Genomic DNA, 121,896 nt, shown 5'->3' on the forward strand with positions numbered 1-121,896 from the left:
ATGGGTATTCCCTTGTAGGTAATTGAGTCTCTTTCTCTTGCTGCTTTTAAGATTCTCTCTTTGTCTTTTGCTCTTGGCATTTTAATGATGATGTGTCTTGGTGTGGTCCTCTTTGGATTCCTTTTGTTTGGGGTTCTCTGCGCTTCTTGGACCTGTAAGTCCATTTCTTTCACCAGGTGGGGGAAGTTTTCTGTCATTATTTCTTCAAATAGGTTTTCAATATCTTGCTGTCTCTCATCTTCTGGCACCCCTATAATTCTGATATTGGTGCGCTTGAAGCTGTCCCAGAGGCTCCTTACACTATCTTCGTATTTTCGGATTCTTTTTTCATTTTGCTTTTCCGGTTGGGTGTTTTTTGCTTCTTCGCATTTCAAATCTTTGACTTGATTCTTGCGCTCCTCTGTTCTGCTATTGGGTGTCTGTATAATATTCTTTATTTCAGTCCGTGAATGTTTAATTTCTAGTTGGTTCTTTATCACAACATTGAGGGTCTCATTAGATTTCGTGAGGCTCTCATCAAGTTTATTGGCAGCTTCTAGCACATTATTGAAAGCCCTCAAAATTGCGTTTTTTAGCTCTATATCCTCCATTTCTGTCATGTTTTTTTTTTGTCTCCGCATTTTTTATGCTTTCTTGGTGCACCCCCTTGTGGTCTTTGTGTGCAGTCTTGTTCTAGTTAAGCCTTGATTGTTGTAGTTAGTACTAGAGGGATTTGACCACCAGGCCGACTGGCTGTGAGAATCAGCTGTATCTGCAGTGGGAAAACTTCTGTCCTCTGGGGAGGTGCTAATCTAGCCTTTGCCTGAGGCTATCCGGCAAATGGCTCTGCGCAGGGCTTGGGCGGGGTGGGATCAACAGGGCAGGCTGAGGGAGCGGTTATGGCTGTTCTCAATCCCGTTCCCAGAGGCTCTGCTTCTCAGAACCCCAGCAACCGCTGAAAACCTCAGAGAGAAAGCTGCCCTCACGTTCCGACTGATGCCAGACAATCCCGCTTCTCCTGTTTGAGTCTGAGTCCCTAGAGACTTGCCCAGATCTGGAGCTCAGAGTCTGAGACTCCCTCCTGATTGAAAACGACAACTGCGCCCTCAGCCACCAGCAGGCTCCACACGCACCTCCGTACCTTTGTATTTTCCACACTGTGCCTCCTCTGAGCCTCGGTATGCTGTTCTCTTTCCTTCTAGTTGAAGAATCTCTCCTCAACCAGCCTTCCTGTGGTTCTGGGTGATGTCCGTTCCGTCTTTTAGTTGTATTTTTGAAGTGGTTGTTTGCGGCAGCAGTCTCCGGTGTTTACCTATGCCGCCATCTTGGTTTCTCCCTTCTTTCTTTTTTTTTTAAATATATTTTTATTGGTTTCAGAGAAGAAGGGAGAGGGAGAGAGAGAAACATCAATGATGAGAGAGAATCATTGATTGACTGCCTCCTGTACGCCCGGGCCCCACACTGGAGATCACGATCGAGCCCACAACCCTGACCGGGAATTGAACCATGACCTCCTGGTTCATAGGTCAGTACTCAACCACTGAGCCACACTGACCAGGCCCCCACCAGCCTTTTCTAAACACGGACTTCATAGCAGCGGAGACTGATGGTAATTCTAGGCTGCTGGGAGCTCAGTGAGTGAGGACCCAGTTCCACTGACATTAAGAGGGCCTCAGTTTAGAGTGGGCCGTTGGGTGGCAGCAGTGGGCACCTCTCCCCCTGTCCTTGGGTTATCTGGGCAGACTCTCTAAAAGGGGCTATTTTTATGTCTGAGGCAGGCTGCAATCTTTGCTGCTACCCTTGGCCTCCAGCCTCACTTCTCCTAGACAGAAAGCAGGTCTCTGGATGCCAGAAATGTCCCCTCTCCCGGGACCTGTGCCTACGGCAGTGGCGCTATCCACTTCCTTAGCTCTCTGCCAAGCCCCCTCAGACCACCTCCTAGGGGACTGAGTCACCAAACCTAACTCAGATGTGGAGGGATCATCCTCTCTGAACCGCCTCCCCGCCCAGGTGAAAGTCACACCACAGCTCTGGAGTGCCTGCTGTTGGTGGGGCAGCAGATGACGTGCCTCCACACCCCACAGCCTTCTAACTGGCTACTGCCAAGCCAGTAGGAATGATTTAAGTTAGACCAGGGGTCCTCAAACTTTTTAAACAGGGGGCCAGTTCACTGTCCCTCAGACCGTTGGAGGGCCGGACTATAGTTTAAAAAAAAACAACTATGAACAAATTCCTATGCACACTGCACATATCTTATTTTGAAGAAAAAAACAAAACGGGAACAAATACAATATTTGTATTTGCATGTGGCCCGTGGCCCGTAGTTTGAGGACCCCTGAGTTAGACACAGGGAGGATTGCTGGCGTTAAATAGATGAGCAAACGATGGAGCAGAGGGGTGGGTGAGCCTGGCTGGGAGCGGGGGAGGGACCATGTAACCCTTGTGGCACTGCCATCCCCCACGCCATCTCTCAGGCTCTGGGAGGCAGTGACCTCACGCTACTCTCTATCATAATATTTACCAACAGCACTGCAATTGAGCCAGGCAGCTCAGCAATTATAATCATGTTATCATTATTGCTGATCATTCTGATCATAAGCATAAATTATAAACAGGAGTGGGGCACAGCGGGTAGGAACAGAGAGGCAGGAACACCTCTGGGAGGGCATGGTGGGCTGAGACTGGCCTCCCTTCTCCTTCGCCCACTTCCACCCCCTCCTGTTTCTGGCCAAGGCCAAGTGTCCCCTCCAGAGCCTGGCCCAGGGGTCCTGGGGGCTCCAGGTGGCCTTCTCCTGCCAGGGTCCTGGAAGGTCCTGGCCACCTCAGACAGAGCCCCACTATGCCTCCCAGACACGACTAAGGCACAATTATTCCAGAGTCGTTCCAAATTGATCTTTCAGTTACTCTGCAGCTGCAACCATGGAGACGGCTCCAGCTCAATTACATGCCTCTCGTTCTCTTGAAAGATTCCAGAGGACGGAATCGGAGGAGGCAGAGAGCGGAGACAACGGACACAGAGGTTTGAGGAGAAAGAGACACAGAGAGCAATGGACACGGAGACCCCAGCGACAGAGACAGAGAGAAATGACAAACCCGGGAGAGCTGAAGGCTCAGAGAGAGATGACAGCAAACATCACAGGAAAGACGGAACTGACTCAGAGAGACAAAGGCAGAGACAATTGAGAGACAGTTAAGATCAAACACGGAGAGAACACGGGAGGAGAGACAGAGGCCACGGCAAACACGGGACATAGGATCAGACCCACACGCACGTTTTGCTGAGAGAGCTACGTAAAGGACAGCAACAAACAGATGGAGAGAAGTAGAGAGACAATAGTGTCCAACAAGTCACCTGAGGGCAGGCACCTGGATCCCGTTTTCCTTCATTCAGTCGCTCAGCAAATGTTTGTAGAGCCCTACTGTGCGCCAGGCTGGACACCAAGATGCACGAGGACCGCCCCCCCCCCCCCCCGCCCCTGTCCTCACATGAGCTTGGTGTTCAATGGGTGAGTCAGACAGGAAGTGTTCACAGAATGTAAAATTTTGACCAGATCAAGTGCTGAGAGCTCCTAAGGGTCCCTGAGAGACTTGGTGGGGTGGGTGGCCCTGTCTGTGCAGCCAGGAAGGCTGAGATCTGGAAGGCTGAGATCTGGAGCTGACTTGGTGGAGCAGGCAGGGCCCTGGGTTTAGAAAGACTGTGCGTGCAAAGACACCATGCAAAGGCCCGCTTTCACTCACCGATGCAAAAGCAAGAACTTGGGCCAACGGTGCAGGGTGGGGGGTATGGGAGGCAGGTGGGGGAGAAAGAGAGACCAGCGTGATAAGTCTTCTCCTGGGGTGAGGTGGGTGCAGTAGGGCCCTGAATTCCTGGAAAATCCTGGGGTGGAGAGAACTTTCTAGCCTGTGCTGGGGCCCTGAACTGGTAGGTCTTTGGCATGGAGGCTGGAGTCCAGCTGGTTCACCATTCCCCACGGGCCTCAGCAACTCCCATCCCCTACTCAAGCTGAGTTGAGTGCCCCCTCTGGCTCCAGCACCAAGGGCTCCTTCTGCTGGCCCAGAGCTCCCAGGTGCAGGGACGGGTGATGCTGGGTGCAGAGGGTGCTTTGGTGTGGAATCGGGGCCCTACCATCTCAGGGCCAGTCGGGCAGCCTGTGACAGAGGAGCCAGCATCCAGTGCCCCATGGCACAAGGGGTGAGCCAAGGGCCGGTACTGCACGGCTGTGTGTTAGACCACACATGCCAGAGCTTGAATGGCTCTCCAAGAGCGCGAAGGCCAATACTCTCCAAACTTGAAGAGAGCCGGGGACGCTGTTCTAAGACATTTGCTGAGCGACTGAATGAAGCCTCCCCCCTACCCCTTGTGTCTGAGCCAACACATCTCCTGGGAGGGACTGGACCTGTGCTCTTAACAAGCACATGAAATGAGACTAGTGAGGCCCAGGTCCCTCCAAGTCAGAGCTGAGATGGAAGATGCTCCCACATGGCGCCCAGTTCTGGCTCGTCCACCTGCCACATCTGTCCCTGCTGCCCGAGACCACTCACCAGGGCTGGAGCTGAACTCACTGCAGGCCTCAGGCTGTGAGAGAAACCCGCTCTGCAGATGAGAAAACTGAGGCTCACAGGAGAAACCACCCCAAACGACGTTGCTAAGTTTCAGCGTCTAGCAGGGAGAAGGTGCCTGGCTGCTCTGAGTCCCCCCTACCTGACCCTCCACAGAGGCACACACCAAAGCAGAAGTCCCCCCAGAACTTTCTGACCGGCCTTGGTTTTTCCAACAGTGTCTGGGCAAGTGGCTTTGAAGCGCATTCCCTTGTTTTTCCTCTTCTGGCCCTGAAGTTGCTCTAAGTCGTCACGAATTTATAACGAAATTTGCTTAGCAGAGCAGCTGCTAGAAAACCAAGCCTGCTGGTTCCTGCCAGGCTTGGGGGCTGGGCCCAGGTGAGAGGCTGGAGGTGCTGGGGCCTGGGACGCAGGGACCCCTCGTGGGGTGATGTGAGGGGCAATGACTTGCTCCCCACTTGTCCCAGCTCCTCCCAGCTAGGGCCTGTGAAGGCCTCACAGGCAGCCTCAGTGAGTCCCACTGCTGGGTGGGATGTTGGACATGTGACGTTGACTAACCCGAGGCACCAATCCGAGCCTATTCTTCCATAGAATGGGCATAATGTGAGATGTTTAGCACCATGCCTGGCTTAGAGTAAACATTCAATAAATGTCAGCTATCATTATTATTACTATTTTTAATGTCTGCTCTGAGGAGTTCTCAGAGGAGCTAGCAGATGAAGGGGTTTGAGAGGGCAGCTCTGGGACCCACTCCTGCACGCCCCCCAGCAGCACCACAGTGATCTCTTGTAAGGACCGAGTTTCTACGTGAGAACCTATTGGAAAATTATCTGTGGCATAAAAAAGGTTGGAAATTTATCCCCCCAACCCGCATTGTCCAATACATAGCTGCTAGTCACACATTAAAGCCTGTCTCATCCAAAGCGAGATGTTGTGAGTGTAAAATCGACACTGGATTTCAAAGACTCAGTCCAAGGAAAGAAATGTAAAATACCTCCATTTAAAAAATATTACACGTTGAAATGAGCATATAATTTATATAGTGGGTTAAATAAAATACATTATTAAACTTCATTTCACCTCCTTCTTTTTACCTTTTTAACATGGCTACTAGGAAATTTCACATTTCCTCTGTGGCATGCGTTTGTGGCTCGCATCCTATTTCTTTTGGCCAGCGCTGCTCGAGACTGCTCACCAGGGCCAACCCCAGGGCTGCGAGGCTGGACTGCAGTTCCGTGCCCCAATGGAAGACCTCCCTTTGTCCAAGTTGTCCCCGCCCCAGCTTGTCAGAGCGCCCGAAATCCCAACACTAGGGCTTTATTTTTAGGATTCCAGAAGGAATCCACTGGAGCACTCTAAGAGGTTACTCTGCTTATCAAAACCCCAGTGAGGGGAATGATTTCTGTCCTCAGAAGCCTGGACAAGCCATGGAAACAAAGATTCGAAAAACGAAAAACCAACGAAGCTCAGGCAGAGGTGAAAGGCGACAACAGGAGGCCTGTGGCGGGAGGGGGTTGGAGATTGGGGTCACAGACTCTGTGGCCTCCACATCACTTGAGTGCCCTGGCTCAGCGCGCTTAACATCTAGGCTACTGAGCCTGTGGCCACCTGGTCTGCCCTTGTTTCGTGGATCCTGCACGCTACCTTAAAAGCATATTTTCAAACATCGAATTTTATTTTCCCTTTGGTTTCCAAGATGGAATAGGAGATACGCTGCTCTAAAAATAGTTGTTGATCCCAGGAGCCATTTGTCTCATTTTTTTAAAGGATAAATAGCAATTACCAGATAAAAATCATATTCCTGAAAGTATAAGGAAAGCCATAGTGATAATAAAAAGGAATGGCAGGTGGGGATGGGGAGTCCACCCCTGGGCTTGGTACTGCAGTCTGTTTACCCAAAAGATGAGGGTGTTGGGTTCACTGTTCTCACCTTCGGTCCCTTGTGGTCACATACAGGGCAACACAGTCCAAGGCTCCCTCTGGGTTTGCCCCAATGTTCAGAGAAGGTTTGCCTTGCTGGGGATGGCTAGGCTATCCCTCTACCTGCCCCCCGCCCTCCATGGAGTCTGACCTCCAAGGAACAAGGAGCCAGAACTGGTCTAGGGTTGTGGGAAAGGAAAGTACGCATGGAGGAGGTGAGGCACCCAGGACTGGGCCCAAACCCCAGGGGAGCAGGGGTTTGAGTCCATATGGGCAGTTCTCCCTGGTGGCCAGTCTGCTGGTCAGAGAACCTGGCCCAGGAGGAAGAGACCAGCTCCTGCTTTAGGCATTCCTGGGCTGATGGGGAAACAAGACACCCAGGTACACATTCACTTCTGCAAATGATCCGGCGTCCGACATTCCCCTCTGAGAAATGGGGACTGTCAGGCCCACCTGGTTCAGTGAAAGGGGGCATGGAAGGGGCTTTGCCGAGGGAGCAGTCCTGTGGCTTCAAGGCTGTTGAGAGGAGCCTCAGTTTCCACACCTGCATCGTTGGGGTGACCTGACCAGGCCTGGGGGAGGATGTGGCAGGGCCTGTGCAAATGTGCGTCATAAGGCTGGCAAGGTACGTTCCTGAAGGTGGGGAGTAGCCACTGGCAAGGACTTCTCGTTCAAACTCTTCTCGCAACTGAGGGAGCCACTGCTGCTCTTCGCAGGAGAAGGAGCTGAACTTAACAAAAATGTCCACGTCCATGATCTTGTCCTTGGCATTTCTGTCTCCCCAGGAAGAGCAGTTCAAGCAAAGACTCTGACTATGATCGTGTCCCTAGATGAAGCCAACACATTTTTTTAAAGTGAAAATTACCCTTTATCAAGGGTAATTGCTAAACATTTTTCCTGTATTGTATGTCATGTAATTCTCATAGCAATCTTATGAAGGACTGTCTTAGCTCCATTTTACAGATGAGGAAGCTGAGGTCCAGAGAAGCCTAGGACACAGCCAGTGAACATGAAGCCAGTCTTCATACCCGGTCACATGTGGCTGAATGGGGCTTAGACATGCCAGGCCAGGGCCTCCTGCGGTACCACCCTGCCCCTAGTCTCTGCCTGGACAAGGTTAGGGTCGGGCTGGCTGTTCCCATGGCTAAGAGAAACCAGAGCCAGAAGGGTGGCATTCACCCATAACATCCCACTTGTATTACTGCTGCTCTGGATTCTGCCTGCAGAGGGCAGTACTGAGCACACACCAGGTCTCAGATCCTCCACGCCCCTGAGCCTAAGCCTAAGGCTTCTGGATCTCTCCCCCAGCACTTAAGGTCCAGGAACCTTTTGCCCAGAAACCAGCAGCCTAGCCAGCCAGTCCTTCCTGGCATCAACTTCTCCTAGCCCTTACTCCCAGAATCTCATGTGTGGGTATAGATGTGATGCAGGTTAACCGGCAGAATGAGGAGCCAGTCCCAGCAGTGCCGCCCACATGCTATATGTCCCTAAGCACGTCTCTTCACTTCAATGTAAAATGAGGCCAATAGGACACCCCTTGCAGGCTTAGTGTAAGGAACAGAGATCTTATATGCAATATGCCCAGCCCCTAGTAGAGGCTTAACAAGCATGGCCGTTATCACTTTGTCCGCTCTGGGGCCACACTATGGTCGACTGAGAGGCTTCAGGAAGGGGGATATGGAGATTGAGAAAAGTGACCTGCCTTGCCCAAGGTCACACAGTGGTAAGAGGAAGAGCCAGGATTTGAACCTGACAATCAGGCTCCTGACCTTGGCTCTTCCCCTCAGCCAGGTTGCCATGCCAGGGACAGCACAGGGCAAGTGGGGATGTGGGTCTGAGAGGGACTACACCACAGGGTACCTCCAAGTGTCTCCAGGCCTTCTGGTGATGCGGGAGAGGAGGCGGTACCCCAAAAGGGCAAGGGACAGCATGGGATGGAGGGAGTGTCTGTGGCCTCGTTCTCAATCCCCACTTCTCGGCCAACACCCTCTGTGAGCAAGGCATCCAGTGGGCACTGGGCTCTGCCTTGGCCTGGGCATTGGCGACAGGGCCTGCCTGGGAGGAGCTCTCGGGCTGGTGGGTTTGTAGGCTTGCCAGCGAGAGCTCTGCCAGCCTAAGTTAGCCTTTACCAAGTGTTCACTGTGTCCAACAGGGACCCAGGGTGCTGGGCGTAGACCCCTTGGGCTTTGCTAGGCCCTAGTAGGTTCTCAGTCTACATGTGGCTCTCTCCATCCAGGCCAGGAGCTCCCACCCACGTGGTTTGTGTCCCTCCCTGCAGTGCCCAGCATAGCAAGGACCTAACACAGGGCGCAGGGCATTCCTTGTGCTGTGTGAACATGCATGGCTTTGGCGAGGATGGAAGTGTGCTCCCTGATTCGGCAGGACACCGGGTATGGTCAGAGGATCAGGAGGAGGGCTGCCCAGACAAGATGAGACCTGGTGCGTCCAACTGGATCTGCTGCCACCTTGGGCATGTCACGGCCTTCCTCCACATCCCAGGGGACAAAGGCTGAAAGAGGCACCTGGGCCAAACCACCAGACGATAACCGGGGCCAGGCGCGAGTGACCAGCTGCGCCGAATCCAGTCTCCCCAGACGAGGTGCAGGGCCTTGGGTCGCCCCAGGCCCTGGCCTCTCCTCCTGCGCTCTCCCCCGCGCCCGCTGAGTGACCTTGACCCTCCGGGTCCCTGCGCCCCTGCTTTCTAATCCGCCCTAGCCAGCGCTAGGGCGATGGAGGGACCTCGCCGGGCAGCCAGGGGGCGCCGAGGCCGCGGGCGCCCCTCCCGCAGGCCCCCCTGGCGGCGAGCGCTGGGGCGGCACGCGCGTGGGGCGCGGAGCGCCGGGCGGGGTAGCGGCGCTCCCCCCGCGGTGCCCAGGCCGGGGCGCGGGGCGGGCCGGGCGGGCTAATCCCGTATGTAAATGACAGCCAATGGAGGGTGGTGTTGCGCGGGGCTGGGATTAGGGCCGGGGCGAATGACTGGCAATCTTACTGGGATTACAGAACAAAGAGCCTCCCCGCGCTCCCGCTCTCGGCTCCGCTCCCCGCGCCGCGCCCCGCCCTCCGCCGCAGCCCGCGCCGGGGGTGGGGGCCGCCGAGCGCCAGCCCCCCGGCCGGCCGAGAGCCCCCGCCGCGGCCCCCTCCCCGGCCCGCGCCCCGCGCCCGCCCCCGCCGCGCGCGCCGCCCCCCATTCTCCCGGATTAATTAAGGAGGCAGCGGCAGGAGGCTGCGTCCTGGCCGCGGGCCGGGGCCGGGGCGCCGCTGGCAGGAGCGCTTGGGGATCCTCCAAGGTAGGAGAAACTTTTGCGGGGGGCGGGCGCCCCGGCCCTTCTCCCCTCTCCTCCCACCCCAGTGGCCCCCGCCCCTCCCCCTCCAGGTGTTACCGAATCTGGGTCCGGCTTTTAGGTGCATTGGGAGGCACGTGACTGGGATTATAATTCGGGCCGGGGGAGGGGAGGGATGGCCGCCCCCACCTGCCGGGCGGGGTTGGGAGCCCGGAGCTGTCACCCCGGGCCCTCTCGGAGGTCGGGGGCTCCCCTGGCGGGCAGCGGGCGCCCGCAGGCTGCTGCAGTTGGCGAATGAGGTCAGTTGTGCTGCCCGCGGAGGCAGGCGCCTGTGTGGGAGCTGAGGGGGCTGGGAAGGCCGCGGGCCCCTTCCCCCCTCCTCTGCCTTGCTTGGGCTGGGCCATCCCCTGGCCCGTGCCCCCTACTCGCAGACAAGAGTCCAACACAGCGAATACAGTGGCTCCTGTTGGAGTCTCGGGGAGGGGCCTGGCCTGAGGGTGGCAGCTGAACCCCTGGTTGGGGGACACACAGTAGGAGGGGGGGGCGTTCAAAGGGTTCAGAGGAGCAGTTGAGATGCCCCATCTGTGGGCAGTCGCTGAGTTCCTGCAGATGGGCCGGGAGGCCAGGCCGAGGAGGGGCCACAGGGTACTGACGCCCACCCCCACTCCGGAGTCTCTGGGAATGATGGACTTGATGCCTCTCCTGGGCTCTCCAGGCTTGCCTGGGGCCAGGGAAAGGGACATGCCCTGGCTTGGGCCCAGGGCAAAGGGGGATCACACAGCTGAGAGTTCTGCCCTCCTGACAGTGCTGGAGTGGGCTCAAGCTCTGGACATCTGGCCCTGTGTCCCACCTCCCAGGACCAGACTTGGGGTGGGAGGCTCCTGTGTCCATCGCAGCTGGACACAGGAGCCTACCTTATAGGGGGTTTCCCTGCCTGAATGTGGGAGAAGCGCCGGCCTAGGATGGAAAGTGGTAAGGATGATGTGGGGTTTGGGCTGCCCAGGGATTGGCCTGGACTTGGTGGCAAGGAGCGAGGTGGGCCCGGATAGCTTCTGGAGGAGTGGGCATTTGCAGGGGCTCCTTATTGCTCACTGCAGAAGGGAGTGGTGGCCAGAAGTTGCTCTCACTGACCATCATCTTCCTCCGTGTATTTGGTGACCCCATGGCTAGGACTGGCTGCTCCTTGGCCATGGCCTTGGGCCTCAGGGCTTGGGAGGTGCCTCAGAGTAGCCCATTTGTTTCAGCAGCGTCATTCCCACTGGGAAAGGGCACTGGCATTGATTATCTATTCGGAGCAGGAGGCGGTGGCTAGGAGGCTGCTGGCTGCTGGCTGAGAGGGGCTGGGCACAGAGCAGCAAGGAGGGGGTCAGTCAGGTGGCCATCATGAGCCACCCACTGCAGGGGTCAGGAGGATGCAAGGTGGATTCTGACCTCTTCTGAACAGGGACTGGGGACCAAGGCACAGACCCTGCACCAAGGCAGTAGGAAGCCAGAACCCCCAACCTGTTTTGGGGATGTGGGAGGCTTAAGACCACACCCGGTTCTGGAGCCTGCTCTGAGGATGACCTAGAAAGTCTCAGCTCTGATTCGAGGGCCCCAGTGGAGGAAATGAGGAAGAGTTGGAACTCTACAGCCATCCATTCAACGTGGGAGACCTTGGGGCTGAAGGTTGCAAAACTGGGTCTTAAAGACAGCGTTGTAGGCGCACACTTAACCTACTTAAGATGACTGACTGTTCTTTAGATGCTGGAGGAGAGGACATTTATTGCAATGTGCTAATCACACATACTTTTTATGTGTTCATTTAAGGCAGTCTCCCAGAGCTGGGCTAGCCCCTGACACGGTGGCAGTGCTTGGTGCTTGGATATAGTTGGGAAGGCAGACTTGAATATAGGGGTCTTGGAGGCAGGGCAGCTGTTCTTACCACTCGCCTGTCTCCAGCATCCAGGCTGGCCACAGTTTGGTAGAGGACAGGTTGTCAGAGATTCCAGGTGAGAATCTCAGGGTGACAGTTTGGGGCATTCAAGTCCTAAGTGTGACCTTGGAACCACAGAACACATCTCCCGTTCCATCTTCATTCTCAGTTCCGGCTCATCTCCTCTGTCCACCCTCGGCCTCTTTGGCTCATTCATTGAAACCTGCAGTTTTCCTGAATGGCCTTTGCACATGCTGTTCCTCTTACCTGGAAGGTTCTTCCCTTGGGGGGGATAGGAGGATTTCTTTATGGCTCTGCCTGACTAGGTTTGGGGGAGGGCAGGAGTTGTAGAAGATATATTTTTCCTCTCCTTGGTCAGGACATAGCTAGCTGTCACGTCCCTAGGGCTGGCCAAGTGCTACCTACTTCTCTGTTCCCATGACATCCTGTCCTTTGTCCCACATGGCTGTCTCCTCAGTTGCCCTAGGAACAGGGCAGGCACTGAGGCTTGCTTTTGATTCCTTGGTGCCCCAGGGTTGTGTTGGGGTCCAACCCCAGCAGGTCCAGGGGTTCCCAAAGGTGTGGACGGAGTCGGCGAAGAAGAGATGACACGGAGACTGTGTTCAGTTGATCAGCATAGCCAGGTTCTTTTTTTATTGTCCTGTTACATCTGTATTTATACCATTTGATCCTATAAGCATGCCTCTATAATCACATCATGGTATGTTTTGGGTAACCTTCTATAGTTCCTTGTTTCATTTCCATAGTTTCTTATTTGACCTTTACCAAAAATCCTGTCTCTTTCTAGTTCTGTTGATTTTAATCTTGTCTAGGTTAATCTCTGTGTTCCATTATAAGGGCTATTCCAAGGTCGCTGCTGTACTGATAAGCTACAAGGAAGTGACTGAAGGAAATTATCCTACCCAGTAAAGGTTATGTCCTCCCAGCCTCGCTGCTTGCCTTCCCTGGGACTGCCCTTTGTGGATCTCCAGGGGTATAGGCTTTGGTGCTTTCCCTGGTGGGCAGACCCCTGGGGATGTGGGCCCAACAAGTCCCAAATTTATTGCCAACAATCTTAGTCCAAGTTCTTCATAAGTCTCTTCCTTAGTCCTGTTAATCCCTAACTCCGGGGAAAAATCCTCACCTGGGGAAAACAACCTTTCTCGGGGAGGTGGTCCTGTTTAAAACACATAGCGCTAAGAGGGGGGGGGGGGCAAACATATGCCATATACGCCAGGTCCCTTGAAACATAAGCTGTACAGGTGTTTCTTCCCTGCAGCGACTGTGTCAAGCAGCAAGGGTGGACCGGCTTCCGGCAGGGTTGGTACCCAAATACCTGTTGAATGGCTACTTGAGTGAGTGAATGAATGAATGAAGGCTACTCCAGAGCCTTGGCCCACATTGCTAAGCAACTCTCTCCTACACTTTTATCTCCGGGACAGGTCTCCCACAATGGTAGGAATCCCAGGTTCTTTCCCTGAACTTCCTGCTCCCCGTCCTCCCAGGGGCTCCCTCTTTCCCCATTACCCTGGTCTGTGTCTTCCCCTGAACCTACGCCTGGGGCTTCGTTCCCCAAGTGTCTTCCATCCTGCTTCTCTCAGTCCTCCCACTCAGCCATTCGTGGGCATCTCTCTCTCTGATGCTCGGCAGCCTGGGACACAGTCAGGCTCTTTGAGACAAGCTAGGAGTGTGTGCCACTAGCACCATGGGGCCTGCAGAGGCCTCGGAGGGTGGGGGTACCCAGGAACAAGACCTGCAGGGTTAATCCACAAGCACTGGAAAGAGAGCAGGACCCAGGGCCAAGGGCTCAGGATGGGGGATGGGAGATGGGGGACGTGGGACCCAGGAGCCGTGGACCTTGGGGAGGTTGGAAGGGAATTCCCAGTAGGAATTCATAAGTTGGGGTGGAGTGGTGGGAAGGGTTGGTCTGCGTGGGGGAAGGAGGAGGTGAACCTAGTCAGAAGACTGAGATGTCACCCCCTTGGTGGTGTGGAGACTTCTGAGGGTCTCAAGGGGAGCCAGTCCCTTTGCTGGCTGGGCACCAAGGTTCCTCTTTTGCATGGATGTCCGGCTGGGACCGTCTGTGTTCCTAATGCTCACTGGGCCAGTACTTGGTCATTTCAAACTTGGTGCTGTGGGTTACAGTGATGACAGCAAAGAGGCTCAGAGCCCGGGGGGAGGGTGGTGCCAGGGGCTGAGCACTTGTGCTATGAGTTAGATTTCCTGAATGAGCTAGTGAGGCTGTATTTTATCCGTACCAGGTTTGGGGCGACTGGTGGGGGTGTCTCGGGCAAAGAGCAGAACTCTCCTTTCAGACACCCTTCCTCTTGGGTCAGAGCTTGGCCTGGCTGACCCAGAGTTATTTGTGTGCCCACCTGTCTCCCTCCTTCAGGACCACCTGCTTCGGGTTGCCAGATTTAGCTAATAAAAATAGGGGTGCCGCCCTGGCTGGTGTAGCTCAGTTGGCTGGGGTGTCATCCTGAACACTGAAAGGTTGTGGGTTCAATCCCTGGTCAGGGTGTGTGCAGGAGGCAACAGATCGATGTTTCTCTCTCAAATAGATGTTTCTCTCTCTCTCTCTCCCCCTCCCTCTCTCTAAAATCAATAAGCATGTGCTACAGAGAGGATGAGCAACGAATAATACCGTATTGGGAATATAACTTACACTAAAAACTCATTGTTTATCCAAAGTTCAGACTGAACTAGGGTCTTGTGTTATCTGGCAACCCTACAGCTTCAGCCTTTGGGCACCGAGACTGTTGGGGGCTAGGGAGGAGCTCAGGGTGTGGCTAAGGCCTGGAGTTGGGACCAAGACTTTGGGGAGGGTCTGGAGTGAGTTTGAATTGAGCAGCTTTGATTCTGATTTCCTGGGTCAGGCATTCTCGGTCCTGTGGCCCAGATCTCCTGCTAGGCCTGAAGGTGTGGGTGCTCAGGGTCCCCAGTCTGGGCAGCCCTGGTTTTGTCTTCTGCGCCATTGTGGTCCATACGGCGCATGAAGAGATGTCGGGAGGAGAGAAGTTGCCAGGATCACCCTATCAGACACCAAGCTGGGATTTACAGACAAGATTTGCAGAGCCAGGCCTGAGTACTGGGAGGTGGTTTCTCCGATGTCTGCCTTCAAGGTTTGGAGATCCTGACTCTGGAGCCCCTGGTAGGGGAAGGTTTGAGGGGCTGTCCTTTTGGATGCTGGGAATTGCTGCTCACCGCCCCTACCCCCTTCCCCCGCCATCGAGGCAGGACCCCCACCCCTCAGCACCTGTGCTGTGCTGAGAACCCTAGAATGTGGTGGGGAGCGTGGTCAGGAAGTGAGGCAGGGCGGGGTGTCGTGGCCATGTCCCCTCCTCTCTAGTACAGGCATATGCTCATATGTAACATGGAAATGACCCCCCCCCCCCCCCCCCCCGTTCTGCCTGAGCCCCAAGGTGGTGCTGTGGTTTGGTGAACTTGGTGTCCCATGGTGTGGACTTCACAGCCGCTAGTGGGTATATGGGTCACCCCTGTGCAGATCTGGAGTAGAAACAAGCTAGGAAGTCAGAGGTGAGTGATTTCAGCTTGAGGGCTGGAGTCTTGGGCCTCTTACAGGTGCACAGCCAGGCTGTGGTTGAGGGGTAGGGGGCCGGTGAGCTGTGAGCTAGAGCAGCTGGGCCCTTGTCCTTCCTGGGCCCATCGCTGGAGGAGACCCTTTGGGCTGCTGCTCACCTGGAGGCTGGGACACGGCCAGGCCTGTTTGCTGGCTGAGGTCTAGTGGAGACTCAAGGTACATTTTTGGCTACTTTCAGAACCACCATAAAGGGTTGGGAGGTCTTTGTCCATTTATCCACCTGCCTGTTAATGCACCAGCCAGTGAGAAACTTGCACAGGTGCCAGATCTTCGGGGTGCCAGGTTCTGGCACCCCGCTGCACACCAGCAGGTAGGAGGGGCTCACCTACAAAATGTATATGTTGTTGAGGGACGATGGACAGCCAGTGAAATGCCCACATCTTAAGTATTCCATCCAAGGAGTTTGACCAATGCACACACTCACATAGTCCAGCCCCTGTCAAGACCTAGAACATTCCCGCTCCCCAAACCCTTAAGCCCATTTGTAGCCAACCCCCTTCGTTATTCCCAGTCCCCGACAACCACTGGTCTGTGTTCTGTCTGTGTAGCATCTTCCAGGGTGTCACATAGTCATATACCAGTAAATGCGATCCCACAGTCTGCAGCCTGTCTGGCTTTGTTCACTGGGCATAATGCATCTCTCCCCTTATATCAGGAGCTGGTTCCTTTTGGTTGCTGAGTAGTATTCCATTGTGTGGGTCCACCACGCAGTGTAGATGCAGCACACCTGGCTTGCCAAAGACCTGTTCTGCTCAGGACCACCCAGAGGAAGGGTGCCTTTTTCTCATTTTCACAAAGTTGCTGCCTGCACCCCATCCCCACCCGCTCTGAGAGCTGACCCGAGCCAGGAGAGCTGCATGCCTCGGTCCGCAGAGCTGGAATTTCATCCTCCGGTTCTGGTGACTCACACATACAGCGAGCCCCCGGATGAAATTACACCCGCCTGCGCTGCCCTCAGGGCTGGGTCCTCCGCCAGGCAGGTGGGCTCCTGAGACAATCGATGCTCTGGGGCGGGCCTGTGGGAGGGGAGCTGTCTGAGCCCTGGGGTGTCTCACCCATCTCTGCACCCCACTCCTCGAGGAGGCTGGGGGTCCCTAGCCATGTGTCTCTGGTCTCTACTCCTGTAGCTTGTTAGCTTGGGGTAGAAATTCTGTGTTTTCCTGAAACCAGGGCAGGGTCTTCTGGAGGTCGGGAAGAACAGTTGTGAGCATGATGTAGGGTCAAACAGCAGGGCTGCGTGACCTCGGGGGAGCGGCTTCACGTCTCTGTGCTTCGGTTTGGTCATCTGTAAATGGGAGAACCAGAGCATCTGGTGTGCAGGAGCAGCGTGCGGCTCAGTGGGGGTAACTCAAGCCGGTGGAATTCCTAGAGCCCTGGAGGGCCTGGGGGCACCGCCAGGGAGGAGGGGAGGCGGGGCATGTGTGCCTCCGGCTCCCTGTGTCCCCCTTTGAGGCAGAGGAGGGCCAGTTTTATCCGAGCTATCTGTTAGGGCTCTAAATAAAATGTTACTGACAAAAATGTTTGGTGGGTTCTCCCTCCTCAGTGTTTGAGCGGCACTGAGATTTCGGTTGGTCCCAGAAGTTTCTAGGCCAGTGGATTCCAGCTCTGCCGCCGGCCCGCTGCGTGTGACTTGTATGGCTGCCCAATCGGCTGAGCCTCAGTTTGACCATCTAGAAAACGGAGGCCACAGTACCCTGTGGGGCTCCTGGGTGGGTGGACGCCCTGAACAGCAGTGCCTGCGCGAAGGAAGGGCCCAAGAGAGGTTGTTGGTCTTCTAGGGCTCGTGGCTTCCTAAGAAAAGGAAGCTCCCTGGTGATAATCAGGCCTGCGTGGGTGTCTTAAGAGATTTCGGGTGTTTTAACTCTTTGTGTGTGTGTGTGTGTGTGTGTGTGTGTGAGTCATTGGCCTTCCCTGATGAGCTGGGCTGCTCCCAGCACCTCCCCCCTGCTCCCCACCCCCACCCATGTCCTCGAAGACCAGCACCTCAGTCTGATCCATGGCTGTGCTCGGTGGGGAGCCTAGAAAGATTGTGGCAGGCGAGCCCTGTGCAGAAGGGCCCTCGGGTGCTCCTGGGCGGTGCCCTGAGCAGGCAGGACCCCTGCTCCAACACCCACCAGCGCCAGGGTGGTCCTGGCGGGCTCCAAGGGGGTCTTGTGACTGGGCCAGTCTGGTGTCTCATGTTTATCTGGGAGCTGGTTTTTCAGGTGTGGCGGCTTTCAGCAGAGAGGCCCAGGCTGGGAGAGATAGGGCGTTTGGGAAGGAGGTGGTTGCCCCGTTCCCTGGCTCAGGGCAGGTGGGCTAACCACATCCTCCCTCTGATCCTGGGCCATCCCCGCCCAGGGCCAGCTGCTCCCCGAGACACTGCTCTCAGCACGTGGTAGATAGAGAGATGCTCTTGGTTGCCCTGGGTAGGAAGCCAGTGCCCTTCCTTGGGGGCTCCTTTGGCTGCCTCAGGGCTTCCCCTCTGCGCAGTAGGGTGACATGGAACCACCAGGACCTTTGAAGCCAGACAGACAAGGGTTCAAGTCTCAGTTCTACCAGCCACCTGCTGTATGGCCTCAGGCAAGTGACTTCACCTTTTTGAGCTTCGTTTGGACAAATGAGGATGGTTATTCCAACATAGCAGGGTTCCTGGGAGGATCAGCACATTCATTTGGGGGGGATGCGGGGGAAGCCGGTCGACATTTCAGTTAAGAGGATGTCGACGTAAGGAACTGCCAGACCTGTAAAGAATTTTTATAAGCATTTATTTGAGCCAAACTGATAACATATGCCAGGGAGCAAGATCTCAAATGCTCTGGAGAATAACAGTTTGCAGTTTCTTTTATGCATTTGATATTAAGGAGGGAACATATGGAAGATTACAGGAAGGTGGGAGAAAGAAAGTAAGATGGGGATTGGATTCCAGGATAGTTAATGAGATTATGTGTTTGCTTGAGGGTGGTCCCCTTTAGAAGGGGGCAGGAAGGGGGCATTTCAGAGATGTGTTAACCTAGATGCACAGAAATAATGGCCAGGGCTCGCTTAAGGCAGAGATAAGCCTTTTACTAAAGAAAGTTAAGTGCCATGAGCCACCATGACCTGCCCAGTGAGGAATGTATGGTCAGATCACCTGTGAGGTTACTTTCCATGGGACCCCTTTTTCGTCCACGAGCGTTTTCCTCCACTTGTCACATGATGACCCCAGAGGGGAACAGGACACCGTCATTTCCCATGCTCTCCTAGCACCTGCCCCTATGGGGAGCACCATCTGCCCAGAGGGCATGGGGTAGGCCAGTGATGGCGAACCTTTTGAGCTCCGCGTGTCAGCATTTTGAAAAACCCTAACTTAACTCTGGTGCCGTGTCACATACAGAAATTTTTTGATATTTGCAACCATAGTAAAACAGAGACTTATATTTTTGATATTTATTTTATGTATTTAAATGCCATTTAACAAAGAAAAATTAACCTAAAAAATGAGCTCGCGTGTCATAGGTTCCCCATCACTGGGTTAGGCTGTGCCTCCGTTTCTGCTTCTGCAAGCTTGGGCAGCCTCTAGGGTAGATCTGGTTAGCGCCCTTGGCCTATCTACCCCTCAGCCCCCTGGAGTGTAATCAGGCATCATTATGAGAGGCTGGGGCTACCCAGAGCCTGCCCTCCATGTAGGTGAGACAAGCCCACTCTCAGGGCAGCCTGCAGGGGGTGACTTTTTGCTTGGCTCTGGAAGGTGGGTGGGATTTGGACCGAGGAGTAGGCAGGGGTGGACATTCTGGGGGTTGGGGGGATGGCGGTGTAGCAGGGTGAGCATTTCACTCTGGAGGTGGCAAGGCCTCCCCCAGGGACCAGCTTGGGGTGTTGTGTCGGGTCCAGGTGAGGACCTTCATCTGGTTGCCACTCTCCCAGGCTGGGCGTGACCAGGCCCTGCCTGTTTCTGTGCCAGCCGTGATGAGTTTCCCTTGGTTTCTAGAACATGCTGTGCTCTCCAAAGTACTGTTGTTTCTCCCTACAACACGTTTTAATGCTCCCTGTTCGTTTCACTAATTCTCACGTGCAGGTCTCATCTTGGATGTCACTTCTTCCCAGAAGTCTTCCCTGATGCCCCTTCTAATTCTGTGTTGGGGGCCCCTCTTCGGTGGCCCTACAACCGCCTGTAGGTCTCCCACGTAGCCCTCATCGCATACTTATCTGTCACCTTCCAGTGGGTCGGGCCATGCTTGTCCCTCCACATCCCAGCCCCTAGCACCCAGCCTGGCACAAAAGCCGTCTAGTACAAACTTTATGACATGAATTAGAAGTGAGCCAAGTGTTGGGGATTTGGGTGGGGCTTTGGGGGGCGTGAGGGGCTTCTCCATCCTTCTATACCAGCTCCTGCTGACTCACCCCGGTCGTCCTCAGGGGCTGCCTCTGCTGGCCTGGCTGTGGCTCTCATGCATCCAGAGATGGGGGTGGGGGTGATGGTGGGGGAGTGTCATGTCTACTGGGCTGGGTGTGGCCCAGTTTTGGGGGGTTTCCGCTCTGAGGGGCAGCTGGTGTGCATGGAAAGAACACAAGTGTGGAGCCTCAAAATAGTCCTGTGAGCTATTTGAACACACACTCTTGTGTGTGTGCACACGTGTGTGTACTCATGTATGTGTGGCATTTTGGAGGCCACCAGCCATGTCCGTGCTGGATAACTTGACGTTTCGCTGAATCCTGACCACCAGCCTGGGACGAGTATTGCCCAGTTTCCTTGGGTGGCAGAGGGGCCAAGCCCCTCGGTTAGGAGTGTGTGTGGCTCCCGGTAATAGAAAACCTGACTGCAGAAGCTTAAACAAAGAGGTTTATTTATTCCTCAAGAAAAAGCTCGTGGGTAGGTGGTCGGAGGCTGGATGGGGCGCAGTGGTGCCTTCAGGGGTTCTTTTCCTCCCTGGCATGTTGGCGTCTGTTTTGTTTGTAGTTTATTTTAAAATTAATTTCTTTAAAGTATTCTTCGCTGTGTCTTTATGTGTTCACAAAGTTGTGCAATATTCACCACTGTGTAATATCAGGGCATTTTCATCACCCCAAGAAGAGCTCCAGACGCACGGGGTCACCCCCAGCCCCTCGCCTCTTCCCCCAGCAACCGCTGATGTACTTTCTGTCCCTACAGACCTGCCTGTGCTGGATATTTCATATAAATGGAATCGTAACGTGGTCATTGCGTCTGGCTTCTTTCACTTAATGTTTTTGAAGTTCATCCATGGGGTAGCATATGTCAGAATTTCATTCTTTTTTATGGCAGAAGGATTTTCTGCTTAATGGATATGCCACCTTTTTTTTTTATCCACTTCTCAGTTGATAAGCATTTGGGTTGTTTCTACCTTTTGGCTGTTGTGCATAATGCTTCTGTAAATACTTGTGTAAAAGGTGTTGTGTGAACTGTGTTGTCAGTTCTCTTGGCTAAATACCTAGGAGTAAAATGGGGGTGGGTCATGATGACAATTTAACATTTTGAGGAAATGCTAGATTACTTTCCAAAATGGCCGCACCATTTTACATTCCCACCAGCAGTGTAATGAGGATTGCCGTTTTTCCGTATCTTTGACAACGCTGGGTATTGTCCATCTTTTTGATTATAGCAGTCCTAGTAGGTGTGAAGTGCTATCACAGGGTTTTGATTTAGCATTTTGGATTTCGTCTTCATGCTTGTGCCTCGTGCTTATGAGATGGCTACCTCCCCTCCAGCCCTCACGCCCATGATTCAGATGGAGAGCAGGAGTTAGGGCAGAATTCTCCTCCTCTCACAGTTTTGCCTTTATGCACACCCTCCTCAGGGACTTCTCCAATATTGCACAGGTTCAGCCCAGCTCTCTTAACTGCAAGGGAGCTGGAAGGACATAGAGACATCAGCTTCCTGGCCTCCTGGGAGAGGAACGGGGTCAGGGATGCTTGTGGGCGAGCAGATCTCTAGTCTTGGCCCTTTGTAGCCTAGAGCAGTGGGAATGCTTTCATTTCTCCAGGAGCAAGAAGAGGGATGAGGAACCCCTCCCTGCCAATGGGCATCTGGCTCTGCTACAGCTCAGATGTACCATTGCCCATCAGAGGCTCCTGCCCAGGGGTCCCGGGGCCACACCTTGTGGAGGGCAGTGTCAGTCACTTCCCAGGCCACCCTGACTTCCCTCCCCACCCAGAGACCTTTCTGCTCAGGCCCGGAAGCCTTTAGTCCAGGCTCCCCCAGTCCTGCCTCAGGGCCTTTGCTCCTTCATGCTTCCCAACCCAGAATGAGCTGGGACTTCTCACCTTTAAAGCTGGCCTGGGCCGGGGTTCTCATACACCGCTGGTGAAGTGTGACGTGGTATGGCCATTTTTGGAGAGGAGTTTGGAGATTATTTAATTTATTTATTTCATTGACATATAATCACACCACAGCATTCACCATTTTAACGTATTCACTGGTTTTAGTGTATTCACAAGGTTGTACAATCATCACCACTGTCTAATTCCAGAAAGTTTTTTTTTATCACCGCAGAAGAAACCCCATACCCATTAACAGGCATCTCCATTCTCCCCCCACGCCCAGCCCCCTGGCAACCACTGATGGTGTCTCTATGTTGGCATCTTTTTATAAGGTTAAATGTGCCATAGCTGGTTTGGCTCAGTGGATGGAGCATCGGCCTGCGGACTGAAGGGTCCCGGGTTCAATTCTGGTCAAGGGCACATGCCTGTGGTTGCAGGCTCGATCCCCAGTGGGGAGCATGCAGGAGGCAGCCAATCAATGATTCTCTCTCATCATTGATGTTTCTATCTCTGTCCCTCTCCCTTGCTTTCTGAAATCAATACAAATATATATATATGTTAAACGTGCACTTACCATATGACCCAGCTATTCCCTTTCTAGATATTTACCCAAGAGAAATGAAAACTTATGTTCACATCAAAACCTGAATAGAAGTATCTATAGTGGCTTTATTCATAATTTTCCAAACTGGAAATACTCTAAATGTGCCTGGATAAACACACCCTGGTACGTCCATGCCATGGGATGCTAGTCGGCAGTGACAGTGAGTGAACTCGATACAAACCACACGGGGGAATCACAGAAGCATTAAACTGAGTGGAAGGCACAGACCCGAAGGCTACATCCTGTACGGTTGCATTTATGTGACACTTTGGAAAATGTAGAACTGTAGGGACAGAGCAGATCAGGGCTTGCTTAGGGGTAGGCGTGGGTTGGTTGACTAGGGTCACAGTGGAGTTTGGGCTGCTGATGGGCAGAATCCTTCTCCTTTCACAGTTTTGCCTTCTCTGTAAAAACTCAGAGAACTGTACACCAGTGAGTGAATTGCGTGGATGAATAGGACACTTGGTTTGGGGACCAGCCTTCCCAAATTAGCCCCATGTAGGGTTAACTGTTCCACTTGTTCTTGTTGGTGCCACCTTCCCTTTTAAATGTAACCGTTGAGTTTGGGTCTGTCTTTGGCGATGGCTAACGTGCCCTATGCCTAGGGCTGGGGCCAAGAGCTACTGCGGGGCCTCCTGCCACCTTCCTCAGACACCCTTCTCCCTCCCCTGTTCCTGAGCCTCCTGGAGGGGGTGTGCCATTGGATTTGGGGCCATGAACTATTAGATCTGGAAGGAACCTCAGAATGGGCTGACCTCTTCCTTCTCAAATGGGGAAACTGGGGCCCGGGGCTGGGAAGACACCTGACTAAGTTTCCGGAGTTAAAAGAATCGAGATCCAAAAGCCACACCGCGTGACTCTTGATCCACATCTCCTTGCCCTCCTGCAGGTGCCACGGAGCCTCCCCTGCCTGCCTCCCTCAGGAGACTGGGAGCATCGTGACAGTCAGCTGGTAGATGGGAAAAGTAGGGAAGTGAGCGTGGCCGGGGCCTCCAGAACCCCGAGTGAGCTGAGTGTTCACAGTGGGACGGGGTGCTCAGATGCTGCCTGGAGGCAGGAGGGGGCAGGTGCTGAGTCTGGAATGGCCGATGGCCCCCTGGGGCAGGCAGGAGAGAAGGGGCACGGATGTCGGCCCCGGGGACCCATGCTGTAACCTTGGGTATCCCTACCACCTCGTTACTGTCCGGCTACATCCCAGCAGGCACAGTCCTCAGGGTCTGCTGCGTGGGGCTGATGCCCTCACTGTAGGAAGTACCTAAGACCAGGATGGGGCCGATGGGTATCTTGGGTGGTGACCCCCAGGAGGGGTGAACCCAGGCTCGGTGATGCAGGCCCCAGGTTTATTCTGGGGTTGGTGTTGAGTCACTGCCTGTGTGGGTTGCGTCCACAGTCATGCTGGTGCCAAGAGCTCTTGCGACTTCAGTGAAAATGGGTGTGGGAGGGGGCAGGCCCGGTGTTGGAGCTGGCTTGTGTCCAAGTGCCCACTGCTGCCCACCACCTCGGGGAGCCGATTTGGAGCTACGGCAGCCCCGTGAGGAGGGTTCTCACTCCGTAAGCCGGTCCTCAGAGCCCATGGGTGGGGGCATGAGGATGCCAGGGGCAGGGCCTGCGACCCCTCCCCACTGACCTGCACCTCTGAGGGACGGAACTCTGGAAGAGCAGTGTCTTTCTCTCCCCACGCCCCCTGGCTTCAAAGGGGGGTTCTTTGGGGGCATGAAAACTTGTTCCCTTTTCTTGGTTCCATGTCCGCTGCTGCACATGAGGAGGACAGACTGGGCAGCCTGGAGCCTGGGGTCTGCTCGGAGGGCTAGCAGCTCCTGGAATTCCCCCTGCTATCTCCATTACCCACCCCAACATCCCTGAGGGCCCATGATCTTGGCAGCATAGCCCCACTTTTGGCTCAGAAAATGACAGCTCCATACCTTTAGGGTCCCTTCTGGTTGTCAGGGCCCACGATGCCTCTAGGAAGCCCGCCTTGGACCGCACTGTGTCCCCGGAGAGGAAGCCTGGCCCCTGTGTGAAGCCCCTCACCCTCTGGCAAGGGGAACACCCTCACAGAACTTCTAGCCCAGGTTCGGATGTACAGAGTGGGAAATAGGTCCAGAGAGGGACGTTGCCCAGACGGTGGAGTGGTACCTGGAGTTAGAAGCCAGGTGTCCTGACCCCTCGTCCGCAGCAGGGCACAGCTGTCCCTGGGACCCCCGCTCCCCACCCCTAGCTGCCCAGAGGTAGGCACTGGGTTGTCCGCAGGAGGACAGGGAGCAGGCCAGCTCAGGAGTGTGGAGGGCCCGGTTGCCAGGATTAGATCACCCTCGAGGGACGAGCCCTGCTCTGCCCAGCCTCTTCCTGACAAGAAAGGGCCTGATGCTACCTCATCTACATTGCTCATCCTTCTGAGGCCTGTTTCCGCCTGGCAAGGGGGCTCTCTGGGGACACGATCACCCCAGGGCCTGGCGCCACCCCAGCGCTGGCTGCTTCCTACCATCTCCTGACACCCAGCCCCCAAGCACTGCAGATGCTTAAGAATCAGCACATAGTTACACTGTGCTGGTTAGCTGCTGAGGATCACCCAGAACTGGGGGGTGGAGGGGGTCCCCTGCTCCCAGCTGAATGCCAGGCCTGCATTTCCCACCCAGGTCCCCCGCATGTGGGGGAGCAGCAGTGTCATTGTGCTGCCAGTCAGGACACTGGAGTTGAGGAGACGCAGTGAGCTCACTGGGGAGGACAGAAGCTCAGCAGGTGATGTCAGCGCCAAGCAGTCATCGCTGCCATTGCTTTAAAGGGCGCTCATGATCTCCAGGCCCCGTGCCAGACGCTTCACGCGTGAGCCCCAGGGCTCTTCACAGCACAGCAGCCGGATTGGTGGCACCGTTTTGCCCATGAGGAAACTGAGGCATGGAGCGTTCATGTGCCTCCGTGGGGGCCACCAGCTGCTGACAGCCAGGTGGGGACACGACCCAGCTTTGGTTGACCCCGACACCCAGGTGCTTCCCCCTCCTCAGGCTGGCCAGATGTGGGTGTGGTGGACTTGGAAGTGCCAGGGAGGGCCTTGATGCCAAGGATGTCATGTTTGGCTAAGCATTGTGCACCTCCCCCGCTTCAGACCTCCAGTTCACTTTAGCTATTCGCTCATCCGCCCAGCGAGTGTGTGTGGACTGCTTGGCCTGGTGCTGGGCACAGCCGTGCAAATCCCTGCCCCCGGGTGCGCACATCTCTATGGAGGCTGGTGGGAGGCTGCCTCCCTCACCAGCCTCTGCCGTCCTGCACACACCTCACCGGTGGAATGAGCTGTCCGTGGGGACCCTTCATTGTCCTGGCAGAGGGCCTGGGCACAGGGGCTCTTGGCTCAGCTCTTGGGCCTGTCCTAAATCCAGAGGCCTTGGGACCCATCTGGGAGCCGGCCTCCCGCTGAAAGCCTTTGTCTCCATCCACCCCATTGGTTCGTGTTTCCTCGTCATAAAGAATGAAGCCCTTGTGAGCCCTCTATACCCCACTTCCTTCTCTACCTCCTTTCTCCCCAGATCCCATAGCCTCCACCCCCTCCCACTCCTCAGCCTCTGCACTGCTCCCCTGCTCACTCGTCTGTCTCCCCAGCCCTTGGGTTCCTCTAGGTTCCTGATCTCTGGTCTCCCATCTCCAGGACCCATCCGTCTCCCCTCCCCTGACTCTTCAACTCTGCCTAGTCCTCAGCTGTCCAGAGTCCCACCCCCCCTCCCCCGCCACACACACACACCTCCAGCCTCTGACACCCACAGGTTACAGATGGCCCTAGGGATCTGACAGCCTCCTCCCTTCTGTTCCCTGCTGAACTGGGGACACCATCATCCACTCCATGATTGGAGCCAGAAACTCCTCCTTAGGACTCCCCTCTCCACTCCATCATAACGCTCTGCTCTTCTCTAGTCTGCTCCCAGCATCGGCCTCAGACCTGACCATCTCCGGCCCAGACTATTGCAGAAGCTTGATAAGGACCAGTTCCCTGCCCCCGTCGTTTGTCATATCCTGCCAGGACCCCTTAAAGTGACCCGGTCTTGCCCCCGCTCCAACCCTTTTGCTCGTTCTTGTCCCCTAAAGGATAATCTTCCGAGGTCCCTGGCGTAGCCCCGGTGACAGCCCGTCTCTTTGCCCACCACTTCCTGCCCTGCCCTGAACATTTGAGCCATGCCTAGCCAGACCCAGTGACCCACCCCATTCACCAACCTGCCTGAGCCCCACTGGGCAGCCAGTCATTTGGCGCTTCTTCAAACGGGGCCTGACACATTTGCTCAGCATTTACTTCTAGGGAGGTGGGCCCTGCAGGGGGCGGGGCAGTCATCCCATTATAGATGAGCAATGTTTGGGCACCGTTCCCTGGCCCTGCTCCTCCCCTGCAAACTTCTCCCCCATGACATCATAGTCCACTCAGCCTGGGTGTCACCTCCTCCAAGGAGCCTCCCCTGACATTCTCACCTGTCCTCCTGTGCTTCTTGCGTGTGACTTATTTTTTTTATATCTTTGACAGACGTATAATTTACTTACAGTAAAATGCATTAGCCTGGAGTGTCCAGCGTGATGATTTTTTTAACCTATGTATACACCTATGTAACCACCACTCCAATCAAGATGTGTCACACTGTGCTTTAATCTTTTTTTTCTCATAACCTAATTGCCCTATCTCCTCCCAGCCTGGGACTCTGTCAAGGGCAGGAGCACCTGCTGTCTGTCCCCGTGCTGTGTAGGATGACGTGTGATGGTGTTGCGATGTGTGTCTGTGTGGCCATGTCCCCACATGTGTGAGCATGAGGTGGGAGGGAGGGTGGCTGGGCTGTGGCTGTGGGAACTTGTGTGTTTTGAGCCTGGCCAGATGCCCCCTCTTCAGTGGGGAGAGGAGGTGGTCCCGTTCCCCAGCCAAGGGCCTGGGCTGGGAGCATCACCCTCCCGGAGAGGCCCCTGCTGGCTGGCAGCCTGGAGATTAGTCTCCAAGGCCACGCCGCCAGTTGCCATAGGCACGCAGGCCCGAGTCAGGATTGCAATTCCTCATCCTGGTCACGCAGGCGGCGGCTGCCCCTGCCCGTCCACCAGGAGCCAGAGTGGGGCTTTAAATAAAGGGCTGGAAACCTGACCCCGGAGAGCTGTCTGCCCACTAGAGCCAGGGCACCCCATACTGCCAATAGCACCCGCCCATCTCCTTTGGCGGGGGGGTGTGGGGGGGGGCAGAGATATGGCAGAACTTGAATTAGAGGGTTCCCTTCATTGTCTCAGGGCTCAGAGCATAGGCATGGCCCTGGCCTGGTCCAGGGGAGCCCGATCTGAGAGGAGGCAGCCCACCTTCCTGAACCCCTTCTCCACCTGAGGGGGATAAAACCCTGCCTTCAGGGATCCTGAACTAAGTAAAAGGAGGGGGGCTTCCCACTGCCCGGCCACAGACCTGCCCGGCCCCCAGCTCCGCCACACAGAGGGCAGGAGGCCGCCCTCCTTTTCCCCAGGAAGCAGCAGCGGCATGTGCTTCCCTGGGTCTGCCCTGTGCCCAGCCTGGGGCCGATTTCCTTCCCTGGGGGCGGGGGGCACGGGGGAACAGCTATGTGGGTTAGTTGGTTATTTTTTTATTTTTTCCTCAGAATGAGGTTTCTGTTATTTCTTTCCAAATTGCAAAAGTGATGTCTCCTTATCTCAGATAACTTATAAAATATGAAAAGGAAAGGAAAGAAAAGGCCCACTGAGACGAACAGTCTGGAGTTTGCATCCTAGGCTCTCCCGTGTGTACCTGAGGTCAGTCTGCACAGCGCTGGTTTCAGCACACACACACACACACACACTCCAGGGTACTTGGAGTGTCTGCTGTTCCTTTTTGTGTGTGCAGTTGTGTTTACATGTGTGTGACCCGCTTTGATGAAATGCCTTCACAAGTTCATGTTTGTTTCAGAGGATTTTCTCAGGATGAATTGAAAAAAGTGCTGGGTCACAGGGTAGGGACTCAGTTAAAACCCTTGAGACGTGTCAAAGCAACTTGCCTGTTTGTTGCCTAACTGGGGAATCCCAATCCCTGCTGTCTCCTTAACTCTTTATTGGGGAAAAAATGCTGTTTATTGTAAGTCAACAGCTCAATAAATTTTAGAAGCCAAATCACCCAGGTAACCAGCACCCAGATTAAGAGCAGAATATTCCTGCCCTGGCCGGGTGGCTCTGTTGTTTCGAGCGTTGTCTCATACTCCAGAACGTTAGACTGTGGGTTCCACATATCTAGGTTGTGGGTTCCATTCCCGGTCAGAACATGTGTGGGAGGCAACAGATTGGTGTTTCTCTCTCACATTGATGTTTTCTTTCCCTCTCTCTCTCTCTCTCTCTCTCTCTCTCTCTCATCCTCTCTAAAATCAATAAACATATACTTGGATAAGGATTTTTTTTTAAAAAAAGAATATTCCCAGCCCCCCAGAGCCCCTTTCACGCCTCGTTCTAATCTGCCCTTTGCCCCCCAACATGACCACCGTCCTGACCTCTAACGTCGGAGGTCAGCCTGTTTCGGACCATATACCGTGCAGATTGAATCCTACAGCGTAACCTCTTGTGCTGTGATTCTCTCATCGTACTGCGAGATTCCACTGGGTGTTGCACACACGAGGTGTGGTTTGTTTACATGTCTGATGGCTTTTTCAACACATCAGGCACCAGGGATTCAGAATGCAGTGAAAGCAAACACGTGGACACAGAATGCCATCAGAATAATTGCCCGTTTTTAAAGAAATGAAAGTTGGTTCCCTTAAAGGACCTGCTCTGGGGAAGAGGAACGCACCTGTGACCAGCACAGCAGTGAAGCATGTGGACGAGCACGCTGTGCTGTGGCGTGAACCTGCGCTGGGTGTGCCGTCTGGGCTGCAGTCCTCCCCGCTCCGGGCCTCGGTTTTCCCAGAAGCACATGGAGGTGGGGCCCATGCAGCTCTGAATCCCATGACGCTAAGTGTATAACTAAAGAGCACTAAGGGTTTATTTTCTAAAGTGGCGGGAATTTGCTCTTGCAATGCTATTTATCAACTTGCCTCCCTTTCTCCATAAAGCAAACCGCACTGTCCTTGACCTCTGTCCATGTTACCCCCCAGGCCATATGACAGGTGGAAGGATCCTTGCAGGTAGTCCGTCTCCTTGAAAAGCGTGGGCTTAATACGTGGCCTACTTCCACTTTGAAAACCGCCAGGGACAGAGGACCCAGTGCCTGTGAGGCAGCCCCTGCCCATCCACCAGGAGCCAGAGCGGGGCTTTAAATAAAGGACTGGGGACAGCCCTCCATGGGAAGTGTTTCCCTGGGTTGAGCTCAAGCCTGTATCCCTGTAACCTCTACCAGCTCGGTGTGAATGCACCTGGACTCCGTGTGGGACTTCGGAAGCCAGTCCTGGAGTCGGGGATGGGCGAGGTGACGTGCATCGCCAGGCCCGGTGTGACAGGTCCACTTGATAGCTCTCGGTACATGGTAGCAGCTGCTGCTGTTATTATTTTTAAATTTACCGTCTTCATCGTCTTTACGCAGACAGTTCGGTAGTGTTAGGTAGATGTACGTTGTTGTGCAACCAGTCCCCAGAAGGGTTTTCGTTTTCCCAAACTGAAACTGCGAATTACACACTGTCTCCGTATTCCTCCCTTTTTGCAGCCCCTGGCATCCTCTGTTCTGCTTTCTGTCTCTGTGAATTTGACTACTCTGTGTACCTCATACGAGGGGAGTCATACCGTGTCTGCCCTCTTGTGACTGGCTTATTTCACTTAGCATGATGTTCTCAAGGTTCATTCCAGCTGCAGCATATTACAGAATTTTCTTCCTTTTTAAAGCTGGAATAATATTCCATTGTGTATGTATACAGCATTTTTTTTATCCACTCATCTGTGGATTGACACGAGTCGCTCCCACCTTTTGGCTATTAACAAATAATGCTTCTATGAACATGGGTGTACAATATCATTTTCGGGCTTATTATTTTATTATCAACATCACTTTAATATCAGATCTCAAACCTGCCCAGCCGGTGTAGCTCAGTGGTTGAGCGTCGACCTATGAACCAGGAGGTCATGGTGCGATTCCCAGGTCAGGGCACATTCCCGGGTTGCAGGCTTGATCCTGATCCTCAGTAGGGGGTGTGCAGGAGGCAGCCGATCAATGATTCTCTCTCATCATTGATGTTTCTCTCTCTCACTCCCTCTTCCTTCCTCTCTGAAATCAATAAAAATATATATATATTTTTAAAATATCAAACCTGGAGTGGATCTGAGAAGTCACCTCTTTTAACCCCTTATCCAGTGTTTGGGTCTATCCATCCCAATTCCTGCTGAGATTTCTGACCTGGGATTCGTGCCAGGGGCAGGAGGGGAGTCCACTGCCTTCTGATGCCTCTGATTGTCTGAGGGCTAGGAACTGGGGGGCTTAGGGTGGAGGAAAGAGGCCTGGTGAGGGGGAGCATGGCAGAGGGAATTTCAGCCGTGCGTCCTCTGTACCTCCAGATGCACCGCCAGGAGGAAGCAGGTGGGGGCTTGGACAAACTTTCCTCAATGGTGAGAATTGAGGGACAGTGTTATTCATCAGGAGAGTCTTGGAGACAGGTCTTTAAGTATAGGTTCCACTTCAGCTAACATTTAATCCCCCAACAGTGCAGTGAGGTGGGTCTGATTTGCCCCATTTCACAGATGAGGAAAGCAAAGTTCGGGGAGATTAAATAACGTACTCATCAAACTGGTTCCTGGGGAGGCGGGGCTTTTCTCTCCTTGAAAGGTGCCCAGCACCAGGCCTTTTAAAAGGTTGGTGGATTGATTTGTTTTCCTTTATTTATGCCCCACCTAATTTCAGAAGGGATTTGAAAGACATAAACTGTAGTAAAGTGAACCTGAATTGGAACATGCCTGCTGTGGAATCTGTTGCCATTAGGAAAGTGTTTGATTGTAAGTAACCTGTTAAGCAGAAACTGAAAAAGTGAGGGGTTTGTTTTCTGTAAAGAGAAGCCTGGAAGCGGGCAGTCCAGCTCTGGGGCAGCTGCTCAGGGACATCACAGGGGCTGGCGTCTCTGTTCCCTGGCTCTTCACTCCTAGGCAGTGGCTTTGGTCATCCCGACCTAAAGGGGTGGGAGGGATGGGGCAGCCAGCGCTTGCTCAGTGGGTAGGGGAGGAGAGGGTCGAATGGGGGTTGAGTGAACCAGTGACGGCATCTGCTACCAACTCCTAGGTTCTTGCTGTGGGTCGATCACCAAATGGGGTGAAATGGGGTGTAGACACCTTTCCTAGAAGCCCCTTGTGTCCCAGTGGCCAGAACAGGGCGGGTTACCTGCTTCTCCTTAATCCAGCGGTTCTCAACCTGTGGGTCTCGGCCCCTTTGGGGGTTGAACAACCCTTTCACAGGGGTCACCTAAGACCATCGGAAAACACATATATAATTACATATTGTTTTTGTGATTAATCACTATGCTTCCATTATGTTCAATTTGTAACAATGAAAATACATCCTGCATATCAGATATTTACATTACGATTCATAACAGTAGCAAAATTACAGTTATGAAGTAGCAATGAAAATAATTTTATGGTTGGGGGTCACCACAACATGAGGAACTGTATTAAAGGGTCGTGGCATTAGGAAGGTTGAGAACCGCTGCCTTAGAGAGTCAAGCTGCCCCATGCACCTGGATTTAAATGAGGCCACAGGAGGCTCTGTGAGCAGGGAGGGGGGAAGGACTTGGGGTCAGAATGGGGATTGGGACTCACAAGTCTAGATTGCCATCCATTGCATGTGGCTCAGGTAAGACCCCCTCAAGCTGCCCTGCGGAGCCTGCCTGAGCAGACAGGAGAGCAAGTCAGGGCTGTGGTCTGCTTTGTTCTCTGCCAGCTGCAACAATTGGTGGACAGTGGGGAGGGGGCAGGAATTAAGGGCCCAGGCAATTCCATCCCCACTGAGGGGCCTTAGGACAGAGATGGGGTGTCCGGTGGGGGTGGGGTTCCTGGGGAGGAGGGATGCCCCTGCCCTGCCCCCAAGAGGAGAGATTTCTTTTTATTTGTTCTCTCAAGCTTCTTTTTCAAGAAACACAAGCATATGGCAGCGGATGGTGCGGGGGCTGTGTTTGGGTGGTGTGTACGCTTGCCTTTTGCATGGTTGAGTGTATTTTTTCACCAGCTCCAGCACCCAGCTGGTACACAGGGCAGTGAGACTTGAGTCAGAGGTGTTCCCCTGGCATCCGGAAAATTCCAGCTCTTTCCAGCGGTCTGGGGTTCCCAGTGAGAAAGGGATTGGAGAACTTTCCAGCAAACCCAGGCCTGGGCTTTGCAGAGGTCTGAGCTGAGGACTATGTGCCCAGGAGTTGAGGGTGTGGACCCAGCTTTGTGAGTGGAGAGTGAAGGGGTCCTGGACTCATTTCCTGGAGCTGCTGTGACAGATTGCCTTAAAGCATCCAAAACTTAGTCTCTCACGGTTTCTGGAGACCAGAACAAAGTCAGTACCGCTCAGTCAGAATCACGGTGTCGGCAGGGCCGTGCTCCCATGAGAGACTGCGGGAGAATCAGTCCCTTGCCTCTTCCAGTGTCTGGTGCCTGCCAGCGTGCTTTGGCTGGTGGCTGCATTACCCCAGTTTTCCAGGTCGGCATCTTCAGATCTCTCTCTGCTCCGTCTTCATGTGGCCTCCTCTTTTGTATGCCTCCTGTAAGGATGTCTGTGGTGGCACTTAGGGCCCCCCTGGATAATAGGTAATCTTCCAGTCGCAAGGCCATTATGTAATCACATCTGCAGAAGTGATTTTTTTCATACAAGGTGAAATTTCAGGCTCCAGGGATTAGGGCATGCATTTCTTTTGGGGGCCATTTCTGAGCCTGTCATGAGTCCCTAAGGGCAAATTTGAGTGGCCATTCTTATAGGCGGGCTCTCCCATAGTATATGCCAACTAGGAAGAAGAGGGCAAGTGGAGATTCCCAGCTGACTCACCCCTTCCCTTCCCATCTCAGCTCTTCTCCACACTGTGCCTATGCCTGTGGATACCTCAAATGTATCCAAGCTCTATCCACGCTCCTAAGCAGCTGCCCCTTGGGGGTGTACCTGCATCTGCGTGGCCTATCCTCGGGGTATATCAGTTAACTATCACTGTGTAACAAGTAGCCCCAAACTTAGCAAGGTCATTTCCCATTTAATCTCCCACAGTTGGGGCTTGACTGGACTCAGCTTGGTGGTTCTTTTTCAAGGTTTCTCCTACGGTGGTAGTCAAAAGATGGCTGGGGCTAGGGTCATCTCAGAGACTTCCTTACTGGTCTGCTGCCCAGTCTGGGGAAGAGCTGGGTCTGCTCAGGCATGTCTAGATCCCCTCGGCCTCTTCAGCATGGTGCTGTCATGCTGAAGACGTGTTGGCTCAGAGTTCCAGTGGGGTGTGTCTCAGACAGAGGTAGGAGCCTAGTACCTTTCGGGACCTGGCCTTGGAGGTCGCGTGGCGGCACTTCGGAGTGCTCTGTTGCTTAGAAGTGAGTTATTTAAGGCCCATGTTCAAGAGGAGGGGAATTGCGTGTCACCTTCCTCAGGGAATTGATGGGAGAAGAGTCAAAGAGTTTGCCGTCATATTTAAAGCCACTATGGGAGGACACACCAGCGAACAGGCCTCGGGGGCCTGAAATGGGGGGTGCTTGCCCAGATGATTCTGGGGCCTGAGTTCCCAGAAGATGGCCTGGGGAGATGTGGGTTCCGGTGGGGCGTGTCCTCTCAGGCTTGCAGGCTGTCTGCCCCGCAGAGGAAGGCTGGGCAGGACCTTCTGAAGTGCAGGCCCAAACTCTGGGGCCACAAGTGGCACAGTGCAGGTGTTTCCTACTGGACAGTCCCGGAATTGGACCGTGGTCTGTGTCTAAAGCGCTTCAGGGGTCTGCACCAGCTCCCCTCCAGCCTCAGTGAGGACCCCATACCACGTGCTTGCTCATGCCTCGGTCTGTGCTGCCCCCTCTGTCCAGGGTGCCTCCCTCCTCCCCACCCACCTTCTTTGTGTCTCCTGATTCTTCCAAACCTGCCCCTCCCTGAGACCCCCTTCCAGGCCTAGTTCTGTATCCCAGGCTGGTCCTGGGCAGACCCAGGGGGTCCAGAGGAGCAGGTGGCCTCCTGGAAGAGGAAGAGATGCAGGGGAGGAGGGAAGAAGGAGCTGTGGGTGCCCAGCCAAGGGGCAGCAGGCCAGCCTGGAGAGTCAGGATAGGAGGCACCTCCATGCCTGACAGTAGCTAAGAGTGAGCCAGGCAAAGGGGAGGGGTGTCTCTCACAAAGGTCCCAGAGGTGCCAGGGCCCAGCAGCCAGAGGACAGGCGTGTCCAGGGGCCTAGAGACGTGAGGGTAGGGTCTGGGTTCCCAGTTGGACCACTGGCTATGGAAGGCATCTGCCCAAGGCATCCCTGGGCTCCGGGGACAAGCCCTCTTCCTACAGGCCCAGGGAGGAGAAAGACCCTTCTGGGCATCTCCTTGCCTTCACCTGCCCTGGGGTCCCCTCTCACTCCAGCTGGCCACGCCCACTGATCTGGGGTGTTTCAGAGGAAAGTGGGCTGAAGGCTTTGTCGTAGGGTGAAAGGAGCCCAGGTTTAGTCGGCAAGATCTGGGTTCAGGTCTCAGCTTTGCCACATCCTGGCTCTGAGGCCTTTGGTCGGGGTGCCTGAGCCTCCAAATCTTCTCTGTAACATGAGAGTGGTTTGAGAGTTAACTGTATCCCAGTCCTGGGAGCTTAGGAAACAGCCCTGCTGCTCCTTCCCTGCCTCCCCTCTGCAGAGCCCCCCTCAGAGAGGGTGGTAGCTGTGCCCACTTCCATGGCGCTTGCTTTTTGGCTCTCGGGCCCTTTGAGTGTTCCTGTGTGCATCTCTGAGTCCCTGGGTTCATGGTGTGAGAGTCTGGCACCCAGGCCATGGCCATCAAATGTGCAAACCCTGCCTCAGGTCCTGTCTGAGCTGGCCTGTCACTGCACCTGGGGTCCCACCATCAGCCGCATTCCTCTGAATTAGGAGTGGGTCCTGCATCCCAAGTCTTTCCTGACTTTGTCACTCACTTTGAGCAAGAATGTCCTGCCTCTGGAATTTGGTTTCTGTCCCCTCCGTTTCTTCATTCCCCCTCACCAGCCGCGCTCCCTGGTTGGAGGTCATGGATGTCAGATTGCTCATAAACAGGATGGCAGCCTCCAAGGAGGAGGGCGAGGCCCCTCTCCAGGGGCCCCTGGTGGGCAGCCGTGGTCGGCTGGCGTGAGGAGGAAGGAGCTCTCCAGCCTGGGAGGGGAGGAAGGAGCTGGCAGTGGAAGCAGGGCAAGGGGGGAACGGTGGGGGCTGTTGAATCCCTGGATGAAGGGAGCATCCAGGATGGTGGGTGGGGAAAGGCAGTTTATAAATGGGCACAGCTGAGAGGTTCATCTTCAACCTCTTGCACCCCTTCTGACCTCTGACCCCATCAGCCCCATTCACTTCTGCTGGGCTCCTGGGGAAGCTCAGGTACTCACCAGGAGGCAGCCACTCCCTTGATGTGCCTGAGGGTCTGGCAGGGGTGTGTGTGGGAGTGGGGGGCGGACAGAAGCCCCGTAAGGCAGAGCTGGAGCGTGTGGAGAGCAGACCTGGGGTCTGGCCTGCAGGAACACTGCTATGTTAAACCTGCCCCAAGCGCCTTTCCCATAGGCGTCTAGGCCATGGGCAGCGGAAAGGGCAGGCTCAGGGTCACCTCCCCGCTGGCCTGGAGTGCAGGCTGAGTGATAGGGTGTTTGGGATTGGATGTCCACCCCCCCCTGGCCCCAGGGCCGGCTACAGTGGGCTTGGTGGGCCTGACCTCTGTGGGCGCCTCCCACCCGGAGGCAGGCCTGCCTTGGGTAGTAGCAGCAGTGACTCAGACATGGACACTAGCGCTTGGCTAACTGTTGGCTCAGGGACCGGGCTGGCCTCCAGCTCTCGGCAGCCAGGAAGCTGCCACTGTCTAGGCAAGGAATCCCGGCGAGGGAGGGAGGCGGCAGCAGGAAAAGCCGAGGAAACTGGAGTCGGGATGTTGGAGCTGGAAACGTCCCCAGAGATCAACCTGTTCCTGGCTGCCTGTCGGGATCCCCTGGGAACTTCAAAATACGTTGTCCTGGGCCCTGCTGGGGACCTGTTACCTGAGAGCTTCTGGGGCCCGGGAATCTCGGGGTTGGGCTGGCAGATGTTGACAGCAGCTGTGCTACCTGCCTGCCTCCCTCACAGATGGGCAGGTGAGGCCAGAAAGCTGAGTGATAGGGCAGGTTTAACACAGCAGCGTTCCCACAGACCAGGATCCCAGGTCTGCTCTCCACATGCTCCAGCTCTGCCTTTTGAGGCTTCTGTCCCCCTCACCCTCGTGCGCCGCCCCCCCCCCCCCCCCCCGCCCCACACTCCTGCCAGGCCCTCAGGCACATCAGGAGAGTCGCTGCCTCCTGTAAGCTCCCTGGATGAAGTGGCTCTGCCCCTCTTTGGGAGGCTCCTTCTCTGTCCCAGCCTGTCTATCTCCATCCTAAGTGAGATGGAATATTTTGGACCCGAAGATGGGACCTAATATCCTTTGTCTTCCTTGTTGGTGTCTGTCCTTGTTCTCAGAGGCCGAGAGGGGCGTTTGGGCCCCTGGTCCTGCTGGTCCCTGTCTGGGTGGTAGATTGACCAACCACCTGCTTTGCCTGGGTCTAACAGGTTTCTGGGCTAAACCCAGGAAAGTCCCAGGTGAATCGGGGTAAGTTGGTCAACCTGGTTGAGTGACAGCTGTGGATTTGATCACCTGGTCTTCCTGTTCCCCATGTCCTGGTGAGTGGCAGGAGGAGTCCTCCCAACGGGAAAGACCAAGCTTAGGGACAGACAAGGACAGACCTCATCCTCACTACCCAGTGGCTGGGGGTCTTAGGCAAGTCCTTTCATACTCACCCCAGACATCCTGATGGCTGTCTGGGTGTTGCCAGTGCTGCAGGCCTGGGACCATCTTGGAAGAGCACCTGTCCAGGACACCTGTCTGACCCGGAAGCCTCCCTCCCTTTCCATCCCAGGACTGCTCCTCCATGATCTAACTGTGGCCAGAGTTGCAACTTCTCAGACTGCCTCTTGGTATTTTTTTTTGGCGGGGGTGGGGGTGGGGGGATTTAAATGTTTTTTATTGATTTCAGAGAGAGGAGGAGAGAGAGAGAGAGAGAGAGAAACATCAATGATGAGAGAGAAACATTGATCAGCTGCCTCCTGTATGCCCTCTACTAGGGATCAAGCCTGCAACCCAGGCATGTGCCCTGACTAGGAATCGAACCATTGACCTCCTAGTTCCTAGGTCGACCCTCAACCACTGAGCCACAGCGGCCGGGCACCTTTTGTTTTTTGAGAGCCAGACAAGCCAAAGTTGTCAGACACACTGCTCATAGCTTGCAGATGTCCTAGCTCCCACCTGAAGTGGCCGACTGTCATACTTGTTGAGTGCCCATGAAACCCCAAGCAGCATTGGAGACAGTGGGGATACGGTAAATTCGAGAGCCCTGGCCACCCAGAGCTCACATTCTAGTTGGGGAAATTGGGCGAGAAGCTCCCGAACAAGTCATTCAGATCCATGAAGATGATAAGGGAAGACATGAGGAGTGCGTGTACGGGGTGGGGACTGCCGCTGTGGCTTCATGGTCAAGGGAGGTTCCGAGGAGCTGGTGATGGGGCTGAGGCATGGTGGGCAAAGGAGGCAGCGGGAGGAGACGGAGACCTGGAACGGCCTTCCGCCACGAGGAACGTGCATAGGAGGCCCTAGGTGGGCCCAGGACACTCGGGGCCTGCAGCGAAAGGAGGTTGCTTTCCATTCTGCGGACAGTGGGAAAACAAGAAGCTTCTAAGCAGGAGAGCGGCATGGGATCGATGTGGCTGCTGTTTACAGGAGGGACTGCGGGGGAGAGGGCACAGAAGGGCAGGGGGGCCAGTGAGAAGGCCATTGCCGGGTGTGGGTAAGCGAGGATGGTGGCCTGGGTGGCAGGTGAGGAGTGGACAGACGTGGGTGGGTTCTGGAGCCGAGCAGCGAGACTTGCCCCCGACTGTTTTAGAAGCGACAGAGAGGGGACTCCGGGATGAGGCCTCGGTTCCAGCCTGGGGGGATGACCAGAGGGAAGCAGATCTGAGCGAGAAACACCCACTGTGCTCCCTGTGAGTTCCTCGTTGGATGGTGAAGAGTGAAGAGTAGTGGAGGAGGCAGCCTGGAGGTGGCATCTCAGGAGACGTGAGAGAGAAATCTAGAGTCACCAGCACATATGTGACATTTAAAGCCAAGAGATTGCCCAGCAGTGAGGGAGGGTGTTGGACAGGGAAGAGAGAGGGCCCCGGACCCACTGGAGCTTGGCAGTCAGTGCCAGGAGGGCAATGCCCAGGAGGTGGGAGGAAAACCAGGTGTGTGGCGCCCTGGCAGCCGTGGGAGGTGTTTGAGGATGGAGCGGGTGCTTGCGGTCTCCCTGCCTGCCTCTTGGCCCTTACGGTCCTTGCCCACCCAGGAACCCAGCGGGGCTGGGAGTCCCTTGTCACTGAGGGCTTCCTGGCCACTGGTGCCCAGGTCAGGGCCAGCTGCCCATGCTCTGGTGTCACTTCTGATGTCCCTGGGCACTTGCCTCCTGTGAACTGCCTGTCGTACTTTGTGTTCTGTTTCGTATAGTTTTGTGGTTTTATTGGGTGACTTTTTCCCTTCTCTCATTTTCAGTTTAGAACTACCCCCCGTTTACGTGGTTGATCCGATGTGGTCCCAGCAGACCTGGGTCTGGGTCTCCTGTGTGCAGGGGTCATGGCTCATGGCTCCCAGCCCAGCACTCTTGCCCCAGCCCCAGCCGCAGCAGCTCCAGCCCCATGGAACCCGCCCCTCTGAGAGGCCCGGGAGTTTGCAGGAGGATCTTCTCTCTCCTTTGTCCCCGAACACAAGGCTGAGCCTCCTTGGCTTAGGACAGAGGCTCCTAGGAGCCCAAATAGCCAAGACAAGGAGTCAGGGGTTGGCCCCCAGCCCAGCCCAGCCTCCCTTCACTCCCTCCATCACCCCTCCCTCTCTGACTCCCTGGATCCTTCCTAAATGGATTAGGAGCCGCAGCCGGCTGGGGCAACCTGGAGGCCAGGGCTGGAGCGCTGTCTGGTGCCTCCTCCTTTGCCCTGATTTGATTTGGACTCAGCAGCTGGGAGGCTGGCAGCCAGAGGCCTTTCTGGGAATGGCTCAAGGGACTGGCAAGCAGGGGTAGCTGAGGGAGGGGACAAGCAGCCCAGACAGGCGAACCTCTCAGCGGGTCGTGCCCCAGAAGGCCCCTGGCCCCGGTGCTTGCTGCCTCTTGGTCCATTAGCACGCCTTATTCATGGCCTGTTCTACCCTCAGCATCCTTAACACTGTGGATTTTGAACGTCTATAATATTGCAACCTAGGGGAAGAAATACATTTAATAAACATTTAGAAGTGAACCCAATATACATTTTGGCCAACTGCTGAATGGCCAGTTGTTAAAATCAATATTTATCCACAGCCAACAGCAGACTCGGGCCAAGACTGAGGCCAGAGCCAAGCTCTGATGCAGCCCTAATTCCTTTGACTGTTTCTATAACTAAAGTCCGACACCTCTCACCTTGTTGTATGTGACACACTCGGACATTTGCTCTTCTATGTCATCGACGTTATGAGCCACTTAAAGGCCACAGTCCTTGGTTTGGACCACAGTGCCTTGGTCCATTGTATATGTCCGGCCCTGAGCTGTGCCCTGGGAGTGCAGCGGTGACAGGCAGACGGGTCCCTGTCCTCACAGAGCCTAAGGTCCAGGAGTAGCTGCACTGATAGAAGATACTCCAGGCTTGGCAACCTTTAAGGTGCCAGACCCAGCTTTCACCCGCCCAGTGCTGGTTCCCGCCCCATCCCTAGTCATGTACACAGACTCCTTCACCCCGATCTGCTGGAAGTAAGGAGGCCGGATCTGCAAACTCCCAAGGCCCGCAGCCTGTGGGTGGGCCCCCTGGATGTGTTTCCTGGGGTCTGGAAGGGGAAGGGCAGGATGGGACGGGAACTGAGGGAGGCTGACCTTTGCATCTAGTGGGTGCCCAGACCAGGCTGGGTGGTACAGGGGCGGCAGGCCAGTTTCCTGCCTAGGGAATTCCTGATAGGGGAGCCCTGGTCTGAGGGTGCCCCAGAGACGGGGAGAATGCAGCTCTGTTCTCCAGGAGCCTTATGACGAGGGGACAAAGTCCTGTGTGTGAGAAACCCAGGTCTGAGATGAAGCAACCTCTGTATCTCAGAGACTGAGTCCTGACAGCCAGGAAGTAGACTGTGGCTCAGAGGCCTCGGAGCAGTGGCCTTCCCCAGGGGAGCTTGTGGCTTGATGCAGAGCTGTGATGGAGGAGCTCGGGGATATGTGGGAGGACAGCAAGGGTAGCTGGGGCAGGAGAGGGAAGGAAGTGGGGTGAGGGGGGGTACCTTCACAGCAGAGGCAACAATTAAAAGCTGAGCAGGCAGTCAATAGATGACGAAGGGGCCAGGAAAGGCACTCGGGGCAGGGAGAGTGGAACCTATGACAGCTGGGGAGCCACAAGAATGTGGGTACGTTGCCCAGCCAGCATGGTGCAATGGTTGAGCATTAACCTATGAACCAGGAGGTCACGGTCCGATTCCCGGTCAGGGCACATGCCCGGGTTGCGGGCTCGATCCCCAGTGTGGGGCATGCAGGAGGCAGCCAGTCAATGATTCTCTCTCATCATTGATGTTCCTGTCTGTCTCCCTTTCCCTTCCTCTCTGAAATCAATAAAAAAAATTTTTTTTTAAAGAATGTGGGTATGTTTGGGGGATGATGACACCTAAAATACCTGGAACATGGGTGTCTGGACCAGGAACCTTGAATACCAAGCTGAGTCCAGAACTGTTGGCAGTAGGGAGCCACATAGGGTGTGTGAGCAAGAGAGAACTATAGCCAGAGCAGTGTGTATGGGGAGAGTTGATGGTTGGGTTGCTGGACAGACTGGTCATAGTCCTAGGCTCAGCTCTGAGGCTGCAGACTTCGGGGATGTATCTGGGGCACATGTCTCCATTATCCTGCCACCTGTGCCACACCTGTACAGGCCACACGCGAGCCGCTGCGTGTCCAGGTCTGTCAAGGCTCTGATTCCATCTTCATATAAGACCCTTAGGAGACAAGAAGGCCAGCTCTTGACTCGTCCCACGTGGGCAGTAGAAACAGCCCTGAGGTCTGGGGCCAAGCCAGTCGAGGTGGGCCCCTACCACGTGTTCCACTCCCCGTGGCGCACACCCACCTCTGTCTGCTCCCTCTCTCTACCCAGGTGACCATGGCCTTGCTGGGGAAGCGCTGTGACGTCCCCACCAATGGCTGTGGGCCTGACCACTGGAACTCCGCCTTCGCCCGCAAAGACGAGATCATCACCAGCCTTGTGTCTGCCTTAGATTCCATGGTGAGTACCCCGGCCCACCCCCGGGAGTGGGACACCCAGCTTTATAACCAGACGTTGGAGCTCGAGTCCCACCTCTGTCTACGTCAGGGGACGAGAGGCTCAAGTGAGATTAAGTACATAAACATCCAGTCCTGGGAATAAAGGCTGGCCCCAGTCCTCATCCCCTGCTCCTCGTTTCATTAACTCTTATTCAGGGCCCGTCCCTGGCATGGGTCACAGGCCTCCCTCCCAGCACATGGAAGATAATGTGTGGGCAGTGATTCGTTAGAGAGCTGTCGCTGCATCTCTGGGCTGGGAGAGAGAAAGAGGACTTCATAAATTACTACTCTGCTGGCACCGTTGCCTACATAGCTAAGCCTGTAGCAGTTTACCTCAAATGAGAAAATAATAATATAATTTTCCTCTATCCTTTTCCGGGGAAAGTTCTATGATGGAGGGTAGGCAGGTGTGTTTTTTAATCTGCATTTTAGGATGGTGAAGTTGAAATTCAGAGAGAGCACCCCCTTACCTGAAGTCACACAGTATGACCAGTTTTTGAAGTGGATTCGGGTGCAAAGTCTTCAGTTCCCTACGACAAAGAGCCTCCTTCCAGGCTATTCCGCTGTAGGAGGTCCTAGAGCCGCGTAGGTGGTGTTGGGCCAGAGGCAGCAGCACCCTGGGGAAGGAGGCTGGGTGCAACCCCTGCCCTGTGCAGAGCTGCCTTCATGAGGAGGGAGCCGCCCATGCCCTGCAGCAGTATTAGCCTGGCGGTGGTGGAAGTGTAGCTGACACACGCCCTGATGGCCATCACCACAGCCACTGCCATAAGAGGCCATTGCCATTTAAATTGTAACGAGCTAAAATTAAATACAGTAAACACTTCAGTTGCTCAGTCACACTAGCCTCATTTCAAGTGCTCAGTGGCCACATGAGGCGAGTGGCCACGGTATTGGACAGGGCAGAAGCAGAATATTTCTATTGCGGCAGAAAATCCTATTGAACAGCACCGGTCCTGAGGGTTTTCCGAGGCTCCGTGGGGCTTGGAGGGGCCCATGGCTCTAGCTAGCCTGGTGACATGTCGAAGACAAGCTCCCCCAGCCCCTAGGCCCTTAACGGGTTTCCTGAGGGACCTTCTTGGGTGACAAGGCACTTGCTTGGAATGACTGAACTCTGGCATCCTCCAGGGCTCAGACCCAGGGTCCTCAGGTGGTCCGCAGGGGTGTGGGCAAGTGCTGTCCATCACCACCACCCACCCCTGTTTCAGACCCTCCTCCAGGCATTTCCTCACGGCCCCCATTCTTGGTGCCTTTGGGTGAGTCGATTCCCTGCCGGGGCCTCAGCTCCTTCAGCTAAGAAGTGACCACACCACAGGGATCTCCTCCAACTCTGACAGCCACTCCTTTATTAGAGACAACCAGATCTGTTTGTCTTGTTTGTTAGTATCCTGCAGTGTTGCTGTGGGGAAAGGGAGTGGCAGGTTTTGCTTTAATCTTAGAGAGTAGGAAACCAAACCCCCCTCAATAGGGGATCAGTGGGGACAGGCCTGCTGGCCCTGCAATGTCCCAGCTTCCTCGCCAGAGCAACTCCAGGATGGAGCTGGACAAGAGGCATGATTATGGCCCAGAGAGGGTGAGGAACATGTCTAGGTCACACAGCAGCAGAACTGAGATGAGAAGCCAGATTTCCTGACTGTCAGCAAAGCACTACCTAACTCAGAAAAACCAGCCTTTATCAGGCACCAACTGCATGCTGAAAGTTACAGGCAGGGTTTTCCTGGTGAGATAGGTCAGAGGCCTGAGACGTTAGTGGTCTTGGTTGAGGGTCCCCTGTGTTAGGCGCCCCTTGCAGTGAGCCCGCCAACTCTAGGGCTGCAAAATACCTCTTTGCCCGGATGTCCACATGGATGCCCGGTTTAGAAATTCTTTCCCGCCAACAAGGCCTCCTTGAATCCCCACAGCCAAACCCATTGAAACCCTTCGAGCTGGGCTGCCTGTCTCCATTCTACAGATTTGGAAACGGGCCCTGTGCGGGGTGGGACTGCCCCAGTCCCACAACAGGAAGTGGCTGAAGTGGGATTGAAGCCTAGATCTGTCTGAGCCTTGGTTCTCCTGGGGCCCATCCTACCTTTTCCTCATTCAAGGCATAGAGTCCAGGACAGGTCCCTAGGGCTGGGTCCGGGCCTAACAGAGGAAGCCCATCCCAGAGCAGGGAGGACCTGGGAAGAAGGAAGGGCAGAGGCCTTATGCCTTTGGTCTTCCTCCAGCCTCCGTAAACTTATCTTCTCCCCTTGACTGTGGCCAAGCTGGTAGGAGATTGGCGGGGGGCGCGCGGGAGCTGCCGGGTCATTCGTTGATTCCCCTGCAGATTCTAAGACTGAGAATGTTGGAGGAGCCACTGCTCCCTGGAGCTGCTGGTGGGAACTCACATCCCACCCCCAAAGCTGCATGAAGGTGTGCGGGGCTGGGGGACCTTCCCCCGGCTCACGTACCCTGCTCCCCCTGTAGTGCTCGGCGCTCTCCAAGCTGAACGCAGAGGTGGCCTGTGTCGCTGTGCATGATGAGAGCGCCTTCGTGGTGGGCACCGAGAAGGGCAGAATGTTTCTGACCGCGCGGAAGGAGCTGCAATCAGACTTCCTCAGGTTCTGCCGTGAGTACCCCGGGACTCTGCAGGGCCAGGGTATTGGGTCCCCAGAAAAACACTGGGTGACTCTGTTGGGGGACGCCCTGGACAGGAGGGCTTGTGCAGGCTTCCCGACTTGGCGTTATCAGGGGCAGCCCCCGTTTTAGTTGGAATCATACAGCAGCCCCTCGGTTGGTAGAGCCTGGCTGACTGAACCCCAGGGCCAGCCAGCCCCATCGGCTCATTGACAGAAGGGGACACTGAGGCCCAGTGTTGTCCAGTTCTTGTGCGTCCCTGACACAGAGGCTGAGCACACTTGTTTAGTACTTGCTGAGCGCCTGCTGTATGCAACACCCTTCACAATGCCAACACTTTTATCTTGACGTCAACCTTGGAGGTAGGCACTGTCATTGTCATAGTAACATAATCTTGGAGCCACCTCCTGGTGGCTCGGGGATGGAGTGACAGGACAGGCCCAGCAGCACACAGGAAATGCTCGGTAAATGGGAGCAGTTAGTGCTGCTCTGATAAATGGTGCTCTGGCCCTGCACGTACTGCTACCGTTTACTTTTCCCAGCAGGCTTTAGGGCACAGTTACAGTTACCCCTGGTTCACAATTAAAAAACTGAGCCCTAGCCAGTTTGGCTCAGTGGGAAGAGCGTCTGCCCGTGGACTGAAGGGTCCCAGGTTCGATTCCGGTCGGGGGCACATGCCTGGATTGCGGGCTCAATCCCCAGTGTGGGGGTTGCAGGAGGCAGCCAATCAATGATTCTCACTCATCACTGATGTTTCTCTCTCTCTCTCTCCTTCTCCATTCCTCTCTGAAATCAATAAAAATATATTTAATTTAAAAAAAAAGAAAAGAAAAGAAACTGAGACTCAGTGAGCATGAGCCACTTCCCCAGGGACATAGCCGACGAGTGAGTGAGGCAGGATCTGAGGCCAGGCCTCTGGTTCTGAAACCCATGCTCTTTCTGCTACACTCCTTCAGAATCGGGAGATGCAGCACGGGCACCCCAAGAGCCCTGCTATGGGGTTCAGGTCACTCTCAACAGAGACCGACATTCAGGGCTGTGAGCCAGAAGCCCCCGAGGCAGAGGAGTCATTCTGAGGCCCCCAACCCTTCCACGCTACCTGAGCCTTAGGCCCCTCCTAACCCAGGCCCTGCCTCTGCATCTCACCTCCCGGCGTTTCTTGTACTTACCCCGGCTGCGCTGCGCTGCCTGCTAGTTCACCAGCCCTGTGTCCCTTCCCGTCTCTGCCTCTGCCCCACCTGGAAGGTCCTTATCCTCTCCTCTCCCTGGCAGGTGTCTGCCCAGCCTCTCCCCGCAGGCCGCATTTAGGCCCCTCCATCCCTTGAACCTTTGCTGTGGTTGCTCCCCATACCACCCAGCCCCCTCTGCCCTAAATTTCCATCTGCACCTGGTGCCCCAGCTTGGCAGTAAGCTGGGGGAGGTCACCTTCACCTTTCTGGTGGATTCTTGGGTCCTACAGGATTAGGGCCTGGCCCCAGCACTGAAGGCTAGTACTCAATCGAGCATTCGAGCGCACAGTTTGGGACTCAGAGCTCTGGAGTTAAGGGCAGGCCCTGGAGTCAGACGCCTGGGGCCACATTCTGGCCCTGCCACCTGCTACCTGGGCCTCAACCTCCTCATCTGTGAAAGGGGAGAGCAGTGCTCCCCTCCTCACAGGTCGACCTGAGGATTAAATGAATGAATACACGGCAAGCACTTAGAGCAATGCCTGGCCCTTAGTTTACACTCAGTGACTGCCAGCGGTTGCCTGGCAGTGTAGCGTTTTCCTTACACCCCAGGTCTGGACCCTGGGATCAGCCATTTCAGGGAAAGCCGTCCCTTAGCATTGGACATATCACTCCTGGGGTCCAGCCGCTTCCCCGGCCTCCCCATCCCACTCAGCCCTCAGAGCCTGCACCCTCTCCAAGGGAGGACGGGGGGCCGGGGCCGGGTCGGGTGGGCAGTAGCAGGGTCTGTGGTCCCCAGTTGGCCAGGCTGGAAGCCAGACTGGGGCCTGACGAAGGTGCACCTGGCTTGGCGGAGCCAGGCAGAGCCACTATTTATAGCACCGGGAACTCGGGCTGGTTTATTTCAAGCGTCACAGCTCCTCGGAGGAGAGTAGGCTGCAAGCTGGGAGGGGGCCTCTGGACTCTCCTCTCATCTCCTTTCCTTCATGTTTCCCGCAGCTTCCCCACCCAGGGACCCACTGACACGCCTGAGCCTCCGCCCTAGCCCAGCCTTGCACGAACCTGCCTCTTCCAAGCCTCTCAGCCCCCTGGTGGGGTCCTCATCATCTCCCCACTTGGCAGAGCAGAAAGCGGGGGCCTCGATCGTTTAAAATGGAGCATTAGTGCCAGAGCACAGAAAGAGACAGATGGAATAGACATTCGTTGGACCCCAGTTCTGAGCCAGGCCAGCTGGTCTCCAGGGAGAGCTCACAAACTGAGGCCCAGAGAGGAAAGAGACTTGCGTACGGTCACACATCAGGTTCGGGGTGGCCAGGGACGAGACCCAGGCCCCATGACTAGCCTGGGCCTATGCAGGGTTTGCTCACTCATTAATTCTTCATTCATTCATTCACTCATTCATTTGCACTTTGTGTTGGGTGCCCCGCTGCTGAGCTCAGCACAGGGCAGGGACAGTCCAGCTCCCTGGACAGGTGGTGAGGTGGGTGCTCACCACCCCTCCGTATGCTCTGTGTCCCACAGGAGGACCCCCATGGAAGGAGCCGGAGGCAGAGCACCACAAGAGGGTGCCTCGGGGTGAGGTTGGCGGCCGGAACATCCCTCGGTCCACCCTGGAGCATGGCTCAGATGTGTACCTTCTGCGGAAGATGGTAGAGGAGGTGTTTGATGTTCTTTATAGTAAGATCCTTCCTCATTCCATTTGGGGGCCCCAGGCGGGTGGGAGCCCTGGTCCCCACTCAGATGAGGAGGCTCCCTTCTGCCCCACTATGGACCCTAGGCAGCACTTCAGTGCAGCTCTCCTTCCTCCTGCATCTCCAGGCATGGACCTTCCACCCTAGCCCCTGTCCTCACCCACCATCCCCTCTGCCCCTGCCCAGGCCCTGGTGGTCACCGCCACCTCTCACCCAGAAATGCCCCCAGGCCTCCTCACCTGTGACCAAGGGCATCTTTCTAAAGCACAAGTCTGACCATGCTCTTTTCTGCACTTCCTTTGGCAGTGCCCTGTCAGGGGGAAGGGTTAGGCTGTACCTTCAGTGTGGCTGGAGCACCCACCACTGCCCCTCCCCGCCCACCTCTCCAGCTGGGCCGGCCGGGCTGACCCACCTCCTGAGCCACTTCCTGTTCTCTAGCACACCCTGGCTCCATTTCACACCCCCTCGCCTTTGCACCACTGTGCCCTTGGGGGCTGCCTTCTCCTCTGTATGGTGGAGACCATATTACTCTAAGGCTCAGCTCCAGGAAGCCCCCACAGACTGGTTGGGGCCCCCTCTGGGTACTCACTGTGCCCTCTCCCCTCACCAGGCAGCTGCTCTCAGCTGGGTCAGGGATGTACCTGCTGTTCCTGTGGTCCCAGCCTGCAGGTCAGGGCCCAGCAGCAGCAGCGTTCAGGGGGCATTTGTTGAATGACTGAGGGAAGGCCACCTGGCAGCCAAGTCTTTCCTCCGGGGCTGGGGAGGGACAGGCCTGGCCTTTCTTGGAAAGGGTCAGGCTGCAGAGTCAGGGCCCAGTGGTAGCCTTCACACTTCCCAGGTGACCTTGGGCAGGCCCTACCTCGTTTATCTCTGACTCACTTTGTACCTTTCCCCATTCCTCTTGGGTTCTGTGGAGCAAAGGTCTGTGAGGGAGCGCCTGCTGTTGTTTAAATGTCGGGAGAAGGAGGCCAGGCAGGGAGATGGGGCCCGGAGGTCCTACGTAAGCACACTGGCCACCCTGGGACAAGAGGACTTGCCACTCGGGGTTGGCCCTGCCACTGCAGACACTTTTGCCAGCTGCAGGGCTTGTGCCCGGAGTCCCCTCTGCCCCTGCCCACTCTGCCCTGGCCCCCTCCCCTACCTTGAGCAGAATCAGAGGTGGCACTGAGGTGAGGGCTGTCGCATAGAGGCAACAACAGATGTTTCTGAGCCCAGGCCTCTAGGCCCTCCCACCCCCTCGGTTCCCAGCCAGGCTCCCCTCTACTCACCCCTCCCTTCATCCTTTCCATCTTCTCAGCCTGTCTCTCCTCTCTCTCTGAATCCCCTCTTTCTGTTTCCTCTCTATTTCCTGTCTTCCTTACTTTCTCTCCATCTCATTCTCCTCTCCCTTCCTCCCTATGGCTTTTTCCTTGCAATCTCTCTCATGCCCTCTTTTCTCTCATCTCTCTCACCCCTGCTCACCTCGTGCCCACAGCCCCATGCCTGCTTTTCCCTCCACCCAGATGCCTCAATGGGTAGCCCTGGCCCTCAGACAATGGGTGCTGACCCACAGCCCCCACTCACCAGCCTCTGGGGTTATTCTGTGTGAAATCTGCATTTAAGGAACTGATGGAGTTCTTGTTTCCTGGGAACCCAGCACCAAGGAAAGTCACTCAGCATGGCCCCAGCTCTGGAGCATGCCTGGCCCCCACCCATCCTGGCTGCCCTCTCACACTAGACCCTCTCCTCGATCCCTCCTCCCACAGGCGAGGCCCTGGGAAGGGCCAGCGTGGTGCCGCTGCCCTATGAGAGGCTACTCAGGGAGCCTGGGCTGCTTGCCGTGCAGGGGCTGCCCGAGGGCCTGGCCTTCCGGAGGCCGGCCGAGTATGACCCCAAGGCCCTCATGGCCATCCTGGAGCACAGCCACCGTATCCGCTTTAAGCTCAAGAGGTGAGTGAGGCCGCCTGCCTGGGAGGGGGCCAGGGTCTGGTGGCTGGGCCAGGAAAGGCTAGGAGGGTGACCTGCTTCCATGCTGGCTCAGCCCCGTGTGGTCACTTCAGACCCCCACAGGGGAAGGGGACCCTGGTTGTAAAAGCTGCTAGTCTGATGGTGGAGGTGAGGCAGAAGTACCGTCATGGAGTGTTACCTGAGCCAGGCGTTGAGTCCGGAAGGCCTCCCAGGGGATCACTGAGTTGCAAAGAGGCTAGAAGAGACTTGGTTGGGGGAAGTAGCACCAGCAGCACCGCAGACTCCAGGGACGGCCGGGCAGAGTGGAGGTGGCAAGGCAGACCAAGGGCCATCAGTGCTCCAGCCCCACTGTCAGCACACAGGCCAGGAAGAAGAGGGGTACGATGGGAGGTGGAGTGATTACCTGCAGCTGAAAGGACACCGTTGGTGGACTGGGACACAGGGGCGGAGGGCCGGGCCTGGCTTCTCCGGTCGCCCAGCCATGTGGCCCTGGGCACATCACGCCCCACCCCAGGCCTGCACCCCCACCTGTAGAATGGGGGATGGCTCCTGTCCTGTGTACCTCACAGGCTGTCGTGTTCTGCGGAGGGAGGGCTAAGGGGCTGCAGAAGAGATGTAGCCAGCGGACAGGTGCACAGAGCTGTTGTGTGTCCTTGTCTCCTTTACCCAGGCCACTCGAGGATGGCGGTCGGGATTCAAAGGCCCTGGTGGAGCTGAACGGTGTCTCCCTGATAACCAAGGGGTCTCGGGACTGTGGCCTGCATGGCCAGGCCCCCAAGGGGCCACCCCAGGACCTGCCCCCCAGCGCCACTTCCTCCTCCATGGCCAGCTTCCTGTACAGCACTGCACTCCCCAACCACGCTGTGCGAGAGCTCAAGCAGGAGGTGCCCACCTACCCACTTGCCCCCAGCGACCTGGGCCTCAGCCGGCCTGGGCCTGAGTCCAAGACTCCCACTGCCCAGGACTTCTCTGACTGCTGTGGTAAGCTTCTCCTGGGGGCCCCCATGTCTGGGGGTGGGACAGAGGTTGCTCATGTAGGGCACCTTTTTGGGCAAATCAGGGTGTTCAGGCCCTCCCAAAACTGAAGGAGGAATGTCGGGGCACAGGGCTGGGGCAGGACAAATGGCATTCAGACACCAGGCCTTCACTCAGCCTTCTGTGAACAGTGTCCTTGGCCTGGGACCAAGAAACAGCCAAGAGGACTCCCAAAGGAATCTATGGAAAACATGCTTGGTCACATGCATTTAATAAGCACCTACTATATACCCACTGGATTAGGGAAACTGGAAGCGTCAGAGAAGCAACAGCTGGATATGAGAAAGACTTTGTTCATGTCCTGGCTTCTCTACTTAGTGGCTAAGTGTCCTGGGGCAAATCTTTATCTCTGTGAGCTCAGTTTTCTCATCTGTAAAATGGAGATGCCAGTAGTGCCAACCTCGAGCTGTTGTGATCATGATTAAATGACAGAGCTTGTTAGAAATGCGCATGCTCAGGCCTCACCGAAGTCTGGCTGAGTCTGAAGCTTTGGGGGCGAGGCCCAGCTGTCTACAAATTGACAAATCCACTAAGTGGTTCCAATGTAAGCTCAAGTTTGAGAACTGCTGGCACATAGTAGGTGCTCATAAGTTATGTTTACTGCCTATCTTCTATAATAATCTATAATAATAAAAGGGTAATATGCTAATTACACCGGACATCCTTACTGACAAAGCCGGGGCTGGAGGGAAGCCAGCCCGGGTGCTGGGTGCCTGCCGGCGGCTGGAGGAGGGAAGCCGGTACCAGCAGCCGGGGGAAGGAAGGCCTACTCTTGCATGAATTGTTGTGCATCGGGCCTCTAGTTATAAGGAAACAAAAGGATGCCCACACACATGCAAATGTGTTGGCTGAGCAGGGGGCTGGGATTCACATGCCTGTAAAAGGTGACCTCAGACCTCCTGCCCTCCCTGATCTGCCGTTTGGGTAGCAGAATGTCTCAGGCCTCTGGTTAGAGAACTCGCCTAGAGTTCGTGAATACAGGACTCAGTTCTGGGGTGTTTGTGTTGGGTGACATTGTTACCCCAGAGCCAATGCCTGTGCTCCACAGCCAGATCTGGGGACCCCTCTTGGGGCCCACCTTGAACCTGTACCTTTCCTTTTCCTTGTCCAGGACAGAAGCCCACCGGGCCTGGTGGGCCTCTCATTCAGAACGTCCATGCCTCTAAGCGCATTCTCTTCTCCATTGTCCACGACAAGTCAGGTAGGACAGCGCCCATGGCAGCACCCTGACCAGAGTGGGGGTCAGGGGCTGAGGGTGGTGCTTGATAAAATGGAAATGCGTCTGCCGTCTCTTTGTGAGAGAAAGGAGGACGGCTCTGCACAAGGGTCTTGTGAGTAAAACCAGAGTGCAATCGTTACATGTTGCTGCATAACAAATTGCCCCCAAAGTTAGCTTAAACCCGCAAGCATTTATATCTTAAAGTTTCTGTAAGATGGGAATGTAGGAGCAGCTCATCTGGGTGTTCTGGCTCAGGATCTCTCATGAGGTGGTCATCACAATGTCGGCTGTGGCCATGATCATCTGAAAGCTTGACTGGGGCTGGAGTGATCGCTTCCAAGCTCAGTGGTGTGGCTCTTGGCAGGAGGCCTGTTCTCACTCTTTGGGCCTCTACAGGGCTGCTTGAGTATCCTCACCATATGGCAGCTGGTTTCCTGGCGTTAGTGATCCCAGAGACAGTGAGGAGGAAGCCACGTGTCTTTTATGACCTGGCCTCAGAAATCACTGTCACTTTTGCCACATTCTACCCATTAGAAGCCAGAGCTTGATCTAATCCACACTCAAAGGGAGAGAGAGGAACTAAACGCCACCTCCTTGAAACAAAGAGTATGAAAAAAATGTGGACAGATTGGAAAGTACCTCACAGAGAACCGAGAGCAGGAGAATTGGGGATTCGTTTATACCAAAGAGGGATGAAGACTTCCCAGAAGTTTTGCCTCGTGGAGGTCTCCGCCTCACCTTCAGTGAGAGGCTCCTTTTAGAAAGCCTAGTCCCCTTTGATGAGATCGGGAACCCCACTGCCCCAAACAAGGTTCATCCCTGGCAAGGAGAGGATGTGGGTATCCAGCTGGAGCGGCCATGCCGGGCAAGGGGTCCAAGCCGGGATAGAATCTCGCTGGGTACTGGTTGGGCGCTCTCAGGCAAAATACTGAGCATCTCTGAGCCTGTTTTCCCATCTGAAAAGGAGAAATAATATCTATGTTTAAAGGTTGTGATGAGGGATTAAATAGGATATTATATATATATATATAGTGCTTAGCACAGATAAGCACTTAATAAATTAAAGATGTTGCTTTATAATTATAATGACAAACGATCACTCTTGTTATTCAAGTTAAATTGAGGCAGAGGCTTTGGTTTCATGTAAGGCCAGTAGGGTTAAGGGCTTAGGGAAAGCCAACAACTCCAAGGCTAGGTGAGACCCCAGATGGATGAGGCATGAGGGTTGGGTCTTTGAGCTCAGGACTCAGCCTCTCTGTTCTCCAAGGGAGCGTTCTCCCAACTGCCTACCTGTCTGGGGCAGGAGGAGCCCAGGATGGACCGGCTGAGCCTGCACCATATCCCCTGCCCGTGGGGTAGACAGAGGCAAGAGGCAGGAGCGGGTGGGGAGACTGTCAGAGCATCCTGGATCTGTGTGGGGCCGCTTCCTGGAGGAGGCTGGGGCGTCAGGTCCGAGGTGGGAACGGGTGGAAGGGCTGTGGGGGGAAAGCCCGGGGCCCAGGGCGGTGGCGAGAGAGTGGCTTGGGAGTGGGGGCAGCGGGGGCATCTCTTCACGAGGCAGCCGGGCCACGGGGTCACATCTCTGACTGGGCCTCACTCGTACCTCCTGCGTTTTGATAGAGAAGTGGGACGCCTTCATCAAGGAAACCGAGGACATCAACACGCTCCGGGAGTGCGTGCAGATCCTGTTCAACAGCAGATATGGTGAGTGGGTGGCGGCCCACGGTGTGGCCCTGGTGGCGTGTTGAGCATCTCATTACGTGACAGTTACTTGTGTTCCCTAACATGACAGCCAGAGCCATATGCTGGCACCCGCATGCCATCAGCGCAAATGGCATCTCCTGTCTGAGGAGGGGGTGGTTGTGTCAATATTTCTCTTCTAGATTCTCCGGGGGGTGGGGCTGATGGCAGAGGCCCAGGCCTTGACTCACCTGTGGGAGGCAGGCAGATCGGGGGGGGCAGGCAGTCAAATGAAAAATGGCTGCGTGCAAATTCCCCACAGCACCGTGCCCCTGCCTGCCTCCTTGCCTTTCCCTGTGCTGTGCCCTCTGCCTGGTGTGCCCTGTGCATCTTTTGGAGGCAAAGTCCCACTTGTTCTTCGAGACTTAGCCTGGGCTAGGTGGGCCTCGGAAGCTAAGCCCTGTCAGGTATGGTTGAAAGCGGCTTCTTATGAATAACAAAGGCTGCCCTTCACACCCCCGTCAGACATACTTATTAGGTCACATATTGATCTGGCTTTCCTCCCTTCTCTTCACGCACATTTATTGATCCGCACACTTACCAGTCGTGCATCGCGAGCCCCCCACCTTGTGCCAGGCTCCCAGGCCAGCTCTGGTCTCTGGTGTTGCAGCAGTTGCTGAAGCTGTGTCTTTGGTAGCAGGCAGTGCTGCACAGCCACACACTCCAGTGTGGGGTAGCACACAGGGACGGGAGCCCTCAGAAAGAGGCAGCTCAAAGGAAGGTGAGTTCTCAACAGGCTCGGGGAGTCATGAATGGCTTCAAGGAGGAGGTGCCCTTTGATCCAGGCTGGGGCTGAGGAGGCCTGGGCACATGGGCTTGACAGTTCCAGGTTGGGGCGGGGCTGAGCAAGGCCCTTGGGGCCTTAGTGAGAAGTCTGGGAGAGGCTGGGTGCCTTTGATGTGGCCAGGCTGGCCCACCCACTCCGCCCCTCTGCCAGGGGCTGGAGGGCTGTCTGTCTGCACCTGCGTCCTCCAGGCCCCAGGCAGGTGTGAACTGGATGGGAGGCAGAGGGAGAGAGCTGGGGAGGGCTCTGCCCCAGCCCCGCTGGCACGCAGCCACCAGTTTTCAGGCCTGTTGTGGGCTCTTGATGTTTCCGGAATGTGGAACCTTTTCTAGACATCAGCACCTGGGCCCACCACAGCCAGATCCAAGCAGGAATGTTGGACTTAGAGTGGCCCAGGTCTTGCCCTTTCTCAGCTTTCCCGTCAGCTGCCCAGGGGAGGAGGAGGCTCCCCGTGAATATTGGGGAGAACATTGGGCGACCTGAGGCATCCTGCAGACCCCGGATGAATAGATTCTGCTTCTGGTTCTGTCCTTCCAGCTACCAATTCTGGGGGAGGTGATGTGGCTGGGGTGCAGAGGGAAAAATAACAAAGGGGGCGCAGCCTTTAGGGAGCCTCAAGGACATTGTCACCTGGGAAATGTAGAGACTAGACGAAGGATGTCGGCTTGTGCATGGCGGCTTGGTTCTCCCTTCCCAGCCCTGCTGCAGCTGGGGGCTGGGCAGGGTCATGCCTCCGTCCACCAGAGCCCCCTGCTGCTGAAAAGGCAGGCCCAGCACATATGATGAACCCAAGTGGAGATGGATTTAAGTAGACTCGAGGAACCTATTGCTCAAGTGCTGGGGCTGGGGCGTGGCTGGTGATGTTGGAGGTGGGGAGCCGGGGGAAGAAATGGTTTGACAGCTGTTGAGATTTCGAGGGTTTAATTTGACAGTGAGTTAAGTGTGACTTCACAGTGGGATCTGGCTGCCAAAGCCGCCAACGCAGACCTGGGCTGCATCAACAGGAAAACAGTGTTGGCAGTGTCCCAGGAAGGGCCCCAGACAGCGCTGTTCTGCCCTGGTCAGGACATGGCTGGAGGGAGGTCCAGCTCAGGGCTGGTCGTTGTCAGGACAAAGACAAAACCTGGTGGGGACACAGACAAGGCCAGGATGGGGAAGGGCCTAGGGAACAGTGAGAGATGTGGGACCCTTGGGAGAGAACAGAGTAGCAAGGCAAGAGTGGACACCAGCCCTGGCTGGTTGGCTCAATGGATAGAGCATCGGCCTGTGGACTGAAGGGTCCCAGGTTCGATTCTGGTCAAGGGCACATGACCCAGTAGGGGGTGTGCAGGAGGCAGCCAATCAATGATTCTCTCTCATCATTGATTTTTCTATCTTTCTCTCCCTCTCCCTTCCTCTCTGAAATCAATAAAAATATATATATTTTAAAAAGAGTGGACACCCAGCCCAGCTCATCTCCTGAGACCTCCCAGGCCTTGGGGAGAACAGGGAACGTATGAAAGTACCATCAAGCTCTGGCCAGGTGGCTCCGTTGGTCGGAGTGTCATCCGTACACCAAAAGGTTTCGGGTTCAATTCCCAGTCAGGGCACATACTTAGGTTTTGGGTTTGATCCCCGATCCAGGACCATATGGGAGGCAAGCAATTGATGTTTCTCTTCCTTTCTCTCTAAAAATCAAATTTTTTAAGTGCCTTCAAGCACACAGTGGGTGCTCAAGTAGTGTTTGGTGAGTGAATGAATAAACACATAGAGAGCTGGGGTGTGAGTGAATGTCTGAAATGCCAAGACCAAACCTAACAGTCCAGAGGAAGAGAACAAGTGACCACTCATGAGCCCGGATTCTGTCGGCAATGCTGTCAGCTTCCGGCCCGAATCTCATTGATGTCACTGAAGAGTGAGAGGAGTGCCAGGCCCTCACTGGAGGAAAAGGCTCACCTGTGTGGCCAGCGGCATCCTGCCAGAGCCACCTGGAGCCTGGGGGCTTCCTGCAGCCATTCACTCACTTGGTGGAAATGCAAGGAGCACTGTGCAGTGCCAGCCCCATCTGGATCCCAGATGTGGGCAGCGAGGACACCCTGCTCCCGTGGAGCTCAGGTTCCAGACAGCACACCAGTGACTAGACGAGCATGTTCGCAATGGCAGGTCCTGATAAACTCGGGGTGAAAAACAAAGCGGGGTGAGCTTGGGAGGAGGGGAAGGGGCTGTTTTAGGCTGATGAGGGGGCATTTGACAGACAATTGGAGAAAAGGAGAGAGAGGAGCATCTGGTTACATGGGAGGAAAATATCTGAATAAACAGGAGAGCAGGAGCAAAGGCCCTGGGGTGGGTGTGTGCCTGGCCTGTTAGGAAAGCAACAAAAAGGCCCGGAGACTGGAATGAACAAGCAGAGGGGTGAAAGGGGGTGGGGGGGGGAGATAAGGTCCCAGGTGATGGGGTCCTGGTCCCATCGAGCCTCAGAGGCCCAGGTAGGACTTTGACCATCCCTGAGTGAGATAGGAGCCTGTGGGCATTTTTCTAAGAGAGAGGATGTGATTTGACACTTCAGCATGGCCACTGGGCGGCCAGAGGTGCCGGGCGGTGGGAGATGATGATGACCACAGCCCTGGGGCCCTGCGTGTCCTGCGGCCTTCATGTTGCACTCAGCCTTGCCATTGCCCTTCCAGCGGAAGCCTTGGGACTGGACCACATGGTCCCCGTCCCCTACAGGAAGATTGCCTGCGACCCGGAGGCTGTGGAGATCGTGGGCATCCCGGACAAGATCCCCTTCAAGCGTCCCTGCACCTACGGGGTTCCCAAGCTGAAGCGGATCCTGGAGGAGCGGCACAGCATCCACTTCATCATTAAGAGGTGCTGGGTGGGTTGCAGGGGGCATGACCTTCGTTCCGCGCTAGGCCTGGGTGGGTTCAAGGTATTAGGGTGTGAAGGCTGGGCAGGGGCAACAGCAGGCATGAGGCAGGGCCCTGAGGAGGCGACGATGGGGCAGGGATGGAATGAAGTAGTTCTCTGACTTAAAGAGAGGATCAGGCAGACCTGGGAGAGAATTCTGGCCCTTTAACCTAACAGCGGTGTGGTCTCCTCTTGCCTGGGGAGAGGTTGGCCCTCCTAGCTGGCAGGAGAATTGCCCTCACAGGTACTGGACTCACCACCAAGCTTGTACCAGCCGTTCCAGGCAATGCCCAGACTTCCCGGATGATCCCTCCTAAATAGTTAGAGATGGAGCGGTGGCCAGAGGCCGAGCCCGCCAGCCCCCTGCATCCAGGCAGCACTGCATGGTCCCTCCCCAGGCATCTGTTCAGGATGTTTCCCCTCGGCGGTGTGAGCCCGGTACATTCATTACTCATGTGCCTGCTCGCTTATTGTAGTCTAGTTGCCACTAGGCTATAAAGTAAGCAGGGACCGTGAACACGGCTGTGCTTGGCTCATCACTGAATCCCCAGTGACCATGACAGTCCCTGGTAGGTAGTAGATGCCTAATACAGATCTGTGGAATGCGTGAATGAATGCACGCACGCACGCATGCTTGACCAAGTTGGGCTCATACCTTCTGACTTCGTGTTTTTTATATATATATATATATATATATATATATAATTGATTTTTTACAGAGAGGAAGGGAGAGGGATAGAGAGTTAGAAACATCGATGAGAGAGAAACATCAATCAGCTGCCTCCTACACACTTCCCACTGGGTACGTGCCCGCAACCAAGGCACATGCCCTTGACCAGAATCGAACCTGGGACCCTTGAGTCTGCAGGCCGACGCTCTATCCACTGAGCCAAACCGGTTAGGGCCCTTCTGACTTCTTAGAGCTTAGGAAATAACCTGGGTAATGGGAGAAAGAGAAATGGGTTGAGGGCGCCGACTTAGGGTGGTCAGGGGCCTCTGAGAGAAGCCCCATCTGTTAAGCCAGAGCTGGGAGTTTGAGAAGGGTGGGCCCATGTAGAGCTGGGCAGTGTTTGGGCGGAAGGGATGGCCTCAGTGAGCAGCCTAGATTCCCCGGAGCTGCAAGGAGGCCAGGGCGTGAGCAAAGATTGAGAATTGCTCTAGGGTGGTGGGTAGGACTTCTGCAGGGCGGCTGGAGGCCAGAGGCGGGGTCTCACAGGCCCTCTGGCTGCAGGGAGACTTGAGCAGAGGTGGGGAGACTGGCAGGAGGCTGAGCAGTGAGCCAGGCCAGCGTGGCCAGTGGAGGGAGAGAAGGGGCGGGATTTGGGACGGTTGCTCAGCTGTGATGGGCTTTGCTGGTGGATGGAATGTGGGAGCGGGGAGGGGAGCAGGGAGACAGGGATCACCCCCATGTTTCCGAGTGAGTTCACGTTGGATATGTGAACTCAGGGAAGATCAGGAGATGACATTCTCAGAGGCCAAGTTGAGATGTCAGGAGCTCTGGAGAGAGGCCTGGGTTAGAGATAAAAATCTGAACATTGTCAGCCTGGGCCGGGAAGGGATCTCAGGGAAGAGAGGGGTGGAGATAAGAAGAGAAGAGGGCTCATGTGAGAGGCCTGGGCGAGCACAGAAGGCTGAGGCAGCTGGCCAGGACAGTGGGTGGGCCTCCCGGTGCCTCCCAAGAGATGATTCTGGAAGTCGGGGCTGATAGTGTGGGTCTCCCACCCAGAAGCCTTCACTGCCTCTGGCCCTCAGGGTGCAGGGCCCACTCTGGCCTGTTGGCAGCCACTGAGCCAGCCTTCTTGCTGCCCTGCCTTCCCACTCCTGCCACCTCCCCTGCCTGTGGGCCTTTGCTGAAGCTCTTCCTCCACCTGGACCAGCTTCCCACCTGTCTCTGCCTTTCAAGGCTTGCTTTTGTTGTTCTCAGTGTCTGGAAGACCACGCCTCCTTCCTTCATTAGCACACTCCTTGCTTGCATCTGCATCGCAGCCATCTCATGCCCATCTCATGCGCTTTACAACCCCTCCTGTGGAGCCCACTTGATGAATGATTCTGGAGGTGCATTGTAGTCAGTCATCAGGCAGTGTTACTGCTGTCTAGCTTAAATCCCTCTTGCTGTTGCCTAAGTCCATTTTCTTCCGTTGACTCTTGGTAGGAGGGTAGGGGAGAAGAAAACAACAAGGACATCCCAGTGTCCCCTCATGTGCTTGACCATGTGTTTCATCTCCCTCAATCCAAACTATAGCTCATTTAATGCTTCACTAGCATGTCCCTCCTACACGTTCAGCCCTTCACTGGGCTCCCCTGAAGATTTTATGAAAGAGCAGGCATAGTCCCCACCTGCTCCCAGAGGCCACTGCCCATCATGAAGGGTGGTCACTTCGAAACGTTCCTGGTGTAGACTCAATGGCATTTGAGCAGCAAACCCATGGGGCTTCCTGGAGGAGGCAGCTTTGGCATCAGATGACTGGGCTTGAAGCCACTCACATCTTTTTCTTTTTTAATGTATTTTTATTGCTTTCAGAGAGGGAGAGATAGAAACATCAATGATGAGAGAGAATCATCTATCGGCTGCCTCCTGCACACCCCCAACTGGGGATCGAGCCCATAATTCCAGCATGTGCCCTGACTGGGAATCGAACCATGACTTTTTGGTTCATAGGTCGATGCTCAACCACTGAGCCACACTGACTGGATGACCACTCACATGTTGATAACCTTGAATAGCAACTTCTCTTCTGAGCCTCGGTTTCCTCCTCTCTAAAAACAGGAACAATGGTTTCCTTCAACATACACTGAGGAAGTGGACATAACACACCTGACATGCTCCATAAACACCAGTTCTTTTTCTTGACCTCACTTCCCTGGTATATAAAGTAGTAGCTAAGCACATCAGCCCTGATGGCCTAGGTTCCAATTCTGGCCCCACCATTTCCCAGCTATTGAGCATTGACCTCTGAACCAAAAGGTCACGGTTCGATTCCCAGCCAGGGCACACGCTTGGGCAAATTACTTGACTGCCCTGTGCCTCACTTGCCTCATCTGTAAAATGGGGCTATAGTGATTGTCCGTGCACTAAATGACTAGAACAGTTGCTGCTCCGTTCTGAGCCCTGTGTACATTTCCCACTACTACACATCTCAGCCTCATCAATAGAGCATCTGGGATCACTCTAGCAGACATGGGTCAGAAAAAAGGGGGGCTTAGGGAGCAGCCAGAAGGTGGAGTCTCTGCCTCAGCCTAGGTGTCTGCCCAGGGTGGGGAGAGGGCAGGGTACTCTCCTACAAAGGGAAAAGCTCCTTCTCAAGGCCTGTGCTTCTTGTTGGTGGCAGGGGGCTCCCTGGCCCCCAGGTTCACACTTGTGCTGAGCCCTGTCCTCCAAATCCCCTGTCCCTCCAGGACATGAGCCCCTGGTGAGGGCATCTGAATTCACACCCGAGGGGCCGACATGTCAGTTCCACCTGAGGGAGAATTTAAGAGGGGAAGTGTGTGGCTTGTGCGGTGGAAGATTACAGTTACGTGGTCAATGCCCATCAAACGGCCCTCACGCTAGGCAGCCCGTGAGAACGTCCGTCACAGTCTTGGAGCCACCATCAGACCTTCTCCCTGTCATCTGCCCCCCAACTCCACCGGGGAACTGTGCGAGCCCCTATCCTGTGCTCCCCATAAATAACTAAAATCATAAATAATAAAACCACAGGGACACTGGCAGCCTCCGGTCCCTGGGAGAGGCTGAGGAAGCCACTTTCCTCCAGAATTCCTCCCTGGCTGCTTCTGGGCCTCGTGGAACCCAGTGTGCACGGGCCTCCGGGAGCAGCAGGGGAGCCGGGCCTCTCGGAATGAGAACGGGAAGCCATGCCTGAGGTCAGGTCGTGCTGTGGTCTCACCGCCCCGGTGACCGAGCCCCGCATCCTGTCGCTGGCTCTTGCATGTGTTTGACTGTTCCACTGGGCCCGCCTTGGGCATTGCCCCCTTGTTTTTGGACTCAGACTCCCCTTCATTGGTCCCATGTCGCCACTGTAGCCTGAGTTCAATGACTGAGGCCCGGTCCCCTTGTCCAGCCATTCCCTGGCACACAGGCTTGACTGCAGGCCCCAGACCCACTGCCCAGGACTCCCCAACCCACTGGGTGCCACCCTGCTTGGGACTAAGGACAGACCACCTTGCCCACCTTTCCTCCATCTCATTTTCCTGGCCAAGTTTCTAGGTCTCTCGCCAGCATGACTCAGGGGTCTCTGACTGGCCCAGCCTCCCAGCCATCCCCCTTCCAGTCCATTCTCTGGGTGAGGATGGAGTGATCTGATGGTGCTGTGCCCCTCGGGGCTCCCATTGCCCACAGGGTGGAGACCATGTGCCTGAGCACCAGCCAGGTGGAGCTCCCCTGCACCCCCGCCCCTCACCACCCCCCCTTGCTCCCCCCCACTCCCCGCACTCCGTGCCTTTTGCCATCCCTCCCCTGAAGTCTCTCCCGACTCCCTTTCTGCTTGGGCCCCCTGGACTTCTGAGACACATGTGGGGTCCCAGGTGTCATCTTGCATGTCTGTGACCTGATGACAGGCCTGGCTTATGCAGTCACCAGATAGCTTCTTGGGAGCAGGGTCTCTCCATGACTGTCCCTGAGACACAGGCGGGATTGGGCAAAAGCCTGCGGGGCCCTGGTGGGAAAGGCATGAGTCATCCACCAGCTGTGGCCAAGGAGAGCTCAGGACTGGAGGAGGCCCCTGAGGCATCGTGCTGAGCATGTTGGACCATCCACAACCACCCGGGGCCTGCCCATGCCTTCCCTGGCTGAGGAGAAATGGTTTCGGGTATCTGGCTGTTGGGGTATCTGGCTGTTCCGGACCACACCCTCTCCTGTCCTCATGCGGCCACAGCCCCGGGCCCAGGTCTGCAGCTATAGCCGTGCATGTGAGACTCAAGTGACCGTCACTGAAGGGACCCGGAGGCCGGCTCCCTGAGCCTGGGGGATCCCTGGGGCTACACCGCTCTCATGCCCGTCTCTCCTCTCTCTCCAGGATGTTTGATGAGCGAATTTTCACAGGTATGTGTGGGTACCATCTTATCTTTCTGAAGCACCAAGCTGATGCCCCCAAGAGTGCTTGAGCTGCCATTACACTAGCCCTGGGACGGAAAGGATCCTGGGTGTGGCTTCTGCAACCCGGGCAGGCACAGGCCCCCAGCTCCCGGGAGCAGACAATCCCCCGAGACCTGGGATCCCTGAATAGCGAACAATAAAGCTAATGTTTTCTGAATAGCACCATGTGCCAGGTACTCTTCTAAGCTGTTAGAATACTTCATTTTAATTAAATTGCGTTTTCAACAGCCCTATGAAGTGTTCTCTTTTTCTTTTCCCCAAAGCCCAGCTAGTGAGCAGTGGGGTCTGGCATGTGGTCCCGGAGCCCGGACCATAGCCGGTAGAAAGCAGGCCTCCGAGGAGGAGGCCCCCTCTGCCTGGTTCAACAAAGGGAGCTCGGATGTTGGGGTGCAGTGTACTTGGATCCCAGTTCTGGCCCTACCTTACGCTAGCTTTGTGACAGTTGGCAGGGTTTTATGGTCCTCAGTTTCCACATCTGTGAAGTGGGTGTGATAAGAGCACCTTCCTCTGGGTCCCTGGGGTAACTAAATAAGAGAATGGTCCCGTGGCATGGCCTTCGGGGAGACTCGGCCCCTTTCCCGAGGGCTCCCTCAGCCCCAGCAACCTGTGGGTGGTCGGGCCGTCATTGCTGGCAGCTCCTTCCTTCCCAGTCCTTGCAGATCCCTGGCCCCCCTGGCACTGTGGCCCTTATTCCTTCTCCCAGGGGAGGCCTCTTTCCCTAGGACCCACCCTGGCCCAGCCAGACATGGAGCTCACAAGGGTGCTCCCAAGAGCTTTAAGCAGAGTCCCCTGCGCAGGCAGGAGGAGGCTGGAGAGCCTTCACCCTGACCGCCCCCGCCCCTCCCCGACTCTCCACCCAGGGAACAAGTTTACCAAAGACCCCACGAAACTGGAGCCCGCCAGCCCGCCAGAGGACACCTCTGCAGAAGTCTCCCGTGCCACCGTCCTTGACCTGGCAGGGACTGCTCGGTAAGGCCACACCCCAGCTCCGAGCCCATGGGCACCCCCACTCTGGATGAGGTGGTGGCACCTGCAGGGAGGAACAAGGCCTAGGGCTGGCCCACGATGCTGTGCCCAGTGTCTCCCAACCCCCTGATGCCTTTCACAGGCACAGGGTCATCCCGCGTAGACACCTTGACACACACAGTGTGTCCTCACGCCACTCTGGGGCAGGGAGATAAAGGGACAGAGAAGGAGGACAGAGACCGCCGATTTTCCTCCACCTGGAGAACTCGTCCCCCCTTGGGAACTAGCTGCATGTCACCTGGTCTCAGAAGCCTTCCTTGGCAACCAGGCATCTGCCCTGTGTGTCCACAGGGCCCTGCACTCAGTTTTTGGCCCAGTCACCATCTACCAGTGCCACCCACCCAGGGGTGGGCCATTTATCCCAAGTCCCCATGTCCAGCCCAGCTTCCCCTCCAGGCTCTGAATAAACTGAATCATCCATCCCAGGGACCCTGCCCAGCTTTGCTTCCCAACCCCCCTCTAGGCTATAGCTCTCAGTCCTCCCAGAAAGCACTGGTCAACCCCCCCGCTGTGTTAAATTGAGCTCCCAATGTGGCCAGAGCGAGGCCTCAGGAGCTCCCAGCTGGGGGGGAAGGTGGACACCCAGACAGTTCACCCCAGGGGAGCAAGCAGGCTCTTGTCCCCGGCACTGGGAACCGTGCTGTGGAGAGGGCCATCCCGTGGGTCTGGAGTGAGCGTGGTCTGGGGTGCATTCTGATTGGCAGCCTGGAGGGCAGAGCTGGGCTGGTGCCATGTCATTTCTCGGCTTCCTTCCCACAGGTCAGACAGGAGCGGGATCTCTGAAGACTGTGGGCCAGGTGAGGAGGGGCAGGACCCCGCAGTGTGCAGCACCCCACCATGAGCCTGGAGTCCTAGTTAATATCCTCTGCCCACCCCTGCCCCTCACCCTCCAGGCCTCAGAGCATCTGGGAGTTGCAGCACAGCTAGGAGCTCACGGGATGGGGGCAGGGAGGGGCAGATGGGATTTGGTAGCACGGAGGGAGTTGGAAGACCTGGATTCTGGCATCACCACTACCTCCTAGTATGTCTATGGCAAGTGGCTTTCTCTCTGTGGGCATCAGCTGCCAGGTCTGTAAATTAGAGCCACCAGGCCTGGCCTGCCGTCCTGCCTGCCCTCTGTTTCTGGTTTGGGCAGGAGCATAGGGGCCGATACAACTTTTCCTGGGTGCTACCGGCAAGTCCCAGACAATAAGATGTTTTGGAATGACTCGCCTTGCCCAGCCACTTGACTGGATCTCTTGTCTCCTCCCAGGAACCTCCGGGGAGCTGGGGGGGCTGAGGCCCATCAAAATGGAGCCAGAGGATCTGGATATCATTCAGGTCACCATCCCAGGTAAGGGGCAAGCTTCTGAAGGGCTGCCCCTGCCCCTGACCCTACAGGAATCGAGCAATCCCCACAACAGGGCTCCTACGGGAACCACCCTATGCCCTCCCCGCTAGACTGGGGTGACCCCTGTTGGTTCTCTAGTTCGGTCCTGAGGGTGGTGAGGTATCGCATATGCCTTCTGCAGCCGCATCTGCCCTGTGTACCAGGAGTCAGGTCCCAGCCCCAGGCTTCCTAAAGGCTCCCTGCCCCCCACCTTTACCTCTCTGGCCTGGCTTCCCTGGAATTTGGGAGGCAGGAGGGAGGAGAAGAAAAGTCATTGGCGTAAGAGGATCTGAGTTTGACTCCAGACTTGGAACCTCCAAGCCTCAGTTTCCATGTCTGTGAGGAGGGTGTACTTGGCCTCTGGAGGGTCAGCATGGGGTAACCACTGAACCCATAGTTCCAGGCCCCTGGCCCCTGCCTGGCCGCCGACCATTAAGGCTGCCCTCCCAGAGTCCCAGGGCACAGCTTCCTACAAGATCCTGCTCTGTGGACATGCTGGACTTGGGTCCCTGAGGGACTGTGACGGGGTGGGACAGGCAGGGGATTCTCTTATCATTTGGAGTTTTACCTCCAGACCCGTCGCCAACCTCTGAGGAAATGACAGATTCGATGCCCGGGCATCTACCCTCGGAAGATTCTGGTTATGGGATGGAGATGATGACTGGTAAGAAATGGGCTGGGGACAAAACGAGTGACTGGAAAAATAAATAAAAAGGCTTCCTGCAGGCCCCGGTGGGTGTTGTCATGTGAATCGGTGATGGAATAGGGGCACAACATCTCCGCCCCTCGTTTGCTCCATCTCAGTTAGGGAAGATGGTCTGGAAATGGGGGAGAGAGAGGAGGACCTGAGAGTCCCATTCATTAAGGAGTTGCGTGGGTCTGCGGAGCTGCTGTGGATGAGTGCAGATCTCCAGCTGCCCGACAGTTAGATCCCAGGCAGCTAATCCCTGAGATCCACCGTCCATAGCACTTGAGAAGTGATGGTGGTTGGAAGCGGAGCTGTCAAAAGAAAATGGACTTCAAGATGAGGTTTTGCCCAAATTGCAGATAGATAGACTGGGCATCAGTCCCAGGCACAGTTCTGGAAAAGATTTCTACACAAATGACTGGGAGTCATCAGAAGGGACCCCGTGTCGGCCATGCATGAGGGGTGAGTCGGGGAAGCAGGGCTGCAGGGGTACCTAGCCTTCACCTGGGGGAGGTTTCCTGTGCTGGCCTGAAGGGCTTGGTCCTTCCAGGAACATTAGTCCGTCGGATAAAGGGACCTCGGGCAGGAGGACCATGTAATTTGCAGATGCCTCAGGAAGGAATGGGGAGTCCACCCAAGACTCATGTTCTCTGTGGCTTTGACAGGCCAGAGCACTGGGTTAAAATGCACAAGAACTCACAGCCCAAGAACATGCATCATGGGTTGTGTTCCCCAGGGAACAGAGATGGAGTTTAATGTGTGGGATGTTTATTGGGGGCCGCCCTTGGGATCAACACCTATGTAAACAAAGGGATGGAAGCACAGGGGGCAAAAGGAAAGGTTGAGCCATGATGTAACCCCAGTAACAGTCTCCACTAACCATACGGGGGGCTCTGGAGCCAGAACAGCCCCCCAGAGTTCTGAGTTGAATTGGGTTGTCCTGGTCTTTATTCCTCAATTGGTTATGAGATGTGGGCTGGCCCAAAAGGGCGGTCCTTGAAGGGGCAACCTCCCTGGGCTGCCAGCTCACCACAGTCTCTGCTGCTGGGGCAACAGGCTGGGGATCTTGGTGGTAGATCCCAGTGTCCACCACGACATGCATGGGCGATCCGGTTGGGCCAGTAAACAGACAGCGAGTAGACAGGCGCAGAGGAATGAGGGCTTGCACAGGGCCATCTCTTTTGCACCTTTTAATCGGATATAACTTTTGTTGAGTGTATTGGGAAATGGGTACTCACTCGGTGCAAATACAAATGTGCAAATTGCTTTTTAAAGAAACTTGAAAATCCTATCTAATAAAAGAGTAATATGCAAATTAACCATCACTCGGCAACAAAGATGGTGGCACCCATAGTGGCTGGGGTGGGACACTGGCGGTGTTGCCTCAGCAACACGAGCCCAGCGTCCGCATCCCGGCCGCGCGGAGGGAGGGTGGGGCTTCTGGCCAGAGGCCTGGGCGCGGGATGCTGGGCTTGCCTTGACCCCAACGAGCTCAGCGTCCTCGCCCCGGCCACGTGGAGGGAGGGGAGGGGCCTCTGGCCAGAGGCCGGGGCAAGGGACGCTGGCGTCATTGCAGGCCAAGTTGAGGGACACCCCCCCCCCATGCATGAATTTTGTGTACCAGGCCTCTAGTAGTAATAATAATAATAATAATAATAAAGGAAGTTTGTCAGCTTAAAGAACCATAAAAATGAGCTCCCTGTGGTCATCCCAGGAATACAGTCCTAGGAAAATATCTGCAATATGGACAGTATTTCCTGCACAGTGTTCGTAACCATGTTACTGATGACAATGAAAATTGGAAAGAACCAGGGCGCCGTTAATGGTCTCCTCCTGACACAGCCACTAAAAATAGGCAACGAAGGAGAATGCAAAAGACAAAAAGTCGAGTGTGCTCTGTTGACAACTGTGTTGAAAACATAATCACTAGTTAAATAAAAGAAACATCAAAACAGAAGCTGTGTTAGGTTCAGTGCTTTATCTTTCTCGTCTCCTAAATCAGCTGTGATGTGTTTTCCATCCCTTGGTGATGAAGAAGGAATAGTATTTGTCAGGCACGGGCTGGGTGTGACCAGACTTGACAGCCGTGTGTGGAGACTGGGAAGCTTAGCTGGCCAGAGGCTCAGGGTGAGCTGCCAGTGTGTCCTGGCCACTAGGAGGTCCCTTGGTGCCTGGCTGTGCTCACAGCAGTATTCAGGATACCATGGGAGTCCCAATTTGGCGACCTAGGGGGTGAGGGGCATGGACCGGCACGGTGCCCCTTCTGTTGGAAAGGGTTCTCCCTCCTGGTTTGACAGCAAGAAACTGCACACAGGCTGATGCACGGGCTACTGTTTTGTACACTCTGTCCCTCATGTCCTCACCACGGACAGCTGTGCAGCAGCGTGGTATCGGTGTCGGCACGCCCGTGGTCACTGACTGAGGTTGTTTCCGGTTTCCCGTTGTTGAATGGGGAGCAGTCAGCTTGTGAACAGGAATGTTCAGAGTCAATGGCAAGTTCCCCTTATTTAGAATGTGGGCCCCCAAAGCACCTGCCCTTTGTGCCAGGAAGAATAAATCTTTTTTATTTGTCTCCCCCGCCCTTTGAAAGATTCCCCAGGAGAGGACCTAGTCCAATTTGGGGGGGCCAACAAGGCTGGCATAAGCCACTCCCAGTTTGGGGCCCTGTGAGTGGCTGGGTCAGGGCCTGGTGCTCTAGACCAGTGATGGCGAACCTATGACACGCGTGTCAGAGGTGACACGCGAACTCATTTTTTTGGTTGATTTTTCTTTGTTAAATGGTATTTAAGTATATAAAATAAATATCAAAAACATGGTTACTATGGTTACAAATATCAAAACAATTCTATATGTGACACGGCACCAGAGTTAAGTTAGGGTTTTTCAAAATGCTGACACACCGAGCTCAAAAGGTTCGCCATCACTGCTCTAGACTGTTGCTACTGCCGGGGGACAGAAGGGAGTGTTGGCACTGCAACATGGACAGCTCATGGCAGGGGCAGACTCCGGGCCCGGTCTCCCCTCTCCTGTGCCTCACAGGCCACCTGGTGAACTAAACAGGTGTTCCAGGTGTGGCATCATCACCATCTGGCAGCTTTCTGCATCCTAGGATAGACACAGTTCCTGCCTCCTTGTCACAGGCACCTGCCCAGGGACCCCTCCCTGGTGGCCCTGCTTGTCCCTCTGTCCCCACTAGACTCCTGTCTTCCTGTCTGCCCTGCTCTCCAGCGTATTAGTGGGTCCCCCAGAAGCTGGCCCGAGAGCAGTGCATTGATTCATTTGGGAGGAGGTCGGGGAACACCAGGTGGGAAGTGGGGCTGAGGCAGGACAGTCGTGTTATCAGGTGTGGCCACTGCAGGCAGCTGAGCGGAGGGCCCATGAGACCCACTAGTCATGCGCTGAGATGACCCAGCTGGGTGAAGAGGGAGCTGGGTTAGTGATCTGCCAGATCTCCCCCCATCGTTGGCTGAGAGCTGTTTCCAGCGCATTAACCGCAAGCTGTTGGCTGGTTCTTCTCCCACAGCCAGTTCTTCGGTCACGTGGACCCAGCACGCACTGCCTGCAGGGTGTCCATTTCCCTGAGGAAAGGTTAGGCCTAAACCTCAGGGCTGGCCCTCCACCTTTTCAAGTCGGCTGCATAGATGAATCCTTCCAGAACCTTCCAGCTCCTTCCAGGCTGAGCCCCAAGGCTCAGGCTTATCTGATGACCCTAGATGTGTGGGCTCCCCTTCCTCAATCAGTGATCGGACCTTGACCATTGACAGCTCTCCCAGGATTAGCCCCTTTCCTTCAGCTCTGGGCAGGGGGACGGCGCCCTGCACCCCTCACCACTGCATGCTCTCCAGAGCTGGGAGAGCAGACCTGGGGTCCACCTGCTCCACCATCCCCAGATCAGCTGCATGTCATGGGCTGAAAGGAGCTGTTGAAGGGCTTAGTACTGTGTGTGAAGGCACCAGTGAGCTTCCTACGTCACAGCTCCCGTCTCATTGTCACAAATGGTGAAAATCCCCGTACCTTCCTCAGCCCCAGCAATAAAGGCCGCTGCCAAGGGCCTGTACCCATCAGGGACCCGGCCCATTCACCCCACTCCCACTGTCACAATTCCCATGTCATTCCCAGCGCAAACCCAACACCTCAGAGTTTGCCCCCTCCCCATGTTGTGCCTCCCTCCTTGCCTGTGTCCCTCCCATCCACTGCTTTTCCTGAACACCAGGGTCCAGCCCAGGGGTCCCCTCCTGCAGAAAGCCTCCCGCCTCAAACCCCCCCAGGCCAGCAGGGACCCCCTCTACCTCCATGCAGCCTCAGCAGCCACCTCCCCATTTGCTGCCCTGCGTCCTTGCTACCTGTGGACAATAAGCATCTGGAAACAAGGTTGGACCCATAGCTGGCAGCCTGGGCTGGTGCCAGTGCCACCTCATCAGCCCCACCCCCTCACCACCAGACCTGGGATGGCTCCATGCCCTACACCTGCCCCTCCCTCTGTCTCCTTATCTGATTCTGTTTCTCTTGATGGCATCAGTACCATTTGCCAATGTGTGTTATGTCTGCATCATACCAGGAGGACAGGGCTTTGTCTTGTTCCTGAGTGTCCTTGGTGCCTGGAACGGAACGTAGTGCATAGTAGGAAGGACGGACAGGCACGGGGCTGGCCCTCGGGGGTGCTTGCCAAATGTGATGGGATGCCTGGTCTCTGAACCTGCCCTCCTCACGTGGAGCTGAGGGCGGGGTGCCTGTGCTCAATCAAGATCCCTGATCCCGTCTGGGGGTCACTATGCCATGTCCAGCGTCAGAGCCCCCCGGCCTGCCGCTCCTCACCTGTCTGACCTGACTTTGGCACCACAGGGTGAAGGAGGTGATGAACGTGGCTTCCCAGCATCCTCTCTTCTCTTTCAGACAAAGGCCCCAGTGAGGACCTGCGGCCAGAGGAGCGGCCTGTGGAGGGTAAGGCACTGACCACCTCCCCATCTCTGCTGCCTCCCCTGCCCCCCATCTCTCCTTTCTCTCTATTGAACACCTCGTTTGGGGATGGAGTCCAGTAGGTGGGAGGTTTGCAGACCTGCTTCCTAGGAGGCACCTGGTCAGAGGTACAGCAGGGCTTTCTGGGAAGGGAAACTGCAAGGCTTTCAATTTTTGCTTTTATACACACTTCTTTCCACGAAGATTTTTTCCTTTTCTTTATTTCTTAATTGTTTGCCCCCATCATCCACAAAGATCTTAAGGATGAGGGCTGAGTCGGTCTTCCTGAGCAAGTGCAATGTAGGCCCGAAAGCCCAGAATGAGCATCAGGCATGCTCATTCTTAGGAACACGCTCACTCCCTTCCTGCTGAGAATGAGAATAGGCCCAGAATGGGGGTCAAGGTGAAGATGGGCCCGTTTCATCTCAGGAGTGGCTGCTCCTGCAATGGAATGAATGAGTGGGTGTCAGAAGAGAGAAGGGTCACTTCCCCAAACCAGGCCAGGCAGCTGGAACCACGAAGTGTTAACCAAAGTCCACTGCCCCCTGGTGGCAGCATCCTCAATTTGCAGGCTTAGTGTTTACTGGTTAACCATTTGTACACCATAAGCGGCCATAGAGGCAGGCGGACCTTTTTTAATTAAATTCAAAATATCGTGGCAGTTAACTGGTTAAGTAACTCGCTGAGCTGGTCTGGAGTGACACTTTACCTAGAAAGGCCCGTTACCATTCTTGGGCCACAAAACCTTCCAGACCTCCGCTCGGCCTGGGGATGCCCTAGACTGGGCTTCACAAGCAGGATTGGAGCCCAGGAGCTACAGGCCTGTCTGGGGGTGCCATTTCTGAAGGACTAGGTTACCTGGCCTGCCCCATCCAAGGTCCCACCACAGGGTCATTCTTGGTGCCAGCAGAACTGGGACCTGCGCTGAGAAGCAGGGTGCTGCTGCCACTGAGGAGGCTCCACGCTGCTTTTGCCTTTCAGACGGCCACGGCGATGTGATCCGGCCCCTGCGGAAGCAAGTGGAGCTGCTCTTCAACACGAGATACGGTGAGCAAGGAACAGCAGGGTTGGCAGCCTGGCCTGGCCCCCCATCCCAGCTGCTCCCTGCCTGGGCACAAGGTGGGGAGGGCAGCGAGGGGCACGGACCCACTGGGAAAGGGATGGGGCACTGCCAGAGAACCCCACCTCTGCATGCTGCACCTTGGCCTGCTCGGCCAGCAGGCTCACGCGCACCCACCCGCCTCAGCCTCCGGTGGGAGAAGTCCTTACTCCACTGTAAGAACGGCCCCTCCGTCCTCATGGGCACCGTTGTTCAGGGTCCTCAGGAGGACTCGTTACATAGCAAGGACTTTCCTACTAGAGAGACCAGGGGAGGATGGGGAGGCAGGATGGAAAGCTGTTCTTTATTAAGCGCCTGTGGTTTGCCAGGCGCTGGCTAAGTGCTTCTCACAGGTTCTCTTGTCCCATCTCACAAAATCCTTGTGTCCTAATACCCATTTCACAGATGAGGAGAATGAGGCCTGGTGAAGTGACACGGTTTCTCTGAGGCCCCACAACTAGGCAGAGGCAGCACCTGGCCTGGACCTCAGCCCTGTCCTCCCCAAAGCATGGTGTTAGGCCACACAGAGTTTTGGGGTTCTTTATGGTGGCAGAGGACCCTCTGGAGGGCTTTTCTGGCAACAGAGGGACACATGGTGTTGGGTGGAGCCAACTCCAGGTCTCACCAACCGGCAGTGGTTTCCCTGCACTGCCTGGGTGTGAGGGCATGGAGCGAGCACGAGTGTGGGATTCACATACCTCCCCTCTGGTGCTCTGGGACCCGTGATGAGGCACATCCCTTTTGGGCTCCAGGTCTCTTGCCTGGGGACTGGATAGCAGTACTCACCTCTCCGGAAGGTTAGAAAGGCTCAACTAAGTGCTGATTCTAAAAGGGCTCTGGCACCTGTGGCCCCCCGTGCAGACGGGGGAGGCGGGAGTTGAGGCCGGTGGCCCCATAGCTCTGGTGGCCCTACAGCAGCTGTGTCTCTGCAGCCAAGGCCATTGGCATCTCGGAGCCCGTCAAGGTGCCCTACTCCAAGTTCCTGATGTACCCAGAGGAGCTGTTTGTGGTGGGGCTGCCTGAAGGCATCTCCCTCCGCAGGCCCAACTGCTTCGGGATTGCCAAGCTCCGGAAGATCCTGGAGGCCAGCAACAGCATCCAGTTCGTCATTAAGAGGTAAGGCCTTGCCCGGCCAGCGTGGCTCAGTGGTTGAGCGTTGACCTATGAACCAGGAGGTCACGGTTCGATTCCCGGTCAGGGCACATGCTCAGGTTGCAGGCTTGATCCCCAGTGTGGGGCGTGCAGGAGGCAGCCGATCAATGATTCTCTCTCATCATTGATGTCTTTCTCTCTCTCTCTCCCTCTCCCTTCCTCTCTGAAATCAATAAAAATATATTTTTAAAAAAGGAGGTAAGGCCTGGCCAGGTCTTCGAGCCCTCTGGGCTTGCCCAGGAGCAGCATCCAATTGCCATCTCCCTCTTTAGACTTTTGTTTTATTTTGTTTTGTTTTGTTTTAAAGAGTGGGGTGTTCATTGGGGTTTGGGCCTAGTTGGGCAGGCACAAGGTTATCCAGGCCCAGCCCAGGCCTGCCAGTCTCTCCGTCTCCAGTTTGCCAGCACGTGGAATGGGAATGTGCCTGCCGGCCGGCTCTCCAGACCATTCTGAGCATCCTGTGGGAAGGGGTGATGGTGACCTGGGTCAGGGGGCATTAGGGCACTGCTGAGGGCAGCGCCCATTATGCGAGGATTGGAAGAGATGGCTGGGGCATTTCCAGGTCCTTCTTGTTTCCTCGGGCATTTCAGTGTTGTCAGCGAGAGCCCAGGGGAGCTGTGTGGCATAAAGTCCCTCCGGAGGAGGTGGAGGAGCTATTTATTAATTTTTGAAAGGAGGGGGAGGACCTGTTCTGTGTTTGTTGCTTCTCCGTGTTACTGTTATGTCTTGTAAATTTAGGTTTGGTTCGGTTGAAAGTGGCAAGTAAGAGAAGACTTTTTTTTAATCTTTATTGTTGAAAGTATTACAGATGTCCCCTCCCTATCCTCCCATTGGCCCTCGCTGCCCTGCACCCACTCTGAAGGGTGTACTCCCCTTAGAGGAGTTGGGAAGCGCGAGGTGGTCTTCACACCTAGAGTGGCAGCTGGTGACGGAGCACGGGAAGGGGAGCTCTCCCATGGGACCTGGTTTGCCTCAGGAGAGGCAGGGAAGGTGGAGCTTCAGGAGGCGAACATAGAGGCTACCTGGTTCCTTCCTTCAACAAATACAGCTTGAGAGCCAACCCTGTGCCCGGCTATGCTATGGCAGCAAATGCCACCAAGTCCTGCCCTTGAGTTGGCCCATCTCACTGAATAAAATGACAATATAATGATTACACAAGGTCTTGGGCTGGCTTAAAGAGTTCGGATTTTATTTCACACTTAGTGAGAACTCACTGGGAGGTTTTGAGGAGATTGACATGTTATGGCCTATTTTTATTTTCCAGCTGTGAGGCAGAGGGGACTCTGGGGGGATGGGCAGGGGCAGAAGCAGGGACCAGCGAGGAGGCTTCACTCTGGCCAGGGGACAGGGCAGCAGCTTGAACTGGGTACAGGTGGGGCGGGAGTACTGAAAGTTGTCAGAGTTGGGGAGTATTTTGAAGAATTCGCTGATACGTTAGGTGTGGTATGTGAGAGGAATAGAGTCCTGACTGACTCAAAGGTTGCAGGCTGAGCACCCGGGCTGGCCCTGATGCCATTTTCTGAGATGGAGTTGATGTGGGTGGAGGCCGTAGTCAAGAGCTGGGTCTGGCCCGGCTGGTGTGGTTCAGTGATTGAGCAACCTATGAACCAGGAGGTCACAGTTCGATTCCCGGTCAGGGCACATGCCTGGGTTGCAGGCTCAGTCCCCAGTGTGGGGCGTGCAGGAGGCAGTCAATCAATGATTCTTTCTCATCATTGATGTTTTTATCTCTCTCTCCTTCTCCCTTCCTCTCTGAAATCTATGAAAATATATTGTAAATTAAAAAAATAAAGAGCTGGGTCTGACATGTGTTAGTTTGAGATTCATTGGGCCTTTCAGGGAGGGACATACAGCAGGTGGATAGCGGGACAGACAGTCCTGATGCTCAGTGGAGAGGTCAGGGTGGGGACAGAAAGTTGGAGCTATCAGCATTTGGGAGGCTACGTGCACCTGGAGACAGCTTGCCACATTCATCACCTTAAACCCAGGACTGAAGCCCTTGGGCGGCTCAAAGGTAGGAACCAAATCAACAGCAAATCCATGTGAACCGACTTTTCTTGCTGTTCACCTGTAGAAGCAGTCTCTCCCCTGTGCTCCTAAGCAGTTTGGTTTGCTAATTTATGGATTTTAGAGAGAGAGAGAGGAAGGAAGGGAAAGAGAGAGTGGGAGACACAGAGAGAGAGAGAGAAACATTTCTTTGTTGTTCCACTTATCTATGTATTCATTGGTTGGTTCTTGTATGTGCCCTGACCCAGGGATAGAACCCACAATCTTGGCATATTGGGACGATACTCTAACCAACCAAGCTACCCAACCAGGGCACCTGAGCATTGTTTAATGCTGTTTTATATTGAGAAATATGTGAGGCTAGTGGCTCTGTGGCAGTGAGAGGTGGTCTCCTGGATCTTAGTCGTTACTCCCAGTGACCTTCAGCAGGGTCCTTGGGGTGTTACATGGGGTGCACTGTACCACTTCATGGGATAGCAGTAGAGGTCAAAGCTTAGCAAAGAACCTGGCACTCTAAGAACTCAGTCAATGTGGGTTTGGTGTGTTTTTTTTTAAATGTCAGGCTGATTGAGGTTTAATTTACATTCAGTAACATTCTCCTTTTTTAAATGTACAACTCTTTGAACTTAGACAAACTAAGTCTCATAAACCACTACCACAATCAAGATACAAAGCAGTTTCCAAAAACTTTCCTGTGCCCCCTTTGTTGGCAGCCCTTACCCCCTGGCAGCCACTGGTCACTATCATTTTGCCTTTTCGAGAATGTCATGTAAATGGAGTGAGACAGTGTGCAGCCTTTGGCGTCGGCTTCCTTCACTTAGCTTCTGAGATTTATCTATGGGGTTACCTGTATGAGGAGTCCACTTCTTTAAAAATATAGCCATTTTATTTATTTATTTTTAATCCTCACCTGAGAGTATGTATTTTATTGATTTTTAGAGAGAGAGAAAAGGGGGAAGAGAGAGAAACATCCATGTGAGAGAGACACATTGATCGGTTGCCTCCTGCACCTGCCCCCAACCAGGGATCAAATCTGCAACCTAGGTATGTGCCCTAGGAATCGAACACGCAACCTTTTGGCGTACAGGATGAGGCTCTAAGTGACTGAGCCACCTGGCCAGGGCAAAAATGTAGCAGTTTTTAAAAGTGACTTTAATTCCAGTTTCCTGAAAGGCAAGTGAAGAAAGTGATTCCAGTGGGGGAGTGATTAACCTCATCCAGTGCAACAGGTGGGGTGAGGGGATAAAAGACTGTTTGGGATGGTTTTAAGAGATGATTGGAGGAGAGAGATTGAGCACTCAAGTATCTTTATTATAGCATTCCTCATTTTAAAAATTAGCAAAAATGCTATTGGGACAATTAAGTGAAAAATAGCCACTTCTCATTAATCTTACTTATAAAAAGGATACATTTGGGAGGTGAGATTCTAGAATTAGATAGAAGTGTGGCTACATAAATAACTTTGTGAATATAGTAAAAACCACTGATTGGCACGCTTTAAAAGTGAATTTTATGTTATGTGAAATACATCTCAATAGATATACATATATGCGCATATATGTATGTATGTATGTATGTATATATGAATATTAGTTTGAATATATGAATATTAGTTTGCTGGGGCTGCCATAATAAAGTATTACAGTCTAGGTGGCTCAAACTACATCAGTTTATTTCTCTCAATTCTGGAGGCTGGAAGTTCAAGATCAGGGTGTTGGCAGGGTTAGTTTGTCCTGAGGCCTCTCTCCTTGGCTCGCAGATAGATAGCCACCTCCTCGCTGGGTCTTCAGATGGTCTTTTCTCTGTACACACGCGTCCCTGGTACCTCTCTCTGCAAGATCTAATCTCCTCTCCTTTCAAGGGCACCGATCAGAATGTCCTCATTTAAATTTAATCACCTCTTTAAAGACACTGTTTTCCAATAGTCACATTCTGAAGTACTGAGAGTTAGGGCTTCAACATATGAAGTTTGGGGAGACACAATTCAGCCCATATGTATGCGTGTGTGTGTGTGTATACATATACATACTAGAAGCCCAGCGCGTGAAATCGCACAGCCCCGCCCACCCATGCGCCTTGCTGTGCTCACAGCCCCGCCCACCCGCGCCAGTCTTTGGTCATTACGGGGTGAGGGCCACAGGACTTTTATAATATAGATATGTTTATATAAATGAGAAATTATCACCTGCAGGAGACATCACTAATTGATTGACACTTTCTGACCCTTCCTGAACCTGACCTCCACAGCCTTCTAAGCAATACTCCATGCAACCACTACCTAGTAATTAGAGTTGGCACAAAAATCAAATTAAACTTTCTAAACCTTTTGTCAAAAAACATTATTAACCCAGATCCTTGAACTTGTATGCAAATTTTTGTATTCTTCTGTGCATTTTTCTGGAGAAACAGTCCCTTGCTTTTATCAAATTCTCCAAAGTTTACAAACCCTTTAGAAATGTAAAGCTATGGGTGGAGTCTCTCGGTGGGAGACTGAGGTCCAGGGAGCAGTGGGGGGAGGTTCTGTCTGAACGTAGTGCTACGGTGCAGGGTGCAGTTCTGATGCTGACCACCGAGTTAGCAGGTCCCACAGGGTCAGGGCACAGACCCCAGCAAGACAAGAGCATCCCCACTTCAGACACCAGCCACAAGTCCAAGGCGCCCTGGGCCACCTACACTTCTGAGTAACTGGCTTCCCATGACTCCCCCAGGTTCAATAATTAGCTAGAACAACTCACAGAATTCAGGGGAGGCTGTAGTATGATCGCAGTTTTAAATAGAGGATACAAGTCAGGACCAGCCAATTGAAGAGACACAAAGGGTGAGGTCTGGGAGGGCACTGGGCACAGAGCTTCCTCCACACCCTCTACCATGAAATCAGGGCATGGCACACTCTCAGCACATCGATTTATTAACCAGGCCTCTGCCCCGAGCTTCAGGGCCCACAGTGTACTGGGATGCATTATGTAGGCTTGGCTGTCTCCAGCCTCCCCCACACCCACGAGAAGTCAGGAGGTTGAGCTGATGTCAGGTGGCTGGTAGCCCCAGCCCTCTAATCACATGCTTGCTCTTCCTGAGTCCTGAGTCAGCTTATTAGCATAAACATAGGTGTGATCCCAGAGGCTCACCATGAATAACAGACACTCCTGTCATTCCAGAAATTCCAAAGATTTAGAGGTTCTCTCCCGGGAACTTGGGACAAGGACCAGACTAACTCTCACACAGACTCTAAATGCCCCATTTTCCGTGCAGCCTGGTCCAGCTGGCGCGGGCCTGCCCGGGTGGTGGGGGTCTGGGATCTGTGGCAGCCTGAGGGTGCTGGGGAGGCAGGCCGGCCAGGGGAGAGCTGACGGCCTGGAGGAGTGGGACAGGTAACAGACAGCCACTTCCAACCTCCCGAAGGGAAGGAAGGGATGCAGACCAGGGTCTAGCGCAGTGATGGCGAACCTTCTGAGCTCGGTGTGTCAGCATTTTGAAAAACCCTAACTTAACTCTGGTGCCGTGTCACATATAGAAATTTTTTTGATATTTGCAACCATAGTAAAACAAGGACTTATATTTTTGATATTTATTTTATATATTTAAATGCCATTTAACAAAGAAAAATCAACCAAAAAAATGAGTTCGCGTGTCACCTCTGACACGTGTGTCATAGGTTCGCCATCACTGGTCTAGTGTGAGGAGGGGTCTGCGGGAGGCTGCCCACAAAGGTGATGAGCTCTCTGTCACAGAGGTGGCCGAGCAGCAACACAGAGACCCTTCCAGAGGCCAGACTGCCCCCAGGTCAGGCGGCCAGCGGATGAGGACTTGATGCCTGTCCTGGCAGCAGGCATCGGCATTAGCTCAGTCCCTGGCACAGGGCTGGGCTCCTGGGGCCCGGAAGGGAGGAGGCACAGCCTGCCTTGGCCCATAGTCTCGGGAGCTGGAAAAGGCCTCAGACCGTATTCAGATCCCCCCCACCACCACCTCTTCCCTTCTCCTCATGGGGAGACTGGGGCTCGGAAGGTAGAATGCTGTCCCCACAGTCACCAAGGGGGGCTCAGGAGCAGGACCCCCGACGCCCAGGCCGAAGTAACTTCCACAGTCCGGCGTTGTCTCCTCAGACTTGGATTTGTAAGGCCTGCTCCCCTCTGTCTGAGCCAGGACAGGGTTACTCTCTCATTTCATATGAGAAAACAGAGGTCCGCGTGGGGAGGGGGTGTCCCTCAGCTGGAGAGGCTGCAATGGGGGGGAGAGGGGCACTTTATTTGCACTCTGCTCCGGAGCTGTGGGGTCTTGGGCATGTTACTAACCTTCCCGATGCCTCAGTCTCTTGACCCTGAGGATGGGATGCGGGAAGCAGTGCCTGCTTCAAGGCCGTGGGGCGGTTACCTCATGTCTGGGAAGGGCTTTGTGGAGTCTGTGTAGATGCAGACATCAGTGGAAAACTGGGCCTGGTCCCCGAGGCCCCTGACTCCAAAGTGAAATGGCAGCTCTCAGGTTTCAGCCAGAAACTCAGGCCTTCCTTATGCCTCCGAGAACTTGCCCCAAAGTCATCCCCGGTGGCTCCTACACTTACAGCCGGTTCTCTGGGGACTCCCCAGACCATGTGCTCTGACCCCGGATAGTGGCAGTCAGACAGCGTCCTGGAACTGAGAGGAAGGGTGTCAGCCCCACCAGGCCAGGACCAGGCTGGTCTCACTCCCACCTGAATCCTCAGAGCTCGGCGCAGACGCACTCGCACATGTACACACACACACACACCCGGCCCAGATCTCACACACGGATCAGCAGGACAACTGCAAGGAGAAGGGCAGGGACCCCAGACCTGGACTGTCCAAAGGCAAAAGAGCCCATTGCACAGATGTGTAGACTGAGGCTCAGAGGGGCGGTCTGTGCAGGATGAAGGAGGCTTGGAGGGACCTTGGTGATAGCCCCACTTGTATTTTCCAGGCCTGAGCTGCTCACCGAAGGAGTCAAAGAGCCCATCACGGACAGCCAAGGTACCCTGCACAGGGTCATGGGCTAAGGTGCGGGCTGGGCGTGGGAGGGGTCCCAGGCTTCTGCCACCACCCCTCCTGCTTCCTCTGTCCTCCCCTGACATTCCCCAACTGCCCTCCCCATCGGGTTTGCTCCACCTTTGTCCCTGGGTCTCAGGAGCTAGCTGCCTGCTCACCCTGGCTTCTTTCCCCACCGCCCCCAGAGAGGGATTCAGGGGACCTTTTTGTGGACAGGAACCTGAAGAGACAGGGCTTTCAAGGTAAGGTTGCAGCTCAGGATGGGGTCCACTGTCCCAGCACCATGACCTTGACCTGGCTTGGGTGTGGAGGCCCACTCTAGGGGTGGGGCTGGCTACAACCTCAGGGCCTGGGGGCCTGGGTAAGGTGGGCTGGCAGTGGGGATGGGCTGTAGCCTGCCAGCTTTGAGTGAGAGATTCCACGGGGGTTTTGGGGTGTGTGTGTGGGGGGCGTCCACAGGGTGCAGGAGCCGCCCACTATCCACCTGGGAAGTCAGCTGCCCTGCCCACTCTGTATTAGGCAGTCAGCCTTGCTCTTATGCTTGGAAGTCAGAGGAGGGGGTGTTGTAAGGGCAAGGAGGGCTCCGCTCTCTAGAGAAGGGGAGCTGTAGCTGAGCCAAGAAGGGATGGGAGGAGGTGAGTGTGGAGGGAGAGGAAGCATGAAGAGTGGACTATACCTGAGAAACAGAAACCTGAGAAACAGAAACCAACCGGCCAGGCTCTGAGGGGGAGGCTCTGCCCCTCCCATCTGTGGGGGTGCAGTGTCACTTCTCAGCTTTTCGGTTGAGATCAAGTGTAGTCAGTGGGGGGACAGGGAACCACTGTCGAAGTGCCTATTGGGGAGCCCTCGGGGTGGCTGTGAGTGAGTGGGCATTTCCTAGGTGGGCCCTAGGTGGTCGCTGTGGCTCTGAGGAGAAAACGGGTCAGCGAGACCGGTGGCAGGAGGGCCAGCCTCGGAGGTGGGGGAGCCCTAGAGATAGGACCCAGACCCCAGAGGGGTGGCTGCTCGCTGCCGTCTCTCACTCCTTCTCTGGCAGCAGGAACTTTCTGTGATGAGGGGAGTGGCATCTCTCACCGCATCCCAAGGCTCCTCCTACCCAGTCCTCCTAGTGGGCTGGGGTCCAGATCCACTCCCTCACTTTCCCTTCTCATGAGGCAGTGCCAGGCTACAGTCTCCCCATGGGCAGGGGCCCATCAGGGGTCCCCCTGGCACGTGCTGGCATACAGGCTCCTAACACACACCCTTGGGGTGAGTGAGTGACCACTGAGAGCTGCTGGGCCGGCTCCCTGCCCCTCGGGGGGCCGCCCAGTCACCTGAGTTCGCGTGTCCCTGCTCCGAGCCCACCGTGGCGCAGGTGGTGCAGGAACCAGCCCTCTTCATGGTGTCTCCCCCTCCAGGCTTGTTTATCACTGTGGTGGTTTTCAAATGTCAACAATTAACTCAATTTCCGACTCATTGCTGTTGTTGTAACAGTGTGCGTCCTTCCGGAAAAACACGCATCTCTGTTGAGATGTTAGCTTGAAGGACCCGAGGGGCCCGCTCCAAGGATCTGGTAATTGCCAGAGAAGGAGGTCCCATAATTAGAAAATCATATTCCTTAAAAGTCACTAAGTGCCTTTTAACAGCCCCAATCCATAATTGTTCTTCACTTTGCAGAAAATTATGATGCCAGACTCTCCCGGATCGACATTGCCAACACGCTGAGGGAGCAAGTCCAGGATCTGTTCAATAAGAAATACGGTGAGCCCGGGCGCCGGGTGGAGGGAAGCGGGCAGGGTGGGAAGAGGCCGGCGTTTCCCAGGCCCATCATGGTCACCTCTGGGAAAACCATTCATCCGCTTATAAATATTGCTGGAGCAGTTACCGTGTACCAGGCCCTGGAGATGCAGCAGTGAAGGAAACGCACAGTCCCTCCCCTCACGGGCCCCATAGATCAGGGAAAAGAGAGACATTCAGCAACTACACAGAACCTAATAGCAAGGTGGAATTCACAGGAAATGAACAGGCTGTTCCAGAGAGAATAGCTTGGGTGCTTACCTTAAATCGGGGGCCAAGGAGAGCCTCTTTGAAGAAAAAACTGAAGGATAGTTAAGGAGTTAAGCAAAGTGTGAAGGAGGGACATTCCAGCTGAGATAATGGTGTGTGCAAAGGCCCTGAGGCTTGTCCTCAGAAGGGGAGGGTGCTGGGAGGTGGAGGTGGAGGGAGGAGAGACCCCATGGAGCTGGCCAGGAAGCAGAGCTGATCATGGTATCAACTTTGTATTTTGTTGGGAAGAGTGAAGGAATGAGCCACTTTGCGCTTTTGAAGTATCTCCCTGGTCTCTTTGAAGAAAGTGAATGGGTGCAGGAGGGCGAGGAGTGGGTGGTAGTTCAGAGGTTGGAGTGGGAGTCCAGGCCAGAGTGATGCTCCTGGGCGGGGCCCTGGCCTTGGTACTGGAGGAAAGTGGGTGGAGCTAAGATGTGCTCAGAGAGAGAATCCCTGGTGCTGAGTTGGCAGGGAGCGGGGAGGCCTCCAGTTGAGTCCTGGCTTGAGGAATCAGTGAAGATGCTCAAGTAACAAAAACAAACTAAAACTGTCTTGAACAATAAAGGGGGTTAAACAACAATGACTATTTATTATCTCTCATTGGCGTCAGTGAGTCAACTCACTCAGGGTCTCTCCCAAGGTTGCAGTCAGAGGTGGCCGGGACTGGGATCACCTGGACAGCTTCCCACGAACGTGTCTACTCCCCGGGCTGGGGAAACTGCTGGTGCTGGAATAGCTGGGCCCCTCGGCATCTCTCTCAATTTCTATGAGATCCCTTCACGGGGGCTTTCCAGCAGAGTGACTCCAGGGTAGCTAGAGTCCTACTTGTCAGCCAGGGCTGCTGAGGCACCATCCTGAGAGAGAGCCAGGTGGAAGCTGTGTTGCCTTTTATGACCCAGCCTCAGAGGTGGTGCAGCATCACCTCTGTTGTCCTGTACAGGTTGAGGCAGTTACGAAGCCCCATCCCCAGTTCTCTGTGGGGGAGTGTAGAGGTTACACTATAAGAGGAGCATGTGGGGTGGGAGGAATCGGTGCAGCTAACTTTGGACAGTACAGTCAGCCAAAACTCCTAACATGGGAGATCCAGCAGAGTCAGCTGGATCCAGCAGCCCAGGAATACCCTTGGTGTCTTTCCACAGTGCCAGCAGCATCTCAGGCCAGCTTCCCGCTTGTTGGCAGAATGGCCGCAGCGGGTTCAGACATCCCATCTGCACAGCCTGGAAGGAAGGAGAGGGCTGGCTCTTCCATAGGCTTTCCCAAGAGAGCCAGGTTGTTTCTTTCCCAGAATTCCCTGAGCTCTCCTCTTGTTTCCCATTGGTCCCTACTGAGTCCTATGTCCATTCCTTACCCAGTCTCTGTAGCAGGGAAACGCCACATGCTCATTGGGTACCTGGATCTGTCACCATGATGGGGGTTGGGGGGAGTGGATAGAGCACATGGCTCACCAGAAACAGGTGGATACCCACCTGTCAGGGAGAAGGGGCAGTGCCATCACTGAGGGGAGGAGTTAGGGAGGAAGTAATGGGTTCCATTTGGGACGTTAAGTTTGAGGAGTGAGTGGAGAGGAAGTCTGCTGTTCAGAAGGGTATCTGGATTGGAACCAGAAATTAGGTCATGGGCCCTGGCTGATGTGGCTCAGTGGGTTGAGCATCGTCCCATACACCGAGAGATCACCAGTTCGATTCCCAGTCAGGGCACATGCCTAGGTTGTGGTCTCCATCCCAATAGGGGGTGTGCAGAATGCAGCCAATTATTGTTTCTTTCTCCCTCTCCCTCACTCTCTAAAATCAATAAAAGCATATTTTTAAAAAGAAGAAAGAAAAAAGTGTTTAAAGACACTTGTGTCACCCTAGCCGGTTTGGCTCAGTGGATAGAGCGTTGGCCTGTGGATTGAAGGGTCCCAGATTCGATTCCGGCCAAGGGCATATGCCCAGGTTGTGGGCTCGATCCCCAGTGGGGGGCGTGCAGAATGCAGCCGATCAATGATTCTCTCTGATCATTGATGTTTCTATCTCTCTATCTCTCTCCCTTCCTCTCTGAAATCAATAAAAATATATTTTAAAAAATAAATAAAGACACTTGTATCTTAAAAAAAATAAAAACTAGGGCATGGGAGTAGAGGAGACATGACGGGGGGTGCAAAAGGGGCAAAAGAGGACCCAGATTGAAGGCCAAGAGGGCTGTGTTTAGAAGTCAGGTCCAGGAGGAGGGGGAGTGGCCAGAACGAGGGAGACCAGGGAAGTGCGGGGTCATGGACGCCCAGGAGAAGGCCTCAAGGAGGAAGCAGGCATCTGTGTTGGATTTTGCCAAAAGAGGCAAGTGTCTACAGGGTTTGCAACATGGAGGCCATCGGTCGTTGTGGTAAAAGCCGTTTTGGAGGCGAGAGGAGAAGTGGGGATGGCAGTGTTCCCACTCGTGGGTTATGGGTATAAATTTTCCGCTCTGTCTGAATTTTTTTATTTCAAAAAGAATCTCTTTGTAATAGCCTATAAACTAGTGAGCAACAAAATCAAGACGAAGGAGTAAAAGTAGACTGGACATCCGTAGAGATAGAAAGTAGATTAGTGGCTGCCAGGGCCTGGGGAGAGGGGGCGAGGGGAGTGACTGCTAATGGGCACGGGACTTCTTTCTGGAGTGATGAAAATGTTCTGGAATTAGATAATAGAGATAATTTCACAACCTCATGAGTATATTAAAAACCACTGGATGGTACACTTCATAATGGTACATTTTATGGTGTGTGAATTCCGTCTCCATGGGAGGCATCCAGGGGTGACATGAAGACTTGCTAGCGGCAGGACACACATCAGGCTCTGAATTTCCTAGGCGTCCGAGCAGAAAGGGAAATGAGGCAAGTTCTGGCATTCTCAGCGTCCGTGAGATAAGAGCTAGTTTATTGCACACAGACAGTTCAGCTGTTCTTTCTAGTGCAAGACACATGGAGATGGCTGCAGCGTGCCTTCATGGGGCCTCCTGTGGCACTGAGGATGGTGCTCTCAGCCAGCCCCTCAGGAGGGCCGCCGTGAGCTCGGACCTCCATCCGCCTGGGTCTCCAGCTGGACCCCATCTAAGGCTGGGAGAGCCATGAACGTTCAAGTCAGCCTCGCAGCATCCAGGGCTGCGGTGCCTGCACCTGGTCCGTGGTCCCCGTGGGCAAGAACCACGGGAGGACCAGCCGGGCAGTTCCACCTCCTCACCCCAGGACTGCCCCTAGGCCTGCTGTCTGACAAAGCACCATCCCTGGGATGGGAATGCCACAGCCTGCACAGAGGCCTGCTGACAGGAAGGAGACCAATGCTCAGATGTGGGAAGAGGGCCCCGAGGTCTGAGCTGCGCCCTGGCTGGCTCAAGCTGCTCTCCTTGCTCCCGAATGCCATCTGCCCTCTCTGGCCAGGCCAGTCCTGAACCAGGTGGAGGCAGAACCCTGGAGCTGATGGAGGGCCAGGCATTGTGGGAAGGGCAGCTGTGCCCACAAGCTACATCCTCTAGGTGGGCCTTCAGATTCGCAGGGGAGGATGCTGAGAAATATTAGCCACTGCCCTCTCCCCCAGCAGCCGTAGCTACACGTCCCCTTCCCCCTCCTCAGCCCAGGCACAGACTCACACACCTGACCCCCGAGGGCTCCTGCACAACACACCCCCTCCTCCCAGTCCCCCACTGATGGTGGCTTTCCTTGGTACTAAATGACAGGTTTCTTTCGCACTCGTGCACGAAGCACCCACACACACCTCCCATCCTCACACCAGCGGTGCCTCGGGCTCCTAATGACGCTTCCTCCGTCCGTCATCCACAGGGGAAGCCTTGGGCATCAAGTACCCGGTCCAGGTCCCCTACAAGCGCATCAAGAGTAACCCCGGCTCGGTGATCATTGAGGGGCTGCCCCCGGGAATCCCGTTCCGAAAGCCCTGCACCTTTGGTTCCCAAAACCTGGAGAGAATCCTCGCGGTGGCTGACAAGATCAAGTTCACAGTCACCAGGTACTGGGGGAAGAGGCCGGGTGAGGAGGCAATGGTAGCGTGGGTGGGGGCTTGCACAGGGGACCCTTGGCCTTTCCTCCGGTTCGTCCTGCCCTCCCTGCAGGACGGTGCCGCTGTCCCAGTTTCAGCCTGGGTCCTGGGGGCTGGGGGGAGGACTGCAGGCCAGCCGGGGTGCAGAGGGCCCCCAGAGGTGAGACCAGCCACCACATCATTACCACTGTAGCAGGCACGGCCTTCACGGGTACCTTCTACCTGCCCACAGCACCTGCCCACTGCACTCCTAGCCCCTGGGAGAGGCATCAGGTCCACTTCAGAGGGGAGGAAAAGGGACGGCTTGTTTGCCCAAGGTCACAGCCATCCAGGGCAGAGCCCGCAGGAGACCCCGGTCACCGTCTTCTGCGCAGTGTCCCGTGCACACGAATCACTGCCCATCTTGTTAAAGTGGCAGATTCTGATGCAGTAGGTCTTGGATGTGCCCCAAACATTTCTAATGAGCTCCCAGCCCCTCCCCGTGACACTCCCCTCTCTGCTTCTCTTCCAGGCCTTTCCAAGGACTCATCCCAAAGCCTGGTAAGAGGCATCGGCCGGGGAAGGGGGGGCTGCTTGGCATGGGGGGCCGGCCATGGTGCTGGGGGCCAGAGGCTGGAGCCAGGCTAACTGTGGGACACAGGGTGTGGGGCCCTGAAGCAGGATCCAGGCCCCTGCCCTTCTGTTCTCCCACCTCCCCTGGGCACCATGCCAGGAGGCAGGAGGAAGGCCAAGCTGGAACCTGAGGCAGAGGAAGGGGTCGTGGGTGGCACCTGTGACTTTTAAGCTTTGCCCAACCAGGGTTCCGGAGGAAGGGCTGGGTCCGCGCCCCTCACTCCTCTGGTTGAAGGGCCCTGGGTGCCTTTGGTGGGTAGCTGAGGTGGTGGCAGGTGGGTTTCTAACCTCGGAGGGCTTGGCAGTAAGATGTAAGGGGCGCCCACCCAGCCTCAGATGGTAAAATGCCCTCCTGACCCCTTTCAAGGCATCCAGCCCCTCCACCTCCCCCGTGGCTGTGTCCTGTACCTCCCAAACGCTTAATGAGCAGAGGCTGTCCCTGTGGGGGCAACATGGCCGCCCGGCAAGCACTCGGGGCTGGCCAGGGCCTGTGTATGGAGAGACGGGGGAGCCCTGCCATCTCGCCCCACACCGTGCCCACCCCAGAAGCCACTGCGGGTGTGAACACCAGCCGGCCTGTGTCCCTGGGGAGGCTGCCCGGCTGTGCTGGGAATGGGTGAGCCGCCACAGCAGGCCCACGGCAGAGGGAGCCTGCCGCCCGGGAGTCTGGTTCACGGTCCTGGACACAGTGCCTGGCTCCCACCTGCGTGGCCTTGGCCCCTGCTCCCGGGAGCTGTTCACTCCCTGTGCCCAGGCCTGGCCTGGCGGGCTTCTGAGGAAGGGTCAGGAGGCCATCGAACTGGAGGGGGCAAGACTTCCTGAGGGTGTAGTGATGTGGCAGCCGCTGTCAGACTGCAGGGACCCCCCAGGAAGGGAAGCGGGGCGGGGGGGGGTGATGGGGGTGACTGGGGAAGGTTTCCTGGAAAGGAAGGCTCCAGTTGGGCCTCAGGAGAAGCCGGGACTCGGAGAGGGAGGGAAAGGAGGCGTTTGGTTGGTAAGCAGCCCACCTGTCCCTGAGCTCTCGGAGATGGGAAAACGGCAAGATGATGTTACTGAGGTGGAGGTGGTGGAAGTAGTAGTAAAATGCAGCCGCGGTGGCCCTGACCAGGTGATTGGGTGTCAGACCCGCCTCATGTGGGCTCATCTTACACGTTTCCAAGGCCCTCCTAGGGCCAGCTGTGTTCTAGGCTCTAGGGTTTCAGCGAAGAACACGGAGGCATCACGTTTACTCCTCGGGCCAATGAGTTAGGTGTGAGAGCCAGACTCAGGGGAGGCAGAGCTCAGGGTTTCAGCGATGTGCCGCCTCACACGCCGAGCGGGTGGCCTTAGGCCCATCCTCTTGGAGAGGTGAACCAGGGGCCCCCTGATTCAGACGCCCACGGGGGAATGGTTCCCCTGGAAGCAGGCTGGGGACGGCAGGGCAGGCACATGAATGCTCAAATGCTCATGAGAACATCATAGGCCTGTGGACTTGCACAGCTCCCTTCTCTTTTTAAGCTTTTTAAAAATATATATATTTTTTTTTATTGATTTCAGAGAGGAAGGGAGGAGAGAGATAGAAACATCAATGCTGAGAGAGAATCATTGATCAGCTGCCTCCTGTACACTCCCTACTAGGGATCAAGCTGTCAACCCGGGCATGTGCCCTGACGGGAATCGAACCCTGACCTCCTGGTTCATAGGTCGACACTCAACCACTGACCCACACCGGCTGAGCTCACAGCTCTCTTCTCATTGGCCCTGGGAACCAGAACACACCTTCCCTGTCATCACCAGCCCATCCCCTTCCCCCCTCCCGGCTGCCTGGCCCTCTGTGGACCTGCCTTGCTCCAGGACATGGTTGGCAGCCTGTGGTTCACTCGCCTGGCTCCAGGGCTGATAGACATCAGTGCTGGTGTCCCTGAGTCAGCTTCCCGCCGCTGCCTGCCCCGACTTGGGTTTCAGCCCAAGTTGGTGTCAGTGCTGGGCCCGATCCCGTAAGCAGCAGCCGGAAGCATGGCCGAGCCTCCCTCTGCTGATGAAGGCTAGAAATGTAGTGAGGCACCCCTCGGCCTCCCCTCGGCCTCCCCTCTGCTCCCAGCCCCTCCTCCCCAGAAGAAAGGGTCCCCTTGGAGGACTGAAAGGGGCATGTACATTTTAAATGAGTTTGGAAAGCAGCAAAGAAAAGTCAAGACGCCTGATGTGTGCTGGGCTGTGAGGTCAGTGCTTTGCACTGGCACCTTTTTCTGCTCCCTGCTCACGGATGTTGGGAACGTCAGTGACTTGCCTGGGATGGCCCACCTGGAGTGGGGGAGCTTGGCTCCGAGCTGGCTCCCTGCGTTCTGCCAGGAGACCGTGGTCACAGGCAGGTGGTATGTATTTCAGAGCAGTCATCGCATAGTGGAGTGTCAGGCTTTAGAGAGAAACGCTTGGGGCAGAGGGTCAGCCAGCAGCCTTCACTCAGACCACAGCGCTCCTTGGTCCTTCCGGGGGTGACCGCTTTCACCGCCCGAGGCTTACCCTCCAACTAGGAAAGCTTGCAGCTCATCTTGCTGTTGGAGCAGCTTCTTGAATCTCAGCCATCAACCCCGTCTCTGTGCCAGTCTGCCTGCCCACCTACCCATTGGCCTTCCCTTTGCCTCCTCTGTGTACAGAGAAAGGCCTTGGAAATACTTGATCGCCCACCTGGTGTGGGAGAAGATGGCAGGCTGCCTGGAAGAGGAGGTGGAAAAGTGGCTCTGGCCCCAGCCCTCAGGGATGGAACTGCCAGCACCTTTCCAGGCATTGGCACGCCAGCTCCAAGCCTACTCATGCCACTTGTCATGCTGGGCTGGGAAGCTGTCCAGGCTCACAGGAGACCGAGGGCTCACTGGAGGTCACTGAGTGCTGGTCCTGCCCCAGAGAGGGCTGTTCCAAATCTCCCATGAGGAAATCACTGAAGCCTGATACAGGCCAGCATCGGGGTGATGTTGGAGCAGGACCTCGGGTCTCGGGGGGAGGCGAACGTTAGCAGGTGCCTGGGCATGTGGAGGAATAGCTGGGCAGCGTGTCAGCCATGGGAAAGCACAGGCTGGTGTTCAGAGGGACCCAGTTCAAATCCCTGCACCCTTTACTAGCCATGTGACTGGGCTCATTCCTTCACATCCTGAGCCGGCCCTTCCTCGTCTGTAAGACAGAGATCGTCGTACCCGCTTCCCCAGGTGATCTGACTTGGACAGATGGTGGGCAGTGGTGGGTGAGCTCTGGAGGCCAGTTTCACCCTGCTGCCCCGGGGGGCTTTGTCCTGACACTCAGATGAGTATTTGTAAAGCCTTCAGCCCTGGACCTGCTGTGGGAAAGCGCTCAGCCAGTGCGGGTGGCAGCGACTGTTATTCCAGAGGCTCTGGAAGGCTTCCTGGAGGGGGTAACATTGACCTGGGCCTTGGAGGTGAGCAGAACAGTGTGTGATGCTGGCACAGGGTTCAGAGGTGCCAGGGGACATGGCCAGGGCACCAGTAAGGGACGGAGCCCCTTCCGCTGGAGGGTGTGGTGTGTCCTGACCAAGAGGCAGTCCTTACCCTGGCACAGTGGAGGCTCTGAGACTTTCCTTTCTTTCCTCCTCTTCTAAAAATACGGAGTGAACCTTGTTCGGCTAATTCAGACGTGTATGATATGAACTTTCTCTTTTATTCTTCTAAAATTGAACTAGATTTCTACCAAAACCCACCGTTACATAGTGGCAGAAACTTAACCTGAGTCTCTTTAGGATCCCCTTTCCCTGGACTTGTGTCCAAGTTCCAGAGGATTTCATAGTGCCAAGCAGTGAGGATCAGGGGCCCGTCAAGTCTTGAATGTCATATGTCAACACTAACACTGGTACCCAGAAGATATCCATGGACAATTGTCCACCAGGTGATTGGAGAGACACCCCTTGTTCCTACCCATTGAGCACTGCCCGCACCCCTAGGGCCTGGAACCTTCTATGAAGCCCACCTCTGCAGCCACTACCACACTGCAGAGGATTGGACGTGACTCATGCTTGGGGAGGGTGGAAATGGGGTGCTGGGGTGAGCCTTGGGAAGGAGGGGAGCTTCCCTAGGTAGGGAGGGACCCCTTGAAAGATGGCTCTCAGATTTTCCACGTCATTTGTTGAAGGCTCCCATAGAGGCCATTCCTAACAGAAACATCCTGAGAAGATGAATCGTAAAGAAGAAAACTGTGCTTTGAAAATAAGTTGGTCATTCAGTCTGAGGCTTGGACAGTGTGGCCTGGAACGGTGGGCTGGCCCAGAGTGGTGCGAGGGTATGGCCCTTCCTGGGCCAGTTTTGTTCTGAGTCCAAAGAGATGACCCCACAAGGCCATTAGCGTTGTCCCAACTGGGCACACATCTGCCCTCAGGGCCTGTTTCCCCACTGGTGTCTGGTAGCCTTTCCCGCTCATGCTGCATGGTGGTAGGCACCTGGCTAGAGAGAAAGACAGGCTTGGACTGAGCATGGGAGAGCTTTCAGGCCTCCAGTCAAGGGAGCTGGGGGCCAGGGGCTTCATGGGACCCCTGGGGAGTGGGCATTCAAGCTGGAGGAGCTGGGACGGCAGAGGGATAGATGGTAGGGCCAGGCCCCCCACTTATACTAGAGTGAGCTCTCACCTAACCTCAAAGAGCCGAGGTAACGCAGGCCTGACCCCAGGAGCCCAAGCCAGTGAGGCCTGGAGAGGTACACAACAGTGATAGCCCACCTGCCTGCAGAAACACTGAATTAAAGGAGGGAGACTGGGCCAGGGGCCAGCAAGGTGGGTGGCTAGGGACACGAATGGGTCGTCTCTGCCCTCCCAGGCATCCAGCTCCCAGGAACAGATGTGCACCAGGGGCCACAGATCATTGGGCCCCGGCAGGCACACGCACAGAGCACGGCAGGGTTGTTTGCTGGGGAAGGGACTCGGGGTGAATCTGGCATCACCCTCTGTACTCAAGTCCCAGTGACTCTGAAACCCAGAGGGGCTGGGACCGCGAAAACCTGGGACAGCAGGAAGCTGTCCGGGATGTGTTGGGCAGAAGCAGGGACTAAGGACGGAGGGAGCCTCTGCCCAGGTAGCAGGAGTAGTAATAGCCACAGCACATTCTCCTAGCTCAGTGGTCAACAAACTGCGGCTCGCAAGCCACATGTGGCTCTTTGGCCCCTTGAGTGTGGCTCTTCCTAAGCCTTAGGAGTACCCTAGTTAAGTTAATAACAATGTACCTACCTATATAGTTTAAGTTTAAAAAATTTGGCTCTCAAAAGAAATTTCAGTCGTTGTGCTGTTGATATTTGGCTCTGTTGACTAATGAGTTTGCCGACCACTGTCCTAGCCGGTCATAAAAACCTAAAGGGAATAGCAAATACATGCCCATGCTAAAAAGTCTGAAAATATAAACATCTAACTGGCCATGGCTGTTCATTGTTATGATGATACATTTCTTCCAGATTTTTTCACAAGCTGATTAATTTTACATCTCCCTGTTCTTTCTCTGAAATTTACATACACACAAACTTAAAGCATAAGTATTTCCTCATGTCTTCTTTGTTGTTTTTCTTTTTTTGTTGTTGTTGTTAATCCTCACAGGAAGATATTTTCCCTGTTGATTTTTAGAGGGAGGAAGGGGAAGAGGGAGAGAGACATCGAGACATCGATTGATTGCCTCCTGCATGTGCCCTTGACCGGGAATCAAACCTGCAACCCTTCTGTGCGCAGGCTGATGTTCTAACACTGGCTCGGGCCCCATGTCTTTATTTTTATTTTTTATAATATTTTTTTATTGATTTCAGAGAGGAAGGGAGAGGGAGAGAGAAACATCAATGATGGGAATCACTGATTGTCTGCCTCCTGCACATCCCCAGAAAGGATTCAGCCTGCAACCCAGGCATATGCCCTCACCGGCAATCGAACCCAGACCTCCTGGTTCATAGGTTGATGTCAACCACTGAGCCACACCCAGCTGGGCTGGCCTCAGGTCTTTAAAACTCTTTATAATATTCCCTCATTAAGCTGCATCATAGTTAACTACCCTGTCCGCCAACTGTAGACATTTAGGCACCCCTCACACTACGGACGCCTAATATCCACATCATGCTCATGATCTGTCAATTGCAAGGACTTCCCATACCAGCACAAGTGATCTATCCCCATAACTTGTCTTAAAGGAAGAAACTGAGACTCTGAGAGAGAAAGGAACCTGCTGGAGGTCACTCAGCATGCGCTCCCCTCCCACTCCCCCCCACCCCCCCCCCTTAATCTTTCATCTACACTGGGTGGCTCTTTGCTGCCCCCTTCTGGCTGCCAGCATCTATAACGTTGGTCCTACCTATCTAACCCTTAGGCTCACAATCCTTTGGGTTCATTTATTTATACAACAGAAATTTATTGAGTATCTGCTCTGTGTTAAGCAAGATACAGAAATACAAAATATACAAAAATCTCCTTGTGGTGCTTATATTCTAGTGAGGGAGACAGGTAAATAAGAAGAGACAGTACTATTCAATAGTGACTGGTGCCATGGAGACAAATACCACAGAGATAGGACTGTGTTGAGAAGACAACAGATAAGAGTTAAGGCCTAAAAGAGGTGAGGGTATAAGCCAGCGGTTCTCAACCTGTGGGTTGTGACCCCTTTGGAGGTCGAACAACCCTTTCACAGGGGTCACCTAAGACCATCGGAAAACACATATATAATTACATATTGTTTTTGTGATTAATCACTATGCTTTAATTATGTTCAATTTGTAACAATGAAAATACATCCTGCATATCAGATATTTACATTACGATTCATAACAGTAGCAAAATTACAGTTATGAAGTAGCAACGAAAATAATTTTATGGTTGGGGGTCACCACAACATGAGGAACTGTGTGAAAGGGTCGAGGCATTAGGAAGGTTGAGAACCACTGGTATAAGCCAAGTAGAAATCCAGGTCAAAACATCCAGGGGGTGGGGCCAGTCAATGGAAGGCCCTGGGGCCCTGGACATATTTTGAAAGTAGAGCCAACAAGATTGCTGATACTGTGGGTGTGAGTGTGCGGAAAAGAGAGAGGACAAAGTTGACGTTGTGGCGGAGGAACAAACTTTCCTCTGCCCTCGAGGTTCTTCTGGCTGGTCTAGTAATTAAATAGACGTAAGACATATTAGCATGAGAATGAAACCACATTTAATACATACATATGTGTGGGAACCCTGCCTACAGGAGAGTCAGAGGCCCCACGTGCAAGGGAGGTTCAGCGTAGAGAGGGGGACTGAGGTGTGTAAGACATCCTGAGCCAGGGATGAGGTAATGCACCTTGGGGGCTTCAACAGGTCATTGCAGGAGGTAAGAGCCGACGTTTACTCAGCACAGGTTTGCACTGTCCTGTAGATGGGTCAGAAGAAGTAATTGCCTTTATCTTTTTTAATACATGTTTATTTATTTCAGAGAGGAAAGGAGAGGGAGAGAGATAGAAACATCAACGATGAGAGAGAACCATTGATCGGTTGCCTCCTGCACGCTCCGTACTGGGGATCGAGCCCACAGCCTGGGCATGTGCCCCTGACTGGAATCAAACCTGGGACCCTTCAGTCTCCAGGATGGCGCTTTATCCACTGAGCCAAACTGGCTAGGGCAGAAGTAGTTGCCTTTAGCTCAAACAATCTGCATACCACAGAAGCACATCGAGGGGCGGGACTCATTTTGAACCCTCAAAACATCAAGATTTTGTCCTGAACAACTGGAAAAGGATAGGGGGCAGAGTAGTGGGCAAGTTTAACCCCCAAGTAGACAGGCAGGTCAGGCAGTTGGACCCACAAATCCGGGAGGGTCCCGATAGACACGTGCAGTCGGGAGCCCTTCTGTATTTCAATTACGGGACTGGATCACAGTGAGGATGAGGACAGCCCAGTCGGAAGGGGTGCAAGGATGAGCCCTGGGCCCTCCAGCATTTAAGTGGAGAGAGAGATGGATCACCTGGAAGCCAAGAGAAAAACGGTTGAAGGCGAGTGATCACTGGGCCCAATGCTGCTGAGAGGTCGAGTGCGTGAGACCTGGAACGGAACTGTGGGATTGAGCAGCCCAGAGTCCCTGAGGCCTGGTTCAGGCCGGGCGGGAACCTTTGTGGAGTAGTGGGCTCAGGAAAGGAGAGAAGAGGAACGGAACTCACCAGGGACAGGTGACCTTTTAGAGGCAGAAGAGCTGGAGAGGGAGCTGCAGGGTGAAATGGGAGGAGAGGGTTTTAGAGGTGGGAATAGCATCGGCATGACTTTATTTTCTAATATGTTTTTATTGAGTTTAGAGAGGAAGGGAGAGAGAGAAACACCGCTGGGCTGCCTCCTGCATGTCCACGCCTGGGAATCCAGCCCTCACCCCAGGCATGTGTCCTGACCAGGAATTAAATTGGCGACCTTTTGGAACCTGGGACGACGCTTAACCAACTGAGCCACACTGGCCAGGGCAACAGCATGATTTTAATGAAAGAAATGAGTGATGTCGCAGAGAAGGTGGGAAGAATGGTGAGAGGAGGCTTCTCCCCCCAAGAAGCAGGTGGGCAGAAGAGCGAGTGCTGAGAGCTTGTGCAAGAGCCCCTCTGCTGACTCTTCAGAGGCGGACAGGGGAAGGGCGGCCACTGGAGCAAGGGGCTGTAGGTTCCAATGGGGGTAAAAGACCGTTGGAGTCAGGGCCCTGGAAGTGAGGGCTAGAAGGATGGGGAGGGAGGGAGGAGGTTGAGGCACCGAGAGCCAGGGGCATGGAATGCTAGTCTGCATGCAGGTTGATTTCCAGGAAATATGAGGGGAGCCGTGCTGGTTTCCTGAGCCCAGCCGCAGCTGTGTGAGTTGAGTACCAACCCTTCTCCCACCCCCGAGAACCAGCCGCATCTGGGGGTCAGGGCCAGGCAGCTAGGGAATTCCAGGCTGGGACAGCACACAAAGGTAGGGAGCCATGAAAGGACCGCATCCAGCCTTTCTGAGCCCCTGGCATGCCGGGCCCTGTGCCTTTCACACCAGCCTGTGAGGCAGCTGGGCACACTGAGGCGGAAAGAGGCAAAGTCATACCCAGGTCTGTGCTGTTGTGGGGCCTGAGCAGGGGGTGGGGGGGGGTGTTGGGCATTGGAGGAGGAGGGTTGCAAAAGAATGAGGCCCTGGCTGGTGTTGCTCGGTGGTTAGAGCGTCAGCCCACCGACCGAGGGGCTCGGGTTCAATTCTCTGTCAAGGGCACGTACCTGGATTGCAGGTTCCATCCCAGGGTACGTGAGGGAGGCAACCATTGATGTGTCCCACATTGATGTTTCTCTCCTCCTGCCCTCCCTCCCACTCTCTAAAAATCAATAAAAAATATCCTCAGGTGAGGATTAACAACAACAAAAAAGATGAAGCCAGATTATAAAAGACCCTGACCCAAATCCTGGTGATTCAAGCTTTATTTTGTACCATTGGAGGCCTTTTCAGTCTGACATGATAGGATCTGCTTTGCATTATCCTATGGTTAACCAGGTAACTGCACATCCACCCACCTTGGGCGGATTACAGAAGGCTAAACTCTGCAGTGAGGTCGGGCCGTGGCGGCAGGACCCAGAGATGGTGGAGTTGGGTCTAGACCAGCCGTGGGCAAACTACGGCCCGCGGGCCAGATCCGGCCCGTTTGAAATGAATAAAACTAAAAAAAAAAAAGACCGTACCCTTTTATGTAATGATGCTTACTTTGAATTTATATTAGTTCACACAAACACTCCATCCATGCTTTTGTTCCGGCCCTCTGGTCCAGTTTAAGAACCCATTGTGGCCCTCCAGTCAAAAAGTTTGCCCACCCCTGGTCTAGATGTAGCAGTAGGGTGTGAGAGGGAGGGGGAAGGTTCTGGAGGGGTGATCATGGTACTCAAGGCTTGGCCTGCAGGCCTATGGGACACGCAGGGACACATGTGAAGTTGGCAGGTCCTGAGTGGTGCTTAGAGCCGGCAGGGTGGCGATGGGGCTGGGCACAGTGGTCGGTGTGAAGGTGGCCGAGGAGGGCCCAGGGTCGAGCCCAGAGTCCTGCGACCTCCAAGAGACCTTGGAGGAAAAGAGCCTTTGAAGGAACAGGGGAAGGTGGAGCCCAAGGAAAGGAAGTGGAGGGGTTTGCGGGTAAGAAGAGCTGAATCCTGGGCAACACCAGAGGGATCAAAGAAGTAAAGACCGTTCTAGAACTATCCTCAAATAATGGTGGCTTTTTAAAAAGCCTTGGAAGGGAATTCCCTGTTGCTGGAGGGAAGCAAAGAGGCCGCTTCCCACAGGGCGCACTGCGGGAGAGGAGGGGCCGGCTCCAGTTGGTGCAGCTCCCGCCCGCCTGGTGAGGAAGGGAGGCGGAGCTCATACCCTCAGAACCAGGGAGGGTGCAGAGTGAGGGGCCGCCCCCACCCACCGCATTCCTTCCCTTTGCTGCTCAGCTCCTGGCTTCCCCACAGCTCCTCTCTGGTCTGGGAACCAAATGGTAACCAGTTACAGGCCCAGCTGCCCTGCCCCAGCTTCCTCTCCTTTCGTTCCCTCCACCCTGCCCACCCTGCCAGCGTGAGGGAACCCCCGGCTGAGCAGCCAGGCCGCCGCCCCCTGGGCACCCAGAGCAGGCGGCCAACTTCCTGTCTGACTCCAGCAAGTCAGGTTTGCCTGCCTGGGCTTCGGCTTCCCTGCGTGTAAAATGGGAGTCCCACAGCCAAGGCCAGGAGGAGGATGAATGGCCCGTCCGGAGCCGGAGGTGGCGAAGCGGGCAGGCCGGCCGGGCCAGAGCATGGAGGGCCTGGAAGGCCCGGCTTTGCAGTGTGGACTGGACCCTGCAGACCCGGCCTTGGCAGGCTCTTGTGCTGATGTCCCTGAAGCCGGAGCCAAGCACCTCTGTAAGCCAGGGCCGGAGTTCTTGGCAGCCCCAGCTTTCTGGCCCTTTAAATACAGTTCCTCGTGTTGTGACCCAACCATAAAATTATTTTCGTTGCTACTTCATAACTGTAATGTTGCTACTGTTATGAATCCTAATGTAAATATCCGATATGCAGGATGGTCTTAGGCGACCCCTGTGAAGGGGTCGCGACCCACAGGTTGAGAACCTCTGTTCTAGGAAGTCCTCGCAGGGTCTATTTCATAAACTCGACTTGAGTTTTAATTTAAGGAACTACAGTGTAAAATTGCATTCGGCTGAGGAAAGGAGATAATTCTACTTCACTCACTTCGCTGCCACCCCCAGCACAGCCTGAGGCCCAGTTCCTGGAGCGAAGCTCCCCGGGGGCAGGGCCACGGCCCCGTTTTCAGGGAGCCTCTCACATGGGGTGACATCTGTCATGGTCCCCATGGGCGCCCCTTCTGGGTCCCACTCCTCTATGGGGTCTGTCCTTCAGCAGGTGCTGTGTGGAGTGGGCTTCCCCGAAAGAGGCCCTGAGCTGGGCCTGGCTGCCAGGGAGGTGTTGCCATCAGCTGAGGGCGTTTGGCGAACAGGTCCCCTTCGGCCCCTTCAGAAACCGATCCCACCACTTCTGAGCCGTGTGACCTTAGACAAGTTAACTGTCTGTAACCTTGGATAAGCTCACTAACTATCTGATCTCGGGTAAGTTAACTTGCTGCCCGTGATCTCAGATAAATAGCCTTCTTGCCTCTGGGCCTTGAGGCTACACGGAGCAGAAATGCCCTTGGTGGCGGCCTTCCCCCACTCCCTGCACCTCGCTCTGCCTGCCCCCAGTCACACGCTCACCCCTCGGCTTCTCCTTCCCCACCTTCTCTCCACCCCATATCTCTGTCGGGCTCTTGAGGACTCAAAATAAAACCTTCCTTTCTCAAGTTTCTAAAGATAGCACAATTCCAGCGCCAGCCACATGTTTTTCCACTTAATTATCTCTGCTTTTCTTTGTTAATTAGGCTCCAGTAAGGATCTTCCTCCGCCTTCCCCGGAGGAGCTGGCATCTGCTGGGCGGGGCCTGGAGGCCTTTGTGGGCAGACAGACGCCTGGCTGCCAGGCCCAGAGTTGGCCGGCTGCCTCCTTTCTTCCCGGAGAGGCTGCGCAGTGGGCGATGGAAGGATGTGATGTCAGGAGGCCCCACCCTTTTCCTGGCCTGTCGGGGCTCAGCTGGGTCATTGCAGCTCCGTCCTGCCCTTGGGTTGGTCGGTGGCCCCAGCCCTGCCAGGTGGGGGAGGGGAACCTCAGAGTTCCCCGAAGATGGTTCAACTGGGGCCTCCACGGGCCCCAGAAGGGGGCTTCTGACTCTTGTGCAACATTCCAGAAACCTCACTGAAACCATGTCCCCAACTGGGACCACCCAAGACGACAGGAACAACCAGCGCCTTTATTTGGGCTGGAAGGGGATCAGCTGGAGGGGTCACCAGGCACTGCCTGCTGAACAGAAGCTCCTGCTGCCTGATAAATGCCTCTTTGAGCCACAGAAACGGGGGGCGGGGCATTAAGTGTGGCTCAGCACCGGGCGTTTGCAGGGTGGACTGGATCTTTCCAGCCTCGGGAGGGGTCTTGTGACAAAAGAGGCCACGGGGACCTGGGAGGTTGGGGGGCTCCCAGGCATGGGGACCAGGACAGCACAGCCCGCAGAGGGGCCCTTCAGGCTTTGGGAGCTCAGGTGCAGTTATTTCGTCCATGAACAGTTCCCAGGTGTCTGTGGTCAGGCACTGGGCTGGGTGCTGGACATTTCACCAACACTGACTTTAAAAGTCAACAGCCTGCCTTGCGGAGCTTACGTTCTGGTGTGGATGCAGAGAATAACCAGTGTGTGAAGTATAAAGCGAGTGAGATGTGAGTGCTAAGGAGAAGCAGGGAAGCCATGAGAGGGGTTGTGTTTATTTTTAGGGAGTTGCAACAGATGGGTAGGTGTCCAGGAAAGGCCTTCGAGTAAAGGCCTGAAGGGGGCGGTAGTGAGCTGGGTGGGGGGAGGACAAGACTATCACTGCCGGCAGAGAACACCTGCAAAGGCCCTGCGATCACCGGCCAGGGTGTTGGAGGAAGGAGATGGAGGACGCGGTAGGAAATGGGAGGGAAGGCAGATTGTGTGGGGCTGGGTAAGAATGCTGCCTTTTGTTCCGAGTGAGCTGGGAGCCAGTGCAGGCTTCTGAGCAGAAGAAAGAATCCAATTTAGACTTTAACAGGATTGCTCTGACTGCGGGGGGGAGGACAGATGGAATCAGGGAGAAAGGTAAGGCGGGAGGCCCGGGGGTGAGTCGTTGGCTCCAGGTATGTTTGTAGCTAAAGCCAATAGAACTTGCTGGTGAAGCTGTGAGAGAGAGGAGTTTGACCTCGGGGATTTGGGCTGAGCTGGAAGAAAAGGAGGAGCCAGTTGGGAGACTGCAATGTCAGGGCTCATTCTGTAGCTGTGAACTCGGGTGTCACCTAGTAGCAGGTCCATGCACAGGCAGGGGGCTCAGGGAGCCCTGGGCTTGATGTATAATTTGGGGAGTCATGAGCACATTGCTAGTTTTTAAAGCCCTAAAACAATGAGATCATTGGAAGTGAGTCAAGTCAGAGCCGGAGTCCAAGTGCCTTCAGTGTTCATGGGTTGGGAAGATGAGGGGCTGGTCAGCTGGTCAGGGAGGAATGGGCAGTGTCCTGAAACCCAATGGAAAACCCCATTTCTCCCCAGGGGGAGCCTTCTCCCCTTGTGGCCCATGAAGACCCCACAGCCCGGAGACTTGGCTGAGCATCTTGCGGGGATATTGGGATCAGGCCCTGAGCAGTGATGGCTTCTTAGCAGGATCCAGTCTTGGGCCAAGAGGAAAAATTGTCCTTTATAGGAAACCCCCCGCCCCGCCCCCATACATGATCATAGATGCCACACAGGACGGGGCAGGAAAAGAGGGTCCCCCCTTCATGGTCCGTTATCTATTCCATGAAACTGCGCAGATTTCCCATGACTCTCAGGTGGGGACCTGGGGAATGGCAGGCAGAACATACTACCCGGGTGACAGGCAGGAAGAGTGGTACCAGCAGAGGGTCTTGTGTGCCAGGGGGAGGAGGATGGATTTGTCAGGTGGACAGCAGCCCTCGGCAGGTTTTAAGCAAGGGAATGACATGGTCAGGTAGACAGTTTAGAAAGATCAACGTGGCTTGCAGAGCAGAGAATGGATTTGGGGAGGCCGGGTGAGAAGTTCTTGCCACCGTGAGATGAGAGTCCAGTGACCCATGGGCTGGACCCGTGGGAAGTTTCTCTGAGAAAGTGGCTTGTCGCCCTCGCCGGTTTGGCTCCGTGGATAGAGCGTCAGCCTGCAGACTGACGGGTCCCAGGTTCCATTGCAGTCAAAGGCACTTACCTCAGGCTCCATCCCCGGCCCTGTTTAGGGCGCGTGCAGGAGAAACATCACATCGATGTTTCTCTTTTTCTCTCCTCCTTCCTTCAACGGAAAAATATCCTCCGGTGAGGATTAACAAAAAAAGAAAAGAAAGAAAGTGGCTGGTCATGGAGACCACCTGGATTTGTGGATGGAGGCAAGGGGATACAGGGTTTCTGTGGCTGCTGTAATGAATTACTCAAACTTAGTGGCTTAAAGCAACACAGCTTTATTGCCTTACTGTTGTAGGGGTGAGAAGCCTGAACTTAGCCTTACAGCAGGGCCACAGCCTGGGCGTCAGCAGGCAGGTTCCTTCCGGAGGCTCTAAGCAGGAACTGTTTTCTCTTCTTCCAGCTTCGGGGGCCACTCGAATTCATGGCCCTTCCTCCATCTTCAAAGCACCACTCCTCCCTCTGCTTCCGTTGTCCCAGCTCCTGCTTTGGACCTAGTGACTATACAGGGTGGGGCAAAAGTGGATCTACAGTTGTGAGCACTGGAAATGGAGTTTATTCTTGTATTATTTATGCGTTGTTGTCTTCTTTTCCTCATGAACAACTGTAAGCCTACTTTTGCCTCACTCTCTATTTAGGGCCCACTGGAATCATCCAGGATCATCTCCCCACCCCAAGATCCTCAGCTTAGTCACAGCAGCACAGTCCCTTCTGCTATATAAAGAAACCTAGTCACAGGCCCCGGGGATTAGGACAGCTAATGGGGGCCACGTGCTCGGCTGTGGGACCACAACAGCCTACCAAGGGTTGGAGGCAGCCAACCAAGGTTTCTCCCTTGAGCAGCCGTGTGGGAGAGCGGGGTCTGGGACACAGGGAGAGGCTATTTGGGGAAAGGCAGAACCCAAGGTGCTCAAGGAGGCAGTTGGAAATGTGGGTTCGGGGTCGCAAGTGCAGAAGAGTGAGGCGCTGCGGCATGGGTGGGGTGGAAGGAAGATCTCTTCCCTCCTCACGTGTGGAGACAAGGTCCTGATAGGCAGTCAGCGTGATAATGAGCCTGGGTTTTAGACATTCCTCTGCCGTCCTTGCAGCCAGGACAGAGAGAGGCTATATATACTACGAGGTGGTTAGGTCTCTAGGGTAAATCCTGGCTCCCCCACTCACTCACTGTGTAACCTACGGCAGGGTTTTTCTTCTTTGTGCCTCAGCTTTCTCATCTGTAAAATGCAGATCCTCATAGATCCTCATAGGGTTGTTGGAAGGATTAAGTGAATGAATCCATACAAAGATCTAAGAATAGTGTCTGGCACTTAAGAGCTTGGTTTCTCGCCCTAGCCTGTTTGGCTCAGTGGATAGAGTGTTAGCCTGCAGACTGAAGAGTCTCGGGTTCGATTCCGGTCAAGGGCACATGCCTGGGTTGTGGGCTCAATCCCTCGTAGGGGGTGTGCAGGAGGCAACTGATCAATGATTCTCTCTCATCTATGATGTTTCAATCTCCCTCTCCCTTCCTCTCTGAAATCAATAAAGATATTTTTTTAAAAAAGCTTGATTTCTCTATTTATTGAGCACCTATGATGTGTCAGGCATTATTATAGGTGCTCAATAAATAAACAGGTCACTGAAAAACAACCATCCCAGCCCGCAGGGAATGTCCATTCGTGGTAGTTAGCTGTAGTGTTGGCTGCTGCTGCTGCACAGCATGGGGATGTGTCCTCAGAATCAGCCAGGTGATGCAGGAGCGCATTCCTTCTGCCCCAGCCTGTGCGGTCAACAGCCCCAGTTTGTCCACCTTTCCCAAGAGAGGTGCAGGTGTCTTGCTCATCATGCGGAGGGCATGGCATTCTGTGTCTGGCCAGTGTGGCTACAGTTCCGCCTGGTCCTTGGCCAGCCCTGGGTCAGTGCTGTCCCTGTCTCTGTGTAGCTGGGACCTAGGAGGAAGGGAGAAGAGAGGAAAGGAGGCAAAGCAGAGAGAGGGGGAGGAAAGAAGGCATTTCCCCTTGGGAAAGGCCATGAGTATGGCTGGCCCAAGGATTGTCTGTCTAGGATGGACCCCATGACAAAACGGGGTGCCTGCCCTGCCCAACCGGGCTCGTAGGTTAAGCCGTAGGGCTGCAGGAGCGTTTGTGAGACAGCCCTTCCAGAAGGTGCTGGGCTGATCTCAGACGGAAAGCAGAACCTAGGCGTCAGAGAACCGTGGATGTGAGTCCTAGTGCCACCGATGGCAGACCTTGATCCTTGGTGGCTTTGGGCAGGCACCTTGACTCCTCTGAGCCTCAGTTTACTTATTTATAAAACGGGGATGTCAACACCTAGAGGTCAGCCTCATGATGAGGAGGAAAGGGCATCCCTCAGTTTGCAGGCAGTGTCTGGTGGGTGTGTGGTCAGCAGATGTGGGGTTTGCATCCCCAGGTTGGCAGCTGAGGGGATAGCGGGAGGGCCTGGTAGCCCCTACAGGGAGGCCCCAGCCAGAGAGACCCCTGTTGGCCACTGTTTCAGCCCCTTGTGTGCAGTTAAAGGTCAGACAGCTGGGCTGTAGGGAGGAGCACAGAGCACCTGCCCCAGCAGGTTGTGGCCCACCCCCCACCCACCATCCACCCAGGGAAGAGAGGCGGATTGATGGGAACACAGAGCCAGGCCTGAGGGAGCTGTCAGGGAGAACACTTGCTCTCTTCCCTCCTCCCTTCCCATCCCCAGTGGACCTCATGCACTAATCACATCAATCGCTCTGTCATTGATCTCTGCATGTAGCAATCGATGGATTGCTATAACCTTTTATTTTGAAATAATTTTTAATTTACAAAGAATTGCAAAGATTCAGAGTTCCCAAATACCGTTTGCCCATGTTAGGACATTAACATCTCACATAACCTTGGCACACCTGTCAAAGCTAAGAAATTAACATGGATTGACACGATGTGATTAACTAAACTACAGACACTAAATTTCATCAGTTTTTCCACTAACGTCCTTTTGATGTTTCGGTGTTCAGTCCCGGCTACCACATTGCGCTTGGTATTCATTTGTTTTTATTCTTTCCTTGGTATTCCCTCCTGATGGTCTGCTAACCGGTTAATACATACTACAACAAACACCGTGGACCCAGCACCCACATGAGAATTAGAACAGTACCAACAACGTGCACCGCCCACGTGCTCGCCTGTCCACCTTTCTTCCAGCACAAATACCCTGAATTTTATGTGTACCATTCTCTTGGTTTTTGCCTCCAAATTTTCAAAACTGCAGGAAAAAAATGAAAGAATAGTGTTGTAACGGCCTATACATCCTTTCTCTGATTCATTCATTCTTAACATTTTGCCAGGTTTCCCTTCTTCCTCCCTCCATCTTTCTCCCCCACACACAGACACCCCCCCCCCATTTATTTCCATTTGAAGTAAGTTGCAGACATCTTGACTCTTCACACATCTTTCAACACACATCTCCCACATCTCCTCAGAACAGTGCTATTCTTTTACATACCCACAACATTATTATAACACTTATGAAACCTAACATCTCCCTCTTGTCTAATATACAGTCTATATGCATATTCCTCAATGTCTTTTATGGCGGTGGTTCCCCCACCACCACCACCACCACATTATATAATCATTGTTCAATAGCTGATATTCTAAATTGTTCTATGGCATATAATATTTGCCTAAACCAAATTTGTTTCATTTGCTTTTTTTTTTTTTTTCTACTTTCATAACTACGGTACCCTACTGTAACGAGTCCGGGACTTGCTTTTGTCACTTAACGTTACGTAACATATTGTGGAAACCTGCAGCTGTGGCTTGTTTGTTTTCACTGCCCCGTAATGTTCCCTGGAGCGGCCATACCACCCTGAATTCCTCTGTCTTCCTGCCCTAGGCCGCTTGGGTTGCTCCCAAGGCCTTGCAGTTAGCACCCTTGCACACGTTTCCTTCTGCGCATGTACAGACGCTTCTCTCGGTACATGAGGTCACGGGCCTGGGCGAGGGCCTCCACCCACTGCAGCACAGCCACCCCCTCTCTGAGCCTCAGTTTCTCCATCTGTAAAACAGATGACGGAATTCCTGCTGCCCCTACGTGCAGGCCCAACAGGAGTTAAAAGATGAACCCAAGTGCACCTTCTTCTCCTGGCAAAGGCCTGGTGCCAGGAAAGGGAGGTGTGTTCAGCTGCAGGCCTGAGGGAGGAACTTGGCTGCTCTCCCACCTGTGGCCCCCGCAGCTGCTTCCCCAAGAGGAGCGCTCTCACGTCCACCATGTTCTCTGCAGGTCCAGACCCGCCCAGGCCCGGCAGAGAGAGGGGAGAGGAGGAATATTTATTCCACCTTCTGGACCAAGCTCTCCCTCTAAGCAGCCCTTGCCTCGCTGTCGGCTGCCTCTGTGCTTCTGTTTATGATCATGCTTATCAGCATGGTCATCAGTCCCAGCTGCAGGCCTCACACCAGGCAGGGAAAGTCCAGGCTGTTCACGGCTCTGGTACTTTGCCCCAGGAGAAGGCTGTGGGGCCACCCCAGGCATCACCCCGAAGCTGATCGGCTTAAAATTGTGTATCTACTCTGGCTGTGATTTAATAAGCTTGGTTGCTTTCTTCCCCCAGGCAAAATTTCGTTAATCCTCGGCTAACGAACAGCGGATTAGAAAGGACAAGATGAGAGCTTCTGGGGCAGACAATAGGGAAAGAGAGGAGACCAGGAAACTGGAATGAGCAGGAAGAGGCGGGAGAAATGCCCGCAGGATGCGGCAGGGGCAGTGGGATACAGGTCACTGCTGCGGGGGGTGAAGGAGGCACTTTCTGGAAGGCACTAGGGGCTAGATCATGAGGGTGACTTCTCTCACGCCCCCCCCCCCCCCATTGTGTGCTTAATAAGAAAAGGGCACTGGATACATTTTAGAAACTGTTCTACCTAAAATGGGAAAATCAAACCCAGAGGATTAAGAGAACAAACTTCCATTATCCGGAAGAGTCTCCTGTAAAATTTCATTTCCTGAGACCACAGGATAATTGAGGCATTGGTCTAGTAATGCCATCAATAACAATTTGATTTTGATGGCTTGAGACCTTAAAGTTTTTTTATGTGACATGATTAGATCCTCCGAACAGGCTAGGATTCCTAGTTGCAGGATGTGGAAACTAAGGCCCAGAGAGGTTGAGTGATTTTCCAAATGTCACACAGCATTAGGGTTACAATCAAGATGGCTTTGTAATCTACTGAGCCAGGGACCTTTCCTGTCACTGTCCCTTCTTCCCCACTGTATGTAGGCATTCAAGCAGATACTTTAAGGCCACAGGCACACACACACACACACACTCACACTCCACATTGAGCCCCTTAATTATGTTTCCAAATGGAGAACATTCTGCAGTGTTGCCGCTATTGGTGTCTTTTACAGCCAACCTAGGTTCAGAGGCGCACAGGAGGCGTGGTTTATTCTAAATCCCCAGAATAGGTTTGCTGACTCAGAATAGTAATAACTAGCCTTTAGACCAGCGGTTCTCAACCTGTGGGTCGCGACCCCTTTGGGGGTCGAACGACCCTTTCACAGGGGTCGCCTAAGACCATCGGAAAACACATATATAATTACATATTGTTTTTGTAATTTAATTATGTTCAATTTGTAACAATGAAAATACATCCTGCATATCGGATATTTACATTACGATTCATAACAGTAGCAACATTACAGTTATGAAGTAGCAACGAAAATAATTTTATGGTTGGGGGTCACCACAACATGAGGAGCTGTATTAAAGGGTCGCGGCATTAGGAAGGTTGAGAACCGCTGCTCTAGACCATGGCGTGTGGCTCCCGTCCCCCTGCCCCCATTCTTTACCCCAGGGGTAACCAGATGCCAGGCCAAGCTGCATCAGCCAGGGACTTTGACCACGATTCACGTCAGGGAGCCCAGCTCTGTCCTTGGCACCTCCAAGCCCCAACACCAGTATGTTCTGAGGGTCACGTTGCCCTCTCCCCATCACAGAGCTGGGCAGGTTGGGGCTGGGGCAGGAACATGGAGGGGCCCCTTCCCCTCTGGTTCGGGTTTCCTCCCAGAAAGGGGGTCACTCCTTTGCCCCCGCAGCCCGAGGAGCTGCCTCCTGTTTCCTCTGAGTGCCCAGAGGGGCAGAGGCACCCTCCCCTCCAGCCGTCCCACCCCCAGAACCTACTGGCCCATTTATTCAACTGATCCTTTATGAAAAAAGGGCCATCTTTCCTCCAAATTAAATAAAAACGAAGAGGTAGGGAGAAGCTGAGGCTGGATGCTGAGGCGGGAGAACCCAGTGGTAACTGTTGTGGGCCTGGCACGGTCCTCACATAGCGGTGGTCAAGCCGGCGGGTCACCACGTTCCTCACCCTCTCCTGCCTCGGACGAGGGCTGTTTTCTGTGCTCTGCTAAGTGCCCAGGAACAGCACCGCGTCCAAGTGGGACCGCGCTCATGAAATATTTGTTCAGGAGACAAAGGAGCAATGAGCAGAAATGCCGAGAGCTGACGTCATGACTCAGGTTTCTGACTCCCAAGTCCTCTGCCCTCTGGGGGCTGGCATCGCCTCTCCCAAGGTGAGGAGGCTGTCTTGCCTTGGTCTCTCTCCACCCACGGGGCAGCAGGAGCCTCCAGGGGAGGCAGGGTGGGTGCTTGCGACAGGCACTCTCAGACTCCGCAGAGACGGCCTCATCAGACAACCACAGCAACCTCAGCTGTCAGGCTCACCTTTGACTGCTGTCCATTCCCTTTCAATCTAGCAGGCTTTGTCGAGAACCAGCTATAAATCCAGCCTTTCCCTGGGCTCAAGAGGAGACAGACCTGGAACTATGAGCTGATACAGCAAAAAATTAAGAGGAAACACCTTAAAGACCAGCTCTTCTTTGTGTAGCTGGGGAGACAGAGACTTGAGGAAACCCGGGGTTTGTGGGGGAGTGAAAGAGCAGGGTCCGGGGTCAGACACTATTCCTGGCGCTTACCAGCTGTGTGCCGTTGGGCAAGTTACGTAACCTCTCTGAACCTCTGTACCCGGGGCTGTGGTGAGGAGCGGCCGTGGTGGTGTCTGGGAAAGGTGTCGGCTAAGCGTCTGGCACACAGTGGTGTGAACCCAGGCGCCCTCCCCCGGTTTGCGGTGCTGTCATGCCCGTGCAGAGTCCTGCCCACCAGAGGAATCCCTGTTGCAAGGGGACGAGTGGAAAGTGTCTCCCACTTCCCTGAAGGCTCTCGGTGGTCCTTGGGCCCAGGACTCTGTCAGTTGTCTTCCCGGGACCTGGAGAAGGATCAAGTCCGTTGTAGCCGCGTCTAGGGTCCTGGAGACCATCTGGAGGGGCCATGTTGGGGCTTATGGGAGGGAGGGTTCTGGAGGGGCTGAGTTTTGGGTCTTGGTGCAGCGGAGTAGAGCCATCGCTCCCTGAGATGGGGACACAGGAGGTTAACTGGGCTGCCTGGTGTTTTGGGTGTCTCAGGCACCCCGAAAGCTGAAAAGAGAGAGGCAGGAACTTGTAGATCCGACAGATTCCATAGTCAGGAGGGTGGCCATGAGCAGGGCCAGACAAGGGGCAGCATGTGAAGGAGCACGGGGAGGAGGGGCATCGGCAGGCAGGATGGAAAGCTCCCCGGCCTGTGGGGCAGCCCCCAGACTGGGGGAGAGAGATGTGCAGGCAGGGGCCGCAGATGCTGAGAGATACAGGGCCTGGGAAACGCCGTTCTCGTCGGCCTTCTAAATGGCACTGAGTTCTGTGAGGTTTTCCAGATGAAAGCAGGCGTTGTTTTTCTCCACAGACCCATTCTGTCCGTTCTGCCCCTTATCTCCCAGGCCCTGGCTCCCTGCCAGTGTCCAGCTCCGCCCCCAGCCCGGGCCCGAGGCCCAGCCAGTGTGGTTACTGTGTGATGGTACAAAGTGCCCTTCCTGGAACTCCAGCTCTCTCCCCAGCTCAGGCCACAAGCCAGCAGGCTGCTGTCCCGGGACCCTCTTCATGCCGTCCACTCCCCTGGCCTCTCCTACACTCGACATCCCCCAGCCCAGGCCCTATCTCTGGGGCTCCCCTGACCCAGCTGCTCTTCTAAGCCAAGGAGAGGAGTGAGGGGAACACAAGGTCCAAGCCCCATGAAGAGCTGCCCTGGTGCGTTCTGTCTCCCTCACACGGGCCTGGGGCTGGTGGACTGTGAGGCAGGCAGGGTGAGTGCCTGTGAGTCCAGTTCCGTCACACTGGCACCCGCTGCTGGACCCCTCACAGCCGCTTCCCCTAGCACCAGCCTGTGCTTCAGCCACATCCAGTATGCTGTGACCGTGCACCCTTGGGTGCCATGCATGGGCCAGTCCTTGTGCCTGGGTGCCTTTTCCCAACCCCGCTCCACCCTCGTCAGCCTTCTAACAGAAGGAGAGACACCCCCTAAACAGCTCGCTCTCCCTGGGAGCCTCTCCGGACTTGCACGATGCATGCCCCATGTCTCCTTGTAGGTGTCTCTTCTGGGTGGGCGCTGTGACTGTGTGCCACCCCCCTAAGCTGTGCGTGCCTCGGTGGAGGGGCCCTGCCTCCCTCTCCTCAGGCTGTTCCGTGCTTCACATGAGGCCTGTGCTGGAGGAGCTGTTCAGAGAATGTGGGATGGATGGATGGATGGATGGATGGGGACCGAAGCAGGCTGCAGGGGAGTGGGTGGGGCCTGGGGAGACTGCTCCAGCCGGTGAGGGTCCAGGGTGCCACATGGGAGAGGGAGCAGGTGCAGTGGCCAAGCCCATGCCAACCCTCATGCCCCCATGTCTTCCTCTTGTAGATGAAGATGATGCCAACAGACTCGGGGAGAAGGTGATCCTTCGGGAGCAGGTGAAGGAGCTCTTCAATGAGAAATACGGTCAGTTTCCCGGGGCGGGGCCCCTGGGGCAGGATCTGTGGGGCCAGTCTTCCTGGGTGGCCCCTCCTCCCTCTGCAGCCAGCCTGGCCTCCAGTTGCTCCCAGCTGGCCTGCCAGCTCTGCCTGAGGACATAGTTGCTCTGCCCGTGACTGATGGGAACTGATCCTTCAGTGCCCCTCTCCGAGAAGGGGAAAGAACCCAGTCTGTGGTATGCAGGGCAGCGACAGCAGTCAGCATTTCCGCTCCTCCAGGCCTGGGCTGTGTGGCAGAGGCCATGGCCCATGGCCAAGGACTTATTTATGCACATAACCCATCCGCCCAACCAGTGCTCAGCCCTGAGGACTCCAGAGGAAGGAGTCTGCTCCAGCCATCAGGGGCTCAGGCCTCAGGGGGAGATGGGCATGGGAAGATGAGAGCCAGGAGATGCGAGGCCCTGTGCTGAAGGCAGAGCCCAGGGTGGGACCATTGATATAGTTACAATTGATACAGCACTTTCTAGATTATGGAGTGTCAGGCTGTACCAAGTGCTCTACGTGCATTTACACTTTATTTGTGATGAATATTGTACTGTCTCCATTTTACCTTGTAGCAGAGGAGACATACAGTAAATTTTTTACAAAGAAGAATTTCAGAGAGAGAAAAAAATGCAGAAGTGTGGCCGAGAATGAGGGCGGGGGCGGGGGGGGTTAGGAGTGGGAGGCCAAGGCCTCTCTGGTTAGATGATCAGGAAGGCCTCTCGAAGAGGGGGCGTTTTAGCTGAGACTTTAATGTCAAGCGGGGACAAACATTGGAGGAAAAGCTTGCCAGGCAGAGGGACTAGCGGGAGGGCGGAGGGCCGGGAGCAGAGCACGCAGGTGGGCGAGGTTCCCGGTGCGGCGGGGACGTGGGCAGGCCTGAGGTGAGTCAGGGTTTCATTTTGAGAGTAAATGGGAAGCCACAAACTGGGGGTTTGTGCTGTTGTCTTTTTCACTTTTTATTTTGGAACCAGTTTTCAAACATACACAAAAGCAGAAAGAATGACATGGCGGCCCACCCCGTAACCCAAACCCGGCTCCTGTGATGACCAGCATTTTGCCAGTCTTATTTTATCTTTTTCTGCAAACTCACTTTGACACTTTTAAAACTTTAAAGTGAATCCAAGACATCACATCATTTCATCCCTGATACTTAAGGACTTAATCTTTTCTGAATAAAAGCAGTGGGTTCTCAGCAGCTATCAAGCCCTCATTTGTCAGTTCCAGGTGTGCACATTTGACAAATCGTTGCACCCGGCATGTGTGACGGTACCTGTTTCATTATCAGCATTGGGTGTTAGATGTGTAGTTTTGCTAATTGGATCTTTAAATGGTGTGTTTGTGTTGACTTTTAAACTCTCGGGGGTGTGATGGCTGCTGTGCTGGGCCCTGCCAGGTTCCAGCTCTTTCCCAGAGGGCTTGGCCTTAACAGGGCACATCTTCTCCTTACCCTGACCCCCTGTGTCCCCTAGGTGAGGCCCTGGGCCTGAACCGGCCTGTGCTGGTCCCTTACAAACTGATCCGGGACAGCCCAGACGCCGTCGAGGTCACAGGCCTGCCTGATGACATCCCTTTCCGGAACCCCAACACGTACGACATCCACCGGCTGGAGAAGATCCTGAAGGCCCGGGAGCATGTCCGAATGGTCATCATCAACCAGCTCCAGTGAGTGCCCCAGCCCTGGGGCAGGGTGGGAAGAGTGGCCGAGGGAGAGGGTGCTGCCTGGATCCGGGAGGGGGATCCCCAAGCAGGCCCCCAGCCAAGCCTGGGGAAGGGGAGAGGGAGATTGAGAGACCCATCATGCACTTGCACAGAATCCAGAATGCGGCTAGCTTAACACTCGAATCTTAAAGCTGAGAAAACTGGTACCCAGATCAGGAAAGGGATGGTGAAAGTCAGTATGAGTCAGCTTGGCTCCAGACACAGGTATCTTAGCCTGTCCAGGCTGCTGTAACAATACCATAGACCAGGTGGCTTAACAGAAATGTATTTCTCATAGTTCCGGGGGCTGGGAAGGTGCCTGCAGACTCCGTGTCTGGTGAGGGCCCACTTCCTGGTTTATGGATGACCACCTTCTCCCTGTGTCCTCACATGGTGGAAGGGACAAGGGAGTGCTCTGAGACCTCTTTTATAAGGTATCCATCCCATTCACCAGGGCTCCACCCTCGTGACCTATTACCTTCTAATACCGTCACCTTGGGGACTAGGTTTCAACATTGAATTTGGGGAACACAGATATTTAGTCTGTATCACCAGGTGTCCTGATTACAACCCCTTTCTGCTAAAACACAGCCGCAACAGTCATGGGTGTTTATTTTTAAATTTTTAATTAAATTTGACTTTCTGACTCTATCATTAATTTTTACCCATTTTAATGGTATTTATACAATAACAGTCTTTTCATCACCCAGAGATATTTTATTTTTATCCATATTTTACCATATCCTATATAATAAATAGGGAATGTGCAAATTGACCGTCACTCTGCCACAAATATGGCGGCGCCCACAGCGGAGGGGTTGGTTTTCGTAACACAAGATGGCTGCACCCACGGGGGAGGCCAAGTTCCCGTAATGAACCTTAACGAGCAATCAGCAAGGACCTGAGGCTTTGACCCCCTACCCCACCCGCCCCCATGGGGCTTGACAGGGGACCTCAGGCCACGCCCCCAGCCCCAGCGCCAGGCCAGGGGACCTCAGGCCATGCCCCCCACCCCAGCTCCAAGACTGGGGACCTGAGGCCATGCCCCCCACCCCAGTGCTGGGCCGGGGGACCTCAGGCTGCTCCTCTCGCCCCGGGCCTGGGGACCTCAGGTCGCACCCCCCCCACCCAGTGGGGCTTGACGGAGGACCTGAGACTGTGCCCCCCTCCCGGCGGGGCTTGACGGGGGACTTCAAGGCATGCCCCCCAACCCGGCCTGGGCTGGGGGACCTCAGGCCACATCCCCACCCCAGCACCAGGCCAGGGGACCTAAGGCTGCACCCCCTGCCCAGCGCGACTTGACAAGGGTGGGACCGGCAGGGTCTGGATCTAGCCCAGTTGTGGGGAGCTGGCTGGGTCTGGGTCTCGTGCAATTTTGAGGCGCACATGGGTAGGCGGGGACTCAACTCTGCATCCCGTGGTGCACCCCAGACTCTGACAGGAGAAAGAGATTTTCATATACATTTTACTAATTTTCTTTCATCTCTGACACACTTCTATTATAGTGAAAGGGCAAATAGCAATATTAAAATATTTCCTCTAATTAATGCCCTTTTAATGTGCACGAGTTTTATGCACCAGGCCACTAGTATCCTTATAATATTTTAAATAGAATAGTTATTTGATTATTTTCAGATTTAAAAACAAATTAGGGAAATCTAAAAAGGTAGAAGAAAAGAAGATACTCCATAACTCTCCTCCTCAGAGTTCACGTTGTGGTGTGTTCCATATTTTTCCCCTACGCATATTTCCTTTTCAATTTTAAAAATAAAATAATATTTGAATGTGTACAAAAAAATCAAATCATTCAGAAAGGTCTCCAATGAAGAATAGAGGTTTCCATTCTCCCCCACCCCCACCCCCTGAAGTAACCACTGGAAAATACAGGAGATCGTAGGAGAAAATGCCCATCACCCCGCCCCCGCCCCGCACAGGCTGACCTCCCGGAGAAAACCACCACAGACATGCAGGGCCTTTCCAGGCATGTTTCCCCTTTTTTTTAAATACCTCTTAGACATGCTTTTGGAGAAAATGAAACTGAGGTCACACAGTATTTATCTATAACCTAAATAAAACTTGATGTCTCCTGTCCGGCTGTCGTGGTTGCACTTGAGCGTTATTTGTGTCCATGATAATTCCCTTTAATGACTGTACGATGGGCCATACTGTCTCTACTGATGGACATTTCAGTTGCGTCTAAATTTTTTTTGGTTTATATAAGTAATGCTGCAAGTAAAATAATCAAATAAAAAATAAAAGATTTGGCCGAAACCGGTTTGGCTCAGTGGATAGAGCGTCAGCCTGCGGACTCAAGGGTCCCAGGTTCGATTCCGGTCAAGGGCATGCATGTACCTGGGTTTCGGGCACATCCCCGGTGGGAGATGTGCAGGAGGCAGCTGATCGATGTTTCTCTCCCATCGATGTTTCTAACTATCTATCTCTCTCCCTTCTTCTCTGTAAAAAATCAATAAAATATATTTTTAAAAAATAAATAAATAAATAAAAGATTTGTAAAATAAATTAAAAAATAAATAATGCTGTAATGAATACCTATTTACATAAACCGAGGCACACATTTCTGAGCACTGGGCCAGACCACACCCTCGCTTTGTAGACGTGGGAACCAGGTCCCCAGGGGCCATTTGCCTGACATATGGCCCTTTAAATAGAGACCAGGCTGGCCATACTGCCTGCTCTGTGGGGTGCGGGGGTCTGACCATTTTCATCTGGGTCTTACCTGGCTACACTCCAGCAGCAGTGGTGGCATCTCATCTCACATTATTTATATAAGAGATGTCCAGATTCGGGGCGTATCAGGTGAGAAGGAAAAGAAAAAAACCTCATTTCCTAACTGCCACCTCATTTCTTTTTCAGACCTTTTGCAGAAATCTGCAATGACGCCAAGGTGCCAGGTAAGTCAGAGGCTGAAGAAGGCACCCTTCTACCTCGCAGGGACCGACCTGTGGACATAGAGCAGGTGGCATGCCACAGGTGGCTGGCCATGGAGAGAAAAGTCTATCCCTCCCACTAAGTACTTTTCCAGGGAACCTGAGATCTCCATCTGCAGGGCCAGCATTCCCCAAAGGCCCCAGGAAGCCCGCAGGTCCCCTTGGAGGGGGCCCCTGTGTTAGACCAACTGGAGAGAGAGGATGAGGGACAGGCTGGAGCCAGGAGGAGGGGACATCAGATAGGGTCATGAAAGTCACCCAGGGAAAGAAGGAGTGGCATGACTGGCAGGGGTAAGGTAGCCAGGTACTTCCGAGACTGGCTGGACCCCCTCGATCCTACTTGCATTTGCAGGGCACGTGCCTGCACCAGCCCCCAGGCTTTTAGAACCTTTCAGTTCGCAGGAACCTGGGAGACTGTCTTGTACGAGGGTTCTGACTGAGAAGGCGTGCGATAGGACTCAAGATGACTGGGCGGTGTGGCCTCGTTGTACAGCTGGGAAGCTGAGGCCCAGAGAGGAGGAAGGACTTGCTAAGGCCATGTAGTGAGTTGGTGGCTGCTGAGAGCCCTGTGTGCAGATGACCCATCTGAACCGCAGGCCACTGTGGTCTGTGGCTGTTCAGTGGGGAGAGGAGTGGGATTCAGCAAGGCCACCCCACCCCAGCCTGAACCCTGAGGCCCCAACTGCTGATAGGTTAGGGTTCACCTGACACTCCACTGCCTGAGGTGGCACAGCCCAACCAGAGACCACCTCCTCCTATCATGTGCCCATTAAAAAGGCCCAGCAGGGCACCAGGCACTCAGGTAGGGAGGTGATTGGGCTTGAGAGCTGCTCCCAGGTCAAAGACAGAGACACAGAAGGCCCTGAAGAGGCCTCAAAGAGGAGAGTTTGGGACAGATTATCAGAGGTAGATGCAGTCACTTACATCCCCCACGCCCCCACCCCGGCCAGGCAGACTGCAAACTGAAAGTTTCTAAAGCCCAGGGCCTGGTGTAGGCACGTGGCCTGCAAATGCAGGCAGCATCCAGGGGGCCCAGCCAGTCTCCAGCAGCGCCCGCCTGTCTCCCACAAAATTCCCTCCTCCTGGCTCACAGCCTGGGCCAGTGCTACCTCCCTAGTCTTCTGTTTCCTGGGGTCTCTATTTATATCACACCACAGACCCCCAGGCTCTTGGTTTTTCTTCACCAGCTGACAAGCAGTTGCCCTGGGCCCAGCCTTCCCTCGCACTGTGTCATTAAGACCCTTCTGGTCGCTGTAGTGGGGTTCTGCTCAGTAGCCTGTGACTCAGTCAAGCCTCAAGCCCCACTTACGTAGCACACAGTTGCAGATCTTTTTTATAAGACTCACATCCTCACATCAATTTAATTCAGCAGCAGCAGAACCTGCTGAGGCCTGCTCTGTGCCGGGCTTGGTCCTGGGCCCTTTCACACACCATCTCCTGGAGTCTCACAGCACATTGCTGTCCCCTTTCAGCTCAGAGAGCTTAGTCATATTTCCAGGGTCACACGGGTGTAAGTGGCAGCCGTGAGATTTGAACTTGGGACTTCTGGCTCGAAACCGGAGCTCTTCTTACACTGGAGCACTGCCTTGTCTCCTGGTACCTGTGAACTGTCATCTGTCAGGTTCAGGTCGTCATGCAGGAACAGTAGCAATAATATCGATACCAATTCTCTGAGTATTTATTGGAAGCCAGGCACATCATCTCACGGGACCCTCCCAGCAGCCCTGAAGAGTCTTATTTACATTTTACTGGCAAGGAAAGGGAGGTGCAGGGACATTGACTAGGTGTACTGGTTACTAATGCAGATTTTTTTCAATAGATGGAGTTACACATATGTTGATATATATGCAATTTGATAGGTATGCTATTTCGTTGTATTGACAACAAGCTTCAAAACTTCATATGTCAAATTTTCTGAAGGTGTTGACATCATAGATATTTTTATGCTTAAAATGTCGAATTTCGTGCCAAAAAAAGAGCATTTGCGGGAATTTTTTATTCATTACTTTATTTTGAAGAAAAGTGCTGCCGAATACTTCGGGAAGCTTATGGTGAACATGCTCCATCTCAAGATACTTGTGAACGCTGGTTTGAACGCTTTGAAAGTGATGATTTCGATGTGAAAGACAAAGAACATCCAGGTCAACTGAAAAAGTTTGAAGACCAACAATTACAAGCATTATTGGATGAAGATGCGTGTTAAGCTCAAAAACAACTTGCAGAAAGATTAAACGTTGCTCAGCAAACAATTTCCAATCATTTACAAGCAATGGGAAAGATTTTAAAGGAAGAAAAATGGGTGCCACGTCAGCTGAATGAAAGACAAATGGAAAACCGGAAAGTCATCAGTAAAATGTTGCTTCAGCAGCACGAAAGAAAGTCTTTTTTGCATCGAATTGTGACCGGCGATGAAAAGTGGATTTATTCTGAGAATCCCAAACGCACAAAATCATGGGTTGATCCAGGTCAACCATCAACATCAACTGCAAGGCCAAATCACTTCGGAAAGAAGACAATGCTCTGCGTTTGGTGGGATCAGGAAGGTGTGGTGTATTATGAGCTTCTAAAACCAGGTGAAACGGTTAATACTGATCGCTACCGACAACAAATAATCAGTCTGAACCACGCTTTGATCGTTTTGCTTCATGATGACGCACCATCACACACTTCAAAACCAGTTAAAGACACCTTAAAAGATCTTGCCTGGGAAGTATTAACCCACCCCGCCGTATGGGAGCAAGGTCTGGTGAATACGGCGGGGTGGGTTAATACTTCCCAGGCAAGATCTTTTAAGGCAGTGTTTCTCAACCTTGGCTGCACATTAGAATCACCTGGGAATCTTTTTAAAATCCTGATTTCTGGACCTCATCCTCCGGAAATTCTGTTTCTTTGTTACTAATGTTGTGGCCTCACCCCATAACAAAGAAACAGAATTTCTGGAGGATGAGGCCCAGAAATCAGGATTTTAAAAAGATTCCCAGGTGATTCTAATGTGCAGCCAAGGATGAGAACCACTGTTTTAAGGTGTCTTTAACTGGTTTTGAAGTGTGTGATGGTGCGTCATCATGAAGCAAAACGATCATGAAGCAAAGCGTGGTTCAAATTGATTATTTGTTGTCGGTAGCGATCAGTATTAACCGTTTCACCTGGTTTTAGAAGCTCATAATACAGTGGGGCCTTGACTTACGAGTGTCCCGACTAATGAGTTTTTCGAGATACGAGCAGTCTCGGCCAATTTTTTGCTTTGAGTTGCGAGCTAAAATTCGGGTTACGAGCCAGCTTCAGATACCCCACCGCTAGTTGGCGCAGCGAACGTCACAGTGAACCCACAACATCAGCCCAGCATCACGTCTCACTCGTTCACTTTAAGATTTGACATACGAGTAATTTGAGTTATGAGCTCCGTCACAGAACGAATTAAACTCGTAAGTCAAGGCCCCACTGTACACCACACCTTCCTGATCCCACCAAACGCAGAGCATTGTCTTCTTTCCGAAGCGATTTGGCCTTGCAGTTGATGTTGATGGTTGACCTGGATCAACCCATGATTTTGTGCGTTTGGGATTCTCAGAATAAATCCACTTTTCATCGCCGGTCACAATTCGATGCAAAAAAGACTTTGTTTCATGCTGTTGAAGCAACATTTTACTGATGACTTTTCGGTTTTCCATTTGTCTTTCATTCAGCTGACGTGGCACCCATTTTCCTTCCTTTAAAATCTTTCCCATTGCTTGTAAATGATTGGAAATTGTTCAGTAACGTTTAATCTTTCTGCAAGTCGTTTTTGAGTTTAACACGCATCTTCATCCAATAATGCTTGTAATTGTTGGTCTTCAAACTTTTTCAGTTGACCTGGATGTTCTTTGTCTTTCACATCGAAATTATCACTTTCAAAGCGTTCAAACCAGCGTTCACAAGTATCTTGAGATGGAGCATGTTCACCATAAGCTTCCCGAAGTATTCGGCAGCACTTTTCTTCAAAATAAAGTAATGAGTTAAAACTTCCCGCAAATGCTCTTTTTTTGGCACGAAATTCGACATTTTAAGCATAAAAATATCTATGATGTCAACACCTTCAGAAAATTTGACATATGAAGTTTTGAAGCTTGTTGTCAATACAACGAAATAGCATACCTATCAAATTGCATATATATCAACATATGTGTAACTCCATCTTTTGAAAAAAATCCGCATTAGTAACCGGTACACCTAGTAATGACTCTCCCCAATGCCCACGGAGGCTGTGCTCTTCACCATGGGATTCTGGGCCCCAAGGGAATTCTGGAAGTTCTGGGGAGGCCTACCTGGGGGCAAGGATATAGTGTTAGCAAAGGCAGACAGGTAAGCAGGAGCAAGAGGTGGACGAATGGGCTGCGGGGCCTAGTTAGGGAAGGAGCCTGGAGAGATGGGCCTCTGGTGGGTTGGGAGCCTTGAATGCTGAGAAGGGGACTTTAAACCTGAAACAAAGGCCCTCTCCAGAGAGGATGGTAAAGCCAAGACACAGTCTTGGCATCCAGCGTCAGCAACCTTTCCTCCCACAGCCAAAGACAGCAGCACCCCCAAGCGCAAGAGGAAGCGGGTCTCCGAAGGGAACTCGGTCTCCTCTTCCTCCTCGTCTTCCTCTTCCTCGTCCTCCAACCCGGAGTCCGTGGCATCCACCAACCAGATCTCACTCGTGGTAAAGTTGCACAGATCTGGACCTGACCACTCTTCTTTCTGGCCTTCGCCCTGCACGCGGGCAGGGCCGTCCACTGTGGGGTGTGGGTTTGGGGTGCGGGGAGGCACTGGACTCTGAGTGGGCTCCACAGCCAGGGGTTGCAGACACAACTGCCTGATCTACCCACAAGGTAGTCCACCCCTCTCATCGGGACCTCACAGTTGCCCGGCAGACAATCACTTTCCCACTGACAAGCCAAGGCTGAGAGAGGAAAAGAGCCTGTCCACTGTCCTGGGCAGTACCCAAGCAGGATCCCTAGCAGAGGCCCAGTTTTTTGGGCCAGTCAGATACTAAGCTAATCTCTGTGCTCACATCTCGAGCTCCAGGCCCAGCACAGCCCTGGGAGATGAGGGTGCTATCCACAGTGTGGCCTCACTACCGTCAGTGGTGGGTGGAGAGCCTCCTGCAAAGCTCCGCCTGCTCTGCCATGTGGCTGGCTTTGGTTTTCTCCCACCCAAGAGGGAAACCTCATTAGGGGCATACGCTGGAGATTTCTTCCTGATTTCAAAATATTACCTTTGAAATCCTGAGTCCGAATGGGAAGAATATTGGAACACATTTAGAAAAGATTTTTTTTTTTAGGTGCAATGGACATACGTTATATTAGTTTCAGGTGTACAACATAATGATCCAATATTTGTATATACTGTGAAATGATCACCACAATAAGTAGTTAACAGACATAGTTATAGAATTTTTTTCCTTAGAGATTTCAGGATTTCTTTACTCTTTGACCACGTTTCCCTTCATTCCGTTCCTGGAAAACCCCAAAGTTCAGGCTATACCTTTCTCACTACCTGGGTATATGAGTGCCCACAGAGGGTTACTAGCTCCCCCAGGACGGTTTCTTGGGAGCGTGAGGCCCAGAGGGGGCTGTTTATGGGAATTCTGAGCCAATCCCTAGCTCCCTCTGGCCCTCATGCCTGGTCCACACGATCAGTCCCTGAGACACAAGTGGGAACAGGTCAGAAGGCTCCAGCCCAGGTTCCATGGCTACTGATGAACTGTGTGACCTTGGACAGGGTCACGTCTCCTCTCTGGGCCTTCAGCAGCCTCAAAATAAGAGCATCCGAGGAAGCCCTTCAGAAAGCGGAGCTAAGGGTTCTGGTGTTCTTTCTACGTCACCTGGAATCCTAACCGGGACCGTTTGTCCCCCTCTCTCTAGCAATGGCCAATGTACATGGTGGACTATGCCGGCCTGAACGTGCAGCTGCCGGGACCTCTGAATTATTAGACCTCAGTGCTGAATCAGGACCTCACTCAGAAAGACTAAAGGAAATGTAATTTATGTACAAAGTGTATATTCGAATATGTATCGATGCCTTTTAGTTTTTCCAATGATTTTTACACTATATTCCTGCCACCAAGGCCTTTTTAAATAAGTAAAAAAAAAAAAAAAAAAAAAAAAATTGCCTTTGCGTCTTCTCTTTTGGAATCGCGGCTGCAGCCATCCCTAGAACGAGGTCAGGAAACCCCGCTCAGATGGCCTGCCAACACCCTCCTTCCTTGCCAAAGTAGTAGTGGTGTCCCTGACCACTGGGCTCTGGTGTCTGGGTACAGACTCCATTTCCCTGCTGCTGTGCCCACGTGACCTCAGGAAGAGAGGCCTTGGAAAGCCAAGTGCCCAGACCAGGCCCCACAGTGTGCTAGGGGGCTGTCTTGGCCCCAATAACTCGGGTGAAGAGAAACTTGCCAAGTATGATCATGAAGTGTGGGCTCTCCATGGCTGGAGGGAGGGAAGGCATCTTGGAGAAGGGGCTTGGGTTGGGCCTGGAGGGTAGGGTGGGTTTTCTATAGAGTTCAGGGTGTTTGAACAGCAGAATGATGGGTCATATTCGTGTCTCAGGAAGACTGCTTTGGTGGCAAATAGAAAGGTGGGAGAAGTAGTCAGACTAGAGGCAGAAACACCAGTCATAGGGCCTGGCACGCTGGGGCTGCTCATTCACTCCTGGTGGGGAAGGTGGGCGTGTGAACGGAGGGTCCTGATGAGGAAGGGCAGGGTACCTGGGCGCACAGGCAGGGCGACCTCCCTAGTGCAGAATCAGGAAGCAGTCCCTGAAGCTGAGGCTTGAGGAGCACATCAGGAGTTAGCGGGACAACATGGGGAGAGGAGGGCAGATGGTGTTCCAGGAGGAGAGCCCCATGTGCAAAGGCAGGGAGGACAGACTGAGAACCCCAGCTTTCCAGGAACAGGAAGTCACTGAAGCAGGGGGCTGGAGGAGAGTGGCAGGAGATGAGATAGAGGTGGGGGCAGGCAGCAGGCTGTGAACAGGTGCTGCACTGAGGGGTGGCCCAGCAGTACACTCTGGGGCCAGGATTCAACCTTTTTCTCCCAGGCTTATGGGGGAAGGGCAGGGAGGCAGAGCTGGGAGTACCAGGGGAGCAGGGGGAGAGCCATGACCAGAACCACATTTTGTAAGGGTCCGCCTTCCTGCAGAGAGGAAAGGTCAGAGGTGAGAGGAGCTGGAAGACCTCGTGGGAGGCTCTTCAGTTTTTCCAGCAAGAGCTGGCAGTGGCTTGGCCAGGTGGGAGAATAACCAGGTCAGCCAACAACTTGAAGGTCAATTAGTCTGGAGCGCTGGGGTGTGGAGGGGTCAGGGTGACCATAGATCCAGCCAAGATCCAGCAAGAGGCCTCGGACTTGGAGGAACCGGGTTGGAGTCAGCTGAGTACATGATCCAAACAGCCCAGAAGCTTCTGCCAGCCCTCTGGGTCAGCCCTGCCCCGAGCTGGGAGGGAAGGCTTCCCAGCCTTCCGGACTCCGCTTCCTCCCGGAAAAATGATGGAAGAAGCCAGAGACCACAAGCTTGGCACACCCCAACTATTCCTCTTTCCGCTGGGGTCACCACCTCCCTCCCACATCCCAGTGGCTCCGGCTCGCCAGGGCCCCCACTCCATCCTCAAGCCCAGGTCTTCTCTCTCCAGGATCAGGGGGACGTCGACCCCCTACCGACCACCACCCTCAAGGCAGAAACTGCCCATGAAATAAAGGCAGCCCAGCAGCTGACACCTCGCCTTCAGCCGGTCCAACCCTGCCGCTCCCTGAATTAAAACCTCCCTGCTTCTCCGACCCCACAGCACTGAGTGCAAACTTCTCACCCCGGCGTTCCAGGCTCCTCCTGGTCTGCCCGCTCCCCTGCCTCGCATCCCACGGCCTGTCCCCCGTCTTCCCCACGGCAGTCACCGCTCAGTGAGCGGCTGCGGCCTGGGCACCCGCCTCCCGCGGCGTCCCGGGGCTCCCCCCCCACCCCGCCGCCAACCCTCCCGGCCGGCTGGCGCCTCTCCGTCGTCTAGACTAGAGCCGACCCTGGCCGCCTCCGCCCGACGCTCAGATCGGCCGCCAGAGCCGGAAGTGGGTCCCCGCGGGGCGGGGAGGGCGGGGAGCCCGGGGAAGAGCCTTGGACACCGATCCAGGGACGTGGAGTGCAGAGCCACCCCGCCCCCCCCCCCCCATTGGTCTCTTTTCACTATGGACGCGTGCAATGAAGCGGGTTGGTGCAGCAAACCTCCTCGCCTTGGGGCCCGGCCTCAGTCCATACACTTATAAGGGGATCCCCCCACCCCGGTCAAAGCTCTTGAACTGCGTCGGCTTCCCCTCTGGTCCCGGGAGCTCTGGGCTTTGGGGGCGTGTCCGGGCTTAGGGCAGAGGATAGAGGACGACTTGGCCACCGGCCCGCCCGCTTGTTTTGCTCGGCCCCGATCCGATGGGGTCGGCTCCCCGAGTGTTCTCCTCGCAAGCACCCCCTGCTTCCAGCAGAACAGCCAGATGCTGTTTATGCAGCCTCCCCAGAATCTCAGTGTACTGTACTTTTTAAAGGGATTTGATTCAAAGCACTCATTCTTTAATTAAACTTCATTTAGCTGCCATCTGTCTGGGTTCAAAATGGCTTCGTGTTTTGCAACTCTAAATGCGAATTGTTATTGGATTTGTAAACACA

The 121,896-nt window shown here is 54.5% G+C and overlaps 1 protein-coding gene across 5 annotated transcripts; it reads left to right on the forward strand.

Moving 5' to 3' along the window:
* Positions 1-9,610: 9,610 nt before the first annotated feature.
* GTF2IRD1 (GTF2I repeat domain containing 1) lies at positions 9,611-119,339 on the forward strand. 5 transcript variants are annotated; one of them, XM_070412815.1, is made up of 27 exons: positions 9,612-9,746; positions 41,318-41,446; positions 43,930-44,071; positions 46,767-46,922; positions 48,682-48,865; positions 49,554-49,864; positions 51,030-51,119; positions 52,758-52,841; positions 56,325-56,508; positions 61,560-61,585; positions 62,500-62,608; positions 63,425-63,462; positions 63,918-63,998; positions 64,609-64,698; positions 69,616-69,663; positions 70,660-70,725; positions 71,710-71,893; positions 78,866-78,915; positions 79,077-79,172; positions 80,587-80,670; positions 84,749-84,932; positions 85,474-85,502; positions 108,501-108,578; positions 110,065-110,257; positions 113,168-113,205; positions 117,783-117,919; positions 119,124-119,339. In XM_070412815.1, the coding sequence occupies exons 2-27, from the start codon at positions 41,324-41,326 to the stop codon at positions 119,190-119,192; spliced, it is 2,874 nt and encodes a 957-aa protein (XP_070268916.1). In that variant the 5' UTR covers positions 9,612-9,746; positions 41,318-41,323; the 3' UTR covers positions 119,193-119,339. The 5 variants fall into 5 exon arrangements, with proteins under 5 accessions (XP_070268912.1, XP_070268916.1, XP_070268914.1 ...); XM_070412813.1 differs by lacking the exon at positions 79,077-79,172 and having other exon boundaries at positions 9,613-9,746; XM_070412811.1 differs by lacking the exon at positions 79,077-79,172 and having other exon boundaries at positions 9,611-9,746; positions 117,783-119,210.
* The last annotated feature ends 2,557 nt before the right edge of the window (positions 119,340-121,896 follow it).

This window comes from Myotis yumanensis, unplaced genomic scaffold, assembly GCF_028538775.1.
Source record: "Myotis yumanensis isolate MYYU_CA2020_CCGP unplaced genomic scaffold, mMyoYum1.0.hap1 SCAF_4, whole genome shotgun sequence".
Classification (NCBI taxonomy): domain Eukaryota; kingdom Metazoa; phylum Chordata; class Mammalia; order Chiroptera; family Vespertilionidae; genus Myotis; species Myotis yumanensis.

Bases quoted from the DNA above. Each gene is read 5' to 3' on its own strand.
- GTF2IRD1 (XM_070412815.1), top strand. From the start codon at position 41,324: ATGGCCTTGCTGGGGAAGCGCTGTGACGTCCCCACCAATGGCTGTGGG. The intron at 69,664-70,659 runs GTAAGGCACTGA...TTTGCCTTTCAG, and splicing joins AGAGGAGCGGCCTGTGGAGG to ACGGCCACGGCGATGTGATC. The intron at 113,206-117,782 runs GTAAGTCAGAGG...TTCCTCCCACAG, and splicing joins CAATGACGCCAAGGTGCCAG to CCAAAGACAGCAGCACCCCC.